General features: G+C 33.1%; 14 protein-coding genes and 1 pseudogene across 21 annotated transcripts; 7 read left to right on the plus strand and 8 right to left on the minus strand.

Annotated features, from left to right (window-relative positions):
* The first annotated feature begins 3,029 nt into the window (after positions 1-3,029).
* LOC137815972 (uncharacterized) lies at positions 3,030-4,678 on the plus strand. The gene is made up of 2 exons (XM_068619078.1): positions 3,030-3,672; positions 4,116-4,678. The coding sequence occupies exons 1-2, from the start codon at positions 3,030-3,032 to the stop codon at positions 4,676-4,678; spliced, it is 1,206 nt and encodes a 401-aa protein (XP_068475179.1).
* A 13,699-nt stretch (positions 4,679-18,377) lies between these two features.
* On the minus strand, positions 18,378-22,214 carry LOC137814034 (AP2-like ethylene-responsive transcription factor At2g41710). 5 transcript variants are annotated; one of them, XM_068616563.1, is made up of 9 exons: positions 21,841-22,161; positions 21,612-21,694; positions 21,472-21,480; positions 21,047-21,135; positions 20,728-20,801; positions 20,607-20,657; positions 20,309-20,370; positions 19,496-20,127; positions 18,378-18,801 (listed from the first exon to the last, which is right to left on the minus strand). In XM_068616563.1, the coding sequence occupies exons 1-9, from the start codon at positions 22,032-22,034 to the stop codon at positions 18,748-18,750; spliced, it is 1,248 nt and encodes a 415-aa protein (XP_068472664.1). In that variant the 5' UTR covers positions 22,035-22,161; the 3' UTR covers positions 18,378-18,747. The 5 variants fall into 5 exon arrangements, with proteins under 5 accessions (XP_068472664.1, XP_068472663.1, XP_068472660.1 ...); XM_068616562.1 differs by having other exon boundaries at positions 19,496-20,133; positions 21,841-22,160; XM_068616559.1 differs by having other exon boundaries at positions 19,496-20,133; positions 21,047-21,169; positions 21,841-22,157.
* Positions 22,215-40,875: 18,661 nt separating this feature from the next.
* On the plus strand, positions 40,876-43,615 carry LOC137816166 (DNA N(6)-methyladenine demethylase ALKBH1D-like). The gene is made up of 4 exons (XM_068619247.1): positions 40,876-41,125; positions 41,278-41,901; positions 42,547-42,891; positions 43,207-43,615. Exons 1-4 carry the CDS (start codon positions 40,919-40,921, stop codon positions 43,480-43,482), a joined length of 1,452 nt encoding a protein of 483 aa, XP_068475348.1. The 5' UTR covers positions 40,876-40,918; the 3' UTR covers positions 43,483-43,615.
* A 5,570-nt stretch (positions 43,616-49,185) lies between these two features.
* LOC137814036 (folate synthesis bifunctional protein, mitochondrial-like) lies at positions 49,186-58,047 on the minus strand (annotated as a pseudogene).
* On the plus strand, positions 53,403-55,463 carry LOC137815331 (protein MAIN-LIKE 2-like). Its single transcript, XM_068618476.1, has 3 exons — positions 53,403-53,517; positions 54,510-54,790; positions 54,886-55,463. The coding sequence occupies exons 1-3, from the start codon at positions 53,403-53,405 to the stop codon at positions 55,450-55,452; spliced, it is 963 nt and encodes a 320-aa protein (XP_068474577.1). The 3' UTR covers positions 55,453-55,463.
* On the plus strand, positions 55,474-56,270 carry LOC137815332 (protein MAIN-LIKE 1-like). Its single transcript, XM_068618477.1, has 2 exons — positions 55,474-56,112; positions 56,187-56,270. Exons 1-2 carry the CDS (start codon positions 55,474-55,476, stop codon positions 56,268-56,270), a joined length of 723 nt encoding a protein of 240 aa, XP_068474578.1.
* Positions 58,048-59,348: 1,301 nt separating the features above from the next.
* LOC137814035 (pentatricopeptide repeat-containing protein At2g41720) lies at positions 59,349-66,985 on the minus strand. The gene is made up of 10 exons (XM_068616564.1): positions 66,553-66,985; positions 66,287-66,459; positions 65,782-65,887; positions 64,046-65,155; positions 63,848-63,953; positions 63,566-63,770; positions 62,738-62,870; positions 62,521-62,625; positions 61,037-61,157; positions 59,349-59,855 (listed from the first exon to the last, which is right to left on the minus strand). The coding sequence occupies exons 1-10, from the start codon at positions 66,910-66,912 to the stop codon at positions 59,785-59,787; spliced, it is 2,490 nt and encodes an 829-aa protein (XP_068472665.1). The 5' UTR covers positions 66,913-66,985; the 3' UTR covers positions 59,349-59,784.
* Positions 66,986-69,635: 2,650 nt separating this feature from the next.
* LOC137815973 (uncharacterized) lies at positions 69,636-71,054 on the plus strand. The gene is made up of 3 exons (XM_068619079.1): positions 69,636-70,448; positions 70,644-70,835; positions 70,908-71,054. The coding sequence occupies exons 1-3, from the start codon at positions 69,636-69,638 to the stop codon at positions 71,052-71,054; spliced, it is 1,152 nt and encodes a 383-aa protein (XP_068475180.1).
* Positions 71,055-72,065: 1,011 nt separating this feature from the next.
* Positions 72,066-73,488, minus strand: LOC137815974 (protein MAIN-LIKE 1-like). The gene is made up of 3 exons (XM_068619080.1): positions 73,459-73,488; positions 73,002-73,226; positions 72,066-72,929 (listed from the first exon to the last, which is right to left on the minus strand). Exons 1-3 carry the CDS (start codon positions 73,486-73,488, stop codon positions 72,066-72,068), a joined length of 1,119 nt encoding a protein of 372 aa, XP_068475181.1.
* A 7,979-nt stretch (positions 73,489-81,467) lies between these two features.
* LOC137815975 (uncharacterized mitochondrial protein AtMg00810-like) lies at positions 81,468-82,031 on the minus strand. Its single transcript, XM_068619081.1, has one exon. The coding sequence runs from the start codon at positions 82,029-82,031 to the stop codon at positions 81,468-81,470; it is 564 nt and encodes a 187-aa protein (XP_068475182.1).
* A 304-nt stretch (positions 82,032-82,335) lies between these two features.
* Positions 82,336-82,662, minus strand: LOC137815976 (uncharacterized mitochondrial protein AtMg00820-like). The gene has a single exon (XM_068619082.1). The coding sequence runs from the start codon at positions 82,660-82,662 to the stop codon at positions 82,336-82,338; it is 327 nt and encodes a 108-aa protein (XP_068475183.1).
* Positions 82,663-94,163: 11,501 nt separating this feature from the next.
* LOC137815977 (uncharacterized) lies at positions 94,164-94,874 on the plus strand. Its single transcript, XM_068619083.1, has one exon. The coding sequence runs from the start codon at positions 94,164-94,166 to the stop codon at positions 94,872-94,874; it is 711 nt and encodes a 236-aa protein (XP_068475184.1).
* Positions 94,875-96,364: 1,490 nt separating this feature from the next.
* LOC137815978 (uncharacterized) lies at positions 96,365-96,898 on the minus strand. Its single transcript, XM_068619084.1, has one exon. It carries the CDS (start codon positions 96,896-96,898, stop codon positions 96,365-96,367), a length of 534 nt encoding a protein of 177 aa, XP_068475185.1.
* A 14,511-nt stretch (positions 96,899-111,409) lies between these two features.
* LOC137815979 (uncharacterized) lies at positions 111,410-112,717 on the plus strand. Its single transcript, XM_068619085.1, has one exon. It carries the CDS (start codon positions 111,410-111,412, stop codon positions 112,715-112,717), a length of 1,308 nt encoding a protein of 435 aa, XP_068475186.1.
* An 11,420-nt stretch (positions 112,718-124,137) lies between these two features.
* Positions 124,138-135,626, minus strand: LOC137814037 (villin-3-like). 4 transcript variants are annotated; one of them, XM_068616568.1, is made up of 23 exons: positions 135,355-135,626; positions 133,439-133,529; positions 133,091-133,190; positions 132,617-132,685; positions 132,088-132,324; positions 131,826-132,003; positions 131,567-131,699; positions 130,915-131,074; positions 130,691-130,841; positions 130,500-130,600; positions 130,258-130,416; positions 129,030-129,098; positions 128,889-128,957; positions 128,664-128,801; positions 128,429-128,557; positions 127,720-127,867; positions 127,592-127,602; positions 127,354-127,494; positions 127,149-127,274; positions 126,446-126,508; positions 125,852-125,956; positions 125,068-125,583; positions 124,138-124,713 (listed from the first exon to the last, which is right to left on the minus strand). In XM_068616568.1, exons 2-23 carry the CDS (start codon positions 133,492-133,494, stop codon positions 124,600-124,602), a joined length of 2,973 nt encoding a protein of 990 aa, XP_068472669.1. In that variant the 5' UTR covers positions 133,495-133,529; positions 135,355-135,626; the 3' UTR covers positions 124,138-124,599. The 4 variants fall into 4 exon arrangements, with proteins under 4 accessions (XP_068472669.1, XP_068472666.1, XP_068472667.1 ...); XM_068616565.1 differs by having other exon boundaries at positions 133,439-133,536; XM_068616566.1 differs by having other exon boundaries at positions 133,439-133,536; positions 135,216-135,355.
* Between the last annotated feature and the right edge of the window lie 8,553 nt (positions 135,627-144,179).

A 144,179-nucleotide genomic window follows, 5' to 3' on the forward strand; every position in this document is an offset into this window, starting at 1 on the left:
TTTGGTCCACTTCAACCATCTTCCCAACCAAAGCCCCGATACATTCGAAGTACTGCCTATTCCAAAGTTGCAGAGGAATTCCTCTACACCGTACCCATGCATACCTCTCGTTAACTGCTAAGGAATTGTTCCAGGGGAAGATCAAATCAAACATACCTGCGAACCATTCCTTATTGTCTACGATAATCTTTCCAATGAGACCATCTTCATCATAGGACAAAAGAACCAGCTTCTACTCGATGTATCTTAACCTAACGACACTAAACCCACCCAAAATAAAACTTTCTTTAACCAGCTGCATGTTGGGTACCTCTAAAAGACGACCCATGAAGCATTTGTCTAACAAGGAAGATGACTCCACTTTGACGTTAAACCAAGAAGCACCCTCATTCGTGAAAGAATTTCTCCCATTCCCATTTGTCACCATTTGTGCAAAGGAGAGCTTTTGTTGCTCCTTCACCTTCAGTTTCCAACCGTTGTGAGGATCCTGAACCTTCTTAAAAAGCTGCCCTTTCTTTGACACTTCGTTCCTACCGAATTTAGGGAAATTCACCTGAAGTTTCCATGTCCCAATCCAGATAGCATCCAACTTCCTTTATAGGGAATAAACGTCTAACACTCAGTGAAACCTAACAAAACCAAACCTACGATTCCTAGAATTAAGTTTATTGGAAATGAACACATCCAAAACCCATCCCCATCGCTGAAAGACCTTCCACATATCCTTTTCAAATAAATGATCTGGAAAGTTTGTGAAGAAAAATGATGTATCTGCCACCGTCCTCGCCGAAAAACAGCTCTCCCTTACCGGAAAAAACTCTTTCTCTCTTCTTTTCTCTCTCTTTTAGAATCTTCGCTTTGACATTAAAGAAAAATGACTTCAATCTTAGTTAAAAGTGAAAAAAATCTATCAATTCATTAAGGTTTAGGTGAGTATCCATAAATACATTATATTTTTCATGCTTAGATAGACATGTGACCGCAATAGTTGTTAGAGATATAATAAGTCTAATTGTATATAATTGACAAAAATGAGATTGTTATTGATGGAAAATTCATCATTTTGGTGCAACTTTCTATAAAAATTATCACAATAAGAAGTTGTGTATTTTTAGTATTGTTTTAACTTTTGTTTTTCAACCTTGAAAAAGTCGAACTTAATATACATTAATTTCAATTTTTTTAGCATATGACTTTGATTTTATCATTTTTTTTTCATAATCATGTTAAAGTCTTATATCATAAGCATGAGTTTTGATTGTATTTTTTGACATTGAATTTGTGTATGAGAAAAGAAAATATTTAAATTTGTTTAAATTGAAAGTGAGCATGACAAACATGATTTTTATTGTTTTATGTTTTGTATTTATACAGAAAAAGAGGACTTAGATAGTATCTGGAACTAGTTGTAGAATTGTTGAGGTGTCGGTCATTTGGTCGCTCTCCTGCTCTTTACTTTAAGTCTCCTTTCTTAAGTTGTTGTTGCTCAATCGGGTTGACCTGCAAAAGATAATCTGATGATCAAGTAAAGTACTCAGTATTCAGAGTGTATATTATGAATTGAATCAAAGCCCACCTTACTCCTTTTTAGAGGATTTATTTATAGTATTTGGTCATAGACCCTCTGTTATGATGGGCCGAATCTATCAAATATTAGTGATTTTTTCGGTATGTTACCGAGATTTGGTGGGATGTGCCCCTGATTCTAAGGGAGTCTTTACAACTGTCTTAACTGCTATTTATTATAACTGTTTTAAATGTTTAATCTAGTCGATCGGACGATCACCAAGATTGAGTGACATGACTTATCTGGTACCGACCGATACATGTTTAAATTGAAATCATACAAGACAAAAATGACTTTTGATTTTTATTTTTTTTTTGTAAATAAAAGTCAAGCATGGTAAGCATGACTTGTATTTTTTTAATTAAATTTGTGCAAAGAAAAAAACACTTTCTATTGTTTTATGTTTGAACTAAAGTTATGCATGACAAACACTATTTATATTATTATTTTTTTAACAAAAGTTGTGAATAAGTAAAAGTATTATTTATCATACACAACTTCTATTTAAAAAAAAAAAAAAGACTAAAATTCATGTTTGTCATACATACTTCAATTTCATCATAAAATAAAAATATGTTTATCATGTTGGTTATTAATTCAAATTTTATTATTATTAATTCTGATTTTATTATCCTTAAACTATTTTACCGTTATATTGGATTAATGGTCAGTTTACAGACCTGTTAGTATTCCTATTTTATAGCTTCCAGTAAGTGTAATTTTATTATATATATATTATTGAAGTAAATAAAAATGAATAAGATCAGTTTTGCAATTTTGTGCAATTACGTTGAATCAGTTGCTATAACCTTTTGCCTTCTCTTATTTCCTTCAATTAGTTCCTACAACTGGTATCAAGAGCTAGTCTGTTATCATGAACTCTACTTAATTATCAGTCCCTATCCTTGATGGAAAAAATTACAATCGGTGGTGTGTGCAAATGAGAGTTTTGTTTGATTATCATGAGTTATGGGATGTCGTTGAGAGTGGAGTGTCTGCATTAGCTGCTAATGCAACTGAGGCGCAACGAGTAGCGCATCGTGATAAGAAGAAGAAGGACAATAAGGCTTTGTATCTCACCCATCAAGGAATGAATGACGAGACGTTTGAGCAGATAGAAGGAGCATAAACTGCTAGTGAGGCTTGGACAATTTTGTTAACCAATTATAAAGGTGATGATAAGATCAAAAGGGTGCGTCTTCAAACCCTAAGACGCCAATATGAATTGCTGCAGATGGAAACCACAGAGACTATTGATGTCTATATAAATAAAGTTCTTGCCTTGACAAATCAGATGAAGACCAATGGTGAAACACATTCGAAGCAGGCAAAGGTGGAGAAGATTTTGAGATCTTTAACTCCCAGATTTGAACATGTTGTTGCCGCAATTGAAGAGGCCAATGACATTTCAAAAATGACAGTAAGGTTATTGTCTGGTTCTCTACGAGCGCATGAGCAGCGGATGAATGACAATAAGATTGAAAAACCAATTGTGCAGGCTTTAGAAGCACAAACCTCAATTGGTAGCTCCTATCATAAACATGGTAGCTATTTCAACAAAGGTCGTGGTGGCCAGAATCATGGAGGCGCTTGGCGTGGGGAACGTGGTCGTGGAGGACGAGGAGGCATTTACAATAAATCAAATGTTGAGTGTTATAATTGCCATAAACGTGGCCATTATGTGAATGAGTGCAAATCAAAAGGTGATAATCATGCTTCCAATTGTGCTCAAGAAGATACTAATCACGAACAAGATGAAGAGGATCATGAAGTATTAATGACAACCACATCAAATGAAAATCCAAACAACCAGACTTGGTATTTGGATACAGGTTGCACGAATCATATGTGTGGTCAGAAGGAGCTGTTTGCAGATTTGGATGACTCATTTCGCACAAAAGTGAAATTCGGTGATGGCAGGTTCGTTCCGGTGATTGGAAAAGGGCGAATTCTTATTACATTGAAGAATGATGATCACAGGTACATCTATGATGTTTCCTATGTATCTGACATGAAAAGTAATTTGTTGAGTGTGGGACAACTGGCCGAAAAGGGTTACGTGATGCACATAGTTGAAAATAAATTCTCAATTTTTGATAAAAAAGGTAATTTGATTCTTAAAACCTTTTTATAAAAAACCGCATGTTTCCAGTAGATATTCATATGGGTAATTTCAAGTGCTTGAATGCAATAGTGAATAATGAATCGTGGTTATGGCATTTACGCTTTGGGCACTTAAATTTTCAGAGTTTGGAAAATCTTTCCAAAAGAAATTTAGTGAATGGTTTACCCCATATTCATCACCCTGATCAATTGTGTGAGGCTTGCAATTTTAGAAAGAATCACAGGATACCATTTGTTAAGGAGCCTTGGCGTGCAAAATTTCCTTTGGAGCTTGTTCATACAGATGTTTGTGGCCCGATGAACATATCATCAGTTGGAGGTAATAAGTATTTTTTAACTTTTATTGATGATTTTTCAAGGAAAACCTGGATTTATATATTGAAAAACAAGGATGAGGTATTCCACTGCTTTAAAATATTTAAAGCATTTGTTGAAAGAGGGAGTGGTAGACAAATTAAGATGGTGCGTAGTGATGGAGGAGGTGAGTACAAGTCTAATGAGTTCAAGAAGCACTGTGAAGAACTTGCGTTGCAACATAACATAACTTGTCCTTACACACCTCAACACAGTGAAGTTACCGAGAGAAAGAATAGAACAATCATGGACATGGCGAGGAGCATGCTTAAAGCGAAAGGTATGCCAAATTATTTTTGGGTTGTGGTTGTTACATGTGCGGTATATTTGATAAACAGATCACCCACTTGGAGTGTTCCTAACACAACTCCGATTGAGGCATGGAGTGAATTCAAATCCAATTTGCAGCACTTGAAGGTATTTGGGTCAATTACTTATGCTCATGTTCCCAATACAGCAAGATCGAAGTTGGATTATAAGGCAGTGAAGACCATTTTCATTGGATATAAGCATGGGGGATACAAACTGTACAATCCAATGACAAAGAAGGTGATTGTTAGTCATGATGTTACATTTGCCGAAGATGAGGGATGGAAATGGAATGCAGTAGCTGAAATAGATTCGAAAAAATGATATATTTATGTTTTAAACGATGATATGGAAGATGGAGTCACTCTTGAAGCACCTGCAGTTCAACCTGAAGCTGCAGTTCAACCTGAAGTTGTAATTCAACCTGAAGTTGCAACTCCAATTGCAACTATGATGGAGCGACCAAGAAGGCAACAACGACAACTTGTACATCTTCAAGATTGCGAAGTAAATCTTGATGATGAAGTTGATGACAATGGAGATTTGGTTCACTTTGCTTTTCTTGCAGAATCAGAATCTGTGAGACTTGCCGATGCCATTCAACACCCCAAATGGCAAAAGACTATGAATGAAGAATTGTTGGCGATTGAGAAAAACAATATCATGACTCAAATTGGGAAGATTGTTCCAAATCAGAATTAAGGGAGGATGTTGGTTATTAATTCAGATTTTATTATTATTAATTCTGGTTTTATTATGCTTAAACTATTTTACCATTATATTGGATTAATGGTCAGTTTACAGGCATGTTAGTATTCCTATTTTATAGCTTCCAGTAATTATAATTTTATTATATATATTATTGAAGTAAATAAAAATGAATAAGATCAGTTTTACAATTTTATGCAATTACGTTCAATCAGTTGCTACAACCTTTTGCCTTCTCTTATTTCCTTCAATTAGTTCCTACATATCATACACAACTTCAATTCAAACATAAAACAACACAAATTATATTTGTGATACATTATTCCAGATAAATATTTTTACAAATTATTCTTGATAGGAACAAATTTAATATAAAAGAATTGATATTATAGGTCATGTTGATTATCTACGACTTTAAAAGAATTATAAGAAAACCCTAAACCCTAAGAAAACAAGTTTTTTTTTAATATAAAATCATGTTTTCAAATGACAACTTACTCATTCACATAATAAAATTAAAACTTATCTACTTTAATAGTTTTTTTTTTTGTGAAAAATTACACCGAAACGATGAATTTTCTATTATTAATAATAGTATGATGAAATACTTTTAACTAAATGAATTCAACAAAACAAATATTATGAAAGTTCATGCTTGTTGTTGGAGATCCCACATTAATTAGAAATTAAATCATTTCATAATATATAAGTTGGGTGCAAACTTCATCTCATAAGTCGGGTTTATGAGGTTAAGTTAGACTTAAAGTTTACCTCTTAACGTGGTATCATAGTCATTTCAAGCATATTTTAGTGAGATTTTGTTGGACTTATCAGGTCACCCGCTATGGACCGTTATCGGACCATCTATATATAATATGTTTGTAAGACGGGTATTGTAGTTATTTTTTCTTTAATTTTTTTCAGTCTGTTAAGAATCATTCCTATACCAGAATTATTCTTTCACTTATGAACCAACTTAGTAGAGTCCAATACTATACCTTAGAAAGAATCAGTTCTTAACTAAAAAATAGCTCATTAAAATTGCTCCAACTTCAACTAACGAAACAATTACTTTCCTTCATAAATAGTGAGAGTAATTTCTTTTATGATCTTGTTTCTTATATTCAATTTTTACACCTACATTCTTGTTGAAAGTAAAATATATTTTGACACTTAAATAAAATGATTTTGATATTACAAATTGTGAGTATAGTTTTTTTAAACAATATCTAATAATTTGTTGACACATCACTAAAAAATGTAAATCTACGTAACTCTAGTGAAAGAAAAAAGTATGTATTTATTACACAATAATCTAACCATTTATTAACACGTCATTGTTAAACAAGTATAACTTTAAGTTGTCAAATTAATAAATTATATTGGGAGGATAATGTCTATCTTGTTGCACTCATTATTTCAAATGATATTATTTATTACTTTTGACAATTAATAATCCACATCAATATCATGATTAAAAAGAAAGAAAAAAAAACGGTATAACTTTTAGCTGTGAAAGCAATTTTTCTTACTTTCATGAAATTAAGTAATAGTTTAAAAATTCTATACTGTTAATAAATTAAAATTGAGCATTTTATTATAAGTGAAAATATTATTTCTTTCAACTAAATACATTTTTTTAAAATGTTATGCCCACCCTTTTTAATTTTTTATTTAAAACAATCATGAAAAGAAAACACAGGCATCGACGTTAACTAAAATACAATTAGTACTAAAGAATGTTTGATGATTTGAATGAGAAACGATATAGAACATGTTTACCTCTATTTTTGTTCTTACCAAACTTTCCACATCACAAAAAGATTTATCGTGGAAAATGAAGTTGGTTGGGTTTTGGGGGCGGCTAGAAAATGATAGGGTGGGGGTAAGTGATGTTTGTTAAGTCAAAGTTGGCTTTTTTCCAATGCCATATAAATATAAATCGGCAAAGTGCAATAAATATTGGCATTTTGGCGATAAATACATAAGAGTCAATTAGAACACCTTTGAGATAATAAGAACAATATATGGACAACCACATTTTTTTTATATAACCATGTTACAACTCTCAATACTATTATTTTAATACTTTTTTATATTATTTAATTATAAATTTACCTTTTATTATATATATTTATTTCTAAACCTATCACATCAAGATTGTATACAACTCTTTGAGTTGTCACATTATCATTTTCCGAGATAATAATTGTCTCGGCTCACTCCGATCACAGATGCAAGTGCAGAGTTAATTGTACGAAAGCTAAAACGTGAATTCAAATTTTCAATGCTGTTCAACTTGTTTAACACTTACACTTCAATATAAAGCTTTTGCTTCTTCCACTAATTATTTTTTAAGGCAAATTCTCTCTCCACCTGAATGGGTTTTCTTGCACCTCAATACATTATGATACATTAGATGTATGTGATATTCCAATTTTACTTTTATTTAAACTTTTAAAAGTTGTACTTCTCTCTTAACCTCACATTGCACTCTTTCATTGTACAATTCGGTATGTGTGTGGATTTGGGTATACACACGGAATTATATAATTTAGTATGTTATTAATAAATAAATATGTAATTGTACAATTCAATATTAGATTCGCGATATACATATCGAATTTATAATTTAGTATGTTATTTAGAAATAAATATCAGATTGTACAATTTGGTATGTATTACTGGATCCGTGATATGTATTTTGAATTTACAATTCGATATTTATTTTCTAATAACATACAAAATTTTGGAATATATATTCAAATTCAATAATACACACAGAATTATATAATTTAGTATGTAAATTTAAAAGACATACTAAAATGTACAATCCAATATACAAGAAGAAAAAACGCAAATGAAAACCATGAAAAAAACACACAACTCATCTCACCAACTAACCTTCACGACCTTCAACAACCACTTCCAATCAAACCACTAAGAACCACCCACAAACACCCACCACAATGAATCAAAACCCTCAAAATGAAGAACAACTCACCCACTCAACCAAAACCTAACATATACTGCTAAGGGTAGCTTTGGTATTTAAAAATTATATGGAGGTGCGGGGAGAATTTTCCTTTTAGAACCAGTAACCCTAATATTAAGAAAATGGCATAAATGCCCTCAAGAGTTTAAAAAGTAAGTTTTTTCTTTCCTCCTCCCCATATCTTCCTGGTTGTGGATGCACATTTTATCTCTTTGCTTTGGTTGCCCTTTTGTGTCTAGTTGGTGTTTTTCGTTCCTTTTTGGTTGGGTTCTAGTGATCATTGGTACCATTTTCATATGAAGATCGTTGAAGCGCTGTAAGTGTGACATTTTTTTTTTGCTTTCCAAAAAGGGTGGTATAGAAGAATATCAAATTTTGAATTCCAAAATAGGGGAAGGTGTGGATTATCTGATCTCTTTCAAAATAAATTTTTCATAATATGTTTCTAGATTAAGCTTTCCATAACATAATTCTAGAATAAAATTTCCATAACAACTTTCTAAAATAGTTTTTTTTAAATATGTTTAGAATAATAATTCTAGAAACATATATTCTTGAAAGTTGTTCCAAAAAGCTTATTATGGAAATATGATTTTTTTTTGTTTTTTTATGGTTGTGTTTAGCTATTAAATATTAATACTATTTATGTTTATGAAGAGAAACGTGGTGAGAAGTAGAGGAGGATTTTCTCAAATCGATTGTGTATATCTAACTGCTTTTGTTAGACGAAGAGAGCGGGATGGTGCTAGTAACATTGTTGAAGGTGACAAAGGTGAAGAAAATATGGTAGTTGATGAGGCTCATGTAGTCGATGATGAAGCCTATCCTAGATGGTCAGTAGATAGGTCATTGCTTGCCAATTATGAAGACCATGTGGCTAGAAAATTATGGAATGAAGTGGTAAGTAATAATATTGACACACATGCATTAAATTAATGTGTTATTTATTATATTCCAATTCTCCAATGATATTTGTTGACTATTGTAGGATCGTGGTGAGTTGAAATTGGTGCCTTATGGAAGAAAATTGAATAAGTTGGGAGTGCCACATGAACGAATAGAAGTTGTGGTTGAGTTGTCGGGGTTAGTCAATCTGGTTTGTGCTAGCGACAACACTATAATAAACAAAGGTTTGATTTCTACCTTTGTAGAGAAGTGACATCCAAATATAAATTCTTTTCATCTACCTATGAGTTGACCATCTGATAGGTGCCTTCTAGCCGTTTGCATTATTTCTTGAATTTTTGGAGGAACTCGGCTAAAGCTCATGGGCCATATCACTTGTAGGTGCATGAAGAGTAGGGAGAGTGATTAATGTTGATCAAGAGTGATCAAGTGCTTTGTAGAATCCAAATCCAAGATGTTTGATGGAAGACTGGTATTGTTGTTGTGTTTGAGTGGGATCTGGGTAGAATAAAGTGTGATCCACTCCCTTGTTGAATCTAAAACTAATGTGAATTAAAACCTTTTTGAAATTAAGTGTTTTTCGAACTAAGTGAAAAACAACTTGTTGTTTTGTCGAATCAACCGGTTATTTTACTCTTAGGAGTTTTTGAAAAAGGTTGAAAGGTGTTTGGTTTGGTTGACTTAACTGTCAAACCAAAACAATCGGTTGTTTCGTGGTTTCTGTTTAACCAAGTGGTGTTCAAGCTTTGAAGAATCCAAACCCTTTGAAGGATGTTGAAGCCTTGGCTGTGCTTGTTGTTGCTGTGCTGTTTTAGTTTAGTTCTGGGGTAGTTTGAGTGTTGTAATCCACCTCTTGATTAAATCTAAAGCATAGGCATTCTCAATCTTTGTGAAAGAAAAATGTTTTTCAAACTAAGTTAAAACAACCGATTGTTTTTTCGAAACAACCGATTGTTTATACTTAGATGTTTTGAGAAAAGATTGAAAACTGTTTTTCAAATGGTTGAGCTGTTAAAACCAAAACAACCGATTGTTTGTTTTGGGACCATAACAGAAAAACTGTTTTATCTTTGACTGAGCTTTAAATGTTTTAACTGCTTACGCTCCAGTCATTAAATGTTTTGACCAATCTTTAAATGCAATTTAAGAGTTTGTTAAGATTTGATAACAAACAACATCTTTGAATAAATTCAGAAAAACAGATTTGAGTAACAAGATTTTTGAATAGAGTTTTTGAGTTTTTCAAAGAGTTGACATTGCTAAGAGTTTGTGATTGATCAAAGTGTGTGGAATAGGATTCTGCTTGTATTGATTTCATATTATCTTCTGTAACAAGTGTAATCCTTGTACTTTGCTGAACAAGTTTCGTTTCTGTGTTTGCTGAGATTGGATGTGTGTTCTTGAGGGGATCAAGATCAACAATCTTAGTGTTGGTGTGTTGGCCAAGAAGAGTGTGTGTCTTGAGGTGTTCAAGGTCACTTTCTTGGTTGTGGTGTAAGTGATCAAGTTGTGATTGCTTAGTGGATTTCCTCAGGGTTTCTGAGAAGACTGAATGTAGCTCTGGATTTGGAGTGAACCAGTATAAACATTTGTGTGCATTTTCTCTATCCCTATCTCTTTAAATTCAGTTTTGATATTTGTTAACTGGTATAAAAAACCAATTGTTTCGGTAAAACAACCGATTGTTTTTACTAGTGTTGTGCCTTTGCTTTATGTTTTGAAAAACTGATTTCTTAATCAAGGTTTTCTCGAAGTAATTTCATTCAAGGCTGAAAAAGTTGCGAAAACTCTCTTTAAACAATTCACCCCCCTAGTTTAAAGCCATATATTCTAACAATTTCAACCGATTGTTTCTTTGAACATCCTAACATAATTCAGTTTTGAATGGTGAATCTATTTTAAATGTTTTCTAACTGAATACGCTCCTTCATTAAATGTTTTGACCAATCTTTGGAAAATATAAATAGTTTGTTTATTTTTTCAAATAAGGAAGAAACGGTTTTGAAGAATTCAGTTTGACAGATTTGATCTTAAGATTTCAAGATTCACATCAAGCTTTGGATTTTCAAGTGAGAGTGGAATAGGATTGCAATTGCATTCAATTCAGATTGTACTCTGATCAGGTGTAATCCTTTCTAAACCTATTGTATTTCTGGTATTGTGTTTCCAAGGAGTGTTGTGTGTTCTTGAGGTGTTCAAGATCAATACTCTTGGTGTGGTTTGCCAAAGGTAGCGTGTTTCTTGAGGGGTTCAAGGTCACTATCTTGGTGTGTTGTGTTTTTGTAATTTGGTTTGATTACATAGTGGTTTACCCAATGGTTTCTGAGGACTAGATGTAGCTCTTGGCTTAAGAGTGAACCAGTATAAACTGTTTGTGTGATTCTCTCTTCTCTGAACTCCTATAAATTCTGTTTTAAGTTGATTGTGTTTTTAACTGGTATAAACAATCGATTGTTTCGAAGAAACAACCGATTGTTTTTCTGTTGCTTTGTTGTATAATTGTTGATGTTCTAAGCCAACTTGATTCCTGTTATGGATTTATACATAGAATTTCATTAAATCTGAAAAAGCTTTCAAAAATCTCCTTTAAACAATCCCCTTTTGTTTAAGGCCATATATTCTAACAATTGGCATCAAGAGCTAAGTTCTTGAAAATTATTCAAGTTTGATCCTAAAAATCTTTTTCTATGGCTGAAAAACTACCTTTTGGGGAGGGTGCCTCAATTAACAGGCCACCTTTGTTTTTTGGTTTGAACTATCAGTTTTGGAATGTTAAAATGAAAATCTTTGTTGAATCTCTTATTAAAGGAATTTGGGATGCAATTGAAAATGGTCCTTTTATTCCTAAATTTGAAAAGGATGGTGCTTCTATTGAAAAATCTTGGTCCCAATGGACTGATGCTGAAAATAAAGGCCAAGTTTGATTGCATTGTCAAGAACATCATAACCTCTGCTTTGAACTCTGATGAAGTTTTTAGGATCTCACAATATGCATCTGCTAAGGAAATGTGGGATACTCTAGAGGTCATCCATGAAGGGACAAATGATGTGAAGAGAGCGAGGAAACATACTCTAATACAAGAGTATGAGATGTTCAGAATGCTCAAAGGATAATCTATTGCTGATGTACAAAAGAGATTCACTCACATTGTCAATCATCTAATGAGTCTTGGAAAAATCTTTGACAAAGAGGAGTTGAACATCAAGATTGTCAAGTGTCTTGATAGATCTTGGCAACCTAAAGTCACGGCTATCTCATAATCAAAGGACTTGACATCTTTGACTACAACCTCCTTGTTTGGAAAGCTTAGAGAACACGAGTTGGAGATGAATAGACTCAATGTTCAAGAAAGTGAAGACAAACATGTAATGAACATTGCCTTGAAAGCTGCCAAGAACAAGAATAAGCAAGACTCAAGTGATGAAGAAACTCTTAGTTTGCTGTCTAAAAAGTTTAGCAAATTCTTGAAGAAAACTTACACCAAAGAATCCAACAAAGAAAGGTATGGAAACAAGAAAACTAGTGATTTTAATCCTAACAATTACAGTTGCTTTGGTTGTGGAGAATAGGGGCATATAAAAGTTGATTGCCCAAATAAAGAGGGCAAGGAAAAGAAGTTAAGCAATAAGGAAAAGCAAGGGAAATCAAAAAGAGTCTATATTGCTTGGGATGAAAATGAAGTCTCCTAATCAAGCTCCTCATCAAGTGAAGATGAAAAAGCCAATCTATGTTTGATGGCTGAAGGAAATGATGATTCAAGCAGCTCAAGCAATGTAAGTTCTTGTGCCTCTTTAAATGTTGAAAACTATAGTCAATTGCTTCAAGCTTTTAAAGAAGCTAACCAACTGGCTCTCTTGAACAACCGGTTGAAAGGGTTAAATAACGACTTGAAAACATCGTCAAGACACTTGAAGAATAATTGGAAAATTCAAAAACTGATTTTGAAAATCTTGAAATGCATTACAAAAAGTCTTCTTGTTTGTGTCACTCAAAAGCTTGTGAAAATTGTAAAACTCTTGAGAGTAAAGTCCACTATCTTATAAGAACTGTGGATAAACTTTCAAAAGGTAAATCCAACTTTGAAACTGCCTTGGCATCCCAAAAATTTGTTTTTGGAAAATCTAATTTGGGGTTTAATTATCAAAACAAGAAAAATGGGATTTCAAAGCTTTTTCGAAAGTGCTAGAAAAACAACCGATTGAAAGATCGAAACAACCGGTTGTTACATGTTTTTACTGCATGAAAATAGGCCACTCAGATAGATTTTGTAAAATTAGGAAATATTCTGTTTCTAAAGGTATTATGAGATGGATTCCCAAAGGTTCTGAAGTTTCCAGTGATAAAGGTGAATCAAAAGGACTCACATCTGTAAGGGGACCAAATCTTGTTGCTTGAATTTGTTGTGTTGCAGGGATACTAAAAGAAGCATGGGCTCTTGAGTTATCAGATCAAGCTTTTGGAATAAAAGGTTTTTTTCTGGAAATGAATTAAGGTTCTGTACCAGCTTAAGTCCTCTTGAAAGCCAAAAGAAGCTTTCTTGATCATGAATAATGACTCATTGAAGAGACTCCATGACAAAAAGGATAAGATTTTCTTTGTCTTTGTTTTTTTTTTCTGTTATTAATCCATGCTAAAATCTTCACCTATCTGTGTTATATGTGTACAATTACACTTTGATTCTTCTCAGTTTTTAAAATTCAAACTTGTTGCTTCAAAAAAACAACTGATTGTTTCTTCGAAACAACCAATTGTTTCTTCCCTGACAACACTGCATAAAATTGATTTAATTTCTTTATGCATTATATCTTTTACAGATTTCAATCTTAAAGGAATTATGAGTTAATAGAGCAGTCATAAGAGTCTGATTTGGTTTAGGAGGAGGTTACTTCTTGTCATAAAAGGAATATATTTCATATCTTGGAAATTCAAAAGTGCCTTTATGACTAGTCAAATCCACATGTGTTGACCATGTGTTTTTCTGGTATGGGCTGACGTGGTTACTATGCAAGCTTGACTAGATTCCTCTTCTTGAAGACTGGAACCCACTGCAACCAAAGGATCAAAGAGGATTTATGTTTTGCTATAAAACCCTCTACAGCTGTTTTTCTACACAAAAACAACCCATTGACACATCTCTTGCTGCATCTCATATTCTTCTCTGTTTTCCTTTTCTCTCATTCTGTTATCATGGATTCCACTCCTCCGTCATAAAAAAGGATTAAAACCAAGGCTGTAAGAACATGAGGGCATCTTGAAGGTTGGTATTCAGGAGATAATGAGTTGATTGAAAAATATCGCTTTGAAACAAGTAGAAAAGTGATAAACAATCCTAAAGTTGTCTTTTTCAGCTGGTTGAAAATTCAAAAGCTAGATGATGTGAGAAATCTTCTCAAAGGACAACTACTAAAGAGGTTATTGGAGATGAAAGGGAACATTTATCCTGATCTTATTCGGGTTTTCTACGCCAACTTGAAGTTTGATGGAAACAACCTTGTTTCTCATGTCAAAGGTGTGGATATGGAGATTACTCATGAGGTTTGGACTGCTGTAATTGGTTTAAAGTATGCTGGAATGAGAATCAATAAAGGGAATATTGGTGTGATGTAAGATTTCGGTATTATAAAAGTTGTTTGAAGAATCCTCAAGCACAAGTAAGAACTTGTTCTGTTTGAGGGTTGAAGTTGAATGAAAGGTTGTTAGCTCTCATTGTAACTTGGATTCTAACACCAAGAGGGAGCAATCATTCTATTCTCACTGAGGAAGATCTTGTTTACATATACTGCATAATGAGCATAGTCAAGATCAATTGGATCCATATCATCAAGGAACACATGTAGAAATCTATGAGGTTAAGTAACTATCATTATCCTTATGCTATTTTGATTTCTAAATTCTTAAACTATTTTGAAGTAGATCTTGAGGAAGAAACATATGAATTGGTGAAATCAACACAAGAAGTGAACAATGGTTCACTAAGCAAGATGGGTTTTACGGTGGAAGATGAGTAAGCAAGGATGGTGAACATGGTGGTTCCTCAAGTGGTGCACATGGTGAACATGATGAAGAAGATCAAGAAGCTGCTGAAGGGGCTGATGATGCTCAAGATGAAGATCAACCTGTTGTTGACATAGGTGCTGAAACAAGTGCTGGAAATCAAGGAAATAGATTTCTCCCAATGTCTTCTTTTGGGAGATTCATGGTCAATAGGTTGGACAACTTTGGTGAAAATCAAAGGAATCTTCATGATCTTTGTGCTACAAACTTCCAGAATTTTGACAACAGATTTCAAAGCATGGATACAAGTTTTCAAACCCTTGATGAACAGATTGAAGTTGTTCAAAACCAACTTTTTGAGTTGCAGTATGGGAAAGAAGATTGAAGCCAAGTTTTGTTATTCTTTCTATGCTTATATTGCTTTATTTTGGACTATTATGTTTTTATTTTTTCCTGAAGTCTATTTGTGAAGACAAATAGGGGGAGAATATGGTTTATGTGTTGTCTTAAAACTATTATAACCCTGATTTAATTATTCGCGACATTCTGGTTTGTATGGTGCTGCAGTTTGGTGTGTTTTAGCTTAGTTATTTGGCTTGTTTTTCTACTTTTGTGATTATGTAGAAAACTAGTTTATGTGTCATCATAACCTGCTATGAGAGATTCTCTGGATTGCATAGCTTTTTGTTTTGCAGGTGCTGTTTCAGATTCAATCAAGACCAACACAAGCAACCAGGGATTTGTCTTCATCAAATAGGGGGAGATTGTTGATCAAGAGTGATCAAGTGCTTTGTAGAATCCAAATCCAAGATGTTGGACGGAAGGCTGGTGTTACTCTTGTGTTTGGGTGGGATCTGGGTAGAATAAAGGGTGATCCACTCCCTTGTTGAATCTAAAACTAATGTGAATTAAAACCTTGTTGAAATTAAGTGTTTTCCCAACTAAGTGAAAAACAACCTATTGTTTTGTCGAATCAACCAGTTGTTTTACTCTTAGGAGTTTTTGAAAAAGGTTGAAAGGTGTTTGGTTTGGTTGACTTAACTGTCAAACCAAAACAATCTGTTGTTTCGTGGTTTTAACCGATTGTTTCTTTGAAAATCCTAACAATTCAGTTTTGAATGGTGAACCTGTTTTAAATGTTTTCTAGCTGAATACGCTCCTTCATTAAATGCTTTGACCAATCTTTAGAAAATATAAATAGTTTGTTTATGTTTTCAAATAAGGAAGAAACAGTTTTGAGGAATTCAGTTTGACAAATTTGATCTTAAGATTTCAAGATTCACATCAAGCTTTGGATTTTCAAGTGAGAGTATTAAGATTGTACTGTGATCAGGTGTAATCCTTTCTAAACCTATTGTATTTCTGGTGTTGTGTTGCCAATGAGTGTTGTGTGTTCTTGAGGTGTTCAAGATCAATACTCTTGGTGTGGTTTGTCAAAGGTAATGTGTTTCTTGAGTGGTTCAAGGTCACTACTTTGGTGTATTGTGTTTTTGTAATTTGGTTTGATTACATAGTGGTTTTTGGGCACTGGGTGTAGCTCTTGGCTTAAGAGTGAACCAGTATAAACTGTTTGTGTGATTCTCTCTTCTCTGAACTCCTTTAAATTTTGTTTTAAGTTGTTTGTATTTTAACTGGTATAAACAACCGATTGTTTCGAAGAAACAACTTATTGTTTTTCTGTTGTTTTGCTCTATAATTGTTGATTTTCTAAGCCAACTTGATTCCTGTTATGAATTTATACATAGAATTTCATTAAATCTGAAAAAGCTTTCAAAAACCTCCTTTAAACAATTCACCCCCCCTCTCTTGTTTAAGGCCATATATTCTAACAATTAGTTGGGTCATATCACTTGAAGATGTGAAGAAGAAGATCAAAGGTGTCTATCCTAGAGAGGTTTAGACAAAAAAAGTGTTTAGGCTAACACTTTGGCAACATAACACTCATAAAATTGATCTTAGAAAACATGAGCCTAGCACCTCATTATATAGCAGAGAGGGTCGACCATTGCTTACAAGAAAGGAGAGAGAAATTCAAACTAAATTAGAGTCACATGACAAGCATGATTAAGTGTGCTCCATGTGACCTAATTAGGTATAAAGGACTGACCTATGGTAAATCTGGACTGCAATGAAGCCCTGATTATACCCTATATAGGTTTTATATGCATAACCCTAACCTTAATTCACTTAAGAAAATTACAAGTAAATTTCATACTCTAATTTTAGCAAAAAAAAAATTCTATTCTAGAAAAAAACTACACTAAGTTATGGCATGTTTAACATATATAAAAGGGTGTCTCTGCCATCAGTAGCAAAGTTTCAATCTTCTTGTATCCTCCTTTCCATAACTCTAGTGATTGGTCCTAAGTTGGATCCTCTGTCATCACCATCACATTGGATGATGTATCAAATTTGTTGCACTTGTTCATTGTCGGACAATTTTACACGTACCTTACCTTAGATGCAAGGGCTACAAAGTTGTTGGTAAAGGCACTCTATGTTGACATTGTTGTTGCAACTTTTAAGACTAGGAAATGCAGGGGTTGTCATGTGCAACTTAGTTGGTTGAGAGAGCTATATAAGGATGCATACGACAATGATAGTAGATAGTTGTTGCTTGAACTTATTTGTTGCACATAGTTAGTTGCACGATTTTCGCAAATAAGAGTGCGACTTTAGTAAATGTTTTGTATTTGGGATTATTCGACGATTGTTCCTAATTGGAGGATATATTTAAACAACAATTACTTTGACTCATATGTATAAACAATTGAAAGATATCAGTTATATAAATACGAAGCAACTAATTGAATATACAAACTCTTGTTACATGTTAATTTGAATGGATGTTATTACATTTTGTAAATATATAATATATTTTATAATTCATTGATTGTTTGGAGCATACTTATTGTAGGCATGAATTTATGAGCATTTTCCATTTGTAGATTTCAAACAAATACGTCTTGATTACGTAAAGAATGACCCAATGCATATAGTATGTTATTGGGAGATTACCATTACCGATAACCTACCAACCATGAGCATATAGATAACTTACCATGTATTTGCCATGTCAGAATTCTCATTGCTTTTTATGCTCCTTCAATTTTTCTATTCACACCTCTCAAAAATTATTTTGTCAATTTTATTTTCATATCGTCTCAACACAAATTTGGTTTCATTGGTATGGAATCTAAATTTTGAACGTCTATTTACATGTTTTAAAATTAAATTATAAGAACTCGATTTGTATATTCCAAAAATTAAACTTTCGGATATATATTGCATGTTCCAAAATTAAACTAGAAATCTATTTGTATATTCCGAAATTAAATTTCTAGACATCTATTTGTTAGACATTCTACAATTTAACCGAGATTCCTGTATAAGAAAATAGCGCCAGATAAAGTCGCAAGTTAATAAATTAACGAACATGTTATTGCATAATTCTACCTCTTATTCTGTACAGAACATTCCGCATAAAATCAAACTTTATCTAACTCTGACTGCATATACATGATGGAGATGTTAACTGATACATATCTGACTTGAAATGAAAAGATTCGTGCTAATTATATATTCTATCATCGATGAAAAACCACGGTAATATATTATTTTCTATGGCCTCTAAAAACCCATGTAATCTTGCAAAAAAACCATGGGAGCATTCTCTTAGTAGACCTGCTTGAGCACTTCAGACCAATATGCTGTTCTTTGTTTGATACGGGGCTCAGCTTTCAGGTGTTTGCCTTTGAGCATTTTTCAATTAGAAATTCAAATGCCCAATCATTCCTCTGGCTGAAACATTGTGTATGATGAACTGGTCTCTGTCTTGGTAACCTGCACTTGAATTTACAAGAATGTTACAAGCAATTCTGATCTTACCATATACAATCAATTGTTTCGTACTGCCCTCCCCACCCCGCCTTATTATTGTCAGAAAAAAGCTATAGTGCGTTTTTCTCTAGAAATTGTTGGATGATAATAAGAAAATTTTGGGCAACCAAATCTCCAAGAAGTAATAGAAGGCTCGAAAGTAGCGATGTATATAAAATTACAACTTCTGGCTCTGTAATTCAAAATTTCATCCATAGGTTCTCCACTTTGTGTCAACACGAAGAGAAAGGGACCTTTTTGCGTTAAAAGGCTTAGAAGAAGTGAGAAGCACTCGTAATAATGTTCAGCTTTACATTCACCATATTGATCCAAGAGATTACAAATTAAATTTGTTGACTCTACCATGCTGGCTTAATAGAATAGGAAATCATGTAATCACAAGACTTAAAAAAGATCATTATAGGTGATAATTCAAATCAGATTTTACTGACAACAAATTTTAATTGATATACTCACAAACTCCGGCAGATTATATTGATATACTGGGTTTTCTCCCGAATTTGATGAATTATTTTTTTTTAATATCAGTTGACATGATCTATAAAATGGACCATCAGACGCTCTCTACTATTTTAGCTCTCTTGAATAACTTTTCATGTAATTTCAATAAAGTAAAACACTTGGTCATTATACCAACCTCAGTCGTACGAGAAAGGCCAGCAGGATGTACGGGGGGAACAAGAGACGTCCAGAGAACAGGATCTACCATTGGATCAACAGTATTGTAAGCTGTCAAAAGTGGTTGAGACAAGAATGGTGTCAAAGGATAGACATTTCTTTGAAGAGGCATTGTCCCACTCATTCCCATTGCAATGTCAAGCCGATCATTGCCTCCATCATGATTTGATGGTTTCTCAACTGCCTTTCCATGATCCAATTTGTTGACTGTATTTTTGTTTTCATTCTCATCGTTATCAATACTATTTTCCTGTCTCTTTGACGCTTTCTCTTGCAAGCTCTTGTAAGCAGCAGATTGTGAAAGGATACTTAAGGCAGAGACCGAAGAACTTCTTTGCTTTTTCTCATTGTGTGGCCTGCCTAACTGTGGCATCTGATAAGGTTCTGTAGGTTGAACTTTCTGTTCCAATTGCTTTAGTTCACTGCAAATATCTCCAGCAGAACCAAGTTTTTTTTCTTCTGATAATCTTGTACCAGAGTCAGAATGTCGAGTCTTATTAGATCCCCACCATTTGATGTGACTTGTTAAATCAATCTTTCTTTCTATGCAGAAACCACTGACATATTCACTTTCTGCTGCTGAATCATCCCCTGCACCTTTAACGTTGTAAAACAATAAGACGATAGTTACCTACCAGATAAACAGGTAAAAATAGTTGAAAATACTATTTTGTTTTTTCCAATAGCCATAGGTGGTGCACAAATGGACGTGCTTCATATAACTCTGTTTGCTAGAAGATTAACTTGAACTTTAAATTTGATTATGACATACCATAATGCATGCTATTGAAGTAATCAGATCCAGACATGCGGCCATATGACGATTCCCATCGACTAATTTTGTTAGCACCACATGCAAGATGAACGTTTAAGTTAGCAGTCAAATCCACATCAGATTTTATACACTGGATGAATGACAGCTATACCAGATCATAAAAATCTGTAGCTGTGTAGCAAAGCAGAGAAGAACTAGTTCCCCATACATACCCACCCAAACCCGAGGAGATGTGGATATAGATAAGTTAATTTCCAGACAGCTTCAGTAAAAGAGAGTTGTTAGATTCACACACCTGGAGAGTCCACGATATTTTGATAGTCCTCTAGAAAAACCACTGCTCTTCCTGCAGAAAGCATCACGTGTAAGCAGCAGCATGGTTACATGATATAAAACATTTTAAAGCATATACACACCGCCGTAAAGATGCAAGGTACTCTTCTCTCGACACATTCTGCATTTCTTCAAGATCTCTTGTATAGTCAGTCACCTGCAGCACACACATCAAAAGTGCTATAAAAAATTACTATATTCACCAGAGACAATTATCAAACACCCTTCTCCAAACAAAGGGCACCGGATCTATAGTCTCCACTGTCAAAAACCTAGTCATCAACAAAATAAATCCATCTTATTCTACCTAATACCTTAGGCAAAGTAGGCATCATAGATACTGTACCAAATAGTCAATAGTTATCATACATAACTAATAGGACACAATTTTCATTAACTTACTGGAAAGTTAATGAGAGTCCCTGGACCCCAGTATTTGAGAGCAGCAAGATCATAAGCTCTAGCAGCTGCTTCCTCGTCATCATATGCCCCTATCCAAAATCCATCAGCAACTAACATCATTACCTTACAAAAGGATGCAGCACAAGAAATTTCAATGATGATGATAAGCAGAAGAATAAGACCATATTTGGATAAACTTCTCCATGTACAATTAGAGCAGAGAGCAAAATAAGAAAGTTACTAAATTAAATTATCCCATCCACAGGCTCTTTCATCTAATTTAAGAGGTGTGTATAAGTTGATTTTAACATACAGAATAAGTTTAATCCATTTGGTCATTTTTTTTCTCCTACACGTATTTTATTTCGAAGTTTATACAAAGATGATCTAATACAAGAGAACTGAGCACCGCATCGCAAACTCACCCAAGTAAACTGGCGCCACCAGGAACGAACCATTGTCCAACGAACCAATTCCGAACAACGGGAAAAACAAAACAGGTAAGCAATTTCAGCCAGACAAAAGTCCAAACCCGAAACGAAGAACAAACCAAACCAAACCAAACCTTGTTTTCCCTTCTTATTCTGATTCTGATTCCACGTACTCTTATCCCAGAGATGCGCTTCATAACGACCAGTCCACCTATGCCTAATCAATCCACAAATTTCGGTTAGCAAAAATCCAAGACACATTTTCATGTCACCCTCGGAACCATTCCATTAGTCGATCGGCTTCAACTTCCGAGAAAAAAAACTCCATTCATTTAATCCAAACAGAACTAACTAAGTAACTACCTGGTGACACCGCGGTAAATTGAGCTGCGTTTTCCAGCAGCGCAGGGAGGCATTTTGCTGATGCGTTCTTTGGCAGTGCAACCTCTTTCCTTCTTCGCTTTCTTCAATCCTCGGTAGAGTAAGAGCTGATCGGTTGCCACCGCCACTTCCGACGTCTCCGCGGACTTTCCGGGATCGGAGGAAGACGAAGCCATGATCGAAGCAAACCCTAACCCTAACCTGAGAGAGAGAAAAGTGGTGTGCGCGTGTGAGTGTGAGTGTGAGTGATTGGAATTTGGGAATGGAATGAAGTGAAATGGGAGTGGGAGTGAGTGAGGGGGAAAATTACAAAGGAAGAAGGAGGAATGAGTGATGAGCGGGGTTAGTTACCAAAATGCCCTTTCCGGGTTTTGAAATGACCAATGTGTAAAGTGGCACTGTGAGGCGATGTAACGGCTAGGACCCCCTGAGGGTACGCATGTCATTTCACGGCTTTTTTATTAGTATGACCATTGTGCATGTTCGGTGCCACTTGTTGTCTGCTCCTCATTCCGCTTCCCAAACTCACCATGCTACTAACTTCCCACCAATAATTTTTTTAATCATCTTATTTCTTATTTTTTAATATAAAAAAATAGCAAATGAGAATGGACCAGTTTTTTGAATTTTTTTCTACCAAAAATAGTATCTTTTAAAAAAAACTCTCAAATTAACTCAATATATTTTATTTTTTCGAATGGTTATGTAGTGGTTGAGAATTTGAATTTGGTTCTAGGGGAGCAGGGAATTCGATTTTTTTGAGCTGAATTCTCAACTGATTTTTTCAATTTTCAGCTCCGAAAAATTTATTCCAATCGGCTTTGTGAGAATCAAACTCATTTAGAAAAAAAAAATTTAAAATAATTTGAGATTAAATTTTAATTAGTTTGAGAAAAGAAAAAAAAGTTTAAGGGTGAATTACTTTTTGTTTTGTAATATTGGTTTTATATAATTTGGAATTAAATTTTTTATTATTATAATGGTTTGTAGAAAAATGAAAGATATATGAAAATTTAAAATCTGACAATATTATTATTGGTCTCGAATCTAATGATGAGTTTCAAGAGGAGTAGTTTCAAGAAGAATGTGAGTAGTATTTGATGAGTTCCAATATACAACAAAGAAAGTGCATTCTATGATAAAATAAAGTAAGCATTAGATAAGTATAAATTGTTCTATAACCAATGCATTTGTTGGACATAGGATGATCTCTTGAACATATTTAGCAAATTTGACTAAGAAGTTGGGAAAGACACTAGAATTCTGACTTAAAGTCATTCATACTTTAAACAAGAACAATTATTGATAAGATATTTGACAATCTCATACAACTACTATTCCAAAAAACTATTTGACATCATCTTTGAAATACTATAATATGAAAACAAGTTATAAATTAACTATTGAAATTCAGTTAAAGTTCTTTCTTAATAAAAAAACTCACGATTCAGTATAAATATAAAATAATGTTAAATTCGTATAACTGACCAATCATTGGAAAAATACTTAACTTCTTCATTCAAGTATGCAACGAGAAAAATCACTTGTCACTACCCGTGGATTGTTTGTTAAAATCAAAATTTATACAATAGAACACTTAATAAACTGATTAGAGAATTACACGACAATATTTTTATTAATATCACGACATACAAAAATTCACTCTTGGTTGAATGTGTATCAATTTATTCAAATAATAATTATGTTTATAAGTTTAGGTATCTTTTTCTTTTTAGCTTTAGTTGTCAAATAAATGAATTTCAAATAATTGTCACTAAATATTCAAATTTTATTTATTAAATATCAATGATATATGTTTTCTTTATATAAGTTTCTTTTTCAAATATTATTACATAAATTTATTATTATATTTTAGTACATTATAAAATAAATTTCAGATTAAAAAATTATTCCATTCAAAATACGATTTATTTGTTAATTTGACATTTTAAAATTTTAATTTTAATCATAAATCATTATTAATCATTTTCAATTTTTATCACCAAATTCATCATATCAAATATATTTTTTAATAATAAATTTCAAACAATCATACTTTTTTTTTAATTTATTTATTAAACATCTTAAAAAAATTCTTTTAATTTTTTTCCACATCCAAAAATTTAATTATCATCATAGACTTAACAATAACAATAAAAATTATTAAATTATTAAATTTTATTTTAAATTTTTATATCATCCGAAATTCTAAAATTAAAATGATATTTTCTATTATAATATTTTTTTAAATGATTGATATCTAAAGTAGTTTCTATTATTAATAAAAAAATTAAAATAGTTTCTAAATTGGTATCTAACCATTAACCTTGCTAGTTAATGGTTAGATATAATTTTAGAAACCATTTTATAAATTTTTATTAATAATAGAAAACGCTTTAGATATGAATAATTTTTTAATCTCTAAATTAGTATCTAATTTAGTTAATATAATAATTAATTATTTTTTGTCTCTAAATTTAATTATTATTTAATGATTTTCTTGTATCATAAATTTAGATTATTATTTACTGATTTTTTTATAGTGTGATAATTCTTTACTTGTAGGTTTTGATGTTATTAAAGTGAGTGTAGATGCATAAATCAATTAATCTCATGGAAATGTGTTTGTAAAAAAATAATTTATACCTAATTCCTTTAAACTATCTACCATGCCCTAAATTCATGTTTATAACAGGGCATAATATAACAATAGATGACAAAAGCATAAATAATTGTCATGTGAATTATTTTTAATCAAATATTCATCAAGCAAAGACCTTATTTAGATATTTAAATGTGTATCTATCCTTATCTCTAATTTTAAGGAAGTAAATCTTCAATTTAACTTTTAACTATATTTCTGTGTAATTTGTTTCAAACACGGAGAAGAAAATAGGACAAGGTTGTTTTTTCTTCTCAAATATGTAAAAATGTAAAAAGTACAATTTATGAAGAGAATAATCACGTATTTTATATATAAATAAAGAAAAAAAATGTGAAAATTGTCATAATTAATTATATACTAAACATAACAAACTATTTATGCTAGATAATCATGACCTAAAAATGTTATCAATATTTTTTTATAATAATAATGATTAAAAATTAATATTAAAATAATAAATTAAATTACTAATAACAAAAAACTATACTTATTTCAATTATTTTACCCAATTCAAACAAACTTCTCAGTTTTTTTTTCTCACCTAATTCAAACCACCTCTTTATATTTTGTTTTATAGCTAATTTTTTTAATGGCTTTTACTGTTACCAAACATTTGTATGTGAATCAAATTAAGTTAAATTAATATAATCATTTTTTTCTTCTACTTCGAAGTAAATGACACAAATGTTTTTTTTTTAGTTTAGTAATCCCATCTTCCTTTTTTTCACTCTTATTCTAATTCTAATTGAAATGCTTACCATAATCAACAATTGGTTGAATATTCTTGATAGAAAGTTGGGTATGTTTTTAAAAAAGAACAAGAGGTAGGACATGTGGACAAGATGATTAGGTACACTGCAAGTACAAGTACTTATCCATTTGGTTGAAGTAAAGAATTAGTACTTTATTTGTGAATTAAAGTTCAAAGAGTAAACTAATTGCTTTTTAATTGAGAAACAAAGAATTTGTTAGAATTGTATGTAATTTCAGATCATTTAAAAAAGGAAAAAAAATAAAAGAATTCATTTTTTTGGAAATTTCCTTTTCAAAAATGGGAAAATCTATTAGGAAGCTTCCTTTTCTCTTAGCCAGTATCTCAAATTTTGAGAGAAAAAAAAAAAGGATAAAGACATTTTGATAGCTAAGAAGTTACATGTTTGAAAATTACAAAAAGAAAGAACAAAATAGAATACGCTCCCAGTGAATTTAGAGAAGAGAATTGAAGATTAAACAAATTTGAAATTCAATGGTAGCTTCAAAGAAGCACAAAGAGGGAAATGTTTTAATATATTTAGAAAAACATATACTGAATTTTTTATATTTTTTATAAAACTTTTTATTTATGTTCTTAAATCATTTGTTGATCAATGTTGGAACAACTCACAAAAAATGTAAGAAAAGGTAGCGGCTAAAAAACAATAATAAATAAATAATATTTTAATTTTATTTAAAATTGGTTTTAATATGGTAAAACCTTTTTTCACATTATCACTCATCAATGCATACCCAACATATTAAATATATATATTATATATTCACTAAAAAAAGTGTAAATATGTTAATGAATAATGGTGTATTGAGATAACATTAGACCTTAACAATATGTCAAAAAGAGAAAAAAAAATTGCATTAACAAAGCACTAAAGTTAAATTTAATAAAGAATTTTTTAAAGTAACAAACTAAAAATCAAATTAATTTTAGTATCATTTACCCTAATAGAAAGAAATTGATGATGAAACATAAAATCATAAAATAAAATAAAATGCATTGAGTTTTCCATAATATGAGTGTAGTGTAGTGATTGGAAAAGTGGACAGGAAGATCAGAAATTTCAGAAAATGATTCAGTTTGATTATTGGTTGGGAGAATAATTTTGACCACTTTTGACAAACCCTAAATCTTCAAGATGCTCTATCATTGCATGCAAAACTTTAGTTAACGGTTTGATGAATTTCATCACTTTATCCTTTTCTGGTGCCATGTTCCAACATCTCAGCATTTGTTTTTAACTTTTTACAGACACCTTTTCTTTTCATAACCTTTCTACACTGATAGAACAGTAAAATCGCCATTAAATTATAACTCAAACTCTTTTCTTCTTTTCAATAACACATTTCTAATTTTATCTGTTACCATTTGCTACTTATAGAATCAAAATTTTAACTGTTATTAGATTATTCTAAGAATACTATTATCAACATATATAGCCATTATTTATGGCTAAACATGGTTAAGATTCACATACTATATACTATTTTCTTTCCCTTTTTATAAGAAAAAGAAGATGCCTACTGTGATGAATTAATGATACTGGTATTAAAGAGTATGATCAAGAAATATGATTTTCCTTTAGACAATTTCTTTTATTACCTTAGTATTTTTTTTTTCTTGTATCTTCATACCTATGGAGAAAAGTATAAATTATTCATAGGTCAAAAATATTTTAAATTATACCATTCTGAAATATATACTAAATTAAAAAATATATTTTTAAAAGATATAATTTAAAAGTATAAATCATATGTCTTCTCCCTGAAGACGGTAGGGTTTTGTTTTCTGCCGCGCGGAGCCGCTATTTGGCTCTCCAATTCCAATTTCCCTCCGCGTTCTTCACTGCATTGATTCTTCTTCCTCTTTCTCTTCTGATCAAAATAGACCGTAGGCGGTGAAAACCAAATCCTTCCCTCAAATAGGATCACCCCATTTGGGGGTTTTAGGGTTTTCTACTACAGGTCCGGCACGGTCGACGGCGGTGACTGCAGAGGTGGTGGCTCACGTGGTGGTGCGGTGCGGTCGCTATTTCGTGTGTTTTGCGGAATTTTTTGGCGGCAACTTGTTAGCCTTTTAAAATGGCGGAGGGCTCTGCGGGTTTCCTCATTCCATGGACTTGTTTGATGGATCGAAAAGTATGCCCTGATAATAAAGTATACTCTATGTCCGGTCAAAGGAAGACTTTTGCTCAGGCTTTGGGAAATACATGTGACATTCCTTTGTCCCAGCTACCTACCCCTTGTATTAAGGGGGACATGATTGCTGTCCGGATTGATGAGGCAGATTACTTGGCTGGTCTTGAGGATTGCAAAACCCATCTCCATGGTCGGGTTATTCTATCTAAGGGGGATAAACCTCTCACACACCTAGATTTAACTAAAAAGTTGCAGCCGGTGTGGAAAGCTCTTGGACCATGGAAAGCAATTCCTCTTGGAAAAGGTTTCTATGAGTTTGAGTTCGCTTCTATAGAAGACATGCGATGGGCCCTCGGGATGGGTTCGCTGAAGTTATCTCCTGGTTTATTGAGATTGTTTGCCTGGACAAAAGACTTTGTCCCAGCTACCATGAAGAGTACCAAAGCTCAAACATGGGTTAGAATCTACCATTTGCCTTTGGAGTATTGGAAACCAAAGACAATATATTCCATCGTTAGAGGCCTTGGTACTCCTTTGTCTTTGGATGAGCATACTATGAGAAAGAATAGGGGTATGTTTGCTAGAGTGTTGGTGGATATTGATCTACTGTCCCCTCTCTCCGATCAACTTTTAGTTGAACGTCCAGACTTTGCTTTTGTAGCTGGTGTGGAATATGAATGGCTCCCTCCATTTTGCTCTCATTGTAAGATGATTGGGCACGAGCTTGCTCAGTGTCGGGCGATCCATGACCAGGGTCGTGTTCTTGGGCCTCAACATAAACCTTCTCAGAAGGCATCTTCTGATGAACGGGACCAAGGGAGGATTCCTAAGCAACGTAAAGAATATAGAAAAAAAGATCCGGAGACAAAACTCGTGGAAGGCCTCATTGATAAGTTGAAAGTTGATGAAACAGGTGGAGTGGAGGATGATTTTGCAGATATGCCTCCTCTTGAGGATGCTTCAGATCATGATAGGTCCTCACCCAAGCAGGGGTTGTCCACTCCCACTTTGGATTCACTTGCTGTTATGCAAGCTAAGGACTCAGATTCAAATTCAACAACTTTTATTGATGATCATCATGTGGAGATATCTGTTCCTGTGATTGTACCATCTCCGTTGCGTACTACCTCTCCTCGGAGGGTTAAATCACATGCGGATACTAATGCACCAGTTCCTAATGTGGAGGTCTCTGCTATTGTGACTGTACCATCTCAGTCGCCTCATACCTCCCCTCGGAAGGCTAAATATCTTGGGGATGTTAAAGCAATATCGTTGGTCCTTCAAAATCACTTTTCTGCTCTTGATGGTTTGGAAACTACAGATGTGGGAGGTGATTCTCTTATTGGAGCGTCAACTATTCCGTCTACCATTGTTGGAATTAATTCTGATCATATTGAAAATCAGGTTGTTTCAAAATTTTGGGCTGACTCTAATGACATGGAGGAGGATGACAGTGATAATGGGGAGGAAACAGTTCGCACTAAAAGAAAACCAGGGAGACCACCTAAGGGGACTGGTAAATCCAGGAAAACTGCTAAGGCAGTTCTCTCTACAACGTCGCAATGAAGGTCTCTTCATTTTTTTGGAATGTTAGAGGATTGGGAAACCACAAAACTGTGGAGATGTTGCTTAGTTTACTTAACCTACATAAACCTCTCCTGGTTTTTCTTGCTGAACCCATGATGCCGTACACTAATGTTTTCGACGTCCTTTTCAAATCTGTTAATATGCATTTGGTGGCTACGTCTCCTATTGTTAATAAAGTTGCTAAGCTTTGGTGTTTGTCGGTTCCTAATCTTGTCCAAAATTTCTTGGTTAATGATCAATTTATCTCTGTAACTTGTCGTCTGCAGGATAAAAGTTTTAGCTTTGCAGGTGTTTATGGTGGTAACACATACTTGTCTAGACGATTTTTATGGAGGGATCTTAGTTTCTTCACAGGGCCTTGGTGTATTCTGGGAGATTTTAATGTTGTGCTCTCGGCGGATGACTGTAAAGGGGGGGTGGCTCCTAATCAGATTTCTTGTAATGAATTCCTGGACTGGATTAATACTAATAATCTTTCTTGTATGCCTTTTACTGGATCTTGTTATACTTGGTGTAACGGAAGGAGAGGGTTGCATAGAATTCACAGAAGACTGGATAGGGCTTTATGTAATGGAGTGTGTCTGGATGAATGGGAATCTTGTACTTATCAGGTTCTTGTTAAAAATTGTTCTGATCATTCCCCTATTCTTGCTAGTCTTGCTAGTAATTCTTTGCGGAAGGTTAGCAATTTTCGTTTCTTTTCGATGTGGCTTCAGGACACTTCGTGTCTAAAGCTTATTCATGATTCTTGGGCTAATCAGGTTGTTGGTTGTCCTATGTTTATCTTACAACATAAGTTAAAAAGGTTGAAACTTGAGCTCCGAGACTGGAATAAAAATTCTTTTGGTAATGTTCATAATGGAGTTCTTCTTAAGCAGGGCATCCTTCTTGGTATTCAAAAGAGCTTAGAGACTGCTAGTTTGTCTGATAGTGATGGACTTCTCTGTCAAGAAAAGATTGCTAAGGAGGAGCTTGATCATGCTCTTCACTGTCAATATTTGTTTTGGAAAGAAAGGGCTAGGATGTCATGGTTCAAGGATGGAGATCGAAATACTGCTTTTTCCATGCGGTGGTCAAAAGGAGAAATAATTCTAGTGGGATTCATCGTCTACGGATTGATAATGAGGTTACGGAGGATCCTAAAATCATTGAGGATCATATTTTGGACTTTTATAAAAATCTTTATGCTGAGTCTATTTCTAATGTTCTGGATACTGATAATATGGAAGATTTTATTGGTACTTATATTCCTGCGATGGTTTCCTCTGAGGAGAATATGATGTTGATTAAATGTCCAGATTTTTCTGAAATTAAAAATGTTGTCTTTAATCTTAACGGTAATAGTGCTCCTGGTCCTGATGGTTTTGGTGGTGTTTTCTATCATTCTTACTGGGAAATTATTGGGACAGATGTTTGCAATGCTGTTCAACAGTTTTTTAAACAAAACTGGGTTCTTCCTGGAATGAACAGTAATGTGGTATCTCTTATTCCAAAGGTTCAGGGTGCTGATTCCATTAAAGATTACAGGCCAATTGCTGTTGCTAATTTCAAGTTTAAGATTATTTCCAAGATACTGGCGGATAGGCTTGCACTTGTGGCTGCTAGAATCATTTCTCCTAATCAATATGGATTTGTGCAGGGTAGACAGATTCAGGATTGCATTGGTATTGCTTCTGAAGCTATTAACATGCTTTCTATAAAGGTTAGAGGAGGTAATGTGGCTTACAAAGTTGATATTCATAAAGCTTTTGACACTCTGAGTAGGAAGTTCTTATTATTAGTTTTAAAACGCTTTGGTTTTCACCCCTCATTTGTCGGTTGGATTAGTACAATTCTCCGTTCAGCTATGCTTTCTATAAGAATAAGTGGTAGTTTGGTGGGTTTTTTTCCTTGCAGTCGAGGGGTAAGACAAGGTGATCCATTGTCTCCTTTACTTTTCTGTCTTGCAGAGGAAGTTCTTAGTAGAGGTCTCTCTAAGCTTGTGAATGATAAGAAGATTCTAAATATGGCCAGTCCGCAAGGTTATCTCATTCCCTCTCATATTTTGTATGCTGATGACATATTTATTTTTTGTAGGGGGGATATTAAGTCTCTTAGAAATTTGAGTTCTTTTCTTAAAACATATGGTGATTTTTCTGGTCAATATATTAATAACTCTAAAAGTAGTTTCTTCACCATGGATAATTCTCCAAGATTTGCCACCAAAATTCAAAATATTCTTTCCTGTAGTCATGGTTGTTTGCCTTTCAATTATTTAGGAGTGCCTATCTTTGTTGGTGCTCCAAAGTGTCGGTTTCTTCAACCTTTGGCTGATAAAGTTAAATTGAAGCTAGCATCTTGGAAAGGTAAATCTCTTAGCATGATGGGTCGAATTCAGCTGGTCAATACAGTGATTACTGGATCTCTAGCTTATAGTTTTAATATGTATAAGTGGCCTGTTTCACTTATTAAGCAAGTTGAGCAGTGGTGTCGGAATTTTATTTGGACTGGTGATATTCTGAAAAAAGGTATTGCTACCGTTAATTGGGGGAAAATTTGTTCACCTCTTGAGGATGGAGGCTTGAATATTATTAATCTTCATCATGAAAATAATGCATATCTTCTTAAGCTTGCTTGGAACTTTGCTTATAGCGACAAACCTTGGTCTTTACTCTTGAAAGTCAGGGTTCTTAAATCAAAATATGAATTTAGAACGGTTTATAGATCTTCCTCTCTCTAGCCTGGAATTAAGCAATTTTATTCTACCATACTTGACTATACTTCTTGGACTGTTGGTACAGGTTCTTTTATTAATTTCTGGAATGATAAATGGTGCTCTACTACTTCTTTAGCAAATATTGCAGGGTTATCTGATGGTGTTAACATTCTGGATACAGTCTCTCAATTTTGGACAGGTTGTGATTGGAATATTTCCTTCTCTTTACAGCAGATGCCTCATTTTTTTAATCATATAATAATTAGAGAGGAACAGGATATTCCTAATTGGATTCTAAATGAGTCTGGTCGTTTCACTCTTAAATCGGCTAGGACTTTTTTCTTGGAACCAGGAGTTCCAGGTGGTTGGGGTAAATTCATTTGGTCTTCATCTATTCCGCCTTCCAAAACTCTAGTACTCTGGAAAATTTTTCATGGGCGACTTCCTACAGATCAACATATTCAAAATAAGGGTTTGCATATATGTTCTATGTGTTCGCTTTGTGAAAAGCAAGAGGAATCTATTCAACATCTATTTTTTGAATGTTCTAACGCATTGCATATTTGGAGTTGGGTACGACAAATTTTTCTTACTTCTCATTTCTCTAATAAGGATGATCTACTTTCTTTTATTAAGAGTGATGGTAGTCCTTTGGTTAAATTGATTAAGCTTGCGGTGATAACCTTTTCTATATGGATGATATGACGTATGAGGAATTATGCTAGATTTCAGGATAAGATTGGGGTTTCTAAGGCTATTTTGATAATTAAAGATTTAACTTGTCTAGTGGGAAATTCGTCTAAAGCTTCAATGAAGAATGATATGTTGGACTTCAATGTGATTAAGTTTTTCGGTATTAAGACTCGTAGTGGTAAAGTTCTTCGTCCTCTTCCTATTAGATGGGAATTTCCTTCACCAGGCTGGGTCAAAATTAATACTGATGGGGCTGCTAGAGGGTATCCTGGTCTTGCTACTTGTGGAGGTATTTTTCGTGGGAGTATGGGAGAATTTATTGGTGCTTTTTCAGCGTTTCTTGAAGTTCAAACTGCTTTGGTTGCTGGCTTGAATGTGATTCTGCCTTGGTTTGTGCTGCGTTTACTGCTAGGACTAATGTTCCGTGGATGCTTCAGAATCGATGGAATACTTGTCTTAATTTTTGTGGGACAATCAGGTTTAGGGTAACTCATATTTTTCGTGAAGGGAATGCGTGTGCAGATAAGTTGGCTAATTTAGGATTTATTCATAGAGAATCATTTCATTGGTATAATAGACTCCCAGCTAGTCTGTTCTTAGAATTCTTTATGAATAGGTATAATCTACCTATGTATCGTTTGTGTTAACATATGGGTTTTGGTCTAGTCCCCCCATATTTTTGTATTTTCTTTCTTTTTTCTTTTTTTAGTAATTTTTTTTTCATGTGATGGCAAATGATTGTTGTTACTTGAGGTGTCAGCTTAGCTGAGATGTCAAGTTGCATAGTGATGCCTAACACGAAAACTTTATAAAAAAAAAAAATCATAGGTATAAACAATTCACAATATATTTTTAAATTTTACTATCTAAAAGATAAACCAAACATTTCAAAGAAAGGCATGAAGAAACCCACAACCATATACAAATAATTTGTTGTCTTTGAAGACAACAAAATTCAGCTATCTTGTTCTTTATCATCATATAAGTGTTGGGTATGAAGCCAAGATCAATTGAGTTGGGTTGATTAAATACCATGTTTAGTGAGTGAACTTAATCATTGTGTCTCCTGTTGGAGATCCCACATCGACTAGAGATTAGAGCCTTTCATTGTATATAAGTGGGTGCAAACCTCAACCTCATGAGCCGGTTTTATGGGGTTGAGTTAGGCTTAAAGTCCACTCTTTCGTAATATGGTATCAGAGCCATTTCGAGCCTATCCTAGCGAGTATTTGTTGGGCCTATCGTGCCACCCGCTATCAGGCCGCTATCGGACCACCCATAATATATAGTCCCACGCACGAGTTGGCAGTCTCGGCGTGAGGGGGGTGTGTTGGAGATCCCACATCGACTAGAGATTAGAGCCTTTCATTGTATATAAGTGGGTGCAAACCTCAACCTCATGAGCCGGTTTTATAGGGTTGAGTTAGGCTTAAAGTCCACTCTTTCGTAATATGGTATCAGAGCCATTTCGAGCCTATCCTAGCGAGTATTTGTTGGGCCTATCGTGCCACCCGCTATCGGGCCGCTATCGGACCACCCATAATATATAGTCCCACGCACGAGTTGGCAGTCTCGGCGTGAGGGGTGTGTGTTGGAGATCCCACATCGACTAGAGATTAGAGCCTTTCATTGTATATAAGTGGGTGCAAACCTCAACCCTATAAGCCGGTTTTATGGGGTTGAGTTAGGCTTAAAGTCCACTTCGTAACATGGTATCAAAGCCATTTCGAGCCTATTCTAGCGAGTATTTGTTGGGCCTATCGTGCCACCCGCTACCGGGCCACTATCGGACCACCCATAATATATAGTCCCACGCACGAGTTGGCAGTCTCGGCGTGAGGGGGGTGTGTTGGAGATCCCACATCGACTAGAGATTAGATCCTTTCATTGTATATAAGTGGGTGCAAACCTCAACCCTATGAGCCGGTTTTATGGGGTTGAGTTAGGCTTAAAGTCCACTTCGTAACATCTCCTTTATCATTTTTATTTAAAGAGATCATCATACTTGTAATTGGGGTGCAACAGGACAAAAATAAAACCTAATAGTTACCCGTGTGGATGTATGTTGCAGTTGGCGACGAACCATGTTAAATCCTATGTTGTGTTATTTTTTTGCAGTTGATTCGTGATTGTGTGTGTTGCTTCCGCGTGCATTTTTTCCCATCAAGTGGCATCAGAGTTTGGTTCGTTTACACATTAGAGATTCGATAAGTAGAAATTAATCGACGCAACGTGAAAATTGCGGCGTCCCAAAGCTAGGGATTCGCAGGGGCGGCAGTGGCATCCCAAAGCTAGGGTTTCGTAGGGGCGATATCGGCGTCCCAAAGCTAGGGTTTCGCAAGGGCAGCAGTGACGTTCCAAAGCTAGGGTTGTGCATTCTGGAGGTGTGTTGTGTTGGGTCTATTAGTGTCTAAGTTCAAGAGGGGAGGGGTGAATTGAGCTTATAAAATTTTCGCAGGAACACACAATTTTCAGTATACCAGAGGCAAAAAGAACAAATTGTTTTTACATGAAACAGATTGATTCTTCAGAGCAGTCTAGCACAATTTGAATTTGTTCAATGTAGAATTGTGATTAACAGAGAATTACAACAGAGTCAAATCAGCTGAATATTATGAGGATGAAGGATACAGTTATGCTTAGAAACCAAACAAATTTACTCAACACAAGGTTCTAAGGAGAATGGTTCTTTCTCATATTTTAATGAATAGATTGTTTGTTCACAGATCACTTAAACCATCATATACAACTGTCTTGTTTGTGATTAGAAAGCTTTAAAAAATCAGGAAGAACAGTTTTTACTTAAACTCAGAATTAACAGATTCAATTTCAAAAGAACAGATTTAGTTCTTGACAGAATTAAGCAAAACCAGAAGTGAGTGTAGGGATGAAAAGAAAAGGCACACAAGTATTTATACTGGTTCACTCATACAGAGCTACGTCCAGTCTCACCTTACCCCAAGGTTGAATCCACTAAAAACAGTACCAATTACTTACAAACACAGCAGTTCTTGAACACTACAAGAACAACACAATCAATGCTGAAAAACCCTATTTCAACACACCTTGCACTCCAAGAAACCCTATCAAGGAGTGACTAACACATACACCTTTACAAACCAGAATAAAGGAAAGATTACACCTGAAAAGAAGATGCAAGAACTCAAAACCAGTAGTTCAATTTGCTGCAGAACTGCATCAGCACCTTCACCAAGATCAAAGGTTTCCTAGAACAAGCACACTTGAAAATCTCTTTGGAAAACCTTTCAAAAATCTTTTGATCCTTCTTCTCACATGGAAAATGTTTGATCTCTGTCAAAAACGTAATTGCTCAGCTCCTTTTCATGTGAGAGAGACTTTTCTTTATATAGAAAACAATTTCTAACTTCTTTTCAAAAAAACAGTTGAAAAACATTTATGAAAACAACAAATTCATTTTTGAACTTAACAGATTTATTTTGTGAAAACCGCCAACTCAGCTAACTGAAATAACTGTCTGAGTTGTACCTTTGGTGCCCTAACTAACTTGTGAAAAACCTTTCAACTGACCAAAGAGCAAACCGATTCTTTCACAGTGAAACAAATTAAAAGATAGCAAATAGGCCAGCTCAGCTTTAACGGAAATAACTAACTAAGCTTTACCTGTGGTGTTTTATCAGAACTTTAGAAAAGCCTTTTAACAGAGAAGAAATAAATCGATTCTTTCTCCATAAAACATATTTATTTGTGTACTGATTTAAAACTTTTAAGAGCACTTTAAAAACTTTTCAAAAACCATTTAACCGCATCATGTGCTTGATCTAGGCTTGGTTAGGCATCTAGGATAGATCATGTAGCAAAAGGCAACCTTACACAAATACAAGCCTACATACAAGATCAACTAAACCTATTACAAACATTACAACAAACCAGCTATTTTTCTACATCAAACACATACTAACACTAGGTAGAGAAGAGGCTTCATCCATCTTCAACATGTTGGTCTAAGACGACACAAAGTGCAGTGCGACAACAGTGACCAACGACGGTGGTGGTGTGAAGCGCCAGTGCAATGGGGAATGCGACCAGGTCTGTTGGTGAGTGATTTTGGGTGGTGCAATTTTTGTGTTCTTCATTTAAAAAAAAAAGATTGCCAAGATCTGAAATTAGTTGTACCAAGTATCTCGACTAATCGTTTCAGATGGCAGAAGTCGGAAAGTTCCGAATTGAAAAATTCGATGGTATAGATCTCAGTTGGTGGAAAATGCAAATTGAGGATTTGCTAGTTCAGAAAGATTTGGACCTGGTTTTGGGTGACAAGTCAAAAAAGATGTCTGATGCAGAGTGGGTAGGTTTGTATCAAAAGGCTATGTCCATTATTCGACTCTCTTTGACCAAGAATGTTGTGTTCAACATTCTGAAGGAGAAGACAACAAAAGGTATCATGGAAGCATTGTTTAACATGTACGAGAAGCCATCTGCTGCAAACAAGGTGTTTTTGATTAGAGAATTGGTAAACACAAGGATGAAGGAAGACAAGGTGTTTCTGATTAGAGAATTGGTAAACACAAGGATGAATGAAGACAGTTCAGTTACTGAGCACATCAATAAAATGAATTTGATCTTAGTCAGATTTACGTTAGTGGGCATTAAGTTCGATGATGAAGTTCAAGTTTTACTACTGTTATCGTCTTTGCTTGACAGTTGGTCCGGAAAGGTTACAACAGTTACCAATTCAGCGGGATCCGATGGATTCACTTTTGAGAAGATTCGTGATCTCATTCTTGGCGAGGATGTCCGAAGAAGTAGTTTTGGGGAATTATCTAGTGAATCGCTATATGTCATCAGAGGTAAGAAAAATATCAGAGATAGTGGGAGCAAGAACAAAAGAAGAAGTGAGTCAAAGACTTGGGATTGCTCAAGTGTAACATGTTGGAATTGCAAGGAGGTGGGGCATTTCAGGAATCAATGCCCAAATGATAAATAAGTCAACATTGCAGAAGACTCCGCGGACGAGGACCTCTTAGTCTGTTGCGCGAATAGTAGTGTGAATTCCTGGGTCATGGATTTGGTGATTCATTTCATGCTACCCACAACAGCGAAACATTGCAGAATCTAATTATTGGAGACTTTGGAAAGGTAAGACTAGTAGATAACAAAACTCTTGATGTTACGAGCATGGGTGACATAATGTTTAAGACACCAGTTAGTTTTTGGACTTTAAAGGATGTCAGAGTTGTTCCAAGCTTGACAAAAAGTTTGATTTCTGTTAGGCAGTTGGACGAACAGAGACATGAAGTGAAGTTCGGAAATCAGCAGTGGAAGGTCGTCAAAGGAAATCTTGTCATGACCCGTGGAAGAAAAAGAGGTTCGTTGTAAATGGTCGAATTATCGTTTGAGAGAGTGACCATCCCAGTTCAGAAGATAAACAAAGTCTAGTTCACAGAATCTCGTGGGCAGAAGAGGGTTATCTTTACAAGAGAGAAACTCAGAGCCACATGTCAGATTCAGGATGAACAAGCATGGAAAGGTTCAGGTAGACCAGTCAGAGGTACTTATGGCAGTGGGAGCGCGGGTCGTGCTTCAACTGAGGTTCCTAGAAGACAGTGGGTTAGGAGAACCAGTATTCCAGCTGTTGAAACATCTCTAGAAAATTTATTATTGAGTATGGAGTATGTTTGTTCTTAGGCTTCTAGGATCCAACAATTCATGTAAGTGGTAACCGGTAGGAATAAAGGATGGGTCAATGGCAGTTTCAGTCATGACAAACGTGTTGAAACTCATGGGAGTTTCAAAGAATTCTTCAAGATGATTAAGAAGGCAGGTGACAACTAGAGGTGGAATAATGAGTTTCGTCGACAGATTTCAGAAGTACATGTACACAGTTGAAGCGCATGTGAACATTGTTTCGTGACTTCAAGTGGGAGATTGTTGGGTATGAAGCCATGACCAATTGGTTGGGCTGACTAACCATTTAGTGAGTGAGCTTAATCATTGTGTCCCCTTTATAATTTCTATTTAAAGAGATCATTGTACTTGTAATTGGGGTGCAACAGACAGAAATAGAAATAAAACCTAATAGTTGCTTGCCCATGTGGATGTAGGTTGCAGTTGGCGACCGAAACACGTTAAATCTTGTGTTGTTTATTTCTGCAGTTGATTTGTGATTGTGTGTTGCTTTCACATGCATTTTTTTCCATCAATAAGAATGTTTGTAAAAAAGGAAAAATTTCTAAAAAATATAATTATATTTTGATAATTTAATAAATTTATACAAATACTTAATACCTACTATTTTACTCTCTTTATTTTTCTTTTTTTTTATAATTAATTATAAAAATTTAATTTTTTAATAAGTACATTATTCTTAAAATCATATTCTCAAGTTATTGTATAATTTTCTAATTACTTTTCTAAAAAAAATGATGCAGACTAATTTGAAAATCCTCATAACTTCAAATGAAAATAATATTATTTTAATTTATACAATTTTTTTTTAAAATTAGACTGATAGGTACTTGAAACTATCAATAATAATAATAATAATTTGCACTAAATATTTAAGAATAAAATATAGAGATAGTTTGTTTCTTGGAAAAATTATGTATTGAGTATAAAATATGACTAAATTATATTCATAACCTTTATATTTATATAGAATCACGTCTAATATGTTTTGTTATTTGATTTAAAAAATAGTATCAAAACACACCGTTATGAATAAACAAGATAACAAAATATAATATAAGTAACCTTTTAACTCATTTATAATTTGATTTTAATATACACAGTCGTTTTTTTTTCCGTAATGTGAGTATATATATATATATTAATTCTTTAGATTTTAACCTTTATATTTTAAAATATTATGCAAATAAATTTGAATTTAAAAGTAATTCATATTTAAAATAATAAATTAATAAAGATAATTATAAATCAGAAATTTAATTTGAATTTCATATGATAGAAAGGGTTACATCATTTATGTTTAAATTTGATATAATAATATTGTGATATGATTAGCTGAAATTTAAAGTAAATATGTTAATATTATAGTAAGAAAAAAAAATAGGAAGTAAACAATCTCACAAAATTTGAATTAAAAACAATAAACAAATTTGTATAAATAAACATGTAATTGAAAAAACATTAGAAAAAAATTAATATGTCTAGAAATTGCTATAACATATAAGTTTTAATACAATAAGAACATTATATAGTATAAATATGCACATGTACATCTCCTACGCTTCCATCCCAATGACATTACTAATACAATATTTAAAAACACATGGAAGATAAAAGACAAATATAATCAAATAAAATTTACTGATATAAATTTTTATACAATAATATAATATTTATATTGTCAACTAATTGATGGTATATTTGACAAAATTAATTTATAAGCTAGTTGATCAATGATAACTTAATTTCTATATTTATAACTTAAAATGCATATTAGTATAAAATTGTAAATCTTCTTTCATCTCATTGTGGACAAAATATACTAATCAAACTATTATAAAATTTAACCAAACGGTATGAAAGAAATAAGTTAAATTATATAATGATTTAAAAGAATTATTGAATTTAATTATAGTCTAGTTTGAATGAATTAAGCCATATTAACATATATCATAAATATAAAATAACATTATACACAGATATCTATGATGAATATGAATAATCTAACGTACATTTGAAAATTGTGCCAATTTTGTACAGGTTGAAAATTTTAAATCATCATAACTTTCAATATTGAATCTTTAACTTTGAATTTGATATGTTTTTTAGTGACAGGGTAGATATACACTATACTGAAATGCACAAAAATGTAAAACTATTGAATATTATTTTAATGAACATAAATTCAGAATAAGTGTGCTTCTTGGAAACAAAAAAAAAAGATCATTTATTTTCCTAACTCCTTGAATTATAAGTAAACACAACATCACATAACGTGTAGGGTGACTGAAGAGTTACTTAGATTTTGCAAAATATAGTATCACACTTAGCATTCAAACTTTTCCCCCAAGATAAATTTAAATATTCAATACAAAGATTTTAAAACAACCAATATTGATAAATTAAATTATCTAATAAATTGCACTCTCTTGGTAGGAAATAAACTCAATGAATTATACTGATAAATTAATTGAAAAGGATTAGAAGAGTGAACGAACTCAAACTTTAAATTGTTTTTAGTTTTGAAGTGCTCTTGGATTGAAAGGTTATAGTGGAAGTGTGTAATCAAGAGGTGTAACTGCAATTCATTTGAATCATCACCATCAAACCAAAGTCGATAAGTTCCTTATTTCAATGTCCACTTCCTCAATTCCTGTGAGGAAACACACTATTAATTAGAATACAAATTTATCTAAGGTGTATGTTACTAACCTTATATTTTCCCAAAAAAACTATTGGTATTTACAATCTCAATTAACTCACTATCACATATTATTGGGTGTATCAAGATCTCATAGGAATCAAAACCAAAGGTGTTTTATGACTTGTTGTTTTAATTAGCATCCATGCTTGTTTCACACCCCATTCCTTTTAAGTTACTCTTTCACTCTCTACCTCCTCCTCTGTCACCAATCTGCCACCACTTCTTTCTCCAAATATCATTCATCATTTTGGGTTCCAACAAGATGGGAAAAATGTTCAAATCTACTACCAAGTCTTCACCACCTGTTGCAGACTCTGCTGTTCCTGACTCTGCTGTTCGCAAAGACCATGTATGATTCAATAGTTTTATGATTTGGCTTTGTAGGTTTGTGGGATTCAATAAAAGTTGTAGTATTAGGCTTTCTCTTCTGTATTTGAGATTACATTCTTTTTAACAATAACCATTTTCTGTTTTTGATTTCCATGATTTTGATGATTGCAGGTTGTGGCTGATCATGACACTGATAAATGTATCATGATTGGTAGTATTCCAGTATTGCTATCTAAAAAGTCACCTAGTTGCAATTCAATTGGTGACAAACAACACCCTGAGTCAATGTCTAATTCTAATCATTCAATTTCCTCGTCAAGGAACGCCACTAATGTTTTTAACCCAAGAAATTCCAAGAGGAAAACTCGAGTTCATTTAGAATCTGCCTTCAGTGGAGAAAAATACAGTGTACCAAGCTCCAATTTTGAAATTTCTAAGTTACCACTTCCAAACAAAGTTTCCGAGACTAACTTGTCAACTCCCCAAGATGAATCACTTCAAAGTAGTAAATATTGGTGGAAGAAACCTGATTCTTTTAATAGACCTCATAATAGTAACACCAATTCAAACTACGCTGCAGTTGGTGCTCCCAAGTTGAATTCTTCAGTTAACAAGCTACAGTTCAGACCATATGACATTTGCACTCATGGAAGAAGAAATCATGTTTTAATAGGAGCTACTTTGCCTGGAGAAAACAAGGAAGGTAGATTTGAGATGCAGGAGGAAAAGACAGAAGGGTTTGTGTTGAGGCCTGGGATGGTTCTCTTGAAAAATTTCATAAGCCATGATGATCAGGTACTTCATTTTCACTTGCTTCAGCATGTAGGATACTGTTTTCTAATTCCTTTTAACATAGAATAAGTAGAAATTTCAATTTATAACAAAAATTATTTTGCAGCAACCATTGTGTTAAATAAGACTCTTGTCATTATTACTATTACTATTTTAGGCAGAGAAGATGGTTTAACATGTTAAATTCTTGAATCAATAAGATAAACACATTAAACTGACTTTGCTAGTATAAACTTTTGATTCAATAGATCAAATTACTGATTTTTAAATCAATTGTATTTTGTTTCTCAACTTTAACTGCAGTTACAGTGCTTGGTGCATCACACACACTGTTTTCTTGGACACCAATTGCACAGTTTGATCAAACTTTATCTGATTTCGAGAGTAGGAAGAGGTTGACTACTTTGACAGCAACAAATAGGACAATAAGAAGAGACATATTTTTGGAAATCAGCTAATTGTGTTTAATATGATGCATAACATGCAACTAATTTGTTCTACTATCTTTTGTTGGATTGTTGCATAATGCATTTCATTCATAAAAGTTTCCCATGTATCCATTATGTTGCAATGTAATTTTATTACCATTTGCTGAAAAGTTGTTAATCATATCTTGTAACTTTAATTAATTTACTGTAACATTTTTAGGTGGGGATAGTGAAAGTTTGTCGGAAACTTGGTCTAGGCCCTGGAGGATTCTATCAACCAGGATATGCAAATGGAGCAAAACTTCGATTAAAGATGATGTGTCTTGGTATGGATTGGGATCCTCAGACCTATAAATATGGAACCAAACGAGCATTTGATGATAGCACCCCACCAAGTATTCCCAATCAATTCAGTGAACTAGTAGCACGATCAATCCAAAAAGCTCAATCTCTAACTAAAGAGGAATATAGAGTTCATGATGTGAACGATGTTCTTCCTTCAATGACTCCTGACATCTGCATAGTAAATTTTTATACAAACTATGGAAAGCTTGGTCTTCATCAAGTTAGCACCTAACTTCCTACACTACTTTGATTTGCTTCTCATTGTGGAAACTGATGAAATACATTGTTATTTATTGACTTACTCTTACATTTCTATTTTTCACTTGTGCTAATAGTAACTTTTCTGAATAAGTTTTTGGATTATTGATATGATTTTTGGTTGTTCTAGTCAAATCTAGTCTGAATTGTCTTATTGGTCTATTTTCACACTGCTAAATACTATAAAGCATTAAGCTTTACATTTTTATGTTAGTTGTTTTATGTTATAGTATAGACAAACTCCCTCATGCATCTAACATGAAACTGCTTAATGCAGGATCGTGATGAAAGCAAAGAAAGTCTTCGAAAAGGGTTGCCTGTTGTGTCCTTCTCTATTGGTGATTCTGCAGATTTTCTTTATGGGGATGAGAGGAATGAAGAGGAGGCAGAGGCTGTAATTCTAGATTCTGGAGATGTGTTGATATTTGGTGGTGAATCTCGACATGTTTTCCATGGTGTGCCATCAGTTTTACCAAAGTCAGCTCCAAAACAATTGTTGAGAGATTCTAATCTTTCTCCTGGTCGACTCAATCTTACATTCAGACAATATTAATGTTCTTCAAAGAATTGCTATTTATGTTGTTACAGACATCTTTTTTACACTCATTTCTTATTATTGTCCAAGTGAAATAGTTTAATGTTACATTGCTACCTTGAATGTCACTTCTTTATAATTATCATAGTTACATATGAAGTTAGCTAGTTGAATTTAGTTTACTATTTGATGTTGTGAGCACAGAAAAAAAAAATCTTGATGAGTTAATTTTAATGTCATGTTTCACCAAAATTATATGTTTTTTATGTTTTTCTTCTTTATTCAAGACCTCTGATGAAGATTCTGTTAGCATGAACTGTCCAAATAACTTATGGAATCGCATTCTACAGAACTTTGTTTGAATGTTTATACATGAAATTTTTTGAATATTTTGCTTGAATGAAGGTAAACAGTTATGTCTAGACTAACCCATTTCACTTTGTAAATTAAAATTTTACATTAACGTTTTAAGTTTTTATAAAAAATAAATAACCTTTCTTTTGTTATAAAGGTAAATATGTAAAGGCAGGTTCGTTTCATAATTTTGTTTTTATACATATTCTTTTATAAGCATTCTTCAAAACTAATATATTCTAATATTTTTAAAATTAGTTTGTCTTTGAACCAATAGAGTGTTACTTTAAAGTTTGGCTGACAATGAATATCTGATTTATCCAGATTTACTACTCACTTAATAAAAATTAATCTAATTCATTTTAAATTAATATTTGAAATTCTGGTAGACAAAAGGATTATTTCTGCTTGTGTTTTTGAGATTGGTAGTATTTGTTAATACTTTATATCTTGAATGATTGTTTTCAGTTTTTTATTAGGTTTTTACTGTTGGTTTTGGTTGCACTTTGAGAATTTTACGAATCAATTTTGTCGTGATTGGATCACATGTTTATAGGAAAATATATCAATCTATATATATATTAGCTTCAAATCTTAATAATTATTGAAGATAAATAATAATAATAATCATCTCTTATAATTAGTGAATTTAAGTAAAAATTTATAAATAATAAATAATACTTTTTAAGTTAATAATAATAATAATAATAAAGAAGATTATTAGTTATCGATGTTATAGACAGAGTTTAAATATATGTAAAGTCAATTTTTTTTTCTGATATATTTACACCGTATAAAACATATACTTCACATTGTAATAAATAAATATTTTTATTTTTTTTAATTTAAATTATTATTATAATATTATAATGGTTTGTGAAGTGTATGTCTTTTAATTTTTTAGTTGTTAAAGATTTTTTTTTTGTTTAGTTAATATTACCGTAAATGTAAGGATTGCTGTGAGTGATCTTCATAAGATGTAGAAGGCAGTTGCTTCCTCCACTGGCGCCGACAAAATTTTTAAAATCTTATTATGTCCTTTTATTTTTTTATTTTGAAAAACGGTCTAGGGTAAGGTGCAGAGAAACTTGATTTATTTTTGTGATGGTTTGAGCTGTAGAGGAGGTGCTTTTAGTGTGGTTATGGAGGGACGTTTTCACTCTGAGGTCCGATTGACATTGTTGTGAGGTAAGAACATATTTAAACTGGTTTTTCGCATTTTGTTTGAGCTAAGGTGGTCCTAATTATCGTTATCCAGAAGCCTGGTTATTACCTTACGGATGCAAGTGTTCGAAATTCATTATTAGTCACTCCAGATATAGAAATCCGTAAGCAATTAACATTTGCAGTTGAAGCTTCCGGACACCCATGTCTGTAGTAGAAAAATGACTTAAGGATATGATTATCCGGAGTACGGTTCTGCATCTGGATGTACATATCCGGAATAGTTAAATGTGTTTCGGATTTGGGGATGTGGAAGAATATTTTTTGAGTTATGGATTTATATATCCAGAAGCTAAGTGATATTTTTTTTCCAGCTTGTCAATGGATACAACGGACTCATACATGGGAATTTCAGGGGAGATTGATGTGTGGGATGAATTAGATGATGTTGATATGGAGCAGTCAATAACTTATAATGGGTTAGATAATGAACATAGGGCACATGAGTGTAGTGAGGCATTTACTACAAATGAGGTATGGTAAATGTTAGGCTTGTGAATGTTATTTTTATGAATGATTTTAAAATTTGGCATATGTTATTGTAGGTATTTCGTGATCGAGATGAGCTGTTAGAGTGGGCGAGAAGTGTTGGCTATGGTTATGAGTTTGTTATTGCTATATTAAGGTCGGATACATGGACGGGGCAATGAGGAAGGATGACCTACGTATTATTAGGTTCTGAGAGAGGAGGTAAATACAGACGATATAAAAAATACTTAGATATCAGTCGAACGGGAAGTAGGGAGTGTGAGTGTCATTTCAGATTGCGAGGCAAACCAGTCAAAGGTGGTCAATGGTGGATGATTGAATTAATTTGTGGTTCTCACAATCATGATTTGGCAGAGACAATGGTGGGTCATCCGTATGATGGAAGGTTAAATGTAGAGGAAAAGGTTATGGTTGAGGATATGACTAAAACTTCAATGAAGCCAGTAAATATTTTACTAACCATGAAAGAGAGAAATGAGAAGAATGTCACAACGATAAAGCAAGTTTATAATGCAATGAGTGTTCACCAAAAGACCACAACGATGTCACAAAACAAAAATGCAACAGTTCATGTTGTTACTGGAGCAAAACATGTACGTGCATTGGTGTAGGTGTGAAGATGTGTCAAATGTTGTGCAAGATATATTTTGGACACACCCAGATTCAGTAAAGCTAGTGAACTCATTTAATATTTTCATATTGATGGATAATACGTACAAAATGAACAAGTACAGGATGTCGTTACTTGAGGTTGTTGGGATTACATCAACTGGTTTAACTTTTTCCGTTGCATTTTGTTTACTAGCAGTAGAAAAGGAAAATAATTTTTTATGGGCCCTTGACAAACTTAAAGGGTTGTTTTTGAGAGTTGATTCATACCCTAGGGTGGTGGTATGTGATAGAGATGCTTCCTTAATGAATGCAATTAGAATCGTGTTTCCTTAAACTTATAATTTGCTCTATCGATTTCACAATGATAAAATTGTGAAAGCAAAATGTAAAATGTTGGTGCATCCAAGAGAGGAATGGGATCAAGTAATGCAAGCTTGGGGATCTGTTGTGGATTGTGATATTGTTGAGGCCTTTGAAGATTGTGTCAATGCTCTTCAAGTTGTATGTTCTTCATGGCCTATATTTGTTGATTATGTGATGGTTACATGGTTACGTCCACACAAAGAAAAATTTGTGAAGGCATAGACAAATAAGGTCATGCACTTAGGAAACACAACAAGTAACAGGGTTGAGGCGGCACACTAGAGCCTAAAGAGAATTCTTCAGAATACCATGGGCGATTTATGTTTCTGCTGGGATTCAATCAATAAGATGATTATTTTACAACATAATGCAATCAAAGCTTCATTCCCAAAGAGTCTGCATGTGGTCGGACATCGGTTTAAGGTTACAGCTTACAAAAAATTGTTAGGTTTTGTGTCAAAATATGTTTTGAACCTTATTGTCGAAGAGCTTGATAGGATTAAATTAGTGGGATTGTATAAAAGGTATAAATGTACTCTTACATGTACTCATGGTCTTCCGTGTGCGTGTGAATTGGCTTCGTTTGGTGTGGGTAGCATACCACTTAAATTAGTAGATGTCATGTGGACTCAATTAAGCTTTGAAGATATTGCAACTGAACAATGTTCATTTGAGTTGTCAATTGACATAGAGTTTGAGGTGATCGCAAAGCGGTTCAAAGACTTGGACGTTGCAGGTAAGGTTAACATCAAACTAAATTGCAAGAAATTGCCTTTCCAGAGAAGACATCTATTTACGCACCACATGCTAAGGTCAAAACAAAAGGTGCTGTAAAGATTACTCGTCTACCAAATTCATGAGATCAACTAAGCGAATCCCTTCTTATTTTGAACATGTGGATTTCTTACACTCACAACATGATAGTTGTTCGAGTAAAAAATCTAATGAAGGACACTTACCACAAATTCTACCACCAAAATCTAGTCCTCACCATCTTACTATTCATAAATCCAATCAAAAATTAAAATGGAACACTATAAAAGAACAAATAAAAAATACCATATTACTAAGTGCCCTAATATTATAACACAAATTTTAAGGGCAGAGATAGTAGAAACATCAATGATCATAAAAAACCACTGCAAAAAAGCCTTCTAGATCCCTTCATCCGCAGTAAATACGAATATTAATATCTGAAATTAATTAATACACAAAACCTTTCACACGAAGTCATCCGCAACACATAAATCACTTGCGGATAATAATATCCGAAAGTCAAAAATCACTTTCGCCTAAAACTATCTTAAACGCACAGGGCATGTTAAAACTGACCTTGTCTTCTCCGGTGGCTTCGTTCACTGTCGTCGTCGAACTCCCTCACAAACGATGTTTCAATGACCACAACCATGGATGTCCTTCGCTCCTGGGTTTGTGTTCATTGAAGGACTCGTTCAAGTGAAGCTTTTGCTGCCTCAGAGGAGAAATGCAAACAGAAATGAAGGTGGCGATGGCGGCTGCTGCGTTGGCTGCGAAAATGAAAGAGATTGGGGGTTGTGATTGGGTGCAAATTTCACTTAACCTAATTTCAATTTCATTAACGACATTTTATTATTTTCGCATAATTAAATTATTTAGACGGGGTGCAGGGAGAATCAGCCGATGTAGGAATCACTTCATAGATCACAAAACAGATATAGTTGGCTTATAAAGAGAAGATGGCCCATAAGGGATTTGTCTTCTGGTGACTGCAACAGCAAACAAAATACCTATCACAATCCTAAACCAGAGATAAAGCTTTGTGATTATCTTTGTTACAATTTTAATGGTAGATTAAATCAATCTCTCCCATGGTTGCTGTCCTCCGGGGACCTACTGAGTAATTAAGCTGCTGAAAGCACTATTTGATAGGAAGCTAACTAAACCCTACTTACTCTTGGATTCCTAAATAAACATAATCAGAAATATTTTTTATTGTTACTTGATCATGATGACCCTACAATATCATCATCCAACAAAAATATAAACCACAAATATTATAAATATTAATTTTAATTTGCAAACAGAAGGAACTAAAATAAAAACAAAATATTATAAATATTATTTTTAATATTCTATTATAATCTTGTAAAATCCTTAAGCCACTTAATTTTCCTTCTCTTGGGCGTATTTAACCCGTAAGGTGGAGGAAGAAATAACCTTACATATATTTAGTGGGTCAATTCTTCCTTCTACCCTGCACTTTATTCTCCTACTAATATATTTACTAAAATACATTTTTCTATTACTAGAAAAAAATTCCTCGCTACTTTTAAAATATGTCAAACATCTTTCGAATTGTATGTTTTGTAAACTGAAACGATTTTCTACATTAAAGTATTCAGAATTATATTTCAAATTCTAAATAATGCAATTTGAAATATTTGTAATCCAAATATTCTAATACCATATTCCAAATTCCAAATTCTCAGATTAAACTACAATTCCAAATTCCATTATTTTTTATAACAAAATATACGAGAGAGGTAAGAAGAAAAGAGAGAAAAGTATAAAATAATTTTATTAATGTAATAAAACATAGTCTAGCTAAAAATGTTATAATATTTTACTGTGTAAACATTAGGTCTTTATTATATTAAGAAAGTTGAAACCATTTTTGTACTATATCAAGGGCCATGAGACTGGATCGAAATTCGTTCTTTATGAATTATGATTAATGTATATTTCTTAACAGAAGCAAATAAACAAATTGAAGCTCGCATAAATCCAAATTCAATGTCGAGATTTCATGTAAGAACTCTTCTGTCTTAGAATTGCATCACATACGTTCACTGCATCTAGATTATCTTTGACATTATGCACCCTAACAATATTAGCCCCTCCTAAAATACCAGCTGTGACAGAAGCGATTGTAGCAGGATCCCTCTCGGCTGCAGGACGAGGGCAAATTTCACCTAAAAACCTCTTTCTCGAGGGTCCAATTAGCATGGGAGCATGAGAGATGGACAAACTTCTTGTGCCAATCTCTTTTCTGATATCAGGTAGTCCCCAGAGGATTTCCAAATTGTGTTCTGTTTTCTTTGAGAACCCAATGCCAGGGTCAATGATAATCCTCCATGCTGGTATTCCTGACATCTCTGCCTCTCTGACCCGTGAGTATAATTCTGATGATATTTCTTTACAGACATTATCATACTTCAGGTTTTCACTATTTTGCATTGTAGATGGGTCCCCCCTCATGTGCATTGCAACATAAGGAACATCAAGATCTGCCATGACCTTAAACATGTTACTATCTAACTGCCCAGCAGATACATCATTTATAAGATGAGCCCCGTTACTCACTGCTTCTAAGGCAACTTCAGAGTAGAAAGTATCCACAGATATGAGCTTTCCTTCAACCTCGGGCATAGACACTACAGCTTCCAGGATTGGTATTAATCTACCTAATTCTTCTTCAACAGAGATCCTACTTGCCATCGGCCGAGTAGATTGTGCCCCAATATCAATCATATCTGCTCCTTCTGAAATCATTAACCGAACCTGAGAAACAGCAGACTCCACAGACAGGAAATTTCCACCATCACTAAAACTATCCGGAGTCACATTAAGGATCCCCATGACAGAGGTTCTCTGCGACCAATCAAGTAAACCATTTGCAACAGGAATTACCCTGTACATACCTTCCTCTCCAATAAGGGACTCACTGCCTAAATCTTCCCACAATCCAGAGAGTCCACCAGAATGGCCTGAAAATGAATGCCAGGCAGCAACTGTGTCACTATCAATAGCTGATCCCAATAAATCCATCAAGGGAGCCATAACAAACGGCCTTTCCCAAATTCTTTCATGAGGTACAGTGAGGATATCAGATCTGATTTTATATTTACCATAGAATAAAATGTCTAAGTCAATTGGCCTTGGACCATACCTTATACCATCTGTTCGGCCCAAGTCCTTCTCAATTCTTTTTAGCGTGGACAATAATTCATGTGGACCAAGTTTAGTAACAGCTCTAACTGCAGAGTTGATAAAGCGAGGTTGATCAGTAACATATGCCGGCGCTGTCTCATATAGGCAAGCATGTCTTGTGATGTTAATGCCTGAGTTCTTCATCAATTTCAAGGCTTCCTTAAAGTTATGCAGCCTGTCACCTACATTACTTCCCAAAGCAATTACTACTTCCTCTTCTTGTGAGTGAAGTTCCACGGAGGAATTTGGAGTTGTGTGGAAAGTGGAAAAACTGAGTACTGCAATGAAAATAAAAACAATATGGTAACTGGGTTTAATTGATTATCCAAAAATAACGAGCTGTAATTATTGTTCTTACTTTCACACACAAGTAATGATATACATGGATGCTTCAAAATTCTGTATAAAAGCTTGATTGCATTTTCTTCGAACTATGTATATTTTTTCTTTAAAAAATAAAAGGATCATAATCAGAACTTACATTTAACTTTTTTTTTTATTTAAATTTTATTACAGTTGTGCTTTTACGATAAACTTTTCAAGAGAATAGAGGCCTATAATCAATAATCAAGGTTCTTAGAGAGAGTCTATAGACTCGTGCAAACTCCCCAGACTTGTAAGGCTGAACTTCATATAAAAAATAGATATAATATCTCTAAATAATATAACAGTCTCACTTTCACACATTTCAAATTTTCAGCCAAAATGGAATGACATACCCAGAACGGAATGACAGACCCAGAGTAGACAAACCCATAACAGAATGACGAACTAGAACGAACAACGAACCCAAAGGAGACAAACCCAAAACAGATCGATGGATCTGGGAAACGAGAAACCCTTACCGTGAATCTGTTTGGGAGAACTGCTGAAAGAATTTATCTCGGCATTACTAAAATGTATAATATTCTAGGGGTAATTCCATTAACTTTCTACATTTCCATCCAAGTATAAGTTGATGGTGATCTTTGGGTTTAAGAATCTTCATCTAACGAAAAACCAATTCACTAACATAGGCATATAATTGTTTACTACTATAACAGCTTCATCCTCAGTTGCTTTCAGTATCAGATCATAGGAAATTCAGTTCACACGAGTTCAATTAGTTTACATTTACCTTTAGGATACTTTCCTGCAGCAAAAAGCTTATGCCTGGACGTCCCCAGATACTTCAAAATACTCATCTGAGGATAGACAAAGTGTATATTAAGGCAGTAGCCCAGCCATTGGTCACAAGGGTAAAACAATACCATAAAGAGTTCACATTCTGCTAGAAAATCAAACATCTACAGAAATTTCATACAACAGCAGTTAAATGCAGCCAAGAAACATCATAGTCATTAAAATTGCTTACTTCCGTTAAGATGTAACATCGAAAAACAAGATCCGAAAGTCTATGAGACATATCATCAAACAGCTTCCATTAAATAAGCAAAAAGTGATAACCATGCCTACCTCGCAAACACCCTTATGAATCTCTAAGGTCTGTTGCAATGAAATCTAACGGATGCGGTCACAGTCTCCAAAAACTTTAATTAATGTTGTTGAGTGCAATTTAGAACCGTTAGCAAAGAAAACTTGTTTCTGCAAGATATTAATTTGATGGTTATTTTGTGACTCTTAATTACTAAACAGTATTTACAATTTAAAAAAAAGGTAAATATCATTTTAACTACAAACATGAATATTGAATTATCTTTTTTGAGTAATGTACCAGACAGTCCGGAATGATTCAATCATGCGGTATCCAAAGTTGTCCAACCAGATAGAATTAATGTATTAAAATAAGATAAACTCACTACAATTTCCATTTCCAGTAATATGTGATAAATTTGGCAATGTTTAAGTAAAGATGTGATAAATTTGATAATGTTTAAGTAAAGATATATATTGAGTACGATTCATAAACAAAATAATCTACTATAAATACCATAAATAAGCATCATTATTATATAAGAATAAGATATGCTTTCATTAATACACCATTCATTCTAGTACAACTACAATACTTATTTGATTGTCGGGTAACCTTTTATATAGTCTGAAAGTCACTTCCAATCGAATTTGTTAAACGAGACAGCAGGATTTTTCAGGGTTTATGCAGAACGGAATGGCGATGACTCAACGTAGGGTTTACCAGTAAGCTCAACAAGAGAGGTTTTCTCATTTGCTCTTCTCCCTTTCTCGTTTCACTGATTCTCCATTCTCTCTTGGCAGGAATGTTTTGGACGGAATCAAGGGGAAAGCTTCTTTGGTTAGACTTTTCTTTTCGATGGAACTTTCTTATTGTCATATAAATTTGATTTGATATTCTGTTCTGACTTGTGTAATACCTCAAATTAATAAATTAAGACATGATACTGTAACTAGAACCTCATTGCCTTTAGAGGACTGTTTCTTCCTGCACCTCCATATCTTCTTCTCGTACCTCCATACACAACATGAAAATACATTTTTATCCTTCTTGTGCCACCCCAAAGAATAACTTCCGGATTATGTAATCCGAAAACGCATTTAAAAAAAGACTTCCGGATTACATAATCCGGAAGTTAAAAAAGACTTCCGGATTATGTAATCCGGAAAGTAATCATGCATTTGAAAAAAGACTTTCAGATTATATAATCCGGAAGCTAATTACAAATTTGAAAAATAACTTCCGGATTATGTAATCCGGAATATTACAGAGGGGCATTTTTGGAAATACGAAAAATCTATGGAGGTGAGAGAAGAAGGTATGGAGGTGCAGGAAGAAGCAGCCCGACAAGATTGTTATTATTGTCATATTTAATATTAGGGTGTTTCTTCCTGCACCCCCACATTTTTCTTCCTGCACCCCCACAGTCTTGTGCAAAGACAAAATTGCCCTTTAAAATTTTTGAAATTACAAAATTACCCTTGATGTAATAAAACCCTAAAAAGTTAAAATGATGGTCATTTGTGCGTGGTGGCCGGCCGTCTTCTTCGATAGCACAGGTCTTCTTCAGCAGCAATCTCTTGCAATAGCTTCTTCTTCCAAATCTCATCCATCTCTCATTCATAAAGGTACATTCATGTGTTTCGGATTTTGGTATCCGTTTTTTTCATGGATTGTTGTTTCCGTAAATATTATTTCACATTCCAAATCACAGAATCCGGTAAGTTTTCGAATTTGGGGATCCGGTAGTTTCCCGGATTTGTGGATCCGTTAGTTTCCCGGATGTAAGGATCCGGTAGTGTTCCGGATTTAGGAATCCGGTAGTGTTCCGGATTTAGGTGAAGTTTAACACCCTTTTTTCTTTCATTTTCACCCATGTCACTCCTTAGTACTAATTCTTCAAGCTGTAAGAGAGGCATCCACTAGTCTTGGAGTTGAAATTAGTAAAGTCTTGTAGTTATTGTTATAACATCTTTACCATATATGCTTATTCCTTGTATATTTTTCTCTGGTTAGTTTGAAGTTTTAATATTTATTTCACTTTCCAGTTTTTATATTCCTTTCAAGGAATGAATCTGTGTTATTTTTAACTTCTTTCACTCCCTCATTGTTAAGTCTTCCGATGTGCTCCAAGGATGCTTCCATCACTCATTCTTTTTTATTTCTCTACCACATAATATATTTTCCTGAAATTGTTATACTCTGGGTGTTTGTGTTGATCTTAATTGCAAGTATTTAATGCTAATTCTGTAAAGTATATTCAATGGCAAGATGTGAATTCGTGGTTATCAGTTTTACAATTTGAATGCAAATTGGAATCTGATGCATCAAAACCACTAATTAATAGTTGTACAAAATGTTATTTCACATTGATACAGAATCCGTAAATGACGATACCGGACTACCCTGAGCTTCATTAACTGTAATAACATTTAGGAATCCGGTAGTGTTTTTTGCTTCATTTTCGGCAACCAAGGAAAGGTTCATCAAATGTTCATGTATACTTTATAAAAGATTAGAATTAGATGACATGTACACTGTTAGTGCAAGGTACCACATGCAAATTTCTGCAGGTTTATTAATATAAGTTGAATCTAACTTGAATGGTGTAATTGAACAGAAATGGTGAAGACTAGGGGAGGAGGTTCACAAGGTGATCGTCTACGTCCCACAGCCTCTGTTAGAAGAAGAAGAAGACATGTTAATGAAGATGAAGAACATGTTGAACATGAAGATGGAGAAAATGTTGATGTTGAACTTGAAGAAGCTGAACCCCAAATGGAGGTGGAGGATGAAGGCGCACCTGAAATAGAAGGTGAAGGTTATCCTGGAGGTCCACGGGATGGGACACTATTGACAGGTTTTGAAGACCATGTGGCCATGCAATTATGGAATGGTGTGGTAAGTAAATATGTTGTAATATGATACTTGTTCATTGTTAATTTGATATGACTTTCGTTCATTAAACTGTATATGATTTTGGTTGGTTAAATTAGGATCGAGGAGAGTTAAAATTGGTGTCTCATGGCCGAAAAATGAGTAAGATGGGTGCTCCTCATCCTCGGATACTACCTGCAGTGGAGTTGTCAGGTTTAGCTGCACTTATTGGGGCAAGCTATGACACGATAGACAAAGGACTGTTGTGTGCCTTTGTAGAAAGGTGGCACCCAGAGACAAATTCATTTCATCTGCCTGTAGGTGAGTTGACCATCACATTGGATGATGTGTCGAATTTGTTGCACCTCCCAATTATGGGGCAATTCTACACGTATCCGAGCTTGGATACAGCTACGGCGACCGATTTGCTTGTTGATTCACTTCGTGTAGATCGGGGAGTAGCAGCTGCTGAGACTCGTCATTGTCGGGGTGGACATGTGCGTCTAAGCTGGTTGAGGGAGATGTATGAGGACGCATGTACCAGGAGACAATGGACTGTTGCTGCACGGGCATATTTGCTCCACCTAGTAGGTTGCACCATCTTTGCAGATAAGAGTGCTACGTCGGTTAGTGTATCCTACTTGGGATTATTTGTAGATTTAAGGCACACCGGAGGATACTCGTGAGCAGCAGCTACTTTGACACACATGTATGAGCAGTTGGGAGATGGTTCCTATGCAAATACTAGACAGTTAGCTGGGTATGTCACGTTATTTTCATCATGGATATATGAGCACTTTCCGAGTATTGGACACCGACAGCTTCGGGATGCCTATGTTGAGGATGAGCCGCGGTGTATGAAATATGTGGTCGGGAGTAGGTTGTCCACACTTGCCTCAGTTCGAATGCAATTAGATAGCCTCTGTGTTGGTGCTGTTCAATGGATGCCCTATGAAGAGCATAGAGCGGTGCGTCCTTTTGAGTGGATTTCATTATTTTCAGGGTACATTCGGTTGAGGGGTTGTAGGCAGATGCATTTGCCTGAACGTGTACTCAGACAGTTTGGATATATACAGTGTATCCCTAGTCACCCAACCACCGTTCATCATGGCGATCCATCCACATCTGATATCGACCATCGATGGTTAGATTATAATGCTAACCTCGTACAAGGTGTAGTATTAGCAGCTGATGTTGGAACTTGTGTTCCTGCATATTTGGAGTGGTTCCGGTCTATATCACACCCATATATCATCCAGATGGCTGAGGATGATCGACCTCCGGTGATTACCCATTATGGACGACGTCAGGGCGGGAATGATACTATCTCTGAGCATCCCGCAGTGGTAAGAACTTATTACTTGCTTATTTAAATAATACATGCTCAATTGCAATTAATGTAATTTGTTTATAATTGTAGGGTCTTTGTAGAAGAATAGCATCCACCTTGCAGTTGATTGCAATTAATTGTAGAAGAATAACATTTTGTACAACTATTAATTAGTGGCTTTGATGCATCAGATTCCAATTTGCATTCAAATTGTAAAACTGATAACCACGAATTCACATCTTGCCATTGAATATACTTTACAGAATTAGCATTAAATACTTGCAATTAAGATCAACACAAACACCCAGAGTATACAATTTCAGGAAAATATATTATGTGGTAGAGAAATAAAAAAGAATGAGTGATGGAAGCATCCTTGGAGCACATCGGAAGACTTAACAATGAGGGAGTGAAAGAAGTTAAAAAGAACACAGATTCATTCCTTGAAAGGAATATAAAAACTGGAAAGTGAAATAAATATTAAAACTTCAAACTAACCAGAGAAAAATATACAAGGAATAAGCATATATGGTAAAGATGTTATAACAATAACTACAAGACTTTACTAATTTCAACTCCAAGACTAGTGAATGCCTCTCTTACAGCTTGAAGAATTAGTACTAAGGAGTGACATGGGTGAAAATGAAAGAAAAAAGGGTGTTAAACTTCACCTAAATCCGGAACACTACTGGATTCCTGAACACTACCGGATTCCTAAATCCGGAATACTACCGGATTTCTAAATCCGGAATACTACCGGATCCTTACATCCGGGAAACTAACGGATCCACAAATCCGGGAAACTACCGGATCCCCAAATTCGAAAACTTACCGGATTCTGTGATTTGGAAAGTGAAATAATATTTACAGAAACAACAATCCATGAAAAAAACGGATACCAAAATCCGAAACACATGAATGTACCTTTATGAATGAGAGATGGATGAGATTTGGAAGAAGAAGCTATTGCAAGAGATTGCTGCTGAAGAAGACCTGTGCTATCGAAGAAGACGGCCGGCCACCACGCACAAATGACCATCATTTTAACTTTTTAGGGTTTTATTACATCAAGGGTAATTTTGTAATTTCAAAAATTTTAAAGGACAATTTTGTCTTTGCACAAGACTGTGAGGGTGCAGGAAGAAAAATGTGGGGGTGCAGGAAGAAACACCCCGCAAAATGGGGCTGGTTTTCATGACCCGCACTGCGGGTTGGCCCGCAATAATGATAGATAAAAGGGGGACAACTACAATAACTACTGTGACTAACTAGTATTAGGGTAAAATTTCTCCCTTTTATTTCCAACATTACTCACTTATATATGTGACTGTTTTAGGTTAAGAGTTATGCGCCGACAGAGACCAATTACGTTCACATTTACTAACTGCCCTACCTATTCTATTGTGTAATCCTTTAGAATAAGATTATGTAATTTGGAAAAATATTCTAGTTTGTGTATTTACATAATATTTAGAATAACCTCAATTGAATTAGAATATTAAAATCAATATTGTAATACGATAACCTCTAAGCGGACCCAATAGGGAAGGGAGGAACTTACCACAGCAGTGGCGTCGTGCAAGACGGGAGTGATGGTCCACTCGCCTCTTTCCTGATCGCAAAACAAAGACAATTTGGTTGAGTCAATTCATCGAACACGTTAAGCGCAGTTAGAGACAAAAAACGTTGAGGACAAAGAGAGTGAGAAAAATACTAACGGAATTAGGGTTGAGGAGAGAGAGAACGCGGACATCGAGGGGAACAGAGGCCAGGGTTGAGGGTGGGATCGTGGTCCAGATTTCCGGTCCTTAGTTTCTCTTCGTAGACCTCTCGAGTACCCATTCCTCTCTCTCTGTCCTACTTCGATCTGCGTTAGTCACTGAAAAAAGGTTTGGAAAGAAGAAGAAGAATGAATATTCTCATTTTATTATCTTTTAGATCATTGTTTTCCATTTTATGAGATAGACATAAAAAGATGTTATAACTGACTATTCTTTAATATTATTTTTTTTGTAGTTGAATCATTTCCGGATCCTTACATACAAAAAATCCCCCCAATTTCCACCTAGGACTATATTGGAAAAAATAATAAATAATATAAAAAAAGTGTTCGTAAGTAAAAAAAATGAGAGATTATATAGGTGGGATGAGAGACCATTCGAAGATATTATTCTTAATGGCTTTCGAGCTAGAAAGCAAGGGATAGACAAACTCCCTCATGCATCTAACATGAAACTGCTTAATGCAGGATCGTGAATATCCTTCTGGTGACTGTAACTGCAAACAAAATACCTATCACAATCCTATACCAGAGATAAAGCTTTCTTTGTTACAATTTTAATGGTAGATTACAGGCATTGTAGAGTATGTAGCTTTTAGCTTCCTATAAAAATGTATCATTGGTTTCAGGATTCCAGCAGTAGAATAAATAAACCAATCTCTCCCATGGTTGCTATCCTCCAGAGGACCTACTCAGTAATTAAGCTGCTGAAACCACTATTTGATAGGAAGCTAATTAAACCCTACTTACTCTTGGATTCCTAAATAAACACAGGAATATTTTTTATTGTTGCTTCATCATGATGACCCTAAAGTATCATCATCCAACTAAAATATAAACCACAAATATTATAAATATTAATTTTAATTTGAAAACAGAGGGAACTAAAATAAAAAAAAAATATTATAAATATTACTTTTAATATTCTATTATAATCTTGTAAAATCCTTAAGCCACTTAATTTTCCTTCTCTTGGGCGTATTCAACCCGTAAAGGTGGAGGAAGAAATAACCTTACATATATTTAGTGGGTCAATTCCTCCTTCTACCCTGCACTTTCTTCTCCTACTAATAATATATTTACTAAAATACATTTTTCTATAACTTGAAAAAAATTCCTCGCTACTTTTAAAATATGTCAAACATCTTTCGAATTGTATGTTTCTAAACTGAAACGATTTTCTACATTAAAATATTCAGAATTGTATTTCAAATTCTAAATAATGCAATTTGAAATATTTGTAATCCGAATATTCTAATACCATATTCCAAATTCCAAATTCCAAATTCTCAGATTAAAGAATCCGAAATATAATTACGAATTATGAATTACTAAATCCAAAACTATATTCCAACTTATATAATCCAACAATCACAACAATATTCCACATTAAGTAATTTAATATATAACTTCAAATGACAAAGATAAAGACACGTGTTATGGGAGTGGAAAAGAAAATATGGGAGTGAAGGAAGAACTAGAAGAGTGATCCCAGTGGAGCTTACATTTACAGTACAGTCCAAACGTATTACTAGTATACATAGAGGAGCAAAACATGGTATTGTTTACAAATTGCAGCCTAAAATGAACAAAATGTCTTTGGAAAATGCTAGGAACACAATCATTTACACACCCTTCTGAACATTTTTCTATTACTCAGTAAAATTTATTGATATCACAATTTTTGTAAATATCACTTATTTAATGAGATCTTGTGGTTTTCGTCAAAATTTCATTCAATAATGAAATGTGTTAATAGCATTTTTCCTAATATTTATACAAGAGTAGCGTGTGATCCATCACATTGAGTTCCAACTTCAATCTTCACAAAATCTCAGGCAGAAGTTCAGCAAAAGTTGGACCGGTGTGTCACAGCTAAGCCAAAAAATTGTGATTCCATGACAGTGGTCAACTAAGAACAGGAGTTTCACCTGGTCGGTTGGCAGAAATTTGATCCTCAGATTTTCTTTTCAAGGATTCTGTACAAGTTTATTGCCATGATTATTGTATGATCTGAATCTATAAATAATGTCCACAAACTTTAACGGAATAAAGAAGTAGCTATTATTAAAACACAGATGAGCAATGAGCTATCATGAAAGCTGATAATAAGACAGAAAATACCAGGGCTTTTTATTAAAAATTATACAAGCAAAAACATGCTATTAAAAGTGTTATTCCCTTCTAAGTGTAAAAGAAATCATCACTTCCTCAAGCAGCTCCATTTCTTTTCCAGGAGTGAAACGAGAAAATAGGATATGTACAAGATGTCTATTGACGAATTTAAGTGTCATTTTCAGGCTTCTGTTGTGGACTTAGATGAAGTCAACATATTGTTTACCCTAATTATTTTCTTCTGGTTCCAAGGGATACATTTGCCATAATTCAAAGCTTAGATTCAATTCCCACCTGTAGCATTTGACCAAATGGTATATCTACCAACTCCAAGTAAACCCCATCACAGACATACTCTTGACAATTCTGGATTAGGTTCCATAAAATTCCTCCACTTACATGGTAGTAAGTGGGAGCACAAATAGTATCAGTGAGGTCTAACTGCTACCCATTTTCAGCATATAAAAAAAGTAGAAAAAAGAATTCCTTGATAAGAAACCAGTTTGAATAAGTCTAAGATTGCACCCACCTACATCACTTGTACACAGCAGAAATTGACTAGGATAACTGTCTGTCTTACACAAGGTAAAATAGGACATTGCAAGCAGAGGTTTGAAGTAGAGGATCCAGAGTATTGAAATTCTTAATATATCTGGCTAACACAAATTCATGGTTTCAGATCCAGGTAGCAATTTCAATCTCCCCCTTTCTGAGTCTATTAAGGAATCATCAGTTAATAGAATTCAAATTCCATATGACAAGCACCGATCATAATATAGTTGATAAGCATTGAAAGCAGAGGGACATGGAAGCATTGTTGTGCCATTAGTATTGAACCTGATTTTGGTACCCCCCCCCCCCCCCCCCCCCCCCCCCCTCCCCTCCCTCTAAAAATAACACTCATCCTGGTACATGCCTAAGAAAAATCACACAAATTAACTAAATAATATAAACCTCTTCAAATAGCAGAGTCTATTAAAAGGATAAAGCACATGCATATGAACATAAGGAAAAACAATCCTCAATGCAACATGAATTTTCATACCAAGTCTTTCTTTTATAACAGCAGCATTTTCGTGCCCACAGCATTTTTGAGAAAACGCAGATATATCGTGGTACATTTCATTTGATGGATGAATTCCTGCATCCTCCATCCATTGCAATACCTGCTCAGGATTTGGGTATTTTTCAGATGTGGTTTAATACAACGTGAAATGCCCAAAATGAAATTAAACAGCCAAATATCTACAGTCATGAGAAAAACAGAAGTTTTGATGGTTCTGTAATTTGATTGGTTCTAAGGTGAACAGAGAATGTATTTTTCTTTCACTGCTGCATTTTCAAATGGAGAGTACAATATTACTATATAGTCCACATAGTAGACTTTCCAATTCATCTCATCTGTTCTTTGATATCAACTATACTATAAATTACATTTAAAATCATACTATAAATAACATTCAAAACTAGAATTAAAGGTAATTATTGGTCATTCAAATTTTCACGGAAAACAAAATTGATGGCGGCTTTGAGTTTAATGCTTAACATCCAATTCATGTAATAGTTTTGTTCATTTAGTACTTGTTGGTCAACTTTCAAAGCAACTTGTTGGATTGGAGTAAAAAAGTTATAGTTTTTCTAGGGTGTTCCTAGTTTGGTGTTATTTTACTCTCTTTTTTTTATTTTACTATATATTTAATAAATAAATAAATCCTTATTTCTCCTCTTTGATTGTAACGGAAAAAATTCACGGTAATACTTCAAGATCAAAGCTAGAGCTTGAAAAACTAAAATAAGCACCTAAGTACTAGGGGAACCCACACTCAAGCTAGTTGAAATGTAATATATCTTTTGAATTTAGTTTGATTCCTCATCTTCTGTTCCTTAATTATGAATATGTAGTGAATTTTGGGAAATTTCCTTTTAAAATTTTGAGCACACATACATATAATTATTTAATCTGTAAGTAAAGATTTTGAATAGTGGTCATCCCTCTATGCACAATCCTGCTGCTACAGATCACTATACAAGATTGATAATTATGGTTTGATTAAGCGAAAAACTACCTGTTAACATAAATCCTAACGTGAATGATACTTCACGTTCACTAGTACTACTTTTCAAAAACTAGTACAATTGCCAGAGTGTAACAACTCTTCACAAACACGGAACTAGTATGGCATTGGAATTGGAAGTACTTTGGCAAAAAATGATAATATTTATTTGAATATTAGAATTCTTTTAAAGTTGGATTTTTTTTTTCTGTTAACATTGTTGTTGGGTTGGGTTTTGTAGTAATTGTCCTACACTGGTATTTCACCAAGATATTTACTATAGATAGAAATTTTAATCGCATTATATATGCATTTTATTTCGGTGAAATACACACTTTCCCCTCCTTTTCCATCAAAACCATATATTTTCAACTTTCAACTATAATCAGTTAGATGCAACTCTTAATATTTGTTCCAGCTATATATATAAACTTCTGTGCATTAAATTAATCTTAAAGAGAGAGCAAGATCTTACCTCTAAATACTTCCTCCAATTTCCAGATGATAAAAGGTTCTTCAATAAAATAGAGTAAGTGTTTAAGTTAACATCAATACCCGATGCCAAGATTTTGAAGAATAACTGCACACATGAAGAAAATAAAAAAAGGTAATGTAAAAGATTACAATGTAGTGGGAAATCATACTTATTGTTCTTGATAACATTAATATCTCTACGAGAATATTTGGCTGACCTTCAACATAGTTTCAATCTTTCCACTTTTTCCTAAAGAATGCAGGAACTGATTCAAACACCCGGATGAAATTACAGGAAGTGAGGACTCTATGTACTTGATCAAATCAACAGCTGTCCTCCAATCTTGTAATCTTATAGCAAAAGAGACACAGTCAGTTTGATCGGAACATAACAGTAAAAAACATTAACTAAAGAAAAAATATTATGCTAATCAAACCAATGTAATTTGAGTAAAGGCATCTCTCCTTTTGTTTCTTGCCCACTCTTCTCATTAAATTCTCAGCTTTGACGAGTAAATATGTACCAAAGCATCAAATTTCAGAATATATGAAAAAAATGTGATAAAATGTATCAATTCATCATAACACCACTCAACTTCAAGTTCCACCAATAATATAATTAACAAATTACAAATTCTTAAATATTATTGTGCAGAAATATATTTTCTGCTGAACAATAATAACAATAATTTGTGTCAAACAGTGGATAAAATGAAAACTACTTAATTGTTGTTAAAATAAAACCCTTTTACAGCCTCTACACCAATCAAAGCAGCAAATAATAGAATTCTAACCATGAAAAGTAGTAGGCATGATAATTTAGCATCACATTGAAAAAGTTCCATGATGTCTTGATCAGAAAGATACTAGCTAATTTCCAGCTTAACTAGCTCAATTTAGACTTAACATAGGAGGCACTATACCCATGGTAAAATGGACATGTTAGAAGTTTCAAGAAAGCCTACGAATAGTAAAACAGGGAAAGACAAGTTTAGTGTGCAATACTTCTTTTAAAATGAAAAATATATCATAAAATCTGAACTTACATGCTACAGGCTGATACCATTTCAAAAAATATAGTATCAGTGAAAGGAATTTCTTTTTCTCTCATGCTTTCTGCAAGATTAAGAACCCTTCCCGGTTGACCACCTTTATTAAAAGATCTCATTAGAGCTGCACAGGCAATGGTATCTAGCTTGATGTCACTTGCTTCCATTTCTTCAAAGAGTGCATAGGCTTTCTCCCAATTGCCTGATAGAAAATATTGTTATTCAGTATACATACATTAATAACATCCTAATATTTAATTCATTAAAAAATTATTTTACCAGCTGCACTGTAGGCATCAAGCATGGAGGTGTATGTAACCACATCAGGGTAACAACCAGATGATTTCATCAAGTTAAATGTAGATTCTGCTTCTTCAATTTGACCCTAAAACATTATCATGGAAAAATGTGAAGGAAAAGAAACAGAAGTCTCAAATTTCATGGATTCACACCACTAAGATCCATCTATGTACTTACCTGTTTGCTATAGGCACATATGACAGAAGAGTAGAGCTCTTTGGTCAAAGGAAGTTTTAGATGCATCATTTCTTTCATAAAAGATAGGGCTTCACCATATTTTGACATCTTACAACAACCACTTATCAACACAGTGTAAGTAACAGAATTAGTTTTAATTTTTTTCTTCCTCATAGATTTATACAAGTTTATAGCTTTGTCATATTCCCCTACATTCATATAGCTCCCTATAGCAGAATTATAAGCAACTGTGTTTAACTTAATTCCTCGCATCTTAGCTGCTGTTAGCACTGTGTCAATCTTCACCTTCCGACTGCATCGTCCGCAGGCAGCCAAGAGTGTGCATATTGAAACAACATTTGGTTGAATTCCATCTTGTTCCATTTCTCGCAAGACTTCAATTGCATCTGTCAGAAAACCACTAGATCCATAGGCATCGATCAGTGAATTGTAACTGACAAGGTTTGGCTTCAACTTGTTTGTCTTCATCATATCAAATATTTCCCTTGCTTTTTGGGGTTTTTGTGACCTTCCATAAGCATTAAGGAGAGACGTATAAGATACAACATCAGGCCGAAAACCATTTCCTTTTATCTCATTGAAAACCAAAAGTGCCTCATTGTCCATCCCACAAGCAGCATATGCACCAATTAGTGCATTATATGAGACTATATTAGGTTTCAGCCCTTCTGCAAGCATCATATTGAATGCAGCCTCACAATTATCAACTTGTCCACACACAGAATACAAGTGAATGATACTTGTGAATGTAACAACATCAGGGGTACATTCTGATTTCTTCTCCCTCATGGAATTAAAAATATCAATAGCTTTGTCATATTGTTGAAGCTTTACTAGACAATGGATAATAATATTAAGTGTCGTTGTGTCAGGACGAATATGAGTTCCCTTCATTAGTTCAAAATATGACAGAGCTTTCAAATACTGAGCGCCACTTTTAAATGCAGATAGAATAATATTGTGAGTAACAAGATCAGGCCCGACACCGTGTTCTGTCATTTTCTTGCAAACGTTGAGTGCTTCTTTCCAATTCCCACTAGATCCACAAGCATTTATCAAGTTGTTATAGGTATATCTACTCGGTGGAATCTGCAAAAATATGTCAGTGTGTCAAAAACAGCACTTATAGTTAACATACCCTACCACCAATTGAAATGTTTATTCTATAAATTGCCAGTTTACGACAACCTAGGGTCTGAAGAAAATGAAATTAAAACTAGCAAGATCACATTGATCACAAATATCTCATCTCCAGGATTAATCATTTATTTCTAACATGCAGTGCAGGTACTACATGATGCATAAAGCAATTCAACACTAACCAGAACAAAACCTATAGTGTTCCCACTTCCCAGGATTGGGAGATAGATATTCTCTACAATCTACTGAAACAAATTTAATTTACATGTATATAAACATAAAATTTACATATTACAATGTAATGAAGTCCTGCACACTTCATATATATATCTTAAATCATTAAGAACGTGGATTGCAAGAGGCGTAAATCACCATAAACTGGATCCCGCAAAAATATGTATCAAGTTACCGTTAAAGTGTCAAAGTAGTACAGCTATAAAATATGCTCTCTTGCTCCCTCTCCTTCACCAAACTTACTTAGCTACAACTTAAAAACCATAATTAAGTTAAAATGTTGATCACATCAAGTTGAACTCACTAAATATGACTAGGGAAGAAAAATGCTAAGTACACACAGCTGCACGCAGCATGTCATCCATGATATTCAAAGCCCAACGCCACTGTCCAGCTCGACCATGTGCGTTGATAAGAGCATTATAAGTCTCAACATCCGGTTTACACCTACAAAACCACAACAATAAACCCTTGTTTGAATAAACCTTTTCATAAGAACTTAAAATAATAAGCATAAATAAAAAAAATGAGAAGGTAAAATGAATATAGCTTCTCCCATAAGCTAAAATCAACTTGTGTACTTAAGTTGTATAAAATTTCTCTTAATTAACTCCAAAGCATTGAGGTGTGTAGATTGATTTTAATTAACGGGAGAACCTCGAATCATTTTGTCACGGTGCATGCTTGGATTTCAGCTGAGACAGTTCAAAAATATATTTACTCCAAAAACAACAATTTTTTTCTTAGTTTTGCATTGAAATTCAGAAATGTACAATGGAGTTCGCAAAAGTACTTTTTCCTCGTATGAAAATTTTACCAATCCAGAACTTAAATCCATTAATTCACCTCCATTCCTGCATCTCGAAAAACAATCCACGTGCATGGTCCGTTCGATTGTGGCGAGCGTGCAACCTAATCATCATGTTGTATATATCATTGCGCGCACAGTAGTTTCTCTGGTACTTCATCCACCTGAATACGCGATTACAGTGTCCAATGGACCCTCGCTGCGTCAACTCCTACATAATCGAAAACGAAAAACGAAATGCGGATTATATTGTAAACAAAAACGCTCAAACTCGTGCACACGAGAATCGGAAATTGCGGAATACCTTAATAAGGTAGGGAAAGTTCTTGCGTGCGAAGCGGCCTATCCAACGGTTGAGTAGGCCGTCGATGTCGTCGGAGAGGTCGAGCGAGAGGACGAGGTCGGCGACCTCGGACACCGTCCAGTCCTTCTGGAAGCGGTTTCCGGCGACACGGAGGCGGTAGTGGGTAGCGATGTTGTCCTTGCGGAGGCCGGAGATTTTGGTAGAGACCTCGTGCAGTCCTAGGTCGTAGTCCACGAAGCCTTCTTTCGTTTCCTTGAATGCAATCTTATCCGTTTTCTTCTTGCACGAAATGGAGGTTCTCCGGTGAGTCGACGCGGCGGCGCCGGGGAGTTGGAGACAGTGAGTTCCGGTGCTGGCCATCGACTATGACGTGGAGGGAGCGTAGTTGGAATAATGAATTGAGGATAACTGTGCTGGCGTAGATTAGATTCTTTTTTGTTACGACAAACTTGAATCGTAATTATAACTGGGCTACTTTGGGTTTGCCATTGGGCTTGTTTTATATAAATTGGCAAGACAGTTTCTTCCTGCAACCCTACATTTTTCTTCCTGCACCCCCACAATTTTGTAAATTCTGAAACTGACCCCCACAATTTCGGGATTTGGGAGTGTGCTACGGATTCATCAATCCGGAAGTGAATCATGTTGCATTCCAGATGAGGGGGTGTTCCGGAAGCAAAGTTTGCATAAATTATTGATTTTCAGATTGCTGAATCCGGAAGCCTAATTTCTATTACGGATTGGTGGATTCGGAATGATTTTTTCAATTATGGATTTCTGAATCCGAAATGCATATTTTGAATTACGGATTGACGGATCCGGAATGGTTTTTTCAATTATGGATGTTTTGCATTTTTTATTTTGGATTAACACTATCATTCATGTACTACCGGAAGCATCAATCCAGGAGATTACCGGATGCGTCAATCCAAGAATTTACCAGAAGCGTCAATTCGAAAATTTACCGGATTTCATAATCCAGAATACAAAAAAAAAAAAATGTACAATTTATATAGGGACACTTTTGTCTTTGTGCAACCTTGTGAGGGTGCAGGAAGAAAAATGTAGGGGTGCAGGAAGAAACTGCCAATTGGCAATTGCTTCCTCCACCCGATCAATTGTGACTGGCACACGACATACTTTTAAAAATCCTAAAATGCCCTTGTCTTCTTCACTTATGAAAATATTGGATGGTGAGGAAGAGGAAGTTCATGAATGTGTGAAGCTTTGCTTTGAGCTACAAAAGAAGAGGTTGTGCTTCGTTCATTGTTGCTAAGTTGAGTGTAAGCTTCGTTTGCCAAGTTAATGAGGTAAGTAATCCATTTTCGTTCGTTTCTGGTTTTTTCTCGAGCTCAGCTGGACCCGGATATCGGAATCTGGAAATATGTTTTTTTGCTTACGGATATTAATATCCAGAAGTCAAAATTTTCAATACGGATATTAATATCCGGAACTGTGGCTCATTGCTTCTGGACACTGATATTCATAGTTCATCATTGCCTTACGGATGAAAATATCCGGAACTAGTTTATGCAATCCGGATATATATATTTGGAAGCTAACTGTTGATATTTTTTTGGTTAAGGATTAATTTATCCAGAACTTAAGTGTTCATTTTTTTCAACAGCCGAATGGATACAACAGAGTCATACATGGGAGTTTTAGGGGAGATTGATGTGTGAGATGGATTAGATGATGTTGATCTGGAGCAGTCAATAAGTTATAACGCATTAGATAATGAACACAGGGCACATGAATGTAGTGAGGCATTTTCTACAAATGAGGTATGGTCAATGTTGGGTTGTGAATGTTTTTTTTTATGAATTATTTTTAAATTTGGCATATGTTATTGTAGGTATTTCGTGATCGAGATGAGCTGTTAGAATGGGCGAGAAGTGTTGGCTATAATTATGAGTTTGTCATTGTTATATTAAGGTCAGATACATGGACGGGCCAACGAGGAAGGATGACCTATGTATTGTTAGGTTGTGAGAGAGGAGGTAAATACAGACGGTATAAAAAAGAAGTAGATGTCAGTCGAACTGGAAGTAGGAAGTGTGAGTGTCCTTTCAGATTGCGAGGCAAACCAGTCAAAGGTGGTCAAGGGTGGATGATTGAATTAATTTGTGGTTCTCACAATCATGACTTGGCATAGACAATGGTGGGTCATCCGTATGCTGGAAGGTTAAGTATAGAGGAAAATGTTATGGTTGAGGATATGAGTAAAACTTCGGTGAAGCCAAGAAATATTTTACTAAGCATGAAAGAGAGAAATGAGAAGAATGTGACAACGATTAAGCAGGTTTATAATGCAATCACTGTTCACCGAAGATCACAACGAGGTCACAGAACAGAAATGCAGCAACTGATGTTGTTACTGGAGCGAGACAGGTACGTGCATTGGTGTAGGTGTGATGAGGTCTCTAATATTGTGCAAGATATATTTTGGACACACCAAGATTCAGTAAAATTGGTGAACTCATTTAATATTGTCATATTAATGGATAGTATGTACAAGACGAACAAGTATAGGATGTTGTTACTTGATGTTGTTGGGATTACGTCTACAGGTTTGACTTTCTCCGTTGCATTTTGTTTACTAGCAGCAGAAAAGGAAAATAATTTTTTTTGGGCCCTTGACAGACTTAAAGGGTTGTTTTTTTAGAGTTGATTCATGCCCTAGGGTGGTGGTATGTGATAGAGATGTTGCCTTAATGAATGCAATTAGATTGGTGTTTCCTGAATCTTATAATTTGCTCTGTCGGTTTCACATTGATAAAAATGTGAAAGCAAAATGTAAAATGTTGGTGCATCCAAGAGAGGCATGGGATCAAGTAATGGAAGTGTGGGGATCTGTTGTGGATTGTGATATTGTTGAGGCCTTTGAAGATCGTGTCAATGCTCTTCGAGTTGTCTGTTCTCCATGGCCTATATTTTTTGATTATGTGATGGATACATGGTTACGTCCACATAAAGAAAAATTTGTCAAGGCATGGATAGATAAGGTGATGCACTTAGGAAACACAACAAGTAACAGAGTTGAGGCGGCACACTGAAGCCTAAAGAGAGTTCTTCAGAATTCGATGGGGGATTTATGTTTCTGCTGGGATTCCATCAATAAGATGATTATTTTACAACATAATGCAATCAAAGCTTCATTCCAAAAGAGTTTGCATGTGGTTGGACATCGGTTTAAGGTTATAGCTTACAAAAAATTGTTAGGTTTTGTGTCTAAATATGCTTTGAACCTTATTTCGGAAGAGCTTGATAGGGTTAAATCAGTGGGGTTTGATAAAAGTAGGTGTGGATGTAGTCTTACATGTACTCATGGTCTTCCTTGTGCGTGTCCATTGGCTTCATTTGGTGTTGGTAGCATACCACTTAAATCAGTACATGTGATGTGGACTCGTTTAAGCTTTGAAGACATTGCAACTGAACAATCTTCATATGAGTTGTCAATTGATAAAGAGTTTGAGGTCATCGCGAAGCGGTTTAAAGAGTTGGATGTTGCAGGTAAGGTTAACATCAAAAGTAAATTGCAGGATATTGCCTTTCCAGAGAAGACATCTATTTACGCACTAGATCATAAGGTGAAAACAAAAGGTGCTGTAAAGATGTCTCGTCCTACCAAATTCATGAGATCAACTAAGCGAATCCCTTCTTGTTTTGAACATGTGGATTTCTTACACTCACAACATGATAGTTGTGCGAGCAAAAAATCTAATGAAGAAGGCTTACCAGAAATTGTACCAGCAAAATGTATTCCTTTCCTTGATCAGTTCCCTGTAGGGTATCATCCATATATTGTTGATGTTGTTGACGTTAAGGCTGATGACCTTTGTGGCTACCGTGTTGTTGCTGCCCAATTGGGAATGGGAGAGGAGTCATGGGCTGTTGTTCGAATGAATTTGTTAAAAGAACTAAGTGAATGGAGACAATAATATGTTCAACTCTTTGGTGGTGATGATAGATATGAATACTTGAAGAAGTCACTTCTAGTGGAACACATGTCTATGGTACCAACCACTAACACCATTTCATTTTTACATTGCATTTCTTTATTTAACTTTGTTTCTGAATTGTACTTGCAGGCAGGAACAGATAAGTGGATGACAATTCCAGACATGGGATATGTTATTGAAAATCGGTATAATGTCATTCTTGTTTCTTTGTCCATGTTACAATCATTGAGTATTTTTCCTTTAAGAACCCAAGCACCAAGTAACTTCCGTCATCACCGAATCATTGCAATTGGACATGTCCACGGAAATCATTTTGTGCAGGTATAAATTAAACCAATCAAGATTTATATGGTAAATTAAGATTTGTGTACCTTATATTTATTACCTTTATAGGTCAAGCTCAAAGATGGTAGTCCAATTCCACCTACGGATATATTGTGGGCATCACATCGTTATCCAGCGGCCCAAACTTGGTCAACATACTACACTAGCCGGATACAAGTTTATACCCAACTAATGTCCATTAGACGATATTTGTAATCATAACATTTGTAATAGCATAATTTAGGTTATGGATGTTTAGTACATTTGAAGCTGTCCTACACACAATGTTGAATTCAGTGAAGTGCCTGCGGATATTAATATCCGGAACTGAATATGTTGTCTGCGGATAAAAATATCCGGAAGTTTATTTGCTATCTGCGGATAAAAATATCCGGAACCCACATTTGTGCCTACGGATAAAAATATCCGGAAGTGTGTGAAGTGTCTACGGATAAAAATATGCGTAAGCCAGTGAGGTGTGTACTAAAATAGAAGTAACGTGAAGCAAAAACCAATAAGGTTCATATTGAAACATATAGATAAGGCTCAAATACATTGTCATGGATAAAAATATTACATAAAAAGAAATCGTAATACATCTGACATAAAAAGAAATCTTAATCAATCATTCCTACGTGCATGTCTCCTGACATAAACAGCTCTTTCATCAGTCGCTCCTCGTGCTAACATAATGGCTGCTTGTATGCCTTCCCAAACAGGGTTGCCCTCCACGACATCGCCATGATCAAGTAATGGTTGCAATGTCTTTGTAATTCTACGACAAATACCCTACAAGCATGAATGACATACTATTAGAAAAAAATAATACAAATTAATACGTTAACAAGGTTAGAAGCATACCAGAGCAGGATGTGACTCCTCAGGATGGCTTGGCACTGCTTCGTGATCACGTGCATCTGAGGGTACCGGTACAGGACGGTCATCCTCATCCGTATTAATCACATATGGATGTGATACAGCCCTAAACCAAGCCATGTACTCTTGAATGCAAGCGTCAGGATGAGGTGCTATGGCATAGTCATTTATGACATAATCATTGAAATGTAACCATCGACGGTCCATTTCATTTATATCCGGATGACCATGTCCAAGTACAGATGGGTTGCGAGGGATGATCTGTGTATAACCATACTGACGCAGAACACATTCTGGCATGTGCAACTGTGTACAATTTCCAAGCCTCAAATAACCACAGAATAAGGAAATTCACTCAAATGGACGTTCTTCCCTATGCTCGTTGTATGGACAAAATCGAATGGAAGCTGGTGTCAATGTATCCAACTGTGATCGAACAACAACAATTGAAGTACCTTTTCCAGCATCATACAACCTACACCGAGGTTGGTCTTCTGAATACAATGCTTGCATACGACTCATCTCTATAGACGAGAAGTGCTCATAAATCCACCCCTGCAGCAATGTCGCATAACCAGCTAGTTGCTTAGTGTTTGCATAACTACAATCTCCTAGCTGCTCATACATGTGAGTTAGGGCAGCTGCTGCCCAAGAATATCCCCCGGTAAGCCTCAAATCAACAAAAAATCCAAGATAAAAGACACTGACCGATGTAGCACTCTTGTCTGCAAAAATAGTGCAACCGACAAGGTGAAGTAAGTATGCTCTGGCAGCCACAATCCACTGCCTCCATGAGCATGCGTCTCCATACACATCTCTTAGCCAACTCAAGCGCACATGAGCTCCCCGACAGTGTCTTGTTTCTTCAGATGCAAGTGCACGATCAACACGGAGGGATTCTACCAATAAATCATTCGTCGAGTCTGAATCTAAGGTTTCCTGCGTGTAAAATTGACCGACAATGGGTAAATGCAACAAATTTGACACATCATCAAGAGTGATGGTCATCTCCCCAACCGGTAAGTGAAAATTGTTTGTCTCTGCATGCCACCTCTCTACAAAAGCACACAACAGTCCTCGGTCTAAACTCTCATAACTAGCATGAAGCAAACCACCTAAGCCAGACAATTCTACAACAGCTTGTATGCGTTCATAAGGTTCTCCTAACTTATTTATATTCCTCCCATGTGAAACCACCTTCAACTCACTACGATCCTACAATAATCAACATATATCATCAATAAATAGATACATACTAAATTCAAAAAATTATCTTTCGTTACTTACCAAACCATTCCACAACTGTCTGGCTACATAATTAACGAGTAAGGACTTATCCAATGGCCCTCCTGGATAGCCTTCATCATCCACTTCAACTTCTTCTTGTTCAATATAATCTTCAAACTGTTCATTTAGAATTGACGTACTTGGGCCACCTCGTTTTCTTCTCACCGATGCAGTTGGTCGTACACGGTCCAAATTAGAACTTCTTCCACCTCTGGTCCTCACCATCTAACAATCAATCCAACATATATAAAAATTTATAACACATATAGCATAAAAGAACATATAAATTAATCCATACAAGCAAAACAACAACATTAATACGGATATTAATATCCGCAGAACAACAACAAATTTTGGATAAAAATATCCACAACACATAACCCTATTACGGATAAAAATATCCACAACCCTAAACTATATTCCGGATAAAAATATCCGTAAGTCAAAACTCACTTACGGATAAAAATATCCGGAACTCAAAACTCATTTACGGATAAAATATCTGGAACTCCCCTTACGGATAAAAATATCCACAACTCTCAAAACTCACTCACAACTCACTTACGGATAAAAAAATCCGCAAGTCACAACTAACTTATGGATAATAAAATTTGGAAGCATGAAGTACCTTCGACTTCAGAAGCTCTGGTGCTCTGCCTACGATAATGAAGGTCACGGTGGCTGCAGAAGAATGGAGAAGAAGGTGGCTCACGGTGGTTGGACAACAATGTTGCTCACGGTGGCTGGACAACACGGTGGCTCACGGTGGCTGCGGCACTGCTTCACGCACAATGAAATGGAAGAAGAGAAGAATAGGGTTGGTGCAGGAAATTGGGTGCATATCACAATTATACTATTCTGAAAATCATTAAGGGCATATTTGTCTTTTACTAATAGGTGATTGGGTGCCAGTTAGAATGTGTTGGGTGCAGGGAGAATGTGCCATATAAATTGAGAGGCCATTTCTTAAGCACTATATAATTTTGCAACCTGCATTGTATCATATAGGTAAAATGACTGAAATACTCTCATATAAGTTTTTAAAAAGTTTTAGGGTTTTGCTGTTTTCCTATGCATTGAAGAATACTATTATGACGACTGTGGGGTGTAATTTCTTACAGTTTTGAGTGTTTTGTGTGAGTTATAAGTGTTGTTGGTGGTTCATCGGTGTATTTATAGGTGTTTTTCGGTAACTCTCCAGTCTATTCTCAAACATAGTTCGTGGAGAAGAAGAGTGAACTGCTTTTTTTTTGCTTCCTAGTTATTTTGTGCAGAAGTTTCCCAGTTTTGTTATCCGTAGGTTTAGTTGAAAGTGCTTCCATATTGCATTTTGGATTTTATGTTATGTAAGACCTTTTCGCATTAGGCATTTCAGAATAGCTTTTTTGGAATATGATTCCAAAAATGGTTTTCTGCAAGCATATTCTGGAAAGGCTATTCCAAGAAGTTCTTCCATAATGCCTAATGCGGATTTTGTTTTTGTTTTTTCAATTAACTTTTGAGATATTATTCATGTACATGCAGAGTAAAATAGTTAGAACCAGAGGCGAAAGTTCTCAAGTGGACCAGGTACGACCAACTGCATCTATTTGAAAAAGAGAGTGTGGTGGGCCTAGTAATATTGTGGAAGGTGATTTGGGTGAAGAAAATGTTGAATATGAGGACGGACATGTGGAAGCACTTGCAGAACCACATATGGAACTGCATGTGGAAATGAAGGCTATATTGGAGAGCCATTGGATTTACTTGTTACTTATGAGGACTATCTGTCAAGGAAATTATGGAATGGTGTGGTAAGTAGTAATGTTGTTAAGCAATTGGAAAATTTTGTCTATTATTTAGTAAATTGGAATTCTAAAATGATATTCTTTGGCTATTGTAGGATCGTGATGAACTTAAAGTGATTTCTCATGGGAGAAAGATGATTAAGTTTGGGACACCACATGAGCACATAATTGTTGCAGTACAATTGTCTGTCATGGGTGGTATTATTGGTGCTAGTTATAATACGATAGACAAAGGAGTGTTGTGAGCCTTTGTAGGTGGTATGTAAATACAAACACATTTCATCTTCCTATTAGGGAGTTGACCATCACATTGGATGATGTGTCAAATTTCTTGCACCTTTTGTTTATTGGGCAAATTTATACGTACCCTACCTTAGATGTAGCTGCATCGACAAATTTATTGGCTAAGTCACTCCATGTTGATCATGGAGCAGCATTTGATGAGATAAGACATTGTCGGGATGGTCATGTGCTTCTAAGTTGGTTAAGGGAGGTATATGCAAATAGTGGACAGTTGTTGCTAGAGTGTATTTGCTTCACCTAATTGATCACACTACTTTTGCAAATAAGAGTGCAACCTCAGTGAGAGTTTCGTATCTGAAATTTTTTGTGGATTTGAAGCTTACGGGAGGATTCACATGGCAACAACTAGATTGACCCACATGTATGAGCAGTTGGGACATGCTAGCTATGCAAATACAAGGCAGGTAGTTGGGTATGCGACGTTGTTGCAAACCTGAATATACAAGCATTTCCCATCCATATGTGTCAAACATCTGCGGACTGAGTATGAGGAGGATAAGTCTTGGTGCATGAGATATAATGTTGATATACTCTCATCATTTGATTATGTTTGATTGAGTTACAGAGGATCAAATTACATGAAGTCAGATTTACCTCTTATGACGACCACAAGGCAACTCATCCTTTTGATTGGATATCCTTATTTTCGGGGTACATTCGCTTGGGCACACGCAGACAGTTGCACTTGCCTGAACGTGTTGTCTATCAGCATGGATATGTGCAGTATGTCCCTTGCCACCCATCTGTAGTCATAGATGGTAATTCGTCTATATTTGAAGTTGATCGGCAATGGTTGCATTTTAACAATTACGTTATCCATCATGTTATTGTTGCACCACAACGCAAAGCATTTTTTGCAAGATATATGGAGTGGTATTAGTTTGTATCACATCCATATATAAACTAGATGGGTGAGGACGGACCCCCTGATGCAAATGTAGATGTTGGACTCAGTGGACCCTCTAAGACTCAAACTCGGCATCCCGCTGTGGTATAAATTTGTCATTATTTATTTATGGCTTTTATATGTTCACTTCACTTTAATATAATTTTGTTCATTGTTGTAGGGCATATGTTGAAGGATTGTAGAGACGTTGAAACTCATGTGATGTCATTGAAGGTACCCACGCATGGGAAAGGATACGCACAACCCTCATGCTAGCCCGATGAGCCTATGTGATATGGTCCTCACAAATCACAACGAGTTAAATAAATAAAAAATGCAAACTTTGTTTTTTATTAATAGGAAATGAACAATGAGTTTGTTTGGCTCAATAACAGACACCATGGTAGCCATTTTATGAGAACTAGAAACAAAGGGCAACAAAGTTAAATATTAATGAGAATGATGTCTCAAGCGTTGATGCCACAAATCGAAATAGGAAGAACCTTGAATCGCATTTGCAGAAACTGATTAACAAGGCACATACACCCCCTCATGTTCAACACCATGTGTAATCATCCTTCTCGTTTGCAGGTCATATAGGAAACATGTAGAATTATTAAATATGGCTAATATAGTTGGTACCATATAGCAATTGAGAAATAAAAATCAAGTCAAATGTAAGAGATAACATATAAAGAACATTGGTAAGTAACAATAATGAGATAAGTTGAACATCCAAGGGTACAAGCATCATTGGGTAATGCAACTAAACAAGGAAAAATAGTGTGAATATTAAAAGGGAAGGAGATAGTCCCAATCATAAGTTGGGAAACCCTATTGTCCAAAAGTCAATGTTGTAGGAAAGATACTATACTCGATAATTTTTCGATGGATGGTTTGGAGGAAACAACAATGGACATAAACTATTGGAGCATGTCAAGAGTAAAGTCAGCAATAAACAAAGGTTTGAAAGAGCTATCATTATTGTTAGATACACTAGATTGTGTGGCATGAGCAGAAACAAAAGCAGGATGACCTAGATTAGAGCAACCTCGTCCACAACCACGACTAACAGGAGGGTGGTTAGGGCAGTGATGGAGTTTGTAACAATGAGAAACATCATGTTAGTGGGTGCAAGTGATACGTGGCTTAAAAGAATCATTAAGTGCAATAGTCGTGACATAGTAAAAAATGTAAGTAGGAATTTAAGAAGAACAAACGTTAAATTTATGGTATTTTTCTTGAGTAACCATTGAGAAAACTCGATTAATATTTAGAAGTGGGTTGTTGTTGTAGATTTGAGTGATAAGAGTGTCATTTACGGCATGATCAAGACCCATAAACATGATCATGTTCTTGTGTAGGTGGACTCTAGTTAATCCCAAATGGATCGAAGCTTCAGGTTGTAACCAGCAATAGGCACACCATGCTGTTTCATAATGACGAGGAAAACTTTGAGATTAAAAATATAAAAAATGTTAGAAACTATAAATCATTCCTGAAGATCCTTCTAAATTTTTTTTTTAGTTTCAAAACACTTGATAAATGGCTACAGTTAACCATCAATAGTGTTATGAACTCAACTACTAATCATGGGATAGTTCAGGGACCAAGCATATGCCTAATAAAAAATATAATCAATTTGACAATAATGTTGTTCTAAATGAAACCAAGCTTTATTCTTGATTTTGATTGCGTTACACATTAACTTTGTCCAATTTTCATAATTGGATTGCCCACGTAGTAAAACAGTTATGAAAATGACATCATGGTAATAAGAGGAGAAAAGAAAACAAATTTGTGAAAGTCATGATAAAAAAAATAATGTTAGATCACCGAGCTTTAATACAAGGAAAAAAAGTTGCTTATATAAGGAACTGTCAACTTATTTTATTATTCATACATATTAAATATTATAGAGACCTTTCATATAACATCACAATTTTTAACAAATAATATTAAAAACTTAACGGAAGTATAATTATTATATGAAAATTGGTATTTGTTTATTATACTAGTAACAATATGGTTGATACGTGTTGTGTTAAAAATATAGTTTACCCTTTTTTTATATGCAAACAAACTTTATTTATAAAGAGAATAATGTAGGGTAGAAAGGCACCCCACCCTTACAACTCCATCAACCCTTGCAATAAAAAAAACCACAAAACAAATCAAACTCATAAATACTAAACCCATGTATAATATCCTTCCACATGGTAATGAAAATGATTATGATAATGATTCAAGAATGACGAAATCTATCTTATGCCTTTCTTTATGTTCGCTTATTCTCCATCACACATGGCTTTCCAAAACTTTCTCCCAAATAAGAACAAGAGAACGAATAACATTGCATTGATCAAGGATCCTAGAATAGATGCTATTATATTATTATGTTAAACTCAAACAAAAGAATGATAAAATGGAATAAAGGTGATACACTAAAACCATTTTTATTGGCTAGGAGTACCTTTGACCAAATAATGCACAAAAGAAACTTCAAATTTTCATTTTCATTCAAATAGGGGAAAAAATTAGAGAAATCGCCGCAATTTTTTTACCCTCAAACGTGCTCAAATATGAGTAAAGGTTTGTGATTTTCCACTTTATTGGTCGGTTTCAAACCCACATGAGTACTCAATTTTGACTTGGTGGCTTCATCAACAACACAAACAGATCATCAAATTGCACAAGTGCTTTGCACTTTGCCAAAACTTTCAACGCAAATAATTGGCTAAAAATTAGTAGTTGAATGAAGATGTGCTGTTGGATGCACATGAACACAGTTACACAGATTTTACTTACTCATAGTTTGGTAAAAGTTATATGTATATTCATAAGACTTAAATTCGATTTTCTCATAGAACAACATGTTAATAATATTTCTTCCTACAATTCTACATCTTATTTTTTTTATGTTCTTTATTTTACAATTCACACCTCTCTAATCCCAAATAAGTAATTTTTTAGTTCTCATATGAATGGCTGAAAAGTTATTCAAGTTTACTTATTATAGTTAATTATTGAAAAGGAAAGAGTTTTCGTTTTAAAAAAAAAAAATCAAGAGAGAAAACAAGGCAATAAGTATTTAAGTCTTTTATTTTTCTCTTTTATATTCCAAGGAAATTATTAGAAAAAATGTTAAGAATTTCAACATGTATAATGTGTCATATTTGAAAAGTTGACTTGTTTTTGGTACTTTCTTGTCTCTCTCACACAACTAGTTTCCATATTAAAGAGTTACAGTGAACCTGACATACCATTACTCAAGAAAAGGAGAAGAAAAGACCAAAATAAAATTGAGTAAGTAGAAAAGAAAGTAGCTTTCAAGTTAAGAATAATTAAATAATTTAAAATCTTCTTACAATAACTTTTTGCTAAATAATGAAAGTGTTTATTTTTTATATTCTTAAAAAATTAAATATTCTTGTTAATATTTTGTTTATAAAGTACTAACAATGGAGATTGAAAATAAACACTCAATTCCAAAATTATATTTTATATATTTTATTTTTGTTCATTTTAAAACTAGTCATTTCAAATACCGAGGTCCTCGTCAACTATTCCTTTTCAGTGATGTCCATCATTTGATAATGGTAGGGACAATTAATTTAAAGTCACGTCAACTTCTTCCAGGAAATAAGAGAAAAACAATATTTTATTTAGATGGATATAAAAAAGAATGAAATAGAAAAGAAAAAAATAAAAAATGGAAAAAAAAATATTTAGATTATATAAAATAGAATGCAAATTAGTGTAAAGTGAGATAAATTATTTATTATTTTTAATTAGGAGTCCAAATTTACACTATATTTCTTATTTAATGTCTACTTTTGTTCTTATAAAATTTTAAAACAATTGGAATTAATAATGCACCGAAATGGCAATAACTAATCTATTCTTATATTTGTTTTTACTTATAATATAAATAATTAAGGTGGTGAGAAATTGAAGGAATTGAATTAAAATAAAATATAAAAAGAAAGACAATTAATAAAAAAATAAACACTTCAAAATATATTTAATACAAAAAATCTAGAGGTGTTTATGTTAGTTTTTATTCATCCGAGCTAAGATTTTTAAACTACTAATTCTTTGAAATAAATAAGATAGATTTGATTGTCATATAAACGAGGTAGACTTTTATATATATATATATATATATATATATATATATATATTAGAGTGTTAAAAGCATGCAAACAAAACATAAATAAAACTGTTTAACTTAATTTTATATATAACCTAGAAAGAAAACGAAAATATGTACACACGTTAATTATTTATTTAACAATATAATAAAACACTATTATAAAATCAATAAATAAAAATCAATTTTAAAAATAAAAAATTATTAATTATTAAATAAATCAGATATTATTTTATTTATTAGTCTCTAAAATATTGTTTAATTTAATTAATATAATAATTAATTTTTTATTTATTTTTTAAATTAATTTTTATTTAATTATTTTTTTATAAATAATTTTTTTATTCCCAAGAATTGAAATACAATAAGTTTACACTATTCATACTATTAATACTATTAAGGAAATAAAGTAGACTCCATTTACAATATTAATACTATTAAGGAAATAAAGTAGACTCCATTTACAATGATAATAGTAACATTAAGTTTGTTGGATGTAGTGAGGTATTTCTAGTTGAATGATAAAAATTAATCTCATGGAAAATCTATAAGAAAAGTTGACTTCCTCTCAATAGATAAAAAAAAATCGAACGTATACTAATTAAGGGTTAAAATATTGCCTCCCATCAATAGCATAATATATTAGTATATTATAATTACTTACGAAATAATTTTAGAACATAAGTGATATAATTAAAATGACACATGAATATTTTATTATTAAAGTGAAAAGTTTATATAAATAAAAAAATCAGTTGTTCAATTTTAGTTTTAATATAATCATCATCTCTCTATAAACTTTTAGAATAAAAGAAGATAAGAGAAGAAGAAGAATATTATTGAATATCTTATTGTTACATGTAGAAGGTGCATGCCAGAATATATAGGATTAGAACTAACTAACTGAAGCTAATAACAGAAGAAACTACTCAAACTATATTAACAGACTAACATATATATTAACACTAACATCTCCCGTTAAACTTATGTGGGTGGAACACCAACCATAAGTTTACAGCGGAAATCCAAGAATGCAGGGTCAGAGATGGACTTGGTGAGAATGTCTGCGATTTGGAACCTTGCAAGGAAATGAACTAAACTGATTTTGTGTTGTTGAACATAGTCTCTGACAAAGTGAAGATCCAGTTCGAATTGCTTGGTGCGTGAGTGCATTATAGGATGGCACTAAGAAGGACAACACCTAAGTTGTCAAAAAATAGTTGGGGTTGAGAGATGGGTAGGTGCAACTCATATAAGATATATTGCAGCCAAAGAACTTCAATGAGAGCTACGACAATGCTTCGATATTCTTCTTTTGTGCTGCTACGCGATACAACTCACTGTTTGTGAGAAGACCACACAATGATGTTGCGACCATAGAAGACACAGTAGCCCATGGTGGATTTGCGGTTATTAGCGTCACCACCCCAGTCAGCATCACTGAATGCACGAATGGTTGGAGAAGAACACTGTTGAATAATCAAACCATGGGTGCGAGTACCAGCGAGGTAACGGAGGATGCGTTTGACCGCTTTCCAATGATGATCTTGTGGACTATGCATGTATTGGCACACCTTGTTTACAACATAAGATAGTTTAGGACGAGTGATAAGCATGTATTGGAGTGCACCAACGATAGACCGAAAGAGAGAGGGATCATGCATGGCGGAGGAGGCATCTTTTTTAAGATGAAGGTTAGTTTTCATGGGTGTGGGAAGAGGTTTAGTTGCATCCATTTTTGTGCGGTGAAGAAGTTCAGTGATGTATTTTTGTTGTGATAGATGGAGACCACAATTTGGTAGATGCGTGACTTGCACACTGAGGGAGAAGTGAAGAGGGCCAAGATCTTTTAGAGCAAAACAAACACTGAGATTCGAGATGAGCTGTTGGATTGCTGTCATGCAAGACCTTGTAATGATAATATCATCCACGTATATTAAAATGAATATGGTGTTTGAGGAATGAAATTTAACAAATAAGAAGATGTCACTTTTGGTGGAATGAAAACCAAAGGATTGAAGGGTTGCACTTAGCTTGTGGAACCTGGATCGTGGAGCTTGTTTTAGCCCATATAACGCTTTGTGTAGTTTACAAACTAATTGTGGAGAGTTGGACACGAATCCTGGTGGTTGAATCATGTAGACGTCCTCCTTGAGATCTCCATTCAAGAAGACATTGTTGACATCAATTTAATGAATTTGTCAGTTAGACATGAGACAAAACAAGGCGGATGGTTGCAGGTTTAACAACTGGGTTGTAGGTGTCAGTGTAATCAGTCCCAACGGTTTGACTGAACCCCTTGGCAACTAACCTGGCCTTGTGACGTTGGAATGAGCCATCTGCATTGTATTTATTTTTGAATAGCCACTTGCATCCAACGACTTTGGCACCAGCAAGGAAATAAGTTAAGGACCAAGTATGATTGTTGATGAGGGTTGTATATTCATCAGTCATAGCTTGCAACCAAGGAGGAGAAGACAAGGCTTCTTTGATGGAGGTAGGTATGGGTGAAGTGGTGGTGACGTGAGACATGAAACTTTTGGGTTTGAAGATACCAGCCTTGGAGCGAGTTGTCGTGGAGTGTTTATTTGCAGGACCATTATCAGTTTGGGAGAGAGGCAATGAGGGAGAAGGTAGAGGATTAGGAGGAACAGAGAAAGAAGATTATGTGTTGTTATGTGAAGCAGGCACATGCATAGCAGCAGGTTGACGAAGAACAGTAATATGATGATTAGAGCAGTCAGATTCAGATGGTATGGTAGGGGTGGGGGTGAAGTTATATTCAGGTATATTGTAAGGGAAAACATTTTCATTAAAGACAACATGTCTAGACATATAGATCTTACCCGTAGGAGAGAGACATATGTACCCATTATTGTGTAGGTTGTAACCAAGAAACAATTAAGATGCAAATTTAAAATCCAATTTGTGTTTGTTATAAGGCCGAAGAAGCGGGTAGCAAGTGCAACCAAAGGTTTTTAACTAAGTGTAGTTTGGTGTAGTGTGAAAAAATAAAGCATGGGGAGATTTGTTCTGAAGAACAGGGGAAAGTAAAATATTGATTAAATATGTTGCAATAGTAAATGCTTCGCCCCAGAATTTTATGGGTAAGAAAGCAGCAACAAGCAGGATTAAACCCATATCAAAGATGTGTATGTGCTTGCGTTCAATAGATCCATTTTGTCCGTGTGTGAGGGCAGGTGAAGCGATGAAAAATACCATGCGATTGAGTAAAGGATTTGAAGCATAAAAATTCCTTAGCATTGTCCGTTTGAATAACACGTAGCTTAAAGCCAATTTGATTTTCAGCAAAGATTTTGAAGCGAATAAGAGAGTTTAAAGCTTGAGACTTATTATGCAGAAGGAAAAGCCAAGTATATTTAGTGTGAGCATCTACGAATGAAATATAGTAACGAACACCATTGGAAGCACAAACAGGAACTGGACCCCATATATCAATGAAAATTAATTGCAAAGGTTCAGTGTATTAAGTAACAGAGGTGTGGAAGGGAAGCTGATGAAGCTTTCCACGTATGCATGGAGCACAAAACTATTTTTGAGAAATGTAAGAAATGTTACAATCATTTAAAACATTTTGAACAACAACAAAGTTACAGTGTCCCAATTTGTTATGCCAAAGCTGTAAAATGGGTATCTGAGGTGTATAAGAAGCATATTGAACATAATGAGTATGCGTAGGAAGAGATGGCGGAAACACATAAAATCCATCTTTAATTACTCCTTGAAGTAAAATCTGATGGGTTGCCTGATGTTTGACATAGTAGAGGTTAGCATGAAATTCAAAGTAAACATTATTATCTTTGACAAATTGAGATACGCTAATCAGATTTTTAGTGATAGCAGGAACATGCAGCATATGGTGAAGTTTGAACATGGTGTGAGAATTAGGGTCAATATAGACAGCAGAACCCGTGTGAGATATATTGGTACCTTGTCCGTTGCCGAGCTTGAGATCATCATGGCCTTGATAAGGTTGTTTTTTAGTAAAGAACTTGGAGTTTTTGGTGATGTGGTGTGTGACACCCGTATCAGGATACTAGAGGGGATCTTCTATAGTGGAGGGTGCCCCAAGAATTGACGGTGTAGAGTCGTAATCCATGGGAGATGTATAGTGAGATATATTGGCATTATAAGACTCAGTAACAAGAGGATCATACATGCGCCAACATGCATTTGCAATGTGACCAAATTTGTGTTTGACAGATGGGTTTTGTAGAATTCCAAGAAGCATCAGGGTTGAGAGGAGAACGAAAGTGTGGACGAGGATTGGTTGGGCGAAACCTAGTAGGATGTGGTGATTGGCCTCCATGAAAGTTATAGTTGAACAATTTCTTTTTGTGTTGGTTTTTGAGATTCCAGGAAGAGGAGACAGTATTTACCGAAAGAAAGGAGTCTTGCGCCAGTTTGTGCCCTTTGAAGCGTTCTTCTTGTGCGAGAAGCAGGGCTTCAAGATCATCCACCGTATATGGATCTTGGTGAGAAAGAATTGAATTAACGAATCCATCATATTCTGCAAAAAGCCCATAAAAAATTGCATCCACGTGATCTACAGTAGTTATTGGAGAACCAACCGCAGCAAGGGAGTCAGCAATTTTCTTGATGTTAGTGACGTATGTGGTGATAGATTTGTCGTTCTTTGGAGTTTTGAGGAGAAGCCGAAACTTTTTAACCATGGCTCGAGTGTGTGAAGCAAAGTGAGTGAGAAGACGACACTAGGTTTCAGCAGAGGAATCTAGACCAACCATCTTGGTTAACATAGAAGAGGACATGGAAGCAAAAAGCCATGCCACCAGTAGTTGATCTTGTTGCTGATAAGTGAAAAACTCAGAATTTGGCACAAATTGATTCTCTTGAGTTAGGAATTCAGAGGGAACTTTAGTTCCATCCAAGAAATGCATAAGTTGGAGACCACGTAGGGTGGCACTGACCTATTATTTCCATACAAGAAAGTTGTCATTTGTAAGCTTGAGGGAGATTGGAGTGTGAAAGTGATGAACGGCAGACGAGGTGATCATTATGCAATGGTCAGAAAGGGAAGATGGAGGAGAAGAATGTGAGGAAGAAGACATCACAGGTAACAAAAATGTTTTGGCTTAGGATACTGATGACTTTTTACATCAAGTGCACCGCGTTTGTCCGAAGTAATAATTGTCCCTAAGGACGGATATCGATCCCACAAGGAACAGTGAATTATCGAGTACAATAATCGCTAAATATAAAAACAGAACAATAAAAAGAGTTTTGAATTAATTGTGTTGGCACTGATCACTAAGAAAACAGACAAAGAATTGGTTGGTTCAAGTTGGAAAAATAGGGATTAGGTTTCATCTTTCTCACTCTTATATATTTTGATTAGTATGTCAATATTAAGTTCATTGATTGAAATTGATGCCCGTATAAAAATCATTTATATCGATTCCTCGTATATAAAATCCTTAAGAATGTTTTCTAACTATCGATCCCTCACATAATTATAAGAACAACTTAGAACGATGCTCAGACGTTAATGGCAATTAACATTTCAAGTCTATCCTTAGCACTCAAATATGTTAAGTATTGTTGTTTAGGTCCAAACCCTAAAAATACCTTCCGGTCAGATTTAAGATTCTCAATTTGTCACGGAAAATTAAAAGTAAAACAACAATACCAATAATTAATCAAGAACTTAATATTAATATATAAGATATCACCTCAATACATAAGAGTTTGAGCAGATTACTCCCAATCCCAAATGGTAGAATTAGTCACGCATACTTCTAACACCTTCCATTCTCCCAATTGGGTTACAATTCACTCTATGGTGGTTTCCTCTCAATCTGGCATACCAGGGTTAAACCTCTAGCCCCCTATTTATCCTACTTTTCTAGGGTTAGGTGGCTTGTTGTGTTGCGTTAATGGGCTAAGTGATAAAACATAAAAAATGCCCAATCTTTCTTTGCATCTTTTTCCATTCTGGGACCTTCCAACTTTCTCTTTTTAGCTCAAATTATGCTCCTTTACTCTAAATCTTCAATTGTGCCTAAAAATCTGCAATTAACACCAAATTTGGGAATAAAATACTCTTATTCAAATAAAGATAATAAAAAATGTAAAAAGGTATAAATTCATAAATTAGGGATTATTTTATATGTAAATTAGCAATAAATCTTCATAAGTGTCTATATTTTAATATGAAATATTACTGAAATTAGACACTTATCAGATACCATTTTAGAATAAAGGAAGATAAGAGAAGAAGAAGAATATTATTGAATATCTAATTGTTACATGCAGAAGGTGCAGGCCAGAATATATAAGATTAGAACCATCTAACAGAAGCTAATAACAGAAGAAACTACCCAAACTATATTAACATACTAACATATATATTAACACTAACATAAACTTTTCTTTTTTCTTCTTTTACTTTCTTTCTAAATTTATAGCTCCATCATTTATCATATTGACGATCAGAGACCACCTTTGGACTTCTAGTAGTTAGTAGAGTAAAATTGTCCAATTAGAATTTTGATTAGAGTAAGTTCATTTTGCTCATTTTTCCTTTGAGATAGTTTTGTGGTATGCCTAGATATACTTGTTTGCATGTGGTAGTTATAGCTCAAGGATTAGTCTTTGTTAACGTTAGTTCAGAGTCCTAGTTATATGCTTGGATAATTTATCAGGACTTTTTGGTACATGTTAAACTATCCATATATTTTCTTTAGGAGTTGTAACTCTTTGTGAGTATGCCTACTTCTAATCAAGTAAGGGAATCTAGTTTTACTTTTCAATAGAACCCTAGGTTAGAAGATCTAGATGTAAATGTGAAGTGATCACAAGTTTCAATTTTTTCTTACAGGATTTGTTGTTAAGTAAATTATAATATTTTTATTTAGATTAAATGTTAAAGTATAGAGATGGTAAATTTTGTTGATTTGGTAAATTACAAGTTGATTGTAATGTGAACAAGATTCTTGAATATGTTTGAATTGTATTATGAATCATTTGAAATGTAAATATTGATGAATATTGGTTTTTTGAATCTGGATGTTGAATTTGAATAAATTGGTTTATAAATCATGAATATATAGATATATAGTTTTACATGAGAGCTTTATGCGAGTACATGTCCAACTCTGAGTAAGGTAATATTGTTTTTGTTTTAGATGATTTATATAATACAAGTTTGAGTATTGATTTTTTGATGAAATCTTGAAAAGTTTTAGTTTTATGATTTTTTTTTCTTTTAATATTTTTGCTCAATTGAAAGATCTTCCCTCAAGCTAGATGTGACATTAAAAAAAATTTTGCTCACTAGTAAATTTTTGCTAAAGCAAGAGGATTCTTGCTCAAGCAAAAATGAAGTGAAAATTTGGGTTGTTCTTGGGTCCATTTTCACTCAAGCTAGGGGATTCTCGGTCAAGCGAAAATAACACTAGAACTGAACTTACTCTCGACCTCATTTTCGTTCAAATGATGTCAATTTTCGCTCAAGCTAAAAAAAACATAAACTTTGAAATTTGCTCTTGAAATACTATTTGGTAATAGTTTACTATTTTAATTAAATTTTATGAAATTTTTTTATTTATATATGCATTTGAAACAATTACTTTATGTGTTTATATGATTTTCTTTTATATCTTTGAATAGTTTAATTTTATTTTTTTTGTGATTGAATGGTATGACGATGAATGAGATGAAATATAAATCATGTGAAATTGTCATTAAGACATAGTATTTTCAGAAAAGCAAATAACGTGTTGAGATTGTTAGGATATGCATTGACTAGGGATTCCTCTGGAAGGAGGTATTCCCACTCTACTTGTATATTAGAATCAAATAGATGAAGATTATAAGGTGGTGAGAGTCGAATGAGGTTCATATGACTTTGTTTGCGATTTGAAAAATAATCTGGTTTGGCATGTCATATGAATAAACCCAGTCATATGAGGTGATTTGATATTGATATTCATATGCGAATAGCTGTGTGAATTCATAGCAGGGTAGTATGACATGTGCAAATCTTTGAATCTGAGTCAATGCACGAACCTTCTAGAAGTAGAATCAAGTGTCTATGTATGTTGGTCAGTGGAGTTCTAACATGGGGAAGATTGATTATGAATTATTTATAGACACTTGACTGATTTGTTAAAATGTAATGTATGAAAAGTGGTGAATTACATGTTTATGATTGAAAGTTACAGTTAAATTGAAAGTTTTGAAATACTAACTTACCCTACTTTCTATTTTGGATTTATTTTAAAATTTGTAATGATCGTGTTTTACACGAGAGTAAATGATGTTGCAGGTAATAAAACTTCATATTAAGTAAATGGAGTATTCTATATTTCTTTTGTTGTTTTATTTTTAATATCTGTATATATTTTAAATTTCCTATAAGGAATATATTTTGTATATTTTGTAATACTTTATGAACAATATATATGTATATATAATTAGATAATTATATGCATGATATATTATTTAGATGATGTAACTAGAGATGTTACATATATCAACTTTTTTTAACCCATAAAAAATAATTTTTAAGGTATTGTTTGCTAATTTAGTTTTTAAATAAATTTTAAAATCTAAGAAATCTATCAATATATAAGTATAAATATACCAATATATTGTTGGCTTTAAAATGCTATTATTTTTCACATTACTTTGTCAAAGTATACATTTATGAGAAAGACCAATTTCCTCACCAACCTTGTATGCATTTGCATTAAATTTGTTCACTTATATAACATGGACATTGACCTAGTACTAGTAACATGAAGTTATTTATTGGAATTTATTTTCCGCCAAATTTCTTGTTACATGTGAACTAGGGTTAATTATAGTATATATTACCCAACGGTTTGGTGTGTCCAACTCAGTATTTTTATGAACAAAGTATCTTTTTTAAGTTCATCTGAAATTTCAATTTATCATGTATACGTTTGTTTTAATGAACTTTGTTCGTCCCACAAAGCATAAAGTAAAAATAAAATTGGGGTTTGTTTCATAAGAGTTTGTTCTTTTAAAAAAATGGTATAATTAATACTATAAAGTTTGGTCCCTCTTCATTGCTTGGCAATACAAATTAAAGGAAAATAATTTCTTACAATTTCTTTGTCTCAATCAGGTAAACAAAAGTTACCATACTTAGGCAATCATGATTTATTTTAATTAATTAATCTATAATTGTAATTAATCACTATCTAGTAGCTTATAAGATAATTAATATCCTATGTATATATAAAATATATACAATCAAAGTTAATTACTAATAGTTTAGTTGCTAATAAAAACTTCTAAACTATATGATACTAATATCTTTAATATATCTTTTTATTATATATCTTTACATACAAAGTTTCAAATATTTAGAAATACACACCTCTACCAAATGACATAATACATTTTTTATACTTATTTTATATTGGATTAAATATCATATCTTTTTTATACTTATTTTATATTAGATTAAATATGTATTTCGTCTTACATTTTCACGCAAAATTGATTTTCGTTCTTAGTTCAAACTTTATACCTTCTGGATATTTCTAGTAAGAAAATTATTAGAATAAGTCATTGTCAATTTTTTTACGTGACAAATGAATCTCCAATGTGGACTATGATGTTAAAATATTTCATATTGACTCATCGCTGACGTGGATATTATAATATTGGTATACTTACCTTATTGGTCCCTATATTTAGGATCAATATTTAATTTAGTACAGTTGTTTTTAAAAAAATCATTTTGATCTCTGTGTTTTTTAAAAAGTACTCAAATTGGTCCTTTATGTTAACTTTCCCCCAACAACGTCAAGTATTGTTGATATGGCAGAGATGTGGTAGAAAGAATAGAGACACATTCGATTGGGTGTTGTGTGAGGTGGCAAGTTGAGGGGTTTTGCAGAGATTAATAAAATTCAATATTGAGGGTTTAGGGTTTCTACCCCCTAGTTGCCACGCTTCGCCTCCGCTCAACCTCACCCCACCACCTCGTTTGCACCTTTGTCGACTGCACCTTCCGTCGACTGCAACTCCTCCGTCGTTTTCACCTTCCATCAACTGCACCTCCTTCGTCGTCTGCACCTTTCGCTAGTAAGGGGACGATTATTGGTGTGGGAGTGATTGTTGGCATTGGGGTTCTCTTGACCATTCTTTGGTCAAGGAAAATAATGTTGGTATCAGGAAAGGTTGTGGAGGGTTCGTTGGTGGCATATGGGTACAGAGATTTGCAAGATGCAACAAGAAATTTCGCTGAGAAATTGGAGGAGGAGGGTTTGGTTCTGTTTTCAAAGGAACGTTGGATGATTCCAGTGTGGTAGCAGTGAAAAAGTTGGAAAGTTTTAACCAAAGAGAGAAAGAGTTCCAAAAAGAAGTTCGCACAATAGGGACCATAGAACATCCAATCCAACGTGTCTCTGTTCTCTCTTCCACATTGGAGAAAGTTAACAGAAATGACCAATTTGGGTACTTTTTAAAAAACACAAGGATCAAATTGATTTTTAAAAAATCATTGTACTAAATTGAATATTGACCCTAAATGTAAGGACCAATATGATATTGATTTTAAGTTTGCATCTCATTTCTAAATATCCTTTTCTTTTATTTGAATATATTTATGTATATAATATGAATATTTTTTTGATCACCCTAAATCTCAAAACCTAATTATACCGTTAATTTAAAACCCAACATCATCTAAAACTCTTATCACTTAACAATTTCCTCATGCATTTGGTTTCAAGAAAGAGGAAGAAAAAAACTGAATGTGCATTTCTTTGGGTTGAGCCTCATGTTCGTCCGTTTGAGGGCTTAGAAGACCACTACAAGGTCTTTGATGTGCTGGTAACACAAATCGGACTTCACCACGATGTCTTCCACGTAGACCTCCACACACTGACCAATAAGACCCTTGAAGATCTTATCCATCAGCTGCTGGTAGGTTGTTCCAACACTCTTCAGATCGAACGACATCACCTTATAGTAGTAGTTGGCGTCGTCCATCACGAAGGTTGTCTTCTCCTTATCCCAAGGATGCATGCTTATCTAGTTGTAGCTAGGGTAAGCATCCATGAAATTAAGGATCTTATGGCCAGCCGCTCCATCCACCAGTCGGTCGATGTTGGGAAGTGGATACAAATCCTTCGGGTAAGTTATGTTAAGGTTTGTATAATCCATGCACATTCTCTACTTGTCGTTCGGTTTGGTGACCATGACCACATTGGCCAACCATGTCACGTATTGGGCTTCACAGATGAAGTCGGCCGACAGGAGCTTCTCGGTTTCTTCCTTAGCTGCGAGCCTCTTCTCCTCACCATGATTTTTCTTCTTCTATGTGACCGAACACGCTTCCTTGAACACTGAAAGCTTGTGCGTGATGACATCTGGGCTTACCCTCGACATATCAGATGTTGTCCACGCGAAGAGGTCCACGTTCTTTTTCAACGTTGCGTGCATCAGCTCGGCCTCGACAGGTGTTGTGGTTGTGTCGACACGGGTGTTGTGTTCTTCGTTAAGAAGGGGCACTCGGCACAACTCTTCTCTGGCCTCCAACCTATCCTCGGTCGTCTGGGGATCTAGATCCACTAGAGCGACTTTGTGCTCCATCAGTGTAGGTTGGACTTCTCTACAAGGAGACTTTGGTCTCCTAGAGGATTTATGCTTAGGGGACTGGTCGTTCCGCATCGGTTCTACCTTAAGGATCTCAACATAGCATTCTCGTGCGAGCTTCTAATCTACATGCACTGTGAGAATGTCCCTTGACAGTGAAAAAAACTTCATTGCCAGGTGGGGTGTTGAGATGATCGCCCTCAGCCGGTTGATGGATGGTCGTCCCAGGAGGATGTTGTACGAGGTGTTAGCATCAATAACCAAGTACCAGACCTTGATGGTTTTGTTGTTTTTCCGCTCACCGAATGTGGTATAAAGTTCAATGTAGCCTTTAGTATTGACCCTTTCGCTCACGAAGCCAACAACATGGTCATCGTACAACACCATCTATGCCTTTGGTATCCTCATCGCCTTGAAGGTTTTCCAGTAGAGGATATCTACTGTACTTCCTTGGTCCATCAATGTTTTCATGATGGTGAACTTATCAATGTCGACCCACATCACCATCGGGTCGTCATGACGATAATCGAAGCCCTTAAAATTGTCGTTGGTGAAGGTGATGGGTGACATCCTCGGTCAAAATGACACCATGTTCACCTGGTGCACTGCTCTGAGGTGCTTCTTTTGGGCGTTGTTGGAGCTTCCACCACCGACAAACCCTCTGACGATGGTGTTGATTGTTGAAGATAGGCTTTGATGTCTCCAAATCAATTAATATTGGTTGAAGGCTTTGTTGCTGGTTGTGTTTGGGTTTTGGGTAGTTTGAATTTGTAATCCACTCATAGAATTGATCCAAGGTTATTTGATTTTAGTCCTTTTTGAAAAATATCTGTTTTCAAAGAGAAGTGGAAAATCAACCTGTTGAATTGTCGTTTCAACCGGTTGTTTTACACTTAGAGGTTTTTGAAAAAGATTTGAAATTGTTTGACTTTGGTTGACTTTGTTGTCAAACCAATTCAATTGGTTGTTTCGAAAAATCAACCGATTGTTTTTTGAATTTGCTTACCAGAATTCTGTTAAGTTAGTTCAATATGTTTTAATTGATTTAAAATTGATTTGACTGATTGGAGTATATATAATCTGTTTTACACTCCTAGTTGTTATGGACTCAAAAGAGTGCTTTGAAATCAAGTTTTTCCAAGATTGTTTAAGGCTTTTGATTCTTTCTAAGAGTGGAATAGGAGTCCACTGTATTTTCTTCTTTTCAATTTGTGATTGTATCAGGTGTGATCATTCCTTTTCTCTTAACAATTTTATTTCTGTAATAATTGTTGGTGTGCAGATTCAGAGGGTGTTCTAAATTCCGGGTTGTGTTTGCCAAAGGAGGTTTGTGTTCTTGAAGGGTTCAAGATCACCTGTGTGTGGTTTATAATCAAGGTTATTTGATTGCTTAGTGAAATACCCAGTGGTTTTTGGGGACTGGATGTAGCTCTTGGTATAGAGTGAACCAGTATAAAACTTGTTGGGTTGATCTTTCTATCCCTTATCTCATTTAAATTTGTTCTGGTTTTGTTTTTTAACAACTGTTGATAAAAAAAACCGATTGTTTCACAAAAATAACTGGTTGATTTTTTGGAAACACATTAAAACATATTTGTTTTTTGGCTGAACAGATTTCTATACCTTTGATTCCTCATTGGCTTTCAATCTACCTTCAATAATTGTGAAAATATTTCATAAACAATTCACCCCCCCCTCTTGTACATTTCTAACAATTGACATTAAGAGCTAGGTTCTTGAAAGTCATTCAAGTTTTGATGCAAAAATCTTTTTTCTTGGCTGATAAACTACCGTTTGGGGAGAGTGCATCTATTAATAGACCACATTTGTTTTGTGGTGTAAACTACCAGTTCTGAAAGGTAAGGATGGAGATCTTTGTAGAATCAATTGATAAAGGAATTTGGGATACAATTAAAAATGGTCATTTTGTTCTTATGCTTGAAAATGATAAAGTGATTTATGAAAAACCTTGGTCTCAATGGATTGAGCATGAAAGCAAAAAGGCTCAATATGATTGTATTACAAAGAATATTATTACATCTACCTTAAGTTCTGATGAGTTTTTCAGGGTGTCACAATGTGAATCAACAAAGGAAATGTGGGATACTCTAGAAGTCACTCATGAAGGAACAAATGACGTGAAGAGAGCAAGGAAGCATGCTCTCATTTAAGAATATGAGATGTTTAGGATGCAGAAAGGGGAGACAATTGTTGAAGTACAAAAGAGGTTTACCCATATTGTCAACCACCTCATGAATCTTGGGAAAATGTTTGAAAAAGAGGAACTCAACATCAAAATCCTCAAGTGTCTTGATAGATCTTGGCAGCCCAAAGTCACAGCCATTTCAGAATCTAGAGATCTAACATCTTTGACAACAACCTCACTGTATTGAAAGCTTACAGAACATGAATTGGAGATGAATAGGCTGGGTGATCAAGAGCATCAAGAGAAACAAGTGAGGAACATTGCTTTGAAGTCTACTGGACACAAAAACTGTCAAGAATCAAGTGAGGACAGTGATGGAGAAACCCTTAGCTTGCTGTCAAAGAAATTCAGTAAATTCCTAAAGAAGAACATCAACAAAAACCACTCCTCTAACAGGTATAGTAGTAGGAAACCTAATGATTTCAATACTAACAAATATACTTGCTTTGACTGTGGTGAACAAGGACATATAAAAGCTGATTTCCCCAATAAAGAAAGCAAAGAGAAAGGATCAGGCAAGAAGTTTGAGAAGAAGGACAAATCAAAAAAGGCTTACATTGCTTGGGATGACAATTATGTATCTTCATCAAGTGAAGATGAAGAGGCAAATTTGTGTCTAATGGCCAAGGGAGAGTCTGACACAAGCAGTGTAAGCTCATGCACCTCAATCAATTTTGAAAATTATAGCCAGCTTCATGAGGCATTTAAAGAAACTCATGAAGAAGCTAATAGGTTGACCCTCTTGAACAACCGATTGAAAGGCTTGAATAATTGCCTGGAAAATAGAGTCAAAGCTTTGGAAGAAGAGCTGGAATATTCAAAAAATGATTTTGAAAATCTGGAACTGATTTACAAAAACTCTTCTTGCAAATGTGACTCAAGTTTTTGTGAAAAATGTGAATCTCTTGAAAAAAATGTTTAGTACCTTATTAAAACTGTGGATAAGCTTTCAAAAGGAAAATCAAACTTTGAGACTGCTCTTGCATCTCAAAATTGTGTTTTTGGAAAAGCTGGATTGGGTTTTAATCCACACAGCAAGCATAAACCAGTTTCAAAACCTTTTTCAAGCTTTTTTGAAAAACAACCGATTGAAAAGTCGAAAAAACCAGATGTTTCATGTTTTTATTGTATGAAGAAGGGCCACTCTGTTAGATTCTGCAGAGTTAGAAATTTTTTTGTTCCCAAGGGTATTTTAAAGTGGGTTCCTAAGAATTCTAAGGTTCCTAATGTTCCTACTAACACTCATGGACCCAAATTTACAAGGGGACCAAATCTTGCTACTTGATCTTGTTTTTTGCAGGGTTCTTTGACAGCAAACTAGCACTTATGATACCTAGCACTTAGGATTGCACTGTATTTTTTTCTTTTCAATCTGTGATTGTGTCAAGTGTGATCATTCCTTTTCTCTTAACAATTGTATTTCTGTAATAATTGTTGGTGTGTTATAAATTCTGGGTTGTTTTTGCCAAATGAGGTTTGTGTTCTTGAAGGGTTAAAGATCACCTCTTTGGTGTGTGGTTTGTAATCAAGGTTATTTGATTTCTTAGTGGAATACCCAGTGGTTTTTGGGGACTGGATATAGTTCTTATTATAGAGTGAACCAGTATAATACTTGTTGTGTTGATCTTTCTATCGTTTATCTCATTTAAATATGTTATGGTTTTGTTTTTTAACAACTTCTGATAAAAACAACTGATTGTTTCACAAAAACAACCGGTTGATTTTCTGGAAATACATTAAAACAAAATTTTTTTTCGGCTGAACAAATTTCTATACCTTTGATTCCTTATTGACTTTTAGTCTACCTTCAATAATTGTGAAAATATTTCATAAACAATTCACCTCCCTCTCGTTTAAGGCCTGCATTTCTAACATTGATGACTTCCCAGTCACCTCTCCTCATGTTCTCCCGCGGGAGGTCTTCTCTACGTGGAGGGTCATCCCTCCTCCGTCGACGTTCGGGTCAGCAATCATCTCCTGCCCTTGGAAGGGAGTGGTTCCTTCGCTTAGCGAGCTCGTCTCTCCTAAGGGATCGTTTTGTGCCTCGGCTCCCTTGGATGAATCGCTGCAGGTGCCCGACCTGGATAAGTTCTTCTATCTTATCCTTAAGGGTCTAACATTCCTCGGTGGAATGTTTGTTGTTCTTGTAATATCGACACTGTTTTCTACGGTTGGCATTATCTGGGCTTGATGCTTTCCTGGGTGATAGGATCAGCTCGGCGCTGAGAGCCTCGTGCAAGATCCTCCCTCTCTCGGTCGTCAAGGGGTATATCTTGAGAACTGGCTGCTCCGGTTATCCCTGTGCGTGTCTCCCCGATTTGTCGATCGACCTTGATGTTTCTTTTCCTCCTTCCCCTTCTCGCTGCTGGCCTTCGCCCGAGCTTGGTTACGAAACTCTCTCAATTCCTCCAACTACATATACACGGAAACTCTCTTCCAAAGCTCGTCCAAGCTAACGGTCTGCTGCATGCAGAGGTTGTCGGCAAACGGTCCCAGCCGTAAGGCTATCAGTATGTGGTGCATGGCCACATTTGGGCTGAGGTTCTGAATGCTCATTGCTACCTTGCCGAACCTGCCAACAAAGGTCCTCAAGGACTCTCTCTTCTCCTTGCGGATGCCAACCAGGGCAATGAAGGTCAGGTGGTGCGGTAAGCTTGTGGCAAACTGCGTCTCGAGCTTGGACATAAGCGTTGGAAAGTTGTCAACAGTTTTGGGAGGGAGCTTTGTGAACCAAATGAGAGTTTCTCCCTTCAACGACGTGGGAAACACTCGGCACAGAACCACATCGTCCGAGGTGTACATGCTCATGTATGTAATGTACGCATTCATGTGCTCATCTGGATCGGTCGTGCCATCATAGAGATCCCTGTTGAAGCCTTTCCACTTGTTCGACAATGGAACTCTGATGATAGAATCGGTGAAAGGGTGTCGGCGCACCGAATCCATGGTATCGGTCGTGCATACCAACTTCTTAGGACAAAACTCACCATCCATCTCCTAAGTGGGGTCTTGTCCTTGGTCTTTTCAACTGTTCTCGGGTTGGGAGGGGAGGTGAATAACCTACCGACAAGGTTAGTCGGCACAACAGGTTGTCCTCCCTCGACCAACTTCTTCTTCATATCCTTGTTCTCCCTGCGGAGAGCTTGGATCTCCTGCTCACTTCTTCAGCTCAACCATCTCTCTCTATAGAGACAATAACAGCGTCATCTGGTCAGCTTCGATCATCCTCTCACTTGTCATCTGCGGGTTGATACCATCTACCAGCGTTCTTCACTCAATTTCTCTTGGTCCCACAGTGGACGCCAATTGTTCTAGTATGAGGGTTGGGGCCTAGAGAACTATTGAGAGAATTCTTCTATCTCCTTTTATCGGTCGATCGTTCGTACTGTCCTTTAGCTCCCTTTCTTGCAAACTCCTTGCTCTTCCTTCCTATCCTTCGCTCTCGGTCTTCTCGTAATCTAGACTCAGAGGATACTTGCAGAAGACACTCCAACACTTAAGTTAGCAAAGACGTTTGGTACTCGGTTCCCAGAGCACTGTATATGATGACATACCTGATTATTGGAATATGCGTTATTTATATTACCTTTGGTGGACTTTCCTTATTAGACCAGATTAAGGAGTTAGACCGCGTTTAGGATTGCATTACCTAACTCTTAATCGTGGATTAGCTTCGATGACCTTCGATAACCTTGATTGAACGTAATTGAACTTGTTTCTTATAATTATATATTATATTGACGCCATTTTCAGTTGAAATATAAAATTATTGATAAACAATAAATTAAGCTTACATATTATACTTTCTTTGATTAAGATATTTAAGAACAATTCGAATGTTAAAAGACTGTAAAAATGATTTTCATTTTAATTTTTAATATTAAAAAATTATGATTTTATATATTTTGAATATCATCTTATATACAGCAAAAATTTATAATATTTAATAATAATACTTTGATCATAATTCAACCAAAAATGAGCCATTAAATTTATTGAAGTTGATACAGTAATCTGTTATTATAAAAATATTGGTTATCAATAATTTAATTTCATTTTCATCTTTCTCATTGCATAGCTAATTGACAGAGGTTTGAATTATTAGTAACTGTTTTGTCAGATTCGAATCTTTAGAACACAGAATGTACTTTCGGAGAGAACCGACAAGAAACGAGTGGTAGAAGGACAAGAAAAATAAAAAATCAAAATTAATTTACAGAAGTAATTTTACATAAACTTTTAATTTTTTAATAGAAGTTAAAGTTAAATATCTGGAGAAGTTTTTTATATTTCATTAAATTTTAAATATTTTATATAAGTTGATTGATAAGTTAGAAAAGATAAATATAATACTCAAATCTGTTGACAATACAATAATGAAATACTTAAAAAAATATAAATACAAATCTGTTTCTATATAGCAATTAATTTTATAAGAATTCAATTAAAATTAATTAAATTTATAAATATATTTAAATTTTAATTAATTTTTTAAAATTATGACTTTCAGAAATATTTCTTTAAAATATTTTTAAAAATATATTTTTACATATTTATTAATGAATTATGAGTGGCTGTTAAAATAGTACTATTTTTGTACGAGAAGGAGAAGACCTAGTAGTCACTATTACCACGTGCATCATGTTTCCTCTTACCTTCCTTTGCATTGCATCTAATTCTCCAACAAAATCCCATCATGCCTACACCTTAAGCTTCGCTTGGGACCCTTTTTTTTTTTTCATCAAATGATAATAATAATAATAATAATATATGCCAATTAATAATTCGTAAGATAATAAAAAAACATAGTTTTTTAGGGTTTTCTCACCGACAAAAACATATTCTATTAATGTGCAATTTTTTTTGTCTGATAAATCTTCATCCACGCTTTTATTTTGATGTTCCATCATAATCGAATGTGCAGTTTTTTCTCTTAAGAAAATTCTTCTCTTATTTTATCATTTTTTTATGTTACAGTTATATATTATACTGTTGTTCATTTGTTAGATGCCCAATGTTACAGATTGAATTATATATCATTGCGTTTATGTCATAAATAAAAATGTCATATATTAATATTTATACAATAATTGATACTTGTCTCCCAATATAGTTTCTATCTAAGTATAAACAACTTTGTTTAGGCGTGTGATGTATGAAAATTGATGGCCTAGTAATTTCTAGATAAATATATTGATTAATTTTTTTAATAATAATTTTATTAATAAAAATAATAATTATTGCTCATCTTAGTCACGGAAACTTTTGTGTAATTTATTCCTTTATTTTTTTTTCCAAAAGGGTAGATTAATTCCTTAAGGGACAATACTATTACTTTTTCCTATAAAAATTGTTTTAAGAGACATGTCATTTGTAAGTTACTCCTTATTGCTTTTGGTTTTTTAATTTGTTCTTCTATTTCTTTCATTTTCTTATATTATTATTAATATTATTATTATACCATCATAATGTTCTTTATTTTATATTTTAAGGTTATTTTTGTCATTTTTATTTTATCTTTCAAAAGAAGTGACTTTCTTCCATCAACTTAAAATTGAACTTATTTTTCTTTAAAAAGTTAAAAATATTTTATCCTTTCACCAATTTATATCCTGAATCTATTGTAACTTCCCTTAAAAGAAGAGTGTATAAGAGAAGTTTTGATATAATACTTTTTAATTTTTCTCTTTTCTCTTTTTCAACCATTTAACTGACAATAATAATCTGTCAATCTTGTTCTTTATTTTTTCATTAGGTTTAAATCAAGTGAATCTTCTTCCAACTAATAAGATGTGTAATAGCTCCATATCTTCAATAAACTCATTAAACACATTTATATAGGCACTTATATTGTCCCTATTTTAATCTCATCATCTAACACTCAGTAAAACTTCCTACCACACCATATTTTGGATTTTGGTATTGTACTACCTTTACACTTTTAAGTCATTCCACATTTTCCTTCCACTTTGATACTATAGTCGGTGCATAAATATTGGGACAAAAATATCTTTATTTATCTCTCTCCAAACTCCTTCAAAGACCAAAGAACCTTCACCCTAAAAAGTTTATTCAACATTAAGGAGTTACTAATTCCAAATAATAAGTCCTTTAGCTAAGTATTTAATTAGTTACAGGAATCACAAAAATGCATTCCTCTCGATTAAACACATGTATTCACTAATAAACTCCCTTTAATTTCTTAGAGATGCAAAACTTCAATGCCATAACTATTAACCAACTTAATCACACTTATCCATCAAATTACATGATAGAAACTTCATAATTGACTTCTCCACCAATTTATGTTTACCTATTCTCTAATTCTTTTTAATCCCTTTTCTCCATGTCCATAAACCTCGTGATTATTTTTTCTTTCCTCCTCTCTAAATGTGATTTCCATTTTCTTTTCCAAACTTTACAAATTGTATGCTTCTTTTATATTATTCTTTTCCCAAAAGTTGTTGCAATCAACAATGTAACAATCTAACAAAATATTGCTAAAATCAAAGCTATGGATTATAGATTTTTTAAAAGACAAACCTTCTAAGTCTACCTCGTCCAAAGAGGATTGGGATATGAAACTCTACCTTCTAATCGCAACCCTCGTGAAGCTCCTTGTGTCGACGACTCCCCTTTTTGAATTGAAGAGTTGACTTGGGTTTTTTAATGAGTCAGGTCAACATCATCCACTCTCTCTTCTTATAACCCTTCATACCTCCACTTTTTTTTGTAAAATTTTCTAACCTAGAATTCATGAATTTTTGTTTGTTCTCATTGCAATTCATTTTTTCGTTATTCATTTGTGTCTTCTTCACTATATCATTTGTTTGTGCAAGCGGTTTGCCTACTTGAGTTGAAGCCTTTTTCAGTAACAACCATCAAATTAAGATTGTTAGGTTGATGGATTCGTTGAAGGCTCATGTGTGATATGACTAATGGTTCTCACAAATAGACTTGCAGCCCCTTCCATAATTGCTTTGTGTACCTTTCCTTGTTTAAGTCTTCACTGGTATCGATTTCTCTTTCAAGTCTATTATAAAAACAAACAAAATACACAAGAAAAAAGTATTGAATTGTGTATTTAAAACTTTTGAAGATTTTTGCTAAACAAGCGTATGATGAAAGTTGTTAGAAGATGTTTTAACCTAATAGATGTAATGTCAAGAGGTTTTCGTAAGATCAACGTCTGATGAAGATAATTACACACAATTTTAAATTGATTAACACATTGTCAAAATATTGTTGTAAATCTCATTTAGAATGAAGTCTCCTTCTTTGGTTAGTTGCAATTCAATAATATGTAATTTAAAGAGTTAAGAGTGAAGACAAATTTAAGCTTAGTTATTTTATATTGGTGCATCTGTAAACTGAAATTATGTCTAGTTCTTGATCAACCTGATCAAGTTTCACTATAGAGACTACCACTGTAAATATAAATAAAGTATTATTTAGACCCATTTTTGTTAAAACTGAGTATTATTTGGATCGAAACTAGTCTTAGATAAGACTAAGTATTATTTGGAACATGATCATTCTTAGCTAAACAACCTGATAAGAGTCATATTTCAGTAATATTTCATATTAAAATGCCGACAATTATGGATATTTATTGATAAAACAACTATAATATAACCTCTAATTTAGGAATTTAAACATTTTTACATATTTTGTGATTATAATATGAATAAGAACAGTTTATTCCTAAATTTGTGTTAATTTCAGGATTCTAGGGTAAAATAGAGATGAAAGGGTAAAAGGAGAATATACAAGGTAAAAAGGGAAAGCTAGAACGCTGCAAACACTCACCCAAACTCGCCTTAGCCAAAAGTTGTTAGAGGATCTCGCCCATGAGAGCTTAGTCACGTCCAAATGAGATCACTCCAAAGACATTGGGCCTGTTTTGTCCAACTCGCCCAATCACACCTAGGCAAGAAGTCACTTAACCCAAACTCAATTAGATTAAATATAAGGTGTGAGGACTAATCCTAGACATTCATTGGGAGAATAGGGGGTGATAGAAAATCCTAAAGAAGGCAGCCGTCAAGGAGAAACATCCTGGATATTTTTTTTCTTGCTTTCCATGCTTGTAATGGCTAACATGAGTGACTAATTCTACCCTTTGGGATTGGGAGTAATTTTTTCAAACTCTTATGTATTGAGATGATATTTAAATATAATATTTTGTTCTTGATTGATAATCGGTATTGTCATTTTATTCATAAGGCTTGTTTACCATAATTTTAAGTTTTTGACCTAAATGGTAATGCATAACATATTTGAATGCTAGGAATAGATTTGAAATGTTAATTGTTATCAACATCTAATCATAATGATAAAGAATTTTTATAAATATGCGAGGAATCAATATTTAGGAGACTCTCTTAATAATTTTATATGCGAGAAATATATATAAATGAATTTTATGTGGGCATTAATATCAATCAAAGGATAAAATATTAATATGCTTTTCAAAATACAAAAGAGTAAGAAGGATGAACCCCAATCTAAATTTTCTCAATTGAATCAAGAACTCTTTACTTTGCTTTTATTTAAATTTCCTACAAAACTATTGTCAATATTAAATCAAATTATTGTACATATTCTTATACTTAGTGAATGTTACTATTAGGATTTTAAACAATTGTTCCTTGTGGATTGATGTCCGTTTTTAGGGACAAATTATTACTTCTGACTCAGTACACTTGCCGTAAAAAAGAGTTATAATAACCTGGGTATTGTTTAGAACACAACCACTTGTGGCTAAGACTAAATATTATTTGGAACACAATCAATCCTAACTAAGACCGAGTATCATTTAGAACGCAATCACTCCTAGCTAAGACTGAGTACTATTTAGAACATATTCACTCCTGACTAAGACAATTGTACATAGAGAAATTGATCTAAAAGATTACATGTTCGTTCACTTAAAGATGGGTAATGTCCTAAGACAAATACACATAAAGTACACTCTTTAATATTAGTTAAGGAACATAAACAATGTCCTTTCTTCACAGTTGAGACAGAATGATTCTTCAAGACTGCAAGAGCATTAGAATTGTTATTGTCATCGACCTTTCTTTTTCAAGGATTTCTTTTATTTATAGAGGATTGGAAGAAAGAGTTGTTGAGAATCCTTTCTAGCCATTGAGAAATCTTCAGAGAAGGTCTTCTTCTCTTGTTTCATGTCTCTTCTTCAAGCAAAATTATAATATGTTATATGAATTATCAGGCCCATGTTAGATAGCTTTTCTCCAACTGGATAAAAAAGCAAGATTGTATGAGGCTAATGGTCTTTGCAAAGTTACCATTTAGTCTTTTTTGAATGGTTGTTGATGTGAAGCAATTTTAGTGTATTATGTAGACAAGTATTCTTTGAAACATAGAATAAACATTTATAATATTAGAATTGTACCATGAAATACTTAAGACCACTTGTCTCTATAGTTTGTCCAAGCTTCAGCTCCATTAATGGCAAAAACTCTACCCTCAACTCTGGGTTTTTTATTATTATTCTGTTGCACTCCAGTACTATTTGGGACCAGAAGTCTGGCACGACAGTCCTTCGTAGCATGACCATATCTATGGCATCTATCACATGTAACGTTTGGCATTGGATGAGGAAAAAATTTAACTATGTGTTCCCCACCGCATCTAAAACATTTGACATTTGGTAGCAACTGAGAAGTAGGGCCTCCACTCCTGAAGGATTGAGGTATGAAATAAGGCTTCCTTTTATCTTCATATTTGGGTGTGCTTATAGAAGGTCCTCTCACCATTTGTGGCCTAATGGCTCTACTATTACTCTTCATACTCTCCACCACCTTTGCCTTCTCCATTAGAGCAGGGAAATTTCTAATGGACATAGGAATCACCTCTTCTTTAAGCTCTTACTTCAACCCAAACTCAAATTTTCTACATCTCCAAGCCCTAGTCATGGTCTAGGTGTAGAATCTAGCTAGGTGTTTAAACCTAGTAGCATATTAAGTGACTGAAAGATTTCCTTGTTCCAACTGCATGAATTCGATTTCTTTTACATATCTGACACTATCAAGAAAATACTCCTCTAGGAATCTTACTTTGAAACTATCCCAAGTGACAATTTATTCTTTGTCCTCCATCATCTGTTTCATACCTATCCACCAAAACTCAGGTTCTTCAACAAACATATAGATAGCATAAGATAACTTTCTTTCTTTAGGGCATTGAGTGGCTTCAAAGATTCTTTTTATGTCTCTCACCCACTGGTTTGCTTCATCTGGATTTACCTTCCCATTAAATTTGGGTGTATTGTGTCTCAAAAAATCCTACAGACCAAAAGTATGGGGTTGTTGATGAAGTTGAGACGTTTCTGCTGCTAATCTATTTGTTTCTAATTGATGAAGGGCAGCCTAATGTTGTTGTGTTATAGTAGCACTTTGTTGTTGTAAGGTTGTTGCCATATTGTTCGAGTTAAGTTGGGCATATCTACTGGTGGAGGAAGAGTAGGTGGTCTACGTGCCATCTTCTAATCACATAAAGAATTGGATTAGAAATTACTAAAAATTTCCAACTACATATTTAAGACAAATTAACTTCAAAGAAATAATCATACGAAATAGGTAAAAACCAAAATTTATCTCTAAAATGTACTTTGGCTATTTAGAATTAAGATAGAAAGTTATCTTGATCCAGTCATAAGTGTGCACCCTCACCACTCTATCAATATTTTTTTCATTCTTAATACTTTCATCTTTATTCATAACAATTGATTTGACTCAAGCACAAACAAAATTTTAAGAAAACAACTTTGTTAAACATCCTATTAGAAGCTTTTAGCTAAGTCTTGAAGCTAAACTTAAACAAAAATCTACACGCAAGAGAAACACATTAAACCCACTACCCGCAGGTTATCCGAAGGATGAACTGCTCTGATACCATTTAATGTAACACCCTGGAAAATAACATCTAACTATTACAATACAGGTTATACATATTTCTATACAAGCTTAGAATTTTTCAAAACATTCCTAGTGCATGATTAGGACATATAGAAATACAAATATTTACAATATAAGTTTTAAAATCAACACCCTAAAGCTTCAGACCCTCAGATACCTGTAAGATCGTCTGCTCGTGTATGTACTATAGTCATTGCAGTTCAAACACAAAAAGAAAAGCAAGGGTAAGCTAATGAAAAGAAATTCCATACATATTTAATCCATGCAAAAAGAACCAATCAAACAAATCATTTATAAACATTTCTTTAGATGTTGTCATATAAAATTTCAATACCAATTCCCTCATTCATATAGACCACACATGGATCTATTTTTAATCACAATCATTGAATTTCATTTCAATCCCACTTCGTCTTCCGGAAGACTTATTAAGTATGCCCCTACTAGAGACTAACACTTAATCCAAAGATTACCAACGAATCCAATAGAAAGGATCAGGGTAAGTTCAAACATCCAATACCGAGTGTCTACATCGGAACTTGTTGTGTATGAACTCCCTCTTAGCTTCTCACCACCTGATATCTTAGTCTACATGACTTAGGTCATCAGTGAAGCCAGAGGATCTCCGTTAAACATAGGCTTTTCATACTTAATGTGCCATCAAACAACAACTCATACATTATCCCAAATGTATGACATCAATTTCATATAATTTTCATCATTCATATATAATACATATCATTCAATCACAACATTTTAAAAATGTATAACATTCAAGAACTTTTCCAACATAAAAAAACAATAATTAACTTTCAAACTATCAAAATATAATATTTATACATGTTCACGTAACATAAAATCAAACAATTTTATCAACTAACAATCCCTGCAAGAGAAATTGAATATTGAGACAACATCCCCTCCACATCCAGATTTTCTAGCCTAGGGTGTTATTAAAAATTAAAGTTAGCTTCCCTTACCTTAATTGTTTGCTTTCCAAGCAACCTCTACAAATTTATCCTCCTACTTTGGATAAGCTTCCAGATTAAGGGCCTAATGCAAGTTATCCAAAAAGAACAAAAATTCAGTATATAGTAGAATAAGTTGAGATGTTTACTCTTCTCAACTGATCCCACAAAGATTGATGACTAAATCCTAAGGAAAAACAGAGAATAAATGATCTTTAGAGTAAAAATGAACTTACTCTTTAAAATATGATCGGGTAGAAATGTTCCTTAACTCCTTAGTTATAACATGGTGCGATCAAATTCTAAAATAAATGAAGATTGAGAGAAAAAATTAAAAGAGAAGGAAGAGAAGAGAATATGGAAAGAGAGAAAAGAAAGAAAAATAAAATATGTGGTGGGGCGACTCTCTACACCTTTATTCTTCTTCTTTTTTAAAGTTCTTACATCACATATAGATATGCATGTGTAGAACTCAAAATTACATATGAATTATTATCTATGCATCTTTATCCATAATTTTTTTTAATTTACATACAAATTATTATCCATTATAATTAATAATAATAATTATTAATATTGATATCATTAATAATAAAAAACAATTATGATAATATTATAATATTATTAATATAAATGATATTATTAACATTATTATAATATTACTAATATTTTTATTAATAATAATTATATTATTATTATTGATATTAATATTATTCATTTTATTATTAACATTATTATTATTATTATTAATATTTATAATAATATTAATTAATATAAGTATCATTATAATAATAAGTTATTATTACTATAATCTTAAAATTGATCTAGTATAATGATTAAAATTTAGAGATGAGTATAAGTGAGAAGTAGATAAAAGTATGTACAAAATTAACGTAATTTTTTTTCATCGCCAGTTAGCCATAAAACTTAAGTTATTAACGACTTTTCAGTGTAATACTAAAATTATTTAATTGGTGTAATACTTAAAATACAGCATTTAATATACATTTGCAGAGAACACAAAATTTTAGCTATATCTTATTGAATTCATTATTCGGTTGTGAATAAGCATGGTTTTCAACATATTTTAAACTGAAAGTAGGAGATAAACACATTTTCCTCTAAAAAATATATTTTATTTATTATAAAAGAAAGAAAGAAAAATAGAATATAAAAATATTTAATGTTATACGATTTCTTTTTGGTAGTTGAAGAAAACCATTTAATGTTGCTAGTTGTAATAATTCTACAAAATTACAATATAAAATTGGTGGGAACATTAACTTAATTGATTCAGTTGACACAGAAAATGTTTGTTTCAGAATACCATAATTTATGATTAAAAAAATATCCTTAACTGCTAAACGTTTATATTGACTTTTTTTGTTATAAAATTAAATGAGAAAAAATATATTTGTTCCTATAAAAAAAAAAATAACTTGAAGTGAAATTCGATGAGTACTGGGTTTCTCATAAAATTAATCTAATTTCTCTTTTTCATTGAATACTGAAAAATATAATAACTAAATAAAAATTACACGGAAAAAACGAGTGTCGGCAGAAAAAAATGAACAGCATCATTTCTTGGATCTTTTTGTCCTATTTAAATGGGAATAATAATTGCTTCTACATGAAAAAATTTAAACACACATATGTTGTAAGAAATTATGATACTATTGTAATTATATATGATAATATTATAGATGGAATTGTAATAAATTTGACTTGTGACACTTGTAAGGGAAATTCAAGAGAAAAGTTATATTTAACATTTAACTTTAATGTATCTTCTTTAATTCACAATTAGTACAAAGTCAAATGACTTTAGATTATCTGCAGTTATAAGAAGAAATTAATGGATATTAAAAAAAATATTTAATAGTTCAGCTCGTAAAAAGTATATATTATTAGATTTTTATTTATTATAAACATTTTTATTCTTTTTCATCCTCATTAAATATCATTTTTAAAATATAAAACCATCATAGTTATTATATACATTTTCATTATTTCATTTCATTCCATGAAAATGTTTATTATAATTTTAAATAATATATTAAAAATATGTAAAAAATTAGTTAAATATGTAAATTATTTAAACTATTATTTTTATATTATTACTAGAATACATAATTTGAAAAGTATTACTTCTATTCGCCTCACTCTAAAGACAAATGCAACATCCAAAATAAGTATGTCTCAAACATTTCAAACTAGTCTTATTTTATCTTTACCATCTTTTTTATTTTTAACCCTTTCAATTTACTTTATTTTATATTTTTTTAAATGATATTAAATAATTTAAAATTTATATTCTAATTTATTTTCTAGTATAAATATAAATATAGTTTATGTATGTTTCAAGATGTTTGCTTATTATTAATTTTAGTTATAAAATATTTGATTATATTAACAAAATATTTATATATATTATAAATTTAACTTCGTAAAAAATAAAATATTTACTTTGTATAATATATATATATATATATATATATATATATATATATATATAAGGTAAAATAATAGTGAGTGAATGGCTAAACTAACTATCAAATTATGTTATTTTGCACTAATTTAGTAATGATTTTATGAAGCATTTTGAAATGAATTAATTTAAAATTTTGTTATTTAATTTTAGTTAACCTAACATTGTGGGGGAGTATTAATAATTAAATAGGACTAGGGTTTGTGACTTTTGTTCTTGGTTCTTTAAAAGTTATTGATTTGAGTTTGGTGTCATGAAGTTTCATAGCATTCAATGTTCTGTTCCCCAGATCAATCATACTACTGCTCTTGTACTCTTTATTTTCAACCATAGAATCATCCATTTTATCAATGCAACATTTTATTTTATTTTTCCATTCATCAAATTCTAACTAAAAAAATTTCTCATAGCATGTGTATTAGTTATTACAAATAAATAAATAAAGCTTATTAACATTATATTGGTTATTTAGATTTAGTTCAACTCAATATAACTGATCTGATTTAGTAAGTTTATTATTATAATTATGTTACACGAATCCAATTATTCCTTTTAAACTATCTGAATAACCTTTTTTTTTGTTACTACAAAACTCATTACTAGTTATAAAATAAAAATAATATCTTAGATTTCACCTACTTAACAAGAGATAGATGATTTAAGAAGAGAATATTACTATTATTTATGATTAAGATTTAAGTGACTAATATTATAAAAAGAATAGCAAAATTTTATATTTGATTCATGGTAACCATTATTACAACTTTACTCAAAGTTAATGTTGAAAGACTTTGTAAAAGAACATCTTTCCAACACAAGTCTCTATTGAATTTAATAATTTTTTTATTAAATAACAATTAATTTTAAAAAAATTAATCATTATATTAATTAAGTTATATACTATTTTATAAATTAAAAAAATATTTATATTTAAAATAATTTATATTATTAATACAAATTTATAAAATAGTTTCTAAATTGATATATAATATTATATATTAATATTTAAATTTCTAATTACTTTAAATTTTAAATTACTTTGTAATTATAAACTAGTAATTAATTTAGAATAGTGTTCGATATTAATTTAAAAATTAATTTAATTTTTTTTATAATAATAAAAACTATTTTAAATATAAATAATTTTGTAGTTTATAAAATAATATTTAAGTTTGTTAATATAATAATTAATTTTAAAAAAAAGTTAATATTCAATGATTTTTTTAGTGGTTTGGGATTTTTGTAAGTAAATTTTATGAGTAAGTTATTCTTTGAAAAATGTTGAGTTTTTTTTTAATGTGTTTATATAAATAGGGGATGTGTTTACTAAGAATTTATTTTTACCATCAAAACGAGAGTTACAAAATTGAGTTAGATAATTCATACATTCTTCGTTTGATATTATTTTATACAATAATAAAAAATTCTTTTTAATACTATGTTGTTTTATCCTTTTAAAAATTAAATTGATTAATGTTTTTTTAATTTTCAACAAGATGTCAATTTTTTTATTTTTTATTTTGTCCTAAAAAATTACTCATTATGTCTCAATAAAAATACTGCATGTATGGAAAGAATGAAGCTATTTTAATAAAATGAGTTCAATAGATAACATAAATGAGACGGAATAAATATGTGGCACGTTCGAAACATATAAAGTTAGAATTCTTTCTTATAATGTAGAATGTGAATTATAACAAATTTGATTTACCGTTGTACATAAATGATGAATATTAAAGTTAAACGTACCTATCTTTTAACTACAATATAATAATATGTAGTTCTATTTTTCCATAATATGAAGAACCTTGTTTATTATACAAATTTTTGACATATAAATTAAAATATATTATTAATTAAACATCTTCGAATGTTTAAATACTATATATTAAAACATTTTTCATTATATTAATGAAAATATTTAAGTCATTAAATTTATAAATATTACACTGTAATAAAATACATATCAATTATTTAGAAATAAGCTTATTTTTTTTATTTATTTTTTCATAATTTTAATCTTATACTTTTCTGCAACTTCAATCTCTATATTTTAGAATATATGTAATTTTACCTTTTATTTTTAGTTCAATTAAATCCTAAACTTATTATATTCATTTAATATACACCGCTACGAAATAATTTAATTAATTAAAAATATAAGACATAAAATCTATGCATGAACAAATTGATATTAAACAAAAAGTTTGTATATTTTCTAAAATTTTAAAACTAAAACGTGAAAAATATAGAAGGATGAATATTAAAAATTAAAGAGAGAAAAAATTGTAATTTGGCCTAAATCATACTGTAGTATTTTTTTTAATATCTCATCACTTTGTATACATATTTTCTTATACTTTTTCATTAAGATTTGTTATAAAAAAAAGTATGTTAATCATATAATTTAGTTTTAGTTAACTTTCCAACATTTTTAAAATTTACAAAGTAAAAAATGTGCAAATTTAAAAGTGATAAGCGAATATAAATTTTATTAAATATTATATATGAATAATTAATTTTAAAAAATATTTTTGAATTATATAAAAAGGATAATACTATGAAACAAATATATATGAATTGATCTCTAACATAAAAGGGCAATGTATATGCTATTTGAATAATTTATGGAGGATCTAATAGCATATCTCAAATAATAAAAAACACTTTTTTTATTTTTTGAATTTGGAAAGAATCCATTTTGGATATTTAAATTTGAAAAGAAAACTAGAAAATTGACCCAAATTAAATAAAAACTAAAACATGGCTAAACCTAACAAAATTTATCATCCGATTATATTAAGTCTAACTCTAACTATCTAATGGTATCAATGAAAGCAGTATTTTAAGATACTCTGCTACACATTTGATTAAAATAATGAGTATTTGTGAGTAAGAGAGATAAAAGAAAGAAAGAGAAAGAGTGTGAGTCCTTGGAGTATCATCAAAATCTGTGTGAAGCAAATGACCCAACACTCTCACAACTCCACCACCCATTCCCAACCAATACAAGAAGCAGAAGCAGAAGCAGCAATGCAGACATAGCACAACAACAACAATGACAGTAACAAAGCCAAACATCATCAACAACAACAACAATAACAGTGGCATAGGTATGAGTATGCTTCTGGTGTTGTTCTCCCAAGACAACAAATCCAGCATCACCGACAAGCCCAAACTCACTCTCCTTTCCCCTTCCAAATCCCTCTTGTCAAAAGCACAATCCACCATCTCCATTTGCCTCCTTCTCTTCTTCACCACGCTCCTCCTCTTCACACTCTCCACCTTCCCCAACACTTCTCTCACCACAAAACCCACTTCACACACCTCTTCACACACCCCTCACACACCCTTCGCGCTCCAACGCATGGGCACGCTCCACCGAAGAGGCACCAAATCCATGCCCGACCTTCTCATCTCCCACGTCCCAGACGACACTCCTCTCGACGACTTCCGCCTCTTCCTCCGCCTCCTCCACCGCTCCTACCTCACCGCCTCCTCCGACGTCGTTTTCCTCTTCCCCTCCCCTTCCTCATCCTCCAAATTCACCCCCATTATCTCCCAAGAGAACCACGCCTTCTCTACGCTGCTTCATCTCCACGCGCGCCTCAACTCCACGCGCTGGCGCCAACACCCCAAGTCCTCATTCCACCCCAGCCGCTTCAGACAACACCAGCAGCAGCAAAAGGAACCTCTTTGGGGTCCCAAAACCAAAACCAACTTAACCACTTCCTCGCTCAGTTACGGATCCGTCCTCAGTTTCCACGCCTCCGAACTTGACCCGGAGAACTCGCTCGCCGGCTTCCTCGACCGCGTGCCCCTCTCTCTCCGCCGCTGGGCCTGCTACCCCATGCTCCTCGGCCGCGTCAGACGCACCTTCAAACACGTGATTCTCGCCGACGTCAAAACCCTCTTGATTCTCAAAGACCCACTCGCCCGATTCAGAACTCCCAGCCCCGACTCGGTCCTTCTATTCTCCAAACAAGAAAAACACGGCAAGAGAACGCAGCGTGTTGTTATGTCCTCCGTCATAATAGGCGGCGCTCGCGGCGTGCGGCGGCTCTCCGGCGCTGTGGCGGTGGAGATAGTCCGCGCTGCCACGCAGCACAGGAAGAGGAAAAACCCTGTGACTGAAGCCGGCATACTGAGTCAACTCATCGGCGGGAGCGAGTTCGTTTTGAAGAATAAGAATGTCGATTTGGTCGCTTCGTCGGAGTCCATACCCGAGGCTGGTGGCTCTTCCGCGACGTCGTTTTGGGACTTGGCGATGGTTCAACGCGGTGTGAGTAATCACGACCTTAATTATGTCATCAGAAGGCAAATGTGTTCCTCTGTGCTCGATTCTTCTGTCTATAGAGATTGTTAATTACAACAGTTTAGGATAATAATAATAGTAATAATAATGATAATAATAATAAGAAGAATAGTAATAAAAATCATAATGGTAAGAAAGAATAATAACACAAAGGGAAAATTAATAAGGAAATTTGTGTTGTTATTTTTTATTTATCGCATTAGTCTGACCAATTTTGTTCTTACTTTTGTGTATACACCCATTCATCTTGAAATTAAATTTTTTGTATTCTTCTTCAATGGGAAAGTTATGGGCCAGTGGAGCTGACAGAAGATACGACCATGCAACACGATGCACCCAAGTCCTCATATTTATTTAATGATATTTGTTCAGGGTCTTATGGAATCAGAGCATGCTGAATGATTTTTTTTTCTGTCTATAGCCATTTAAATAATTTGATATTGGTCCTTGATTCAGGGCACTTTTATTATTTGTTTATTTATCATTGATTTTGTAATATTGTTAGCAGTTATTTGGACACAAGGTTCTGTAATGTATTTCAAAAAGTACAGTGATGTTTTTTCTCAACTTCAATATCCATATGTTGAGAGCTTTTTGATGCTAACCAATAGGTCTTGAAGCTTATAGAAAATTGAGTGCTTTTAAGGAAAAAGCTTTTGACTTGGGTTTTTGTGATAGATGTAGATCTTGTAGCAAGTGTGGTTAAAGATTAGTGGGTAGAAATCTACTTGGGAAGAAAAGGCAATGTAAAATGAAAATATGAATGCAAGTTGTTTGAGAGGCTGAGGGAAAAAATGTGTGTAAGGAATTGATGATGCATGTGCTTGAGGTCTTTTTGGCTCCACCCATTATCGCGTTGGCAACTAATTAATATAAATATATAAGCAAAATTTTGAAAGTTGCAGATTCTAAAAGCAGAAAGAGCAGGAAAACGTTTTTATTACGCTGTTCTGTCTTTTGCTTTCTTATCTAAACGAGGCCTTTTACTTGGAGCTGCCTAAAAGCACTTATTTTGGGTTTAGTTTAATCAACAACGTGACTAATTTATGTAATCTTTAGTTAAATGGGAAATGGAGGATTTGGAGGAGTTTGTTACTCCCAATATGGTCCCTTGCTTTTTCGGTATTCAGGTTGTAAAATTGAACGTATTGCACATGTTGACTTTGCACATTTATGGGTAGCTTGTAAATAAGGCTACTATGTAACAAAGTGTCTTTTGTGTGTAGTTTTTAGACTTTCAAAATACTAACATTGGAACAAAATAAGCAACAAAATAAGCGTTTTCCTTCCAACATTTTTCAAGACTAATCAATAGAAACAACATCTAAATGCACCTAACACAAATAAATAGCTGGAGTTTGAAGTATGTTCTTTCCTTATTTTCCGTGAAAAATGAAAAATTATAGAGATTACTTTATATTTTCTTTCTCTAAAGTATAGTATATAAGTTGCATAAAAGTTGATCACTGGTCAACTTCAACAAGTAGTATATAAGTTGATAAATTTGGCATATCACGGATTTTCTAACTATTTGTTATCGTGACGTAGTTTTTTCTAGAAATATGTACAATTACAGCAACACTCGAAGAACTTTGATAATTTTGTTAATTTTATTACAAACTTAGGTTAGTTGATGGCTTAAGGTGACGAGAAGAGGGATAATAGGTTGAATTTTGTAGTTTGGTTTTTTAGGAAAAGCTCCACCACGGGTTTCCTTTCCACGGAGAAAGCCAATTAGTCACCGACACCAATAATTCACTGCTTATTACATTACGATTCATGTATAAAACAAAATTAAAAAAAAAATTAAATAACATGCACGCAACATACAAATTCACGTGAAACATTTTATACGTGTCAATTGTAGGTTTAAGGTAAGTTTGTCTACTAATTTTTTCTCCCACAGTTGTTTTTTTTTCTTTCCTGTTTTTTATTATTTCACTTTCTAATTCTTCGGAAAGAGACATGGAAGATTTTTAAATCTTGAGCTGCGAACGATCCAATACGTAATGTAAAAAAGAAACATGAAAATGAGAAAGTGGTTGTGTAAGATATTAGTAAAAAAAAAATGATCACGTCACATGTTTCTCATTTGCTTTCCTAATTTCAGCATAAAATATTGGCATTTGTAATTTTGATTATTTATTTTGCGTGCACCGTGAATATTAGAAATGTACTCCAAAATTAGAAGACAAAACATTGTGTTATCCTATGTTAAAAATAAAACTTCCTTACTTCATACCCTACACAATGGAACAATATACGCTGGTCCCAGTAAAGTGTTTTCTTTTTCTTCTAATGGTTTACTTTGTGCATCACACATTTGTTTAGGTGTCTTTTTCCCAAGGACAAAGCCAGTTATATATGTACCACAACAAGGAAGATAAGGTCTTAATGTTGTTGACACAAGAACCGTGCATATGGGTTGGACACAGTGCCCTAAATAAACTGTTTATATCATTAAAACATCAAACATTGTTAGGCATTTATTGTGATTTTTCATTTGTAGCTTCTTTTAATAGAGAATGATACTGTTTCTCCTACTTATTCTCTTTAATTACTGTCTAATATAGTTGTTATATATGTATTCTAGTTACTTGTTAGTCTATTCAATCAAACCAAATTATATTGTATGAAAAACTTCAATAGTAATATTTGCCATTGGTTTTATAATTTTCACATTCTATGTATTTCTGTATTATAAATAAAATTTGAGTAAATGTTTTTTTATACATGTCTTTTCATATTAGTTACTGCACTAAACACATATATAAGTCCTCCATATATATTATTGTCTTGTAGGAATGCTATGAAAAGTTTAATTACAGTCCTTTTTTAGGGATTAGCACAAAATAGGTCAAATTTTTTTATTTCTTTAGTTTAGGGATAATGATCATGTGTATATCAATATTAACGTCAACTATTTTATTATATATAATATGTTTATGATTAATTATATAGGTTTTGAATTTTTTAACCAGAAATAAATGCAGTTTCTAAACTTGTTGCATTTAATACGTTGAAAATCATGATTAAATCTTGTTTCTAACACACCATCTTTCTCCCTTCATGATCCTTTTGTTTTCTTTCTTCTGCCTGAAAAAGGAAAGAAAAAAAGAAAGAAAGAGATATATTTATAATTAGTAAACTTTGAAACTTCATATATATCGTAGGTAAATAAAAAATGAATTAATAGCGAATTTGATTTTCCATACTTTCCACTCTTGCAAATTTTTGCAATAAACCAAAATGCATGTGTTAATAAAAATTGGAACTTAATTAAGGCGTATAAAATTTGTAGACCACACTGACATATCCAAAAGAACCACGTAAAAACTAGCGGCCAAAATATTACCTAGAAAACACTTATTGTTATTCTTCTTTGCCAATTTCACTAATAAAATCAGCATTCATAGGTTCTTCCCAACAAATATGGGAATTTTAATTAAGAATCATTCATTTGCTTCTGGATCTCAAAATCCAAGGTTACCAAACTTTCGAAAATGAAAATGAAATCTTATTTATCTAAGATCATATCATATTCTTTTATTTTGGACTAAAAATAATATGGTGATATAAAAAACTAGTATTTTATTATTTTAATTTATATTGAAAATTTGTTTAAAAATGTGATGTAAAAAAATTGACAATGACTTATTTTAATAATTTTTTTATTATAAATATTTAAAAGATCTAAATTTTAGATTAGGAACGAAAATCAATTCTAATAAAAAAAATATTTAACTCATAATTCGATTATTTATTTATTTATTTAATTAACCAATATTTTACTCTGTTTAACAACAAAGTGTCTTCTGAATATTTGTCTTAATCTTTTATCCTTATAAGAAAAATCTTACTGTATTATTAATTAAGAATAAAAAAAATACAACATTGCATTGCTGCCTTAATATTTTACCTCAATAATAATAATAATTATTCCTATACTTAATAGTTATTTAGTTTATATATTGTTTATGGAGCAATTTTAAACCTTTTTTATTTAGTGATGTCTACTATATATAAAATATTACAACACTTACCCTTAAAAGCATAAATAGAGTTAAAATTGAAACCAAAACCTAAATTAAAAAAATTATGAGGAATGATTTATCTTTGAAAAACATAATATATTAAAGTTTGAATTAATGAATTATATATTTGTTGAAGTAACATTAATTTTTATTGTTGCAAAAATGTTATACTTTTAGCGTGTACTATGGATGTCACAATTAGTGTGATGCATGGGTCATTATAGTAGCATTGAATGGTATGGTTAAATGTGATGATCAATGGCTAATAGGTAGGGATAGTAAGATGGGTTGATGCACATATTAAGCATCCCTCGGGTGTCTCCTGAGTCATCATCATCAAGAAGCTTAATCACTTTTTCTCCAATGGCTACCAATGAAGATTTTAACTTCAACTCCTTAGTCATCATCATCATGAAGAAGCTTAATCACTTTTTCTCCAATGGCCACCAATGAAGATTTTAACTTCAACGCTCTTGTTAAATTCTCTGAACCATCCTTGCTAGCTATGCTTCTCTTGTCAACCCTAATTTTAAGAACATTCTGGCAGCATATATTTAGGATTTAGCTTAATTTTTCTTTTGAATACATTTACTATTTAATTGCTGATGTTTTAAGTATATAGGGGTGATTACTAGTTCAATCCATTTGCATAATTTGATTTTTGGATTCATAAATTATAAATTGAAAAGCCTTAAATAATTAATTGGGTATTGAATTTTCAAAAATTTCACTTGTGCCTACTCAATCTTAATGAAATATAAGCAATATTGATGACTCACAATCTTTAGTTTTAATTAATTACTTATTCTTTTTCAAGTTTAATTTTTGAAATTTTCAACTTTAACACAAGTAGAAAACCAAATAGTGAAATAACTATTTAACTAAACATATAATTACAATAAATATAGGATAAATTATATCGGGTCTACCAAGTACCTCTTAACATTTTACTATCTCATCTCATAAAGTTATTAATATTTTTAAAAATATTTGAATATTTGTAAAATATGCAACCAAAGTCACTTGAATAATTACTCAACTATATGGTTAATAACAAACACAATAAAATATATTTAATTTTTTTCATTATTTATCTTTATTACAAAAAACTCAAAGTATATACACACTTTTACTAAAGGAGTGACATATTTGTCTTAAGGTTTCACCATTCCAATATAAACAAAAGGGAAAAGATTGAAAGTATAAAATAAGTGAAAAGTTTGTAATAAATTTGATTGATATGATAAAAAAATTTGGTTATATACAACTATATTTAGAAAATAATTTATAAAATAAATTTTAAAAAACTGAATGTAAATAATTATTACTAGAAAATCCTTAAATAAAAATTATTTTTAGAAAAAAAATATTTAGCTTTTATTAAATAGTATATTAGAGAAAAAAAAATTGTTGATATTTAAATTAGTTTTTATTATTGATAAATATTTTTTAAATTAGTATTTAATTAGCTATAACTAAAATCTTAGTAGCTAATTAGATATTAATTTAAAAGCTAATTTATAAATTTTATTAATTATAGAAACTATTTTTATTAACTTATATCTCATTTATTAATATTTATAAAACTAAAAAAACTAATAATTTTCTTTTTCTGCCCTTACAAATCAAACAAGATGGAGATTTCTTGTTCCCTTTTTTTCTTTTCCAAATGAAAAAAAAAATTCATTTTCTTTCTTTCCATCAAAACTGGTCTCTTCTTTTTCCTTTTCCTTAAATCAAAGACAATGTAAAAAAAGTTTCTAAGAAGTGCATTAAAAGTAGACTTAGGAAAAGCAAGTTGGTAACAGTCAACTTATATAATAATTTGGTCGGTTTGGACAAGGTGCTTATTATTTCATAATTTATTTTATTAATAATGGGAACAAAATTGAAGTGGGGTGCCCTTACTTTATACACATTGGGAAAGTTCCAAATGAAACATTGCCACTAAGCTCTTTGAATATGCACCACTTTAAGTGAAATGGTGCCTATTTGTCCTCCAATAAACCCTTCATTTTCATTGTTAGGTGAAGCCACAAAAACAACAATTTTCTTTTCATAGTTTTTAGATACTATCACTTCTACCACCCAATGGAGGAATCAAACAAGTTTAAGAGGAATCTATGTATGATCTAAGAACCAATTATTCAAATTTTGACTGTAAAACTCTTTTAGTTCTTTTGTTGTGTGTTATTATATAATTAGTGTTTTTTATTATTCAAGATTGTGACATATGATCAGGCTAAGATAATATATATAAACCCTGATTGTTTAGTGGATTACTATAACTTGTATCAGCCATCATACTATAAAATAACATTTTATTAAGTTTAAATTTGTTTTTGTCTTCGAAGTTGGTGTGAATATATATATATATATATATATATATATATATATATATATATATAAATCATCAAATAAAAACTAATTTTTAGAGATCAAAATGATAGTTGCAATTAGAGACCATTTTAAAAAATAACAAAAATTTTGATTTTTAAATTAGTTTCTATTATTGTTGAATAGTTTCTAAATTGATATCTAATTAGTTACCAAAGTTTTAACTACCAATTATTTACTTTCTAAATTTGGTAGCAAAAACCTTGATTGCTAATTAAATACCAATTTAGAAACTATTTAACAATAATAGAAACTAATTTAGAAATAACAAATTTATTTAGTCCTTAAAATGGTTTCTAATTTAGTCACTATAACAACTAATTATTTTTTATCTCTAAAATTGATTTCTATATAAATTTAATTATATGTTTTGGGTTTTCAATTTTTAGAAGTTAAGTAATTTACTTTATTTTTAATTTTTTAATAATGTGTCCATTATCAGTGATAATATGTATTTGTTACTTAACTATCTTATATATCAATAATTTGATAATTTACGTTGTTGTGAGTTAATATTTCGTATAAATAAGTGAATGAAACGGTAAATTAACTAGAGATCATAACTATTTAAATTTTAAAAACCTTAATATATAAGGTGTATGATTTGAATTTTTATGGGACTAAAATTGCATATTTACTACCAAAAGCGAATTTAAAATTATCTTTTAATGAAAAATTTATTCTTAAAATTCACCCATCAGATTGAACTTTTTTTAATCATGGTTACCAAAAATATGTAATATTTTAATATACAATATAATAGTAATATCTATATATTATTAAATAGTGTAAATATAACTATAGTATTTTTTATATTTAAATATCATAAATATTAATCATTCTATACTAAATATTTTACATATATAGTATAAAATAGAAAATAATACAGTGACTAATTTAGTCACTTATATTATGCAATTAAACATTTGTTTGTTAAATCAAACATCAGTTTAAAAATAATAGCCACCAACAGTTATAGTGATTGCAATTTTTTTGTTATTAAATTCAATGAATATTTATCATTTCTTTAATTGTATATAATAAAATTAACATAATATACATTTTTAAGAATATATGTGATTATGTACTACTCCATCTGGTGAAAATATTTGAAGTAGGTGTGAGATTCAGAGGGTTGGGGAAGAAGTTTTGAAGATGGGGATTAAGTGGAAAGTGGGTGACGGTAAGGATATCTCTTTCTGGAAGGACAGTTGGTTGAGCTGTTGTACTTTGAAGGGAGTTTTTCAGAGACTATTCTCTCTAAGTTCGGCCAAAGAGGTAAAGGTGGTTAATGATGTTTGAGTTAGGCAGTTGGACTAGCGAAAATCTTTTTTTGGCTGGGAGAAGGCTTTGTTGGAGCAGTTGGTTCAGAGTTTACAAGAGGTGAAGCCGATTGTGGGAGAGGCGGACATTGGGGTATGGAAGGTTGGGGGGTGTCTAACTTTCACTGTAAACTCAGCCTATGTTCAGGTAAGGAGGGTTCGAGGAAGGGAGTCTTCTTCGGTTTACAGTAAGTTGTGGAGGTGTAAAGTCTTGCATTCGACTTTGGTCACTGTTTGAAGGGTGTTGGAGAATAGGGTTGCCTCTAGGGTTAATTTGGCAAGGCGTGAAGTGGTGGTAGAAAATTCTTTGTGTTGTCTGTGTGGGGAGGAGGAAAAGTCGTCCTGTCACTTGTTCTCTGTTTGCAGGTTTGCTTGGCGTGTCTGGTGTTTGTGCTTCGAGTGGCTTGAAGTGTCGTTCATAATCCACAAGGACCTTAAGTCAAATTTTTCACATTTCAGGATGAGTCAGGCTTCTGAGTCAGTTAATGATGTCTGGAGTGCAATTTGGGTTGGTATAGTGAGCGAAATCTGGAAACATAGGAACTCGGTCATCTTCAATAGAGGTGTGACAAATGTGTCTGAAGTGTTTGCATCAGTGCAAGTAAAGGTGTGGTCTTAGATTTTTTCAAAGTCTAATTTTATTTATTTCCCTTATTCTAGTTGGGTTTTAAATCCTTTGGCTTGTATGAGGTTGTGTAAGGACCGAGAAAAATCGTCTTAGAGTAGAAATGGTACAATTAAAATGACACCTGAATATTTTATTATTAAAGTAAAAAAGCTATATAAATAGAAAATTAGTTATTCAGGTTTCATTTTAAATAGAAACTTCTCTCTAGAAGTTTTCTTTTCCTTTCCTCTCCCTTCTCTCTACGATTCTGACCTCCTCGCTCATCTGTTTGACGATCGGAGTCTACCATTAGACTCCTGGCAGCGAGATCTACAAGACTGCCTAATCAGAATCTTCCATATATTTGATGATCAGAGTCTGCCATTGGACTCCTGGTAGTGAACTCTACGAGATTGTCCGATCAGAATCTTAGATAGAGTTAGGTTATCCTTAAGCTTAAGCTTTTGATGGGTTGGAGCTCTTAGTGAGCATATGCTCAAGTCCAAATGAGATTGCAGGTAATAGAACTCCTAAATGAGTAGCTGGAGGATGTGATAATTTTAATTTGAATGCTCTGTTTGTTTTTAAAACTTTTGATGTATAAATTAAAATCCCTATGAAGAGGGATATTTTTTGTTAGATACAATTATGAGATAGTTATATATATTCATACGTTAAGTAGATAGTGTTTGTTTTACTATTATTTTATTATATATGGGTAAAAATTAGGATGTTACAGGTTGATTCATTAATACTGGTTAGAGTTGGTCTGGGTGTCGGTATGCTATGTTGGTAGATGCTTTATTAGGTGATTGATGTCTTATTTTTTTTTATAAGGGGTAGACCACTCCTGAAGTGGTTTCTATTTATTTATTTATTTTTTATTGCTGATAAAAAAAGAAAAAAATTATTTATTACTTATATATATATCATAATTTTTTCTTTGAATTGTTAGTTGACCTCAAGAAAAACATTATATATAAATCAATTTTAGAGATTAAAAATAATTAATTGTTATAATTACTAAATTAGAGATTATTTTAGAGATTAAAAAAATATTGATTTCTAACTTGTATCTAATTACCTACCAAGATTTTAACTACCAATTATTTAGATTCTAAATTTGATAGCAAAAATCTTGATTGCTAATTAGATATCAATTAACTATTTATCAATAATAGAAACTAATTTAGAAACCAATATTTTTTGTAGTTTCTAAAATGTTATAATTTAGTTATTATAAAAATTAATTATTTTTTTAAAAATTAATTTCTATTTAATAATATTTTTGTAGTGTTTTTTTTAGCTAGATTAATCATTATAAAAATTTATAACCTTAAAATATGGTATTATCCTCTTAATGTGATTTGTTTAATTTGTTTGGCTGAATTTTCTACATTTTCAGATATGTGAAATGGAAATACAAATCAGGGTAAATTCAAACAAATTCATATAAATTGTTAAAAATATATGGGGAGACAACAACTGCAACACAACATTAATGGTAATTAAAGATGTGTTTGGATGAACAGAACCTGCAATTCTCACCTACTTCCTCCTAAAACATTTAAGAATGACAGTGACTGTGTATTTATTGATCATGAACAACATCAACATTTGGATCCCTTTTCTGCAAAACTCTTCATCGATGTTGATGCAGAAAACCAAACCCTTTTTTAGCTTTCAAACTTTTAGGAATTGCATTATGAGAAGCATCAATACTCCACCATTCCCTCTGCTTATCTTTTGTTGCAGAAGAGACAGGTTTCTAATTAAGGGAATTACAACGTGAAGGTTTCTACAATTAAACAAACACTTTTTCTAATTAAGGGAATTACATCGTGAAGGTTTCTACAATTAAACAAACACTTTTACCAGAATTAAATGTACGTAAAATAGTAATCAGAATTCATTAACTTTATACTAATTTAAAAGTAGTCTATATCATTTAATTATACTGTCATTATATTTTAAAAAGAAAATACTCACATATATTGGTATTGTTTGTTAATCAGATATAACGTTATATATATCTTGTAAATATGCATAATTGATACATTAAATGTATTGTTTATTAGCAAGGTAAGACAAATGTTTTTAAACATTTAGCAAATTTAGATTATGTTTCTTTTAAAAAATATAAGAAAATAAATAATGTAGCCTAAAAAAAATTAAACAATTAAAACTTGAGCTTAAGATAAAACATGTACTTTTATTTAAGAAAAACTCTTTATGTTTTTGTTGAATAAAAACTGTGTTCTCCCCCATTCAAGAATGAAATAGATTCCAAAATGATATAAGAGATTAGATATATTATCACTTCTAAAAAAACTATTAAATAAAAATTAATTTTAGAAATAAAAACTAAATTAAATATTATTTAAAAAATTAAAAAATATTTGGTATCTAGATTAGTTTAAAATAATTTTTAAATTTGGATAAATAATTATATGCAAATTTTAAAATTATTTATCAATAATAAAAACTAATTTAGATATTAATAAATTTTTAATCTCTACCATATTATCTAATATATTCGATATAATAATTAATTATTTTTTATCTCTAAAACTAGTTTTTATGTAATGATTTTCTCATAATATATATAAAATTAGTTATTTCTTATTTCTAAAACTAGTTTTTATGTAATGATTTTCTCGTAATATGTATAAGTAATAGATTTAAATTTCATTTACGTAGAAAATAGTTTTATTTTCCATTGAAAAATTCGGTAAATTTAAATATGTAGTATATGATTACATAAAATTATCTATAAATATAAGTATATTTAGAGAAAAGTAATAAATTTATTAAAAAATTACAATTAACATAAATAGAAAGTAATATTTTAGAGAATAAAAAATAACAGGAGAGATCTTTTAGTTACTAACTTATAAACTTATGAACAAACTTATTTACTTATTTGATATTATTTATCTTAAAAATGAGAATGAATTTTTGTTATCATTGATTCATAGAATTTAAATACCTGAATAAAATTCTTAATCCATCCATAACCTGCAAGAGAAGAGTTGAATTCCTGCTGTGCATTGGGAAATAATAAGAGAAGCAGCAGCACATGCACACACTTCTGCATATCCTACCCATAGATAACAAACAAACAAATTTCCATTCTTTATATTGAGATTCAGTATAAGATGCAATACATATACACCAGCCTCCCTAACCAATAGCAACAAGGCAAAAAAACAAAGAGCCACATTTTTGAAAATACAAACTTGACAAAAAAAAGAATAGAATCTGTCCACTGTGTTTATTGCTACAATAATATGTGAACACTATAAGAGGAAGAAGAGGCATGCTCAATTTCAAAGGAGAAAACTAAAACTCACTCTCCAAGGCAGCGCCACATTCAAACTTGGACACTAACCATATATAGCTACGTCCATTATGGGCCAAAAGCAAAGTGCTATGCATAGGAATCCAAGTAGGGTATATATATGTGTATATATATATACCAAAAAAAACCACACTACCCAACAGATAAGTGCATTTCAAGATATATATATTAGCATGCAAAAGCAGCATGTGTGTTGCTCATTGTATCTGAGTCTAGAACAGATCCACTTTCCTTTTCAGCATGTCTTGCTTCCATCTTGGCAACTTAGTGAATGCCTCTTTGCTCATTCCGAAAACTGTTTCGAACTCTTTCTCTGACAGATAGGCCTAAGCAACATTAAGTGGAAAAGGAAAATGTTAACATCTAGCCAAAGCAATTCAAAACTTCAAAGTTTTCCTTACAAAGTGTCTTTAATGCATTCTGAAAGTGAATTCTGATAAAACTTTCTATTTTGGATTTCTTAACCAATGAGGATTGGTTAGCAAGAAGACCCTTTCAAATATTACATAGGCCCCTCAATATCTAATAAAATCAATAACACTTCCAATTAAAATAGAAAAATTAATAGTATAGGGGTACTTCAATGCTCTATAAAAGTTAGGGGAAACTTTGGTAACTGTCTCATTTCATACTAGCATTAGCATATTAAAAAAATTAATGATATGCAGACCTAGACTAACCTCTCTCCGTTTAAGATCAATTCCAGACACAACACTACCAGATTTAGTCTTTAGTTGCTCATAACTGAAGACATTTTGATTATTTTCACTGTCATTTCCTCCATTATCCACATTTTCTTGTTTTGGTTCTGAATTCCCATTTGTGCCAGTTTCAGTGGCAAATTCTTCTGTCTCCTTGACCTCAGGAACAACTTCTTCAACAACATCCGTTTCAGAAGGGGCACTCTCACTTTTAGTATCTGGAATTGGGCTATGTTTCTCACCGAAGTTACTATTTTCCACAACAGGACTAGTGCTTGCCACGGGAGAAGTTTCAGGTGAAGTTTTCTTCTTTTCAGCAGTAAGAACTGAAGAAAGAGCAGCTACTGCTGCTGCTCTCTGTGATCCCTGACTTCTTCCAGACGACCTAGGTGTATAAATTTTGGCTCCAGATGATGAATTAAATGCAGAGTTTAAGGCTGCTAAGGCTTCAGCCCTTTGTCTTGGCCCTCCTTGATTTAGCCCATTTAACTTATCCTGTGTCAGTCAGAGTAGAAAAAGTTAGAAAGAAGCCCCAAAGGAAAGCTATAGATAATGGCAACCAAGTTGACACCTTAAGACACTCAGCGAGACAACAACCTAAAAATATCATTAAACCAAAACGAGTGACTACCAAAAGGCAAGGGGAGCAAAACCAAATCCAAGCAAGAACAAACTATTTGAACCTAGTTTGTATAACCTTAAGTTCATTGCATGTAAAATGTAGAAAAAATATATTAAATCATGAATAAACAAGTTGGTGTACCGCACTAGCTGCTGCCTCAGGAGATGACTTGAATGCGCTATTTAAGGCAGCCAAAGCTTCTGCTCTTTGTCTTGGTCCCCCTTGACTTGACCCATTAGACTTTTCCTGTCAGTAGTAGATATAGTGTAGCACAGTTAAGTAGATATAGTGTAGCACAGTTAAGCATATAAATGGACAAGCAACAAGAAATTAATAGCTGCACCTGCAGTCATACATTCAGATATTAAACCTAACACCAACATTGCGCTCTGCACAGGTTTATTAGTAATCGTGTGAAAGAAAAAAAAATATAGAGAAGTAAGAATTTAGGAGTATTTAAAAAAAAAGAATTAGATATTATATATATTCAGATATTTTGTTGTGTGTAACCGCCTAATAGCATGAACTTGAAAAGGACAGAGAAACCGTTTTACAAAGAAGTAAGAATCATAATTGAATAAGAATCTTCTTTATTGGATCTAAGTAAGACATTGTAAATGATAGAAGTTCAGTTTCAACTGTTTTTTAATGTTAAAAAAAGAAAAAAAAACTGTCTGATTTTGCATGGTTCAACTGTAACAATGTTCTCCTGAAAACTGGAAGTCAAGTTTTTACCTCTAGAGCATGGCCAATCCCAAAGAGTAATGTCACCTTTTTCTGGAAGGAGTTCCCTGGAACCTGCATTTCATCAGGAAGATAAAGAATAAATCAACTGCATGTTTGGTTAAAGGTAATCATGCTCTTCGTTTGTCTTTCTAATATTCACTAATAATTACAAAAAATGTAGCCTTTTTTCACTTTGTTTTCTGTATTAAAAAATTTATTCAGGAAATGGTGACCACAATCAAGACTATATTCTTCTTCAAAAACCTCGGGTTAAAGTATAGCAATTTTGGAACTCGCTTATACACCTTATACTCTTCGTATGAGTAAGTACACTAATAGTACTAAGAAGACCTGGTTCAGACATGGGAAGAGCTGTTTTATACCTATAATCTCAGCTTCAATTTTGAAAGATAGAATCTGTATTATACAACAACAACCTTATTTCACTGCATGAACCATATGATGTCATTTGAGTCGTTTGAAAACCAAAAATCTGTTTTATAAAACTTCAAAATTGTTGTCATCGTTATATTTGTGACAATATGTTTTTACTAAACCAGCTTGTTAGCCAAGAATTATACTGTATTCAATTAATACACTCATAAAAATACAACTTTACAGGCCACAATGATTATTAAGTGTGAGAATGGAGATATTTTAAGAAGACAGGGAAACAAAAAAAAATGGAGTTCCCTGATGTTTTAGCACTTACCAAAGCTTTTGCATGATCCCAAGAAAAGTATGCAGTGAAAAAGCACGGTTCATTCCCTTCTGTTACTTTATATAGTGGAACTTGAGGAGATAGTCCATCCAGAGATGCAGCCTTATCTATGTATTTCTGAAGGAAAATTTATAGTATACATCAAGTAAAAGGAAATATGGGAAGTGAAAACTCTAATTAATTGAACATTATTTACCTGGGCAATTTCAAATGCATTTTGCTTTTCTTTTGGATCCACACACTGACCAATCCAAACGAAAACTTCGGCGTGCGTGTCAAGTATGAGGATATCCTCTGTTAGCAAATCATCTTGGGAAAAGTTATAAACCTCCTCTACCTGAAGAGTACAATATAAAATCAGATTTAGAAGAGATAGAGAACCCCCAAGTTACTGACTCACTGCCTACATAATGAGGTTGCAGTCACAAACTCACCTGTAACTTTCCTGGCACATCCATGTTGCAAGGAAATATACACAATTAGTGGTTGGTCAGAACATTCAAATAAATAAATATGCTATTTATAGCAAAATGTATACAAACACTGCTTGAAGATAGTGTACCTCTATTGAAAGAGAAAGTGAACAAATGTGCGTCTCGGACAATGTCATTAGTGGCTTTTTTGTTTGTGTAACTTTGTTTGCCCCCAACTGCAAACCAGAAAGCTGAGGTTTCTGTTCCTTCTTTAGCAAGCTTTAGAGCAACTCCTGGCTGGAGATGGATGTTCAATATGTTAACAAATAACGTGTAATGTAAATTACTGTTGCTGATCTAAATATCAAACGAAATCATCAGTTTACTGGTGAAAAAGAAATAGCCAGAGGCATAAGCACAAGTTATCCCGTTACAAGGGATATATTAGGGTATAAACTCAATATTATAGTCGTTCAAAGATTATTTGAACGACATTATATTTAAGTAACTAATGGTTAGCAAAAGAAATATGAAAGCCATTGCCACAAATATTCTTAGAAGAGTTGAGCTTCTTCCCTGACAGGTAAATCTATCCAAGTGGCCAGAAACTAGAAACTCTGTTAGAATCATAATATAAGACTGAACAAGTTGGTTACGGTTTAACTTTATATGATGGTGCTTGAATAATGCAGTGTTACAAGTACAATTTTGAGCTAATACCCTTCAAAAAAGTTAACCGTCTTTTTTAGCATATGCAGAAAAATGATGAAATACAACTAGGGAGACGATAAAATCTCCAAAACAGAAAAGAACAAAAGTACAAAAAGATAGCAGGAAAGAACTTGTAGTAAGGTTTACCTTTAAAAATTCAGCAACTTTTGTTGCAAGAAGCTGCTGCTCAAGGGAACATTGATTCCCATGCCAAGTAAAAACAGCTGAGCCAGATTGCAAAACAAAACATTCGGTAGAATTCAACGATGCTGCAATCTGAACAATAATACCATAATTACGATCAGCTAGCAGAGAAGAGAAGCCCCACCAACATAACCACAATGAACAAAAAAGGAATAATTTAATTTTTATGGGGACATACTGCATCTACTTGCACCACTTTATTATTATGAGGGGATGTTCCTGAAATTCGAATAAGTGCAACACTGTCTGCTGTGTATGTGTCATCTGGCAAGCCTTTATCTGCTATAAATTTTTTGTAACCAGAACTCAAGCCTCCCTGAATCAGACATAAGTAAGTTAAAATGATTACCTCACACTATCTATATATGTCAATAAAATTAACATTGGATTTGGCAAATGACACCTTGAGGACCACCATTGGTTGGAAAAGAGCAATAAACTGTGGTGGCTCTTTACCATCAAATATGCGACCCTGCAAGAAACTATTACAATTAAACACATTTTCCAGGCAGCATCCCCAACAAGGTATTCACATTAAGGGTACCTGAACAGGTCTACCCTTTAATGAGTTGAACATTGTATTAGCCAATCGAATAGCCATCCTTTGGTCCTCCTGAAAAATAGGACATAACCAAGTCACAATGTTATATCATGTTCTTGCAGAGTAAAAAAACAGTTATATCATGTGGTTTGGAGATGGACAACAATGATTTGGATTATTATTATTAGTAAGTAAGAAAGCAAGTATTTCCATGTAAGAAATTCATAGTGTGCCAAGATATGGGTCATGAAAGATATAGAGTTGTCAGAAAACACCATCAAGATTATTAGGTTAAGATATTAAAATATTGAACTATAGAAAGAAGCTCAATTTACTGATGCACAAATATATACTATTTATGAGCGTTTCATACAAAAATTATCTATTTTGGGAATCGTGAGAACTTTATTTCCTAACCAAAGATCCTTCCTCACCCTCCACAACAGTTCCATGTGGTAAATATTAGGCTACACAGACAAGAAAGAGGACAAAAAGAAAATCGTTAACTTTAATGAACAGTGTTTGCATTGTAAATGTGAAATCCATAATGTTTTTCGGAAAAGGGATTCCTGCACAGCCTCTTTGTTTTTATTGCACATATTCTTCATAGGAGTCTCCATGATTAGATAATTCTGTTGTATTACTAGGCTTATTTGTTTGCACTGTGCTTCATTCTAACATAGCTTTCTAATTATTTTCTTTGATCCAGACTTAGTAACAATCTAGTTTTATTCTTTTTATAGATTGCCTGATCTTCAACAATCTTATTTTTAAGCCAAAGAATCAAGTTTTATTTTTCATGATTCAGAAATATATGGATTTTTTCTGAAAAAAATTAAAGAATAGAAGAACTTATCGGGTTGCAACCAAATGCAGCAGGTCACACACGCTCACATGTTGCTAGCATGATATGAAATGTCAACCACTTAGAAACAATCACATAGTTTATTGACACATCATATTTTGATCACCCCTATAAAGGATAAATTGTTTTCCTTAAATATAGCCAAGAGACTTCATAGTCTGTTTCCAATAGAGCTGTTCTACATACAGAAGATCATCACCACCACAGAATCTTAGGCAATGAAAGCTCACATAGAAATAATATTTTTGGCCAAGTGAGGAAATTCTAGGCCAGTCTTAACAATAGGTAAGCTCTGTGGAGCTAAAGCAAACAAATTATTACAATTATCACTATATTTAGAGCTCAAATTCAGAGCAATTGAATTACCTCAGTACTGTCTTTTCCAAACCAACTGCACAAGTAGTAGTCTTCCTTCCTCTCGCTAGAGTGATAAGTGTATAGAACAATGTAACAATCTCCACTATATAATTTACCAATATCCTCCTTAGGTAATGGAGTCTTAGCACTTCCATTGATTTGCCATACCTAGAAACATTAAGCAATATTACATGTGCACTGACATCAGTTTAATTATCCAGGGAAACTAATTAAAAAAATTATAAAATCACCTCCATCTTTCCGCCTCCTTCAAGCAAAGGTGGAATTTCTTCAACAACTGGGGTACTTTTTGCCGCCCCTTTCACACCAATACCTTGTTGCTTCAGCAAAGCTGACAGTGCAAAAAAACACCTTTCATAGTCAGCACGAATGATTGGACAAAAGACCAAGCCAAATTATAAAGTGAAGAAATAGTATCCACCTGCAACTTTTCCTCTTCCTTCATCAGCACTGGTAGTAGCAGACCCGGATGGCCAAGAATCAAAGTTGGACTTAAATGAATGTGTTTCATAACCTTGAATAATTCTGGTAATCCTTGTAGATTTTGGCCTTTTTTGACTTGCAACAAACTCCTGAATATATTAGTAAATTTAATGACTCCAATTCAACCAACATATGAAGAAAGGATTTTTGCAATGGCATTACCTCAGCTGCTTGACAAGCTGCTTTTCTTTCTTCAACTTGTGTTACCCGGCCAACCCAGACAAATACCTCAGCACCACAGTCCAATAGATAGCATTTGTAGTTCTCCAACAGTGATTTTGAAAGTTCACCTTCTACAGGCTTGACCTCACCATCAGCAATACTGCAAACACAAGGTCATATCCTCCAGATCAAGAAACTTAAATGCATAGTGCGCATACCATAAAACAGGAACTAAAAAGGAAATATCTATACTGCTAGAAGTATTATGGGAAAAAAAATAGTTGAAACAAGATTAAGGTTATAACTTATTTAACAGAAAAAACATCAACTTCAGACAAAACACCCTAGTTTTAATCAATATATATATATCCAATGTCTCAAGAGAATACATTTGGATTCAACACAAAATATATAATGCACTTTTCTCAGCAACCATCTGCTGCCTAAACTGCAACATTAGATCAAATTTTATACTAAAGTGACACAAATAAAGGAGAGGATAAGATATGAAATTTATAAATAAAAGGAAAAAAAATTCCAAAAGACATTGTTGACCTACATCTACCTATATCCTTTTTTAAAATGCGTGTATAATACACAGTTTTCTACTCATTTTATTGAATTGCAATCAACAAGATTTATGGACTTATACCTATAAAGTTGAGCAGGAATGGCCTCTGGGATAATATCATCCTCACTAATTACCTTCTTCCCAATGGGAGCAAAACCACCAAAGAGAACCCAAAATTCACCTGAGTCAGACTCAGTATCCAGCTTGCCATCATCTGCAATGTGGTATACATGTTACAGTCACAAACAAAATCAGAATACCCACTTGAAGAACAAGTATTCAAGACCACATGGTAGGCTTTTCAGCAAGTGATACGAAAACATGTGATTTGTGCCCTTACCAACAATTGCAACATCGCATTTGCCTTCATGATACTTTTCCTTCAACAACTGAATAACTTCCAGAGCCTTGGCTCTTTCCTGGATATTGGAGTTAGCACCATTGAATTGATAAATCTTATTCTGAGTATCAAGGATGAACACATCATCATGATTCAGCGAAGACCGTGCGAAAGGGACCTGCATAAGGAAAACTTGTGTGACATTTTTAACCAATGAATGTGTGCACTGAATTTATGAGTACACGAATAAAGAAAACTGTGCCTGTTTTATTCTGACAACTCGTTTTCCTCTGCATACATACAAACGTGTTTCAAACTCCTCTTCTTCAGGTTTTTTAAATCCAGATGCAATACCACCCTCTAATGGTATTATACATGGCTTAAAGTATGACAAACACTTGTCAGATTCATGCCCTTGAATTTCCCTGTGTTGCACTGCACGTCCTCCAAGAGACGCATCAAGTTCAACAGTTTTAATGGCTGCTGTTCCAGCCTCATCCTATAAGGAAAATCACCATGTCAACAGAGATTCTTCTATTGTTAAAATATATTGGTTCAAGATTTTCCAAACTGTGAACCAACCATCACATATAAACCTTCTTTAGAACCAGAAAGAAAAAAGAATAAAACAGGAAGGAAACATAATCACAAAACTTGAAACAATATCTTCTCTTAAAAAACATAATTTTACAAGTTTCAACATTTTAGCCACCTCTTTGTTCTACGAAGAGAAGCAGAATGGGATAAGAGAGAGGTTTGAAGTAGGGGAGGGGGTGAAAGTCCAAACTTACCTGACTTGTATCCTTTCCAATCCAGAAGTGAATATCATAAAAATAGGCCCCTCCTTTGCCTTGTGTTGTCTGCAAATAAACGTAAAATGAATACCCACTTTTTTAAAACAAAAAAGTATATATCATTCTTTCTACTCAATAACAAGACCTTTTGGATGAGTTTCATCTGCACGAGTTGTAATTCTGCTAAAGACTTTAAGGCTTTCCTTATTCATCATACAATCTATTATGTTCCCCTATTATTAAGTTGGAATTAGTCACCCTTTTTAGGCCTATGTCGACAGAAGCTACTTTCTCTACTAGCTGTGCATATGCTTTGATCTAGAGTTGAAATACCATAGTTATAGCGTTGTATTTGTTTCAATCTCCCAAGAACTAAAAGGAGATTTAAGGTACTATGATTGCTCAAACAAAAACATATAAACTGTTTCCATGTATGAAAATATACGAGATAATATTGGATACAGCTTGCACCTGCAAGATGATGTAAGAATCTCCCATGTAGAATTTTCCATATTCAGATCTAGGCAATGGAACTGGCTGAAAATTCTCAATCCTCCATATTTCAGTTCCTCTACAAAAGGGTTAAGTCCAAACCAAACCCCCTCAAGTAGATAATATTTTCAATGTATAACAAAATAACCTGAACAGTAATGCTTATACCGAAAATAAAATAAAAATGCTTGGTCATTCTCTTAACACTATTTTTCTTTCTTTACTATTATTAAATATTTTGTAACTTTTTTACTTAATTCCTATTGAAAATTTAAAATAAATAAATTCATGATTTGTTTTATAATTCACCCCTTTCTTTAAGGATACACTTTTTGACCAACTCCCTGGAATGCTGGATCCAACACTTTCGTAGCACTAGACATGGCTGAAAATTCCTTCTAAAATACTGTCTTTTCAGCTAACACCTGCAAAATTCCAAAGTAATCCACTGCATCAGAGGAAACAGAGTTAAGAATGTTTTAGCAGAGAAAATTAAGTATCACTATCTAGCATGGAGAACAGCAGCAGCAACAATTTCAGTGGCATTTAGTAGGAATATTAGAACAGGATAGAGGGTGTTGCGTTCTGTGCTTGGTGACTGCTAAAAGTAGAATAAAAAGGGACATGGTGTTAAAAAATAGTATACTTTGATTCCACCAGCTAACAGAACAGAATTTAAAGTTTGATTGGACATACTTAGCAGTTTTATTATGCTGTATATTAGAAGAAAGCAAAACTAACTACATAATTATAGTAATTACTCGAAAAGCAGACTAGAAAAGTCATTGGGGAGGAAGACAGATGACTGCAGACAGCAGAGAAGGAGGAGTTTCTGGAAAATGACATAGCAAACGAAGACCAGTGAACCACAGTTGAAACATGGATTAAGGTTGCCTCCCTTTAAGCTGATACTAAGTTGAAAATAAACACAAGAAAAGACATACTAGAATTGATGAAATCAATACAATATAAAATTTCCAAATTACTATGATTACATGATTTGGTTAGATTCTAGCCTATACAATGAATCTGAATGCTAATGCTCCCAATGCACGAGATGTCTTGTTTCAATTTTTTAGTAATCTTCTCTCACAATTACAAGAGAAATACGAATTTCTCCATCCATTTTACATTCTCTAGAAGATCTTCTAGCACAGCCCTTCTCAGTGAGAAAAAATATCCGTCGTTTATTGATTAAATCCAACTTGTCACCTTGTGTATGTACACATTTGTCAACACAAAATGGATTTATAAAAATGGAAAGTACTGAAGTTTAACTGTTGAACAAACAGGAAAATAGATCGAACAAGGCTAGTGTTGATCAACTATCATCCCTACACTAGATTACTTCTGTAGAATTGTAGCACAACAACCCATCCGTGTTGCATTGCAAATTGTTCACTACTCCAATTAGGTGGGTACTGCAAACTGGCAGCAGCACAATCAGATTGGAGCGCTCTACATGTGAATTGCTGCGAAGAGTTCAGCTAATATATTGCTCATTTACTGCTTGCTCCTTCGTATAACGTGCTTCAAATCAAGTCCGAGTCGTTAATAACCAAATAGATTCAGCATTCCAAATTTCAGTTTCTGAAATCTGTGAAGCTATCTAAGATCAGAAAAATAGTTCATGATCGCCATAGCTATGCACGTTATAAGAGTTGTTCACGTAATAGTTTTTACTAAAGATCAAGGAATATTTTTTAGCACATACTTGATCTGATTCTGAGCTGACAATTAAATATCAAACACTGCAACTAAGCTGAAACAAATGAAGAAATTTGGATCATAATGTAGGGGATCAACTGGATTTGTTGCCACAAAGTTGACTACTAAGATCTAGTGCTCATTTAGCCATTTCTCTGTTCAATTAAAATGTAACAAAAAAGACGAGAGTTGATCAAAGCCTGATTAACAAAACAGAAGCAATGCACATCAACACAAACGACGCAGAACTGGTGAGATCACCAAAAGAAGAATCAGATAGATGATGAAAGAGCTCAAAAGTGGAAGCAGCATAAAAAAGAGAGGGTGCCCAACAGATCAAAAAACACAGTGATCAGAAAAACAAAAGGCAAAAAGAAGAAGAAGCGATCAAAGTTACCAGAGTATGGGGCCGAGCCAGATCAGCAAGCAAGAGAGTGAATGAGAAAAAAGTATGAGATGAAGGATGAGAAAGAGCATTGTGAGATAAGATGAGTATAAGAAGAGAAAGGGAGAGTGATGAGAGGAAATGGACGTACCTGAGATCTCAATGCGTGATGATGGTTTGGTTAGTGTGTGTGAGAGAGATAAGAAGAAACAAGGTATGGGGAGGACAAGGTTTTGAGCTGGCAATAAAGAGAGAGAAGAAGAGTCTTGTTGGAAAGAAAAGTGAATTATTGCTGTGCCTGTGAGTGAGTGGCCTTCTCTCTCTCTCTCTCTCTCTAACTTTTTTCTTTATAGCCTTTTGAGATTTGCAACATTTGAGAGTTGCAGAGAGAAGGGTATGGATGAATTATGAGGAGGAAGAAAATGAAAGTATTATGACATGAAAGGCCAAGGCCAAGTTGGTGAAAGGAACCAGAGAAAAGAAAAGAAAACCAAACATGGAAATTTGAGTGTGTAAAACAAAAGTTTATTTATTACATGAGACGCATGAAAGAAAGTCGTTATTTTAAGGTAAAGATTCCTGTAACTGCTAGTTTTGGCCTTCTAGTTGCTTACCTGGACTCTTCTTTGGATTTTCCTTTCTACTTTCTTCACTCTTTTCTCTCTCTCTCTCTCTCCATATCTATCTATTCTCATTTTTCACCATTTATCTTTCCATCTTTTTCATGCTTTTGGATAACAAGTTAGTAAATTAGCCTCAGTCAATTTCAAAGAGTGGAAAGGAAAATAAATAAAAAGAAAGACAGTGAAAAGTAAGATTATTTAGAATAAAGAAAAGAGTGGAAAGCGAAAAAGAAGTAAAAAGGAAATTTTTGAATGATTTTAATTAATATAATAATTTTTTAAGAATAATATAGAATGACATATTAATAAATTGACTAAATTGTTATAAATTAATTTTAATTCAATATTATATTATAATTATATTATAATTTTTATACATTATTATTATTTTATGAATTAATTTTAATTATCATTATTATTGTTAATATTATTTTTATTACATTATTATTATACAAATTTATTTATGTCATTATTATATTTCCTTTAATATTAATATTATTATTATTTACTATATAAATTTATGATTATTATTATATCATATTATATAATTATAATAGATCATCTTATAATATAATCAATAATCAGTCATATATTTACGCACACAAGTAACACGCAGATGATTAATTATGTTATTCTTCTTATAATTGATTATTACGTGAGTTTCGCAGTGTAATAAAAAAAAGAGTAAGAATAAATATGCTAAATATTCTTCCTCTGCATATCTTTCACATCTTTTCTTTACATCTTTATCCTTTAAAATTAAATAGGTAATAAATGCATTTTAAAATTATCAAATACTGTGTTTTCTTGTAGTTATGCAACACAAAACAAAAAAGGTGAACTACAGAAATTGACCAATGGTACATAAAATTAAAATTAAAATAGTGCGTGAAAATAAAAGGAGTTAAAGTTAAGATATTGAATTGAGGATTGAAGTTCACAAAATACATATAAAAGTTAAAACCGTCTAAATCATTTTATGTCTTACACGATAGTCTAATGTGTAGGCTCTTAAACTTCACACTCACCCTAATTCAATTCAAAATAAAACCAATAACTCTAAAATAAAAATTCCAATAAAAATTATTTTAGATAAAAATTATTTTAGATATAACTGTATGAACTTAACATCTCACTTAGATTGACATCTTCATCCCCGAAATCTTAACATTCCAAAATTTAATAATTATCTATAGAATTTGACATTTCAGTTAGACTAATACCCAATTCAACAATTATCTCTCATTAAATAACATGGATACTTGTATTCTTTTAATAACTTTCAGTAGTTCACCACTAGATTTATTGGTTTTGAAATGGTTTGCTCAATTTTCTTTAGCTGGCAAGTTTTGTGAGATGAATAAATTTCCCAATGAATTATTAGGAATGGTTGAGACAGAAAATTGATTGCAAATTTGAATGGTAATTAGAACAGTGATGCAGAAGCAAAGAAGTATAAATGTCTGAGACACATTAAATGAAAATGAATTACATAGAAGGTGAGGAAAGATGAAGAAAAGAAAAAAGAGGATGTGATAGTGAAGTTAGATGAAAGGTAAGATAGAAGGTTTAGTTTGTTGTGACATGGAATTGCCTATCTAATTTTGCATATATATAAAAGCATTGGAGTGCTCAAAGAAGCAACATGGTCCAACACTCACCCAATAGAACTCACATTTGTCTCTCCTCAAACTTTATAAAATAATCTCATCATCATGGTAGATCAAACTAATTCTTCATTCCACAATCAAGACATATTAAACTTTGGTAAAAATAAAATGGAGGGTTCAAATTCAATAACTGTGGTAGGTTTTCTAAACCTAATCAACCTACTCAATTAAATACTCATTTGTTTCATTTTTTACAGTCAGTCATCTGCATGTGGATCGTCTGAAGTGTCTTCATAAAGTTTTGAGCCAAATAAATTTCCTCATTTAATATTACACTTTTCGATTTATTAATATATTGCATAAAAAAGGAACTTTTTTATAAGAGTGCATGTAAATTTATTTATTTGCTCATTCTAAATTTATTGAATGTGTTTAGATCAATTGTTTATGAACGAAAGCTAATAACCGAAGGACATGCTGGTTATTAGTTTTTAACTGAAGACTGGTACATTAGCTTTGTTTTAATTAGTATACCATTTGGCTAACCAATGTTTTGTTCCTTAATCAATCATATTTTGAGTTTCATAGTTCTTCAATGTTTTGTTCCTTAACCAATGTTTTTTTAATTAGAACAAAAAAATATTAATAGAAAGGTTGTTCAAAGCCTAGACAATAACTTGATTATGGACTGAAATAAAAAAAGTTAAGAGATGTAAAAATACACCAAAACCTTAATTTATTTGTTTATTTTTTGAAATGGTGGTAAGGTTAATAAACCTCTAAAAAAATAAAAGAAGTGAGGATATTGGCATGTAGAACACAGAGGATATATATTGAAGAAAAGTGAAAAAAAAAAAGATGAAGAAGAAAAGATGAAGGGTCTACCATGAAGTTGGGAAAGATGCCTCAGACCACTAAAATGAAATGGGGTCAAAGAATTTAGGTCTTTATGTTAGAAGGAATACATCAGATAAAGTCATAAAGTAATTTGATGTGTATTGACTAAAGATTTGTTTAATTATACAATTAATTGTTTTTCAAATCCATAACATTTGTTGAGATTGGACAAACCATATAGATCTAAAAAACAGGTCATCAATCATCAAATTGAAATAGTAGTAAAACCAGTAAAAGGACAATCAAATTAAGAAAAGGTCATAATCTTGTATTGTCAAATGTCAATAACACATTGGTTGACAATGTCAACAAACTTTTTGCTGCCCATTTATGTTCCTTTTTAAGTTCATCTATCTTCTTAAAAACAATTTCAATGAACCCATGAAAATAGTGTATGACCTTAGAATTTGTTGGGTGTTGTTTCTATGTATGCACCCACCTTCTTGGTTTATCAAATCAAAATCAGAATTTCTTTTTAGTTCCAAAATATGGTAAAAGAGTGAGTTACTACTACTTATTTTATTGGATCAAATATATTTTTTATTCTTATACTATAATACGAAATTGATTTTCGTTTTTGTCTAAAATTTAGACTATCTAAGTTCTTGTAGTGTGAAAATGATTGAAATATGTCATTATTTATGTGAAATTAATTCAATTTGAGGTTCTACTTCATCAACCCATTGGAAGTAGTTATAATAGACATCAATTTGCAATCAAAACAACAACGAATTTTGAAAAAAAAAAACTAACAATCATTTCACATACAGAAGGACAAATTCTAATCATTTTCATACTACAGGTACTTGGATGATCTAAAAGGGACGAAAACTAATTTCGTGCTATAGTATAGGGACAAAAAATATATTTAACCCTTATTTATTTGAGTAGTATTATATCTCTATCAATAACATTATATATGTAAATGTTAGGAGAAATTTACTTAAAAAATTATTTTTTATTTTTTCTATTACAAACTTTATTTTTATTGTTATTATTGAAAATTTCATATCGATTAAAGATAAGAATATTTCATATTATATAAGTAGATGCAAAACTTACCTTATAAACACCAGTGCAAATAACACTTTTTACAACGACACATTAGGTCAGTTAAATGACAACTGGTGTAAACAAAAATACAGTGACATTTTTGTAAATATTTGACACATATTACATTGATTGGGTTATCCAACTGGTGTAATATGTCTTCCTCAAAAAAAAAAAATTTAAAAATTTTTATCTCTGGGATTATATATAACATCGGTTGGATAGAGGAATCGATGTTATATGTCATTCCCAGATTAAAAAAAATCAAAAGTTTTTAAAAATGACATATAACATCGGTTTCTCTACACAACCAGTGTTATGTCATTCCCAGAGTTTAAAAAAAAGATTGAAAAATTTAACTCTAGGCACTACATATAACACTTTGTTGGATAGATGAATCGGTGTTATATGTAATTTCCATATTAAAAAAAGTTTTTAAAGTTTTAAAGATTACATATAACACCGATTGGGTTACGGAACCGGTGTTATATGTCATTTTAGAGTAAAAGAAAAGTTTAAGTTAATAAAAAGATATATTACACAAATTATTACTCATCACTGGTGTAATATATGTTTTTACCCTATTTTCTTGCCTCGCGTCCTCACTCTCCATTCGCGCTATTCTAAGTTTTCTTGCTCCAAAGTTCATTTTGCTTCTACCAACGCTGCTGCCAACGTCGTTGCCTCCACCGCTTCTCTTATTTCATTATCTTCATCGTGAGAGCATCCACACTGAACGATATTCTTCCATTCAAACTTCTTTGCTATTTCGTTGTCAATTTTGTCGCCGTTGTTGCCGCCTTTGTCACTACCACATATTCTCCATTGTCACCACAACTTAGTTCACATTCACGCTCCAGGTTAGTTTTTATTTTTAAATATTTTAATTTTAATTATTATTTGGTTTATAATTATTTATATAGATAATTAGTTTTATTATATTGTATTTGGAATATAATGTATTATGTTTTAAATTCGGTAATTGTTATATGTTGAAGGTCTTGGTATTGGGTTCTAACCCTCGACAATGTTGAACACTTTGATATTATGTTTAAGGTTTAGTATGTGACTCTGAAACACATATAACAAGAGTTGGGAGCCACAACTGGTCTTATATGTACCTTCTCAAGCACATATTTTTGAATATTTTATTTAGATTTTGGTACATATTACCCCGATTTTTACAACCAATGTTATATGTAATTGACATTTTACATCGCTAAGATCTACATCGGTGATGGAACCAGTGTTATATACTAGTAAAACCATTTTTATAAAGTTAAATTAAATTTAAAGTTCACTTCTAAATATCCATAATATTGTAATTGTGTTGGTTTAACAAATTTTCCAATATAATTAAAATTGAATATAAGTTGTTTTTAGGAATTATATATATATATATATATATATATATATATATATATATATATATATATAAACGCGCACACACACATATAAAATCACATATGGTCCAAACAATCACTACAGAAAATAATCAAATTGCAACTAATTTTAGAGACCAAAATAATTAGTTACTATTGAATTAAATTAGAGACCATTTTAGAGAGTAAAAAAATTATTGATATCTAAAGTAGTTTCTATTACTAATAAAAATTTATAAAATAGTTTTTAAATTGGCATCTAACCATTAGCTACCAAGATTTTATCTACTAATATCTTAGATTCTAAATTAGTATTTGATACAACCCAATTAGACAAGGAGATAACCAAGGACACAACAAACACTTCACAATTAAGTCAGTCATCACAGATATCCAAGACAAGACCCCACCAAACTTCAGAAGGACCTCATTAGAAGAAGAATAGGACATATGCCAAAACATCGAATGTTCTTTCTTCTGGTCTTTTTAAAAGACAAGTTTATGTAAATAAATTTGGCTCACTTTGGGGTCCAAATAGCAGAATAAGCTAGAGTAGGGTGCATTTAGTATATTTTGGGCTTGTGTCAAAGCCCACTTTTCATGATAATGCACATAGGATTAGGGATTTTAACCTAGTTTCTAGAATATGTAGGTTAGCTTGGGAGGCACTCCACTCTGACCTAACTTCTAGAAGGTTTCTCAAAAATGACACCCCTACCCTACTATCTTGCTCTCCAAGACACTATCTCCTATAAATAAAGTGTCTTGTCTCATGTATTTCACACATTGAATTTTTGAAATAGTAAAGAAACTTTGCAGGAGCTTTTAGTGAGACTTGAGTGCTCTCCTTTGTGGATCTTATCTTGAGTGTGTGTGCACTTCAAGTGGCAGATCTTTACCACTCATCTTGGAGTAGCCCATCCTCCAAGTGGCGTGATTCTTTGCCCATTTCTCCATAAACTTTCTCATCCTTTCATCTTTTCTCTGTTGTGTTCTTCTTTTGCACCACCTTTCATATCTCCTTTATATTTTCATGTCCTTTAATTCCGGTCTTTACCTTGTTATCTTCATCATTATCTCCATTTAATTCCACAAGATATCTTCATCATATTCACCATATTGTGTTTTTCTCTTTGCCCTCTAGAAGTGAACCTTCACACTTACTTAACCACTTCGTTAAGTTTGTGTCCAGTGGGAATCTTCTTTGGGTTTCTCACCATAATTGTTAATCTCAAAAGTCTTAAACAAAAGTGAAACCTCTAAAATATGCTAATCTAAAATCAACTCACATCACGTGGTATCAGAGCATGGTTATCTTGTGCTTAATTGCTTTTGAGTTGATTTCTGCCTTTAATTTTCAGCACATTTCAATTCCTCCTTTAAATTCTTGTCATTTACAATTCCGTTTTTTATTCATTAAGCAATTTAAATTCTGTTTTTGAATTATTTTGTGTCATTTTCCCCCCTTACCTTTTTTCTTGAGTCTTTGGTTCTTAGTGTTATAGGAGTTTTAATTCCTTTATGCTTATTTTGATTTTAGTTGTGAAGAACTAAAAACAAATTAGAAGTTGTTTGAGTAGTGGGTTGATTTAATTCCAAACATAGAATGCAAGTGTTCATATGAATTGAGTCCCAACCCAATATTTTTTTCGAAAATTGAAAAGTGAATAAAAAATATGCATGAAAAAGGATATGGAAATTTTGAGTCCATAAAAACAAAGACAAAAACAAATTGAGTGCATTCACTTTTCAAATTTCAAATTACTATAAAGGATTCTAATTACATGGAAAATTGTTTTTCATACTTGTGGAATTTAATCCTTCTTGCTTTCACAATTTCTAAGGACATTAAACCTTCATAGTTAAAGTTTAAGTAAGTTTCTTTGAGTCTTCATAAGTGCCTTTCTGGTTTGTCTTGTTAAAAGTTTTGTCATCCTATAATTTCTAAATTGGTTTAGCTTTCTTTCATTTATCTTTTCTTTTCTGTCTTCAAATCTTTCTTTAGTTTTGTTGGAGGTTCTTTGGTGAGTGAGTGATAAGAGCTTTGACCTCTTTCACTTGAAGAGTTGCTACCAAGTGTGGACCCTTTGAAGTTCAAATCTTCCTTGAGTGAATTAATTTTTTTTTCCATCCTTTACTAAATATTCGAGTGATACACGTGAGTGAGTGCATTAAATTGTAATTTTCACTAATTGTTTGCTTTCTTTTGTGCAAAATTATGGCTCATTTGTCTTTGGGAGAGTCTTCAAAGCCACAATCTTCTCAAAAGGCACATCTTTTGGGGGAGCTTGGCCCACAAAGAAGAGGAAATGAGGCAACTAGTGGAAATAATGCAAAGGCTAGAAGATACTCAAGAGAGATTAGCTAGAGAAAGGAGGCGGGAACCTAGACGCACTACAAGGTATCATATGCACTATGAGACTGAAGAAGAAGAAGAATGGAGAATGCAAAATGTGGAAACACCAACCACAAAAGACTTATTTTCCTTTTGTAAAGTTACCTAGTTTTAATGGGGAAAGTGACCCTAATTTGTACTTAGGATGGGAAGCTAAGGTAGAACAATTTTTTAATGTATATGAGGTCGAAAAGGACCAAAACGTTAAGTTAGCTTCCGTAGAGTTCTTAGACTATGTCATGCAATGGTGACATCAAACTGTAATGGACATTGGGCTAAACAAGAGGTCATTCGTGGTCTCTTAGAGTGATTTAAAGTTATGTATGCATGCACGGTTTGTTCCTCCTCACTATAGGAAGGAACTCTTATTGAAGCTCCAACGACTTCATCAAGGACCTAGGAGTGTAGATGAATACTTCAAAGATTTAGAAGTAACTTTGACTAAGATTAATATGCATGAAAGTGAAGAGTCAAAGATTGTTATATTTGTGAGTGGATTACGAAGAAAAATTTGAAATATTCTAAAACTTTATAAGTATACATCTTTAGAAAAATTGATTCACCTAGCCATCAAGGTTGAATCACAACTTTTAATGAAAACATCTTTCAAGCATACTCATAATGATGGCTTTTACAACTCATCTTGGAAGGATAAAAATAAATTTCCAAAACATGATAATCCTTCCAATTCCTCTAAAGAATCCAACCGACAACCTTCTAAAGTCAATCTTGTTGATCAAGAGTGATCAAGTTCTTTAAAGGATTCAAATTGTGCTTTGAAGAATCCAAACCCTTTGCGCTTGATGCAAGGTTGTGTTGTTGCTGTGTTTTGGGAGGGATCTGGGTAGTTTTATATGTAATTCACTCCTTTGTTGAATCTAAAGCTAATGTGTTTTAAATTCTTTTTAAAATAAAGTGTTTTTCAAACTAAGTGAAAAACAACTTGTTGTTTTGTCGAATCAACCGGTTGTTTTACTCTTAGGAGTTTTTTAAAAGGTTGAAAACTGTTTTAGTTTGGT

This window comes from Phaseolus vulgaris, chromosome 1 (assembly GCF_000499845.2).
Source record: "Phaseolus vulgaris cultivar G19833 chromosome 1, P. vulgaris v2.0, whole genome shotgun sequence".
Taxonomy (NCBI): domain Eukaryota; kingdom Viridiplantae; phylum Streptophyta; class Magnoliopsida; order Fabales; family Fabaceae; genus Phaseolus; species Phaseolus vulgaris.

Coding starts and splice junctions, on each gene's coding strand:
- LOC137815978 (XM_068619084.1), bottom strand. CDS start 96,898: ATGGATTCGGTGCGCCGACACCCTTTCACCGATTCTATCATCAGAGTT.
- LOC137815975 (XM_068619081.1), bottom strand. CDS start 82,031: ATGACAGCAATCCAACAGCTCATCTCGAATCTCAGTGTTTGTTTTGCT.
- LOC137816166 (XM_068619247.1), top strand. CDS start 40,919: ATGCTTGTTTCACACCCCATTCCTTTTAAGTTACTCTTTCACTCTCTA. Junction 41,902..42,546: donor TCATAAGCCATGATGATCAG/GTACTTCATTTT, acceptor TAACATTTTTAG/GTGGGGATAGTGAAAGTTTG. Junction 42,892..43,206: donor GAAAGCTTGGTCTTCATCAA/GTTAGCACCTAA, acceptor TGCTTAATGCAG/GATCGTGATGAAAGCAAAGA.
- LOC137814037 (XM_068616568.1), bottom strand. CDS start 133,494: ATGTCTAGTGCTACGAAAGTGTTGGATCCAGCATTCCAGGGAGTTGGT. Junction 128,958..129,029: donor TAAAGGGTAGACCTGTTCAG/GTACCCTTAATG, acceptor AGTTTCTTGCAG/GGTCGCATATTTGATGGTAA. Junction 127,868..128,428: donor AAGTTGCTGAATTTTTAAAG/GTAAACCTTACT, acceptor ATCCATCTCCAG/CCAGGAGTTGCTCTAAAGCT.
- LOC137815974 (XM_068619080.1), bottom strand. CDS start 73,488: ATGAGTTTTGAGTTCCGGATATTTTTATCC. Junction 73,227..73,458: donor AGTTCCGGATATTTTTATCC/GTAAGTGAGTTT, acceptor ATTGATTGTTAG/ATGGTGAGGACCAGAGGTGG. Junction 72,930..73,001: donor GACAGTTGTGGAATGGTTTG/GTAAGTAACGAA, acceptor TGATTATTGTAG/GATCGTAGTGAGTTGAAGGT.
- LOC137815977 (XM_068619083.1), top strand. CDS start 94,164: ATGAATAGGCTGGGTGATCAAGAGCATCAAGAGAAACAAGTGAGGAAC.
- LOC137815976 (XM_068619082.1), bottom strand. CDS start 82,662: ATGTCTCACGTCACCACCACTTCACCCATACCTACCTCCATCAAAGAA.
- LOC137815979 (XM_068619085.1), top strand. CDS start 111,410: ATGACAGTAACAAAGCCAAACATCATCAACAACAACAACAATAACAGT.
- LOC137815332 (XM_068618477.1), top strand. CDS start 55,474: ATGTATGAGCAGTTGGGAGATGGTTCCTATGCAAATACTAGACAGTTA. Junction 56,113..56,186: donor TCTCTGAGCATCCCGCAGTG/GTAAGAACTTAT, acceptor TTATAATTGTAG/GGTCTTTGTAGAAGAATAGC.
- LOC137815973 (XM_068619079.1), top strand. CDS start 69,636: ATGGGGGATTTATGTTTCTGCTGGGATTCCATCAATAAGATGATTATT. Junction 70,449..70,643: donor GAGAGGAGTCATGGGCTGTT/GTTCGAATGAAT, acceptor TTGTACTTGCAG/GCAGGAACAGATAAGTGGAT. Junction 70,836..70,907: donor ACGGAAATCATTTTGTGCAG/GTATAAATTAAA, acceptor TTACCTTTATAG/GTCAAGCTCAAAGATGGTAG.
- LOC137815972 (XM_068619078.1), top strand. CDS start 3,030: ATGAATGACAATAAGATTGAAAAACCAATTGTGCAGGCTTTAGAAGCA. Junction 3,673..4,115: donor CTCAATTTTTGATAAAAAAG/GTAATTTGATTC, acceptor AAATATTTAAAG/CATTTGTTGAAAGAGGGAGT.
- LOC137814035 (XM_068616564.1), bottom strand. CDS start 66,912: ATGGCCAGCACCGGAACTCACTGTCTCCAACTCCCCGGCGCCGCCGCG. Junction 65,156..65,781: donor ATGACATGCTGCGTGCAGCT/GTGTGTACTTAG, acceptor ATATTTTTGCAG/ATTCCACCGAGTAGATATAC. Junction 63,954..64,045: donor TATGTGCCTATAGCAAACAG/GTAAGTACATAG, acceptor ATAATGTTTTAG/GGTCAAATTGAAGAAGCAGA.
- LOC137815331 (XM_068618476.1), top strand. CDS start 53,403: ATGGTCATTTGTGCGTGGTGGCCGGCCGTCTTCTTCGATAGCACAGGT. Junction 53,518..54,509: donor TCCATCTCTCATTCATAAAG/GTACATTCATGT, acceptor GTAATTGAACAG/AAATGGTGAAGACTAGGGGA. Junction 54,791..54,885: donor TGCAATTATGGAATGGTGTG/GTAAGTAAATAT, acceptor TGGTTAAATTAG/GATCGAGGAGAGTTAAAATT.
- LOC137814034 (XM_068616562.1), bottom strand. CDS start 22,034: ATGGCTTCGTCTTCCTCCGATCCCGGAAAGTCCGCGGAGACGTCGGAA. Junction 21,695..21,840: donor ATTTACCGCGGTGTCACCAG/GTAGTTACTTAG, acceptor TGGATTGATTAG/GCATAGGTGGACTGGTCGTT. Junction 20,371..20,606: donor AAATATCGTGGACTCTCCAG/GTGTGTGAATCT, acceptor TAACAAAATTAG/TCGATGGGAATCGTCATATG.